A 144179-nucleotide genomic window follows, 5' to 3' on the forward strand; every position below is an offset into this window, starting at 1 on the left:
TGGTCTGAGACTCACTGGTCCAGATGACGACGACAAGGGACTGTTCAATGCACTATCTTGCAACAGCAAGCTTAGTTGTGTGACTCTTTGCGTCAAAAGATTAATATCAGTTTAAAACGACTTGTAATTTGACATGTGTGACGCATGGCCGTTCTCTTTCTGTACCAGCTTGTGAATGCTGGCACATGTATGGGTAGTTGGGTACACCCAGCAGCCTTCCCAAGAAATTGACGACGGTCAGCATGAATACTGAAAAATGATGGACGCTTTTAGAAGTGTCCTCACCTCACAGTTGCAACCAAAGATGGGTACTGCACCTCAACATAGGGGTGTCCGCGAGCTGATGATTTTAAGAGGGGCGACACTTCTGGCAGTGTGGAGTGGTGCACCGGAGAGAAGGGAGGCACTTCTAGCAATGGGAGCTTCTAAAGGCAGGGTAACTGATCCCTCTAGCAGTGGCCACCCCTGGATTTCAGTGATAGATCAGAGATGGCTAACCTTCCAGCAATGCTTCGACTCTTGCAGGCAGGTGCAGCCTGCAGTGCTGCTGATGTGCACTTAAGTCAATTTTTGGGATGCAGCTAGCCCACAGTTCTACTAAGCAGAGGAATCTTCAGCTTCCCGGAAATCCGGAGTACTAGTATTTATATGTATCCTCTGCCTGCTATTCCATTTCGAGTAGCACAGAAGACACCTCAGCATTCTGCAAATTAGATGTTTTATATCACGACGGAGCTCCGCTCTCCCCCGCTCTAACTACATATGAGCTCCGTCGTGATATAAAACATCTAATTTGCAGAATTTATTTTCACTATTTGTGGACCAGAGAAGTAGGTGTGCATGAGTAGCCCACCAAGGAGCAGGAGGAGGGGGGCACCCCAGGTCATGATGAGGGGGTGGGGGCTGCAGTGAGGTCACAGATGGAGCAATAACCACAGCGTCGAAGTGAGGACCCGCTCCGGTGAGAACTTCACAAAATCTGAGCTCAGTCCTCCCAGGGCTCAGAGGGAGAAGAAAACCCACTAATCAGAAGGCAGAACAGCAGCGCGTCATCACTCTCCAGGTAGAGCCTTGCTGCGAGGAGCTAGATGAAGCAAGTAAAAGTGAAAGTACAGAGCCAGAAGTTTCGTTTTCTTTCCTTTCTTTTGAGTTCCCCCTCTGATCTTTTTATAGTGCTTAGAAACCCCCTTGCCTATCCTTGCTGCAGACCACAATAAAGAGTCTGCACAAGGGTGTCACCCTCAACCCCTTTTGTTACTTCTTTTGTTATTTGCCGCCCCCCTTGTTCTGTTTCTGTGATGGGCGCTGCCTGTGTTTAGACTCTAAAGTGCTTAGAAGTCCTCGCTGTTATTGGCTGGGAAAGAATGGGTCATTACAGAGCTGTCAACTGTGGTACTGGCAAAACAGGGTTCGAGTACCAGCGTTGCCTCAGCACCCTGTGACTCTGGGCAGATCACTTCACCTCCCCGTGTCCACGATATGAAAGTGACCTTGTGTAATGGAGTTTCAAAGAGCAGTTATTTGATATGGCATCACCAGAGAGTGAGACGGGAGCGTGCATAATATAACTCCCAAACATACATAGTTGGCGCACTCCAGACGCTGCATTAATGATTTGCTGGTGTGCTTTTTGTCTTTAATAGCACTTCTTCTCTTTCTGGCCTCCCACTTTTATGAACGGACTTCTATAGGGCTTCTGCGCCAAAAAGATACTACACTTTACAGATTGCAATTTGCAAGAATTATATTACACTGGACAGAAAATTCATACAATGATTCACAGATAGAGTGCAGTGGCAAGACACTCTCTCTGGGGGCTTTGATTGAACCACGCTGTGTGCAACGAGGCGCCGCGCTGCCCTCTCATGTGGGGATTGTGCATAAAATCCTGCAGGAGAACAAGAAGGCTATGGCATGAGGGCAGCACCGGGACTCGGAGCCACAGAAATGGAATGCGTGGTGTTGCCGTGTTTCTTTTTCTTTCCTTTCCGTTTGTGCCTGGCCTGCCCCTGCACCTATGAGTCCGACCTGCGTGTTTAATGTGTACACACTAAAGCACCGCCAAGGCAAGGCCTCTCTGAAGCCACCCCACACCACCACAGAATGAAAGTCACCCTGCCTGCCGGCCGGGCCCCCAGGCGTCAGAGTAAAGTAATAAATTACCGGATTCGGCTCCCAGCACAGTGATAAAAACCCTAAACAGTGCCCCTATAATTAAGAGGTTGTTGTGGGTGGTGGCGGCCGCCGTTTACTTACCCGTGTTCCGAGGTGAGGATGACCGTCACCTCGATGTTGTTCAGTCCAGGCCTGGTTGTGTCTCAGTCCAACTAAGCCGGGGCTCCTCGTCGTGACCAAGAGGACTGCAGTTCATAGCGTGGCAATAGCTATGAGAGCACGCACGCACAAGCCATGATGAAGCAAGCCAAAAACTAGAAAATACCAGATTTTGTCTTTGGACTCCTCCCCCAGACCCCAGCAAACCAATCACTTGAAAGCAACAACAACTGTTGCTGGGTCTGGTGGAAGAGGCAAAGGCCACTGCCACACCCCCACAAACTAAGCTTGCCCGACAGCCCCGCCCCCAGCCATTGGAATGAATGGAGGGTCTCCAACTCCTCCCAGGGCCAAGGGGATAACGCCCAAAATCGAAATGCTATTCTGCAAATGAGACACAGGCTGCACCCACCAGTGTGTCGTCACTGCCCTAATTTCTGGCTCAGGTCGAAGAAATCTTCGCCCAGCCAAAAGCATAGCAGAGCAAAGGCCATACCCCCCACCCCCCTAAAGAAAGCCCCAAATTTTCACATGTTTGTTCACTGAGCACTAGCAGCCAGCACAATTTATTCCAAGCTGCTCAGTGTTTCATTTTTTTTGTCCCCCAGGGTGGGAGGGCGACGCCCATCTCGCCCCTATGCACCAGCCTCCTCTGCATCTATGCCAAATGGACTGTTTCTGCTTGGATCTGTGCATAGCATCATACCCTGGAACACCAGCTTCCACTGTCCCCTGATTCACTCTGCACCACCCACCTTGGACATCGATATGGACTGCCATAGAACGTGCTGTTCCCAATAACACTGCAATCAGCCTGCTGACTGAACTCTTCCTCTTCTTCAACATGTCTCTGGACATGTTACCCACAAAGGACTCCGTAAGGCCCTCCACTGGGCATCTATAGAATATGGGGGTTGTTTGACTAAGTACTGGGCCAGTTTTCTACCAATGTCAATGCACATGCTAATAAAACAAGTTACGTCACACAGATGTGTGTTGCCAAAGACCATTCAAGTATCAAAGGCTTAAAACACATTGGGCCAGTGATTCCATCAAAACTTACACCGAGGAACATATAACTAATGGTCATGTTGAATCTGTGTCCCACATAGGCAGTGTTATAACTGGGTATGTGTGAATTAGCTGTACCCTCATTGCTCAAGTACTACATTCTTGCAAGATTCCCACATTGCCCTACGTACATGATGGGAATAGGCATGTACGGAAATATGTCAAAGTCAGTCTAATGCCACAAGCAGTATCTTCATTTAGCATTGCTAACAAGTCTCACTTGGCAGATCTACTCACACTCAATGGGGTGGCCAAAGTTTTCTGTGATGGGGGTCATGGCATGCCACTGTTCAAGATAGAGAACACACCAGATTCACATAAATGATGAATCGTAATGGCACATATCTACCAACCGCTATTGGAACCACAATGTCTGTTTCAGTGAAGTAGTGTTGGCAATAGGGACTTATCCTAAGGTGCAAGTCCTCATACTGCCACTTCTCGAGGCTCAACAATGCCTTGGAAATAAGGAACCCTCTCATGCTGTGCTCCCTGTGAAAAGAGAGGGCAATGTGTCTAGTGCACTGCAATTCGCATATAGTCAGATGCTATACCGCCATTTCAAGGGTGGCATCACTATGAGGCAATGCCAAAAGTAACAGCTGGGAAAAATAGGTATAACACTGGCACATCAGGGAGCAATGCTTAATTTACCCTCCTGTTTGCTGTAGAACAGAGTTATATCTTGTGCCCTGCCCATTTGATCAGCAAAATGACAACATTCTGTATGGTCCGGAAGGTGAGCCTTCCTGCACAGGAAAATCCTATTTCAATAATGCTGACACACTTGCACAACATAGAAAGTGTGCCTGTGTCTGTGCATGGTAGATGGACTCCATTATTGACCCAAGATGCAGGGACCTTGTTTTGTACCTCCTAGATAAGGTTTTCATTGTTGTTATAGTTGGAGTAATATTACGGTCTATTAAACCAAATGCAAGAACAGATTTTGTACAGTGTGCATCCTGAACTGAATCATCTCATGGTGCTAGCAAGGAGTAGCAATGACGAAAAGAAAATTTTCAGGGTCACGCAGTTTGGTCAAGCTGGGAAACTAGACTATGTTGGTCAGGGTACCACAATTAGTTTTGACTTGGATCCCACATAAGCTTCTGACTAAACTGAATTGTTTACACTATCGGCGATGCAGAAGTACTGATTGTTCCTGTTAATGTCTTGTGAGGCAACAACAAAAGAGAATGTTTCTGGAAGTTAAGAAATTACTCCCTTAATCACACTTCAAATACAGGTTATCATTCCCAGCAGACCTGAAAGTCCTGCACAATAGGAAATCTCATTTCTTCACTGATGAATCGGCAGAGTGGACATGGGCTGAAGCACTGACAATCTGTAGAAGACATGAACATTAATCCCATTATAGGCCAAGATTGTGATCACAATAAAGGAGAAAACTGCAGCAGGTTGTCAGACCATCCTCTGCACAAGCCAAGAGACTTGCTGTAGCAGTAATCTTTGAGCTCGACTGGCACCAGTGATTCAGGAGACAGCTCAATGGCAATTGGTGGTACACAGACATGCCGGGAAACTTCCCTGTAGATGAGACAAGCTGTAGCAGAGTACTTATGCCAAACAATCAGACCATTGCCTGCTCCTCGTTACTCTAGCCTGTGGAATGTTGCCCATGAGCATTCTCTCATGGAAACTGACGGCTGCAGAGCTGCAAGACGCCGCCTTTTGGGGGACTGAGCACCAAAGTGGAATATTAGAGAAAATTAACAGAAATCAGGAAGCATGCTAACAGACTAGAAAGTGTCATCATTTGTCACAAACTGTTGATTAGACTAAAATTAGAACCAGAAATGCACACCTCCAACTTTCACTACTGTGTAAAATTGATGTAATTAGAACCATAGAGTTGAATGAGAAACATTTATTGTATAGAAGCAGGCACATTGTCTGGAGAGAAACACTAGAAATTGTAGAAAACAGTGCTGAAACATGCTAGATAGATGAGTGGCCAAGGCATGCGACGCGCAGTGAGCACCATCCTTTCCACGTTTGGATTCCCTCCAGCACGCCTGCAGAGATTGTGAAGTGGGTCCTGAAGCCAAGGGACAAGAAGTACATAACCTCCAGATGTAGGCAGGGGACTCTCACCTGCAATCATAAGATAAAGTCAAACCAAGTTTAGGTTAGTGAAATAGCAAGGTAATGGCACCCTCGAAAATATTTGGGTCCCTGAATTCATGTTTCCACCGTTTACAGAGTGCCCCCTCAAAGTGTTCTGACCTCCACATTTAGCTTCAGACATCTGATGCTCTTATTCTTGCCATTACTATAGTTAAAACATCCTCACATTCATAAGGCGCAACTGAGGACAGCTAACCCCACACACATCAGACCCACCAGACCCCACACACGTCCGAATCAGACCCACCAGACCCCACACACGTCCGAATCAGACCCACCAGACCCCACACACGTCCGAATCAGACCCACCAGACCCCACACACGTCCGAACCAGCAGACCCCACACACGTCCGAACCAGCAGACCCCACACGTCCGAACCAGCAGACCCCACACGTCCGAACCAGCAGACCCCACACGTCCGAACCAGCGGACCCCACACGTCCGAACCAGCGGACCCCACACGTCCGAACCAGCGGACCCCACACGTCCGAACCAGCGGACCCCACACGTCCGAACCAGCGGACCCCACACGTCCGAACCAGCGGACCCCACACGTCCGAACCAGCGGACCCCACACACGTCCGAACCAGCGGACCCCACACACGTCCGAACCAGCGGACCCCACACACGTCCGAACCAGCGGACCCCACACACGTCCGAACCAGCGGACCCCACACACGTCCGAACCAGCGGACCCCACACACGTCCGAACCAGCGGACCCCACACACGTCCGAACCAGCGGACCCCACACACGTCCGAACCAGCGGACCCCACACACGTCCGAACCAGCGGACCCCACACACGTCCGAACCAGCGGACCCCACACACGTCCGAACCAGCGGACCCCACACACGTCCGAACCAGCGGACCCCACACACGTCCGAACCAGCGGACCCCACACACGTCCGAACCAGCGGACCCCACACACGTCCGAACCAGCGGACCCCACACACGTCCGAACCAGCGGACCCCACACACGTCCGAACCAGCGGACCCCACACACGTCCGAACCAGCGGACCCCACACACGTCCGAACCAGCGGACCCCACACACGTCCGAACCAGCGGACCCCACACACGTCCGAACCAGCGGACCCCACACACACAGAATGGACCATAAATTCACAGCTGTTGGGTTCGGCTGTGGGTTCAGGTTCAAATTTTATTTATTCAATGCGCGGACTTTACCTGAAGGTGACAGAGCGCATCACAATAGGAACAGTTATGATACATGAGGAGAAAATTACAAGTGAGCATGTTACAAAAGCAAACGTTACATGAGGCAATAGTGACAATTACGCATGTATCAAGAGCAAACAAAATATAAGAGGTGGCAAACGATACATTACAAGAGGAAAAAGTGAAATGTGTGCATGTTACAAAAAAGTATAAAATACAAGTAGAGGTATAAAACTGCGATAAATGGCAGACACTGAAAACACAAGAACAAACGTTACTTTACATTAGGCAACGGTGGCAATTGTGCATGTATCAAAAGCAAACAAAATACAAGAGAAAGCGAATACGGCTTGCTGGGCTTGATCTCTGGAGCTGGGTCTGCTCCCTGCCGGCTACCCACCGCGGGCATCTAGCCCCACTTTTTGCTCTCCAGGAAACACGTCAATAGTGACAATTTAATGGTATGAGGACAAACTAAAAGTTCACTCACAAGAAAAGGACACTTGCAGTTCCAGTTGCAACTACTACTTTCTAGAAAATATTGGCATTAGCAAAGAAATATTGCTATTTTGCATAGAAAACCTTCCCAGGGTTGGAGATATAGGAACAGTGACAGACACCACGACCAGCAATCAGAATCTACATTAGGCTACGCTTGCTAATTAGAACTTTGCACATCTTAGACATGTTACAATACTAACATGGCGCAGTGGAGAATCAGAGAAGGTCTACTCGCTTACAGTAACGCTGACCTATGGGCTCGCCTTTTCACTGTAACCTCATTGTGAAAGACCCAGCCCTATGTACGCACACATGATCTTTCATCTCATACATAGCCTAACTGAATTACATAAGCCTGCCACGCCTAAGAGCATTGTAACAGTATCATGTGTTTTGTGTACTGTAACAGTACATCACAAATAGGGCCACTCTAGTCAGGGTAAGTCCGATACACACCAAGATAACCTGTGCTCACCCCTTTGGTAGCTTGGTGCGGAGCACGCAGGCTTATCTACAGAGGCAGTGTGAAAACACATTCATACAGTAACACAATGAATACACCACAGACTCCACACAGTTGTATAAAAATGTATTTTTATATTGTACATAGAACAAGACCAAACAACATGAATACATATTTTTAGAAATTATGCAATTGTCAAGTATCACAGTGAGGTGCCGCTCGTGGGTCTGCTACTGCCCTCTACTTCTACGGATCACTGCACTCGGAACCTGTTGGGTGACACAAGGACCGCTTCGCTGCTTTGGGGGGGCACTAAATCCTACCTGGACTGCGCCGAGCCGGGACTGCGAGGACCAGGCTGCTCGCTGGTCACCGCAGCTGGTTCCTCTTCCCGGCTCCTCCCCCTGAAAGTACTAAAGCCTCGCGGCCCCCGCTTCGCGGGAGCCGCTCGTGGGTCTGCTACTGCCCTCTACTTCTACGGATCACTGCACTCGGAACCTGTTGGGTGACACAAGGACCGCTTCGCTGCTTTGGGGGGCACTAAATCCTACCTGGACTGCGCTGAGCCGGGACTGCGAGGACCAGGCTGCTCGCTGGTCACCGCAGCTGGTTCCTCTTCCCGGCTCCTCCCCCTGAAAGTACTAAAGCCTCGCGGCCCCCGCTTCGCGGGAGCCGCTGGTGGGTCTGCTACTGCCCTCTACTTCTACGGATCACTGCACTCGGAACCTGTTGGGTGACACAAGGACTGCTTCGCTGCTTTGGGGGGCACTAAATCCTACCTGGACTGCGCCGAGCCGGGACTGCGAGGACCAGGCTGCTCGCTGGTCACCGCAGCTGGTTCCTCTTCCCGGCTCCTCCCCCTGAAAGTACTAAAGCCTCGCGGAGCCCGCTTCGCGGGAGCCGCTCGTGGGTCTGCTACTGCCCTCTACTTCTACGGATCACTGCACTCGGAACCTGTTGGGTGACACAAGGACTGCTTCGCTGCTTTGGGGGGCACTAAATCCTACCTGGACTGCGCTGAGCCGGGACTGCGAGGACCAGGCTGCTCGCTGGTCACCGCAGCTGGTTCCTCTTCCCGGCTCCTCCTCTTCCGGCCCCTACTCTTAAGAGTATAGTTTAGTCCCGCGCACAAGCGGGACGCGCGCGGGACGAGAGCCGGGGCGAAGACCGGGCAAAGAGCGGGCCGTTTGAGGCCGTTCGAGACTGGAGACGCTGGGCTGGGCTACCCCCCGTGCACGTTAATTTAATTGATAGAGGCAATCATTATGAAAACTGCGGGAGGAATGCCTAGGACCAAGAGTACCGTTGCTGGCACCACCATGGCAGGAACTTTGGACAATTTCATCGTAAGAGCTACTAATTTATTAGAACGTGAAATCGATCTTACAGAGCGTCGTCTCTCGTTGGATCCTCTTGCTGCCAAACGTTCTTCTTTAGGGAAAATTGCTCTAGCCGTTACACCTGTGGCCAATAATATAAATTCTATTTCAACTAATTGTACGATTAGTGAGGGGGAAAGTACTGACTCTTCTATGGTCTTAACTTCGGAAAGGAATAGGGACAAAGACACTAGAAGCACTATCAGGTCTGAATCTATTTTTGCTGATGTTGCGACTGTTCAACCAGAAGGTGTATCTACTCGAGCTCAAACACACGCAACTTCTGAGGTTATCTCACCTTCCCCTGCCCCAATCTCAGGGGCTAAGCAAAAACAGAAGGCTGCCCCGCGTGGGAAAAAGGGGAACCAGCCAAGATCGACTAAACCAAAAAGTGTTAAACTTCCACCTAATCATATTCTGGGGGTTGTCGACCTACCCTTGACTGAAGCTACTTCAGATCTACCCAGGCAAATAGATGATGGTTTTTATCTAAAAATAAGGGAAGTCTTTGAATATTCAACCTGTCCAATTTTGGATAGACTTACTAAGATAGAGGAGCGTCTTAAGAAATTAGAACAAACTGCTCTAACAAATCTTGAACTCAATCAATTGATGAAAACAGATTTATATAGAGAGCACTGCGAACATCCTCCTCTTGTTAACACTGTAAGCAATCCTAAAGAGAAAACCTCCTCCCCCTTGCCAGGAACATCTCGGGGCAAAGGCGAGGCTACTGCTTGTATTGAAAATATCACAAATACTAGCGGCACTAAAAACCCACACACAGGTGTCATGCCCCCGCAGAAATCTTCTGATGTCAATGCAAAAGCTAACTATGTTATGGCTCAGAATATAAATGTAAAGGTAAATAGAACTGATTACTCCCATGGTAATGTTTACAAATTACCCACCATAGATCTTCCACCAGAATCCGCACCATATGTAGTTGTATTGACGGGGGTACCTAGTGTTGAAGAAAAAATTACTGAGTCATACCATGAGCTAAAGAACAAAACAATGCATTGGCTCAATACCAACCGATCACTCCCTCCTTGTACCCATGCTAAGATTTTGTTTGTCCGGAGAGTCAGTTGGGTGGGCAGAAGTAATAAAGATACATCGGGGGACTGTATTGTTGTCAATTTTAACGACATACAGGCTGTAAAATACATCCTAAAGGCACGACCTTCTTTGCATCACACCAGCATTACTCCATTACCCCTTGCTTATTTTTACCCCTACCAAGCAAATAACAATATGTGGATCCAGGTAGGGAGAGGCAATTCAAATATTAACCCCGTAAGAGGTGGGCTGGTTCCAACTGAACAGGGCTGGTTTGGAGTCCTTCCCAAGAATAAATAGGTACAGTTGCCTAGATATGGTCGACTGACTACCGTTAAATCCTCATGTATTTGATTTTGTAGGGGAGGTTGCAAATGATGACGTATCAATAACATTGTCTGATCAATGGTCCGCACAATCGTTAGCCTCCCCTAGCGACAACTTTGAAATTACCACCATAAACACCGCGGGTGAAGAGATACTAAACAATTCCACACGGCCTAACAGAGGAACATCTGAAAGGGTCGTCCCCCGTGAAATTACTATTGTCCCTTCTCTGCCAGAGGGTGATATAGGTTCCGTTCTTACATTCTTGTCTTGGAACATTGCAGGCCTGTCTTCTAGGCTAGGAGATATAAATTTTACTTCTTTCCTAAAAAAGTATTCGATCATCTGCCTCCAGGAATGCTGGTCAGTAGATCCCATCCATATGAATGGTTATCGTACCTATCATACGCCAGCAATACACACTCTAAGAGGGAGAAACAAAGGGGGCTTATGCACTTATGTTTCAAACTGCTTAATCGAAACAAAGATCTTCTTCCTACCAGTTTCTGCTTTTTATCAAGTTTTGCACATAACGTTTGGGGGTAAACAACACATAAACTTGATAAATTTCTATAACAACATTCCAAAAGACTTATGGGCCTCAACTTTAAAAGAACTACACGAGACCCTAAAAAATATAGATGAAAACGAACCCTCAGATATCGGTGTGATTTGACTTGGCGATTTTAATTACACTTTATGTCCATTTAGTGACCAAAACATATGCGATTTGGGGGAGAGGGAAGGTCTTCCTTCAGCACATTTTTCTCATACTTTCTTGGGAAACCACTTAAATGACATACTTTTTTCCCTGGACTTAGGCTTCGCAAATGAACTTTGTTCCCCACCAGTTCCGTTTAATTCTACCTTTATAGGAAGGAGCTGTAAATCAGTCATTGACTTCCTGCTAATATCTAAACGATACTCTCACCACATTTGTGCGTTTGAATTATGCGAGGTAGTAATGAGTGACCACTTACCACTTAGTATGTCCTTTGCCATTCCGATGGGTAAAAGTAATACTGACTCTACGGTCCAGAACCTATATAATTATAGATTAGAACTTGCCAGGAAGAATGGTTATACTTTAAAATGGGACAAAGTGGAACCAGGGACCTTCCTTGGAAATTTAATTCGTTCCAAGGAAGTGGAATTTAATATCTGCCTCACTGAGAATGTAGAATTTCCCAAAGTGATCGATGCATTCCTTAGTATTACTGAGGAAATTGGAAAGTTACTTACAAAACCCTCGCATTCTGGGGCCAATAGAAGTAAGAGATGGTTTGATAGAGAGTGTAGCAAGACCCATGCCCTTTTAATGACCCAACTTAAGCGAGTTCCCAGGGTAATGGATGAAGTTAGATCTGCTAGATTTGCTTACCAACAGGCAGTCAAACAAGCATTTGCAATGCAATAGGTCTCGCATTTACGTGAGTTTAAACTGTTGGCATTGTTAATGACAATGCCTTTTATTTATGTTTTAAAAACGAAAACAAAAATAAAAGGCATTGTTATTTGCAATGTCAATAGCTGAAACTTGCGTAAGTGCAAGACCTATTGCATTGCAAATGCTTGTAGCTCAGTGGGCTATGGTGCCTGCTGCAGAAATCCGCACTTAACCTCAAGGCCACACCTCTTGAAGTTATTTAAATGAGTTCCATTGTTAACGTCAGAAAACTCAGACCTCTCTCTTGCACCTGAAACGTACCACACTGCCAGGGTTGCCACCTTCCCAAAGGAAACATACCAGTCAGGTGTTGTTGTGTTAAGAGTCTGTGAAAGGCCCGGGCATGATACTAAATGTGACTTTAAACAAAATCGTATATATTAATTAATAGCATCACTTTACTGTCTCTGTTTTCTTTAATTATTAGCCCGGGACCGTTAGCAGCTCCCTCGAACACATCAAAAAAAGTGCTTTCTACTCATGTTTGCTATTTCAAGTATGTACAGGCAATGGGGAAAATACCTGCTTTCGGTTATTTTGCTTATTTTTGTACCTTCCAAGGCGTTAAACTACCGTCGGTGCCAATAGAAAACCGGACGTGGGCAGCCCTACACGCTGCCCGCTGATCAGGTGAGGGCGGCTCCATAGCCCGTGTCAGAACCGCTCCGTATGTCTTAGGCTGTCCTCGAAGCTATCACCGCTGGAATAAGTAATATCAAACCCTGGCTTTAATATGTGGGAAAAGGGCAGCATTGAGGTTTGGGTGGACAATTTCTTACTGCGAGTGAAACGGCGGGCCCCCAAATATAAAATCACAATTAACGGCTAAGACTTCGAAGATGAAAACAAGTAAACCGCGTGTATGTTTTTTTAATTTTTACTTTTGAGTTTGTTCGCGTTTCACTTTTCTAGTTATTTTTTATTTTTACAGATTATTATAGAATTCTTTTAATGTTCCTCTGGTCTCTCGAACACGCGACATCGAGAGGTAAGGAGGGGGTGAGGGCAGGAAAGCGAGGGAGTGAGTGGAAGGGGACTGTTTAGGGTGGGAGAGCAATCAAGACAAGAGTGAGTAGGTTAATGAGAGCGGTGCGGGAGAGACAGGGAGAGGTGAAGAGACAATGTGGGTGACAACGGAAGGGAGAAAGATTAATAGACAGAGAGGCACAGAAAGGACCCAGGAGAGGAAGCTAGGATTACAGGAAAAAGAAAGATAATTATGGTGTGTGTGCGAGAGAGTTGAGAGCGAAAGATACAGGAAGAGAGAGAGCGGAACACACAGATGTTGAGAGATTGAGGGGTGACAACGAAAGATTGCGTGAGAGACAGAAAGAGGAAACGTGAAGAGGAGAGAGAGTCTAGAGAAAGAGAATGGGAGAAGGAATCAAGGGGGTAAGAATCCAATGAGATAGAGAACAAGCGCTAGTAATGTTGCCAATTGTGGGTGTGCCGGCAGAGGAGGATGGGTCTGCGCAGCAAAAGAAAGTGATCGCGATCGCGATCAAAGCGAAAGTGATCGCTTGGACGGGAGCGCTGCGTGTGGCAACTGCAAGCACGTGAGTGGTGCGCGCGCAGCAGTGATTGGCGGCTGCGCGCGTGCACGCTCACGTGCACTGTAGCTTTAGGCCACGGCAGCACTTTGAAAAGCCCAGTTATAAAATGTCTCTTCGAGCCTTTGGCACTCGTGGTGTGTGTGTGTGTGTGTGTGTGTGTGTGTGTGTGTGTGGGGGGGGGGGGGGCACGGTCTGCTAACAAGATCTAATCTGCAAGATTCCCCGAATACTCGGAGAATAATGCAGGATTGTTGTAGGGGCAGGAAACCGTGTTTACTTTGTGCAAGAAAACTCCGGTGTTTATTTTTGGGACTCAGGCTTAATTTCTCACCAGACTTTGATTCAGAGTAAGCGATAGAAAGGCAGAAAGGAGAAAGAGAGATTAAGAGAAACCCAACATGACAGAAAGTGGGAAGATAGTGATGAACGTGAACATGAAAGAGATAAAGAGTGCGTAGAGAGGTGTAAAACAAAGGCATAAGGTGAAATAAAAGAAGAAAACTAGGCAGCTTTAGTATTCGGCAACCCTGGCATTCAGTAGCCCCGAGATTGGGCTCCTTGGAAAAACATTTCGCCCCAGCACTTGCTTTATTATTGTGTTCATTTGTCTGGCAGCAAGAGGGGCGGGTGCGTGGGCAGAGCGCCGAGATGCCAACAGATCCACGGGCTTGGCTTCCGCTCCTCTGGTGCTTCCCACCCAGAAACACCCGAGGTGAAGTACCATTTTGAGTGGGACAGAGGGCATCAGAAATATGAAGTTAATACATAAATTTGAGATCGCCTAGGCAAAACCAGCAACAGGGTGCAATATGACCCGTGGGAAGGCAAGGTGGGGGCATAACCAGTATCTTCTGTCACTATGGTAACTAATTATGTTTTATAAACAAAATGTGACCGTTTTAAAATAGCACTTAGTAACAGATGCTTATCTACTGATGTTTAGTAGGTTTAGAGTACCAATCTTAGAGGTAGGAAAGGCTGCGTCGGTTCTGTCAGGAACCTGAGATTATCGTGCGTCGTGTTAGAAGCGAGCCCTTAACCGGCCCAGCCCAGGAAGCAGGTGACAATGTCCATGCCTTCCCGGGCAGGTCAAAGGGCAGCACAAAGGAGTGTGTGATTCCAAGCGAGAACTGGCAGCTCTGACTGAATTTTAGTGACATGGCTGCCCTGCTGTGGAAGGATCGCGATCCCCCAAAAAGAACACAAGACATTTCAGAACAGAGACACAATCCACCCATTTTGCGCTAGATGCACTTTGCTCGTTTTCCTTCAGCTTGTTTCCAATTCGTGACGCTTGTGTGCAATGGCAAGTATAGAAATAAAAAACAGTCAAATGCTTCCACGCTCGCTTTCAAGTCAAAATTCCCACACAGTTGATACTAGGTTTTATTTAAGGACTAGTGCTATAAACTGGAAAATCATCCCGTGCCTCAAGTCCACAGATTCGTGGGCACCAGTGCCCGCACCAAGTGTGCAACAGAGCGATGCAGCTGCAAAATGCTCCTTCCCAAATATAAACGCGGGAGGCGTTTTCCAGCTCAATCTGCAGCACTCTTAACCGTGCTAAGTCTGCCGAGGATCAAACCACGGCGTATACAGGCAGCGCGAAAGACCTAAAAGAAACAGCATCTGTTTTGAATTTGTCATTTGGAAAACGAAGTTCGTTCACACTAGCTTCTGTTTCCCCGGAGCAACACAGGAACAGGTTCAGACTGCTGCACAGAGGTTCTTATAGACAGAAAGGTTGCTGTGGAGTCGGCGGATTTAAGAAGGGGCACAGGCCTCGTCGCCATCCAGCAGAACACATGGTGAGGTTTTACCGACACAACTGAACCACAACTGCCGACAAAAAACAGAGAGGTGGCACGAGTGCAGGTTCGGACGTCCATCTCCGAAGTGATGGAGTCGGGTTAGATGGACGCCGGTCACAAGTAAGGGGCCGCAGTTCACAATTTGCTAATGTAGTGTTGAACAACCGATGAATGAGTGAATTAACACGTGCCAGTAACTTGTGAGCGGCGACGAACCGACAGCGTTTTAACCAGGGTTTGCGCTACACTGGTTGAAGGTTCGTTGTAACATTGTATCCATTCACTTCATTAAAGGCAAGGCGGGGCCACGACCACAGTGTCTGTTTTGTGGATGGTCTGCACAGCAGCACGAAGAAATGCAAGAACCAGACGTGCAAAAGCCAGCGTCACAACTTGTCACTAATTTCGACTAACACAGATTCCACGTGTGGCTGTACTGTCTGTGTACACAAGGTAGTTTCCTGTTTAGCGCCCTCTTGAAAGTCCCCCTGTCATGCGTTATACTGGGCGCTTTCCGTGTAAAATCCATTGTTAAACCTTTAACGCACGTGCGCACCTTTGTTGCCCCTTCCCGGGATGCCTCACACGAGCCTTCCAGACGGGCAGCGTCTGTAATGTTGAAAGTTTGCGTCCAAGAGCCGTGGGAGAGGTGGGCGTGGTGCGTGCGGTAAATTACTCATTAATCTGTTAGAAACATTATGCAGATGCACTTAAACAAGGGCCGTCCATCTGGGCATTCATTTTAACACAAACAAACTCTCACACAATAATCGCAATGAAAGACATGAGATATCTGACAACAAGTGAGCTCAGCTGTCACACTGTCACCCACCAGCAGCAAAAGAAAGTGATCGCGATCGCGATCAAAGAGAAAGTGATCGCTTGGACGGGAGCGCTGCGTGTGGCAACTGCAAGCACGTGAGTGGTGCGCGCGCAGCAGTGATTGGCGGCTGCGCGCGTGCACGCTCACGTGCACTGTAGCTTTAGGCCACGGCAGCACTTTGAAAAGCCCAGTTATAAAATGTCTCTTCGAGCCTTTGGCTCGCAAGACCTAAAAAATGAAGAAACAAATTAAACAGGATGCTTGGCATACCCTTCGGGAAGCTTGCCATTCCAAAAATAATACTGCTTTCTGGAAAGCTGTAAATGCTCCTTTCTTTACTGATAATGAATCAGCTTCCATTGAAATAGCCATCACAGAAGAGACTTGGGTGACCTATTTCCGGGAGCTCTATCAAGAAGACCCTCAGGTAGTCATAGAAGGGGGGCTAAATTTAAGATCTCAGGATGTATTGCCCTATCCAATTAATGTCGACTTTTCTTTGGAAGAAGTCTTGACAGCCATTGACAAGAGCCCAGCGGGAAAGGCCCCGGGCCCGGATGGAATACCCGTGGATATATTCAAGGCTAATAATAAGTTATGGGCTCCTCTTTTAACTAACGTTCTTAACAGCTTTACAAAAGTGGGCTTTCCACAGACTTGGCAGGAAGCCATCGTGGGGCCCATTTTCAAGAAAGGAGATCGCAATATACCAAAGTGTTATAGACCGATCTCCTTACTTGACTCATTCATGAAGATCGCGGGTAGAGTTATACTCAATAAATTGCAAACTTGGGCTGATGAAAGAGGTATTCTCTCCCAGTTCCAATATGGTTTTAGGGAAGGCCTGGGAACAACTGAGCAAGGTCTGAACCTAGCACTATTAGTAGCCAAATACGTCGAGGCCAAAAATGAGAACTTATTTCTTACATTCGTGGATTTAAGTTCGGCTTTTGACTGTATTAACCATAACAAACTATGGCTAATTATGCAGGACATGGGAGTGGACCCAATCCTTTTAATATTCATCAGAGAATTATATCGAGATGCAGGTGCCAGGGTGCGTTTTGGGGACAAGGGGGATTGCACTTCCAAATTCCCTATAGGAAAGGGAGTGAGACAAGGCTGTATTTTAGCCCCTTTTTTGTTTAATTTATATATTAATTCAGCTGCATCTCACCTTCTGGAAGATAAGCAGGACTATCCTAAAATTGGCAACTCCTATATCCCCATTCTTTTATACGCAGACGATGCTGTAATTATGGCTCGGACTCAAATCGGTCTCCAAAGATCGATTAGTAATTTTTCAGAATACATGGGTAATAGGGGCCTAAAGATTAACATAAGCAAAACCTTTACAATGTGCTGCACAAAAAAGAAGAACCTCCACTGCAACTCCTTTTTGTCCAACACAAAAATTATGACTGTCAACACCTTTTCTTATTTGGGTATTAACTTCGACAAAAAGGGCACTTGGATAGCAGCAGGGGAATCACGAAAACTAGCACTTTCACGAGCTATAGGGGCTGTCAAGCATTTTTCAAACAAGGTAGGAGGCCGCCCAGTATCAGTACTGCTAGATATTTATAGATCTAAATGTGTATCTACAGCACTGTGCGGTGCAGGAATCTGGGGGATAGTGAATACCTCGAGCATTGACTTGTCAGAATGCCTTCCTTCGCTTCCTACTGGCAGTGCCCAGGTCTACTTCTTCTTATGTCTGTCATCAAGAGCTGGGTGTACTATATATCTCAGACCTTATTAATTTGGAGCCCATTTTGTTGTGGCACAAAGTCTGGTCTGGAATCGAGACAGGCTTGAACAGGGATATAATCAGGGACTGTCTAGGTCTCGATGGGGCCTCGAAAATTTCCTGGTTTAATTATCTTAAAAGTTTTTTTATCGAGATGGGCCATCCGGAATTCTTTGACTTTCCAGAAAGTATGGCGGACTTGTCAAGAAAGAAGCTCAAGAAATCCTGCCTGCACTTTCTAACAGAGAAACGCTGGCATTTAGAGAAATGTAAGAGCTCCGTTATGGCTAACCAACTACTTATCCAAAATCAAGGTATACAGCCATACTTGAAATTAGTCCCTAGTTGTTATTCTCGAATGCTTCTGACCCGTTTTAGGATAAATGTCTTTTTTAGATTAGTTACCTACCCTGAGATGAATTGTTGGTGAAAGGATCTTATTCCTTGCCCCTGTGATCAGGTCTCTGCTCAATCATCTCTCCATTGTATCCTTTTCTGTAAATATTACTCAGAACCAAGGAAAGGTTTGCTTCGACCCGTTTTAAAAAAATTAGGGCTGAGGCAATGCAGAGTGGCGTTGGTCAAACTGCAAAGGTTAGATGATGAATTTCTCATCTCCTCTGTCATTGTTTCTTAAAACCATTTTAAGATTTAGGATCGCCTTGAATTAGATTATTTTTTAATGGTACGAACTCTGTCTTTTTAAATTTTATTGTCTTTTGTTAAGAATGTATTACTATATATGTATGCTTTTATGGTTTTGTTTTTAAAATCGAATAAAGCTGTTTCTGATCGGATCTGATCAGTGAATTCACATTTAAACAGATTACTTGTAGTAAAGCCAAAACGATAGCAATACTGAATATACCTTTTCAATTATGCAGGTTGTTAGGGCCAATTACATAACTCAAAGCGAGAACATAGGGCACGGAGCTAATGCACTCCTATTACCCTTTATACAGTAATTTCTTTACACTGCTTAAGTGGTGTGCCACTTTTGGGGTAAATGCAGGCAAAGCGCTTGCACGCTGCATACATTCAGGGATTAACCAAAGGACTAATCCAGCGCAGGAGTGGGGAAAACAGAGCACCAGACAGTCTTGGTGAGGTTCTTAACTGTCTAAAAATTATTACTGCCCAGTACAAGCATGGGAGGCCTCCCTCAGTACTTCTTGACCATGCAGTTATCACACTAATCGCCCACTGGAGTGCAGTGCGACTACATTCCTCCAGGGCACCTGGTTCACCACAACTGTGGAGGCTTTGACTGCGCTGCTCTGTCCTTGGTGGCCAAGGGTGCATGGCATTCAGCACCATAGGGCAGTAGTCGATGCTGCAGGGGCTTCTCTTCTTGTTGCAGCACTAATGCATGCCAGCCCGGAAGACGACCCCGGCACTTAGTCGCACAGGGCGGTATTCCACGCTGTGGGGGCTTCCCTCCTTGTTGTGGTGCTCAAGTGCAATGTGCTGCGCTGGAGCCGAACTCTGTTCAGTGTAGACGTTCAATTCCCATGTCACCACCACGCAAGGTTAGAGCGAGGCTCCTGGGCGAACATCACATGGAGCATCATGCTCCACTGCAGATTGGGTAGGATGAACATGTGTCAGAGAACAAGGAGTGCCGAGCTCCGCGGATAGACTGGGTCTGTGGTGCTGCCTTCAGGGGGTGAAGTGTTGATCAATGCAGGATTCAGCTGCCGAACTGATGGTTGGCAGAGACTGGTAGTGGCATAGATGTTGACTTCACAAAGAGCAGGCACAGTAGCCTGCTTGTTGCCAAATAAGTCTTTCAAGGCCCTCAGACTTCGGGAGCAAAGAGGCGGCAAGCCAACAAGCCCGTGAATAACATTCTTAGGGCCAATCAACCTGATTCGCAGAATCGGGCCATTTGCGACAGGTAAAATGCATTTTGGTATTTATGACTTCCAATTTGTGATTCGGTAACATGTTGGAATAGCATATACATACAGATTTGGTATTAGGAAGGGGCGCGTTGAGGGCATCCCTTCCCAATACCAAATTGCAGTGGTATGTAAGAATGATTTGCAACCGAAATGCAGTCACAAAACATTTGCATTTTACCACCTACTTCAAGTAGGTGGTAACCCTTTCGGAAACGGGAAAGGATCCCCAAGGGAATGGTAGTGAAATCGTTTTTTCAGAGCAGTCAGTGGTCCTAGAGACCACTGCCCGCTCTTAAAAAGTAAAAAAAAAAAAGGAATCAGTTTGCTTTTTTTTAAAAAATGGTTGCTTTATTTAAAAGCAATCTCGGACATGGTGGTTTGCTGACCCCAGCAGGCCATCAGAGGAGCAAGTGTCACAATGGTGACAAAAGATCTTGTGGATCCTGGGAAGATTATACTTGGTGAAATGTACCAAGTGACCAATGCTAGCAATGTCAGAACAGACCATTCTCTGGCAGTTAACTTCTCCTGGGGAGGGGTAACTGGCCTTAAGAAGGATGTGGTAAGTGCAGACCTACCAGTACAGTGCTTGCTTGGCAATGATCTAGAGACTTCAGCTTGGGCTGAAGTGGAGCTCAGGACACATGCAGAAATGTTAGGGATCCCTGCACATGTCTTTGCTGTGACCAGGTCACAGGCTAAAATGTCTAAAACTGGACAGGCCCTGGATTCTGGAATAATGGACCAGGTGCCTCACAAGAGGAAGAGCAGAAGGGTTAAGGCAGAGCCTTCCCACCTGTCTCCGGATACTGATTAGGCTCCTCAGGGAAATGATCTTGAGCCTGAAGGACATGTCCCAGAGGAGCTTGAACCTGATCAGGTTGAGTTCTTGGGGACAGGGGGCCCTTCCAGGTCTGATCTGAGCCAGGAGCAGAAAACCTGCCCCTCTCTTGAAACCCTCAGACAGCAAGCTGCTGATGAGGCTGCTGGGAATGCTAGTGGCACCCATAAAGTTTATTGGGATGATTGACTCCTATATTCAGAGAGTAGAGACCCCAAGCCTAGTGCATCCAGGAGGTTGGTAATACCTCTGAAGTTTAGGGGCTTCCTATTGACACTAGCCCATGATATTCCCCTAGCAGGACACCTAGGCCAGAACAAGACTAGGGACAGAATTGTTCATCACTTTCACTGGTCTCACATGTCAGAAGACACAAAGGAGTTTTGTCGCTCCTGTGTAATCTGCCAAGCCAGTGGCAAAGCAGGTGGCACTACAAAGGCCCCCCTGATACCACTACCTGTGGTGGGGATGCCCTTTGAAAGGGAAGGATTGACATTGTTGGCCCTATGGATCCCCAAACAGCAACTGGGCACAGATATATACTGGTGGTAGTGAATCATGCCACCGGGTATCCAGAAGCAATTCCCCTAAGGACCACTACAGCACCTGTAGTGGCAAGAGCTCTCCTGGGTGTATTCTCAAGAGTAGGCTTTCCTAAGGAGGTAGTATCTGACAAAGGTGCAAACTTCATGTCTAGTTACTTGACTGCTATGTGGAAGGAGTGTGGAGCAAACAACTAAACCATTGCATTGTGGGTGATATGGTGTGGTGAACTTGTAGAGAGATTCAACAAAACTCTAAAGAGCATGATTAAAGGACTCCCAGAGAAGCTTAGGCGAAAATGGGACGTTCTCTTGCCCTGCCTTTTATTTGCATACAGGGAGGTGCCTCAAAAGGGGGTTAGTTACAGCCCATTTGAACTTTTGTTTGGGCACCCTGTCAGGTGTCCATTGTGTATGGTGAAGGAAGGATAGGAGTCACTTCTCAAGCCCCCAAAGCAAGACATAGTGCACTATGTACTTGGTCTCCGCTCCAGGATGGCTGAGTACATAAAGGCAAACAAAAACCTTGAGGCTAGCCAGGAACTGCAAAAAGCCTGGCATGACCAAAATGCTGTACTGACTGTTTACCAGCCAGGACAGAAAGTGTGGGTGTTGGAGCCTGTGGCCCCAGCAGCTCTCCAGGACAAGTGGAGTGGACCGCACACAGGTGCTCAAACAGTGCAGACGCATCTTCTCACTGACTCCAAGTCAGACTACCTGGTGCACTTCTAAAGTGGACACTGGGGACAGTCTGCCCATTAAAAATAAGATTTATAGGAAACCTGACCATGTCAGGGACTGTATCAGGATAGAAGTCCAGAAAATGTTGGATTTGGGTGTTATTGAACCCTCAGATAGACCTTGGGCTAGTGCAGTGGTCCTGGTGCCAAAACCTCACACCAGTGGTGGAAAAAGAGAGATAAGGTTGTGTGGACTACAGGGATCTCAATGCAGTCACTAGGACTGATGCCCATCCAATACCAAGGGCAGATGAGCTTATGGTCTCAGCCAAGTACCTTAGCACATTTGACTTGACAGCTGGCTACTGGCAAATCAGGCTAGCTAATGATGCCAAGCCAAAGACAGCATTTTCAACCCCTAGTGGGCACTATCAATTTGTGATCATGCCCTTTGGTCTGAAAAATGCACCTGCCATTTTCCAAAGGTTGGTGAATACAGTTCTCACAGGTCTGGAAGCCTTTAGTGCAGCATATCTAGATGATATTGCCGTCTTTAGCTCCACCTGGGAGGATCACCTGGTCCACCTAAGGAAAGTTTTGGAGGCCCCGCAAAAAGCAGGCCTAACTATCAAGGCTACTAAGTGCCAGATAGGGCAGTCAGGTTGTGTACCTCGGCCAACTTGTAGGTGGAGGCCAGGTTCAACCATTGCAGAGCAAATTCCAGACCATAATCGACTGGGTTGCTCCAACTACCCAGACTCAGGTGAGAGCCTTCTTATGCCTGACTGGGTACTATAGGAGATTTGTCAAAGGGTATGGATCAATAGTGACACCCCTGAATGACTTAACTTCTAAAAAGATGCCCAAAAAGCTTCAGTGGACAGCTAGCTGTCAAATGGCATTTGATGACCTGAAGCAGGCCATGTGCACTGCTCCCATTCTGCAGCGTCCAGACTACTCCATGAAGTTCATTGTTCAAACAGTTGAATTGGGGGTAGGGGCTGTACTGTCACAGTTGATCAGCCAGTAGCTTTCATAAGCAAAGGCTGACCCCTAGAGAGAAACATTAGTCAGCCATTGAGAGGGAGGCCTTTGCTGTGGTTTGGGCTCTGAAGAAGTTGAGGCCATACTTGTTTGGTACTCACTTCCTTGTTCAGACAGACCATAAGCCCCTCTTATGGCTAAAACAAATGAAGGGTGAAAACCCCAAACTGCTTAGGTGGTCCATTTCTGTACATGGGATGTATTTTACAATGGAACATAGACCTGGGAGTAACCATGCCAATGTAGATGGTCTCTCTAGGTATTTCCACTTAGAACATGAAGACTCAACTGGTCATGGTTAGTTTAATGTCCCTGCGTTTGGGGGGGGGGGGGGGTAGATTGTGTAGGAGAGTAGGATCTGCTTCACATGGGTACCCCCACTCTTTTCTGGTGTTTCACTAGTTTGACCTTAGTCTGGCTGTGGCCCTGCTAATCAGGACCACAGCCTAGCTGCTTCCTCTCTAAAATGGTTTGCATGTACATTAGGTACATAACTAATTGGATTCTGGTGTGCCTTATAAGCCCCTAGTATATGGTAAACTATGTACCTAGGGCATAGGTACCTCAGAGGCCTACCAGGGGCTGCAGCATGCATTAATCCACCCCTGGGAAGCACTCCAAAATGGCACCACAGGTCTGCTACTACAGCCTGGGTAAGGGTGTGCTTGCACCCCTTATCGTGGTATAGGCTACCTATATCCACATATACACACAGACACATATAAACCTATAAGTGACTCCTATGGCAGGCCTTGACAGTCCTGAAGGCAGAGTGCTTGGTTTTGTGTGAGAGGGTGCCCAAGCATGAGCTCAGCCCCTCTGCAGCTTTCCTTTCGGAAATACTTCCTAATAGCTGTTCTGTGATACAGCCATACAATATACTCTTAAGTGCATTATAACCTCGCGGTAAATGCTAACTTTGGAATGGCTGCATTAAAACAGGTCATGTTTGGTGTCAAACGCTTTGGAATACTACCCCTCTCCCCCCCCCCCCCCCCCCGCCAATTCTGGCGGAGGGGGTAGTATTCCACCCTTCTAGAGGGAGACACATTCACACTGGTCAAACCCGGTAGGACTTTCCTGAGCCCTGGCATCACAAAATGCTGCTGACCGAAACTCAGGCAGGGGAGGCCTGGTCAATAGGTTTCCTGTCACAGGGAGGTGTAACCACCTCCCCAGACAGGCAGATGTGTATTGGGGCTGGGTGGGAACACTCTGGTGCTTTGAAGTCCTGCACTGGGGGCACACTTGGTGCCCCTGTGCATAGTCCAGTTCAAACCGGTTGCAGGGGCTCCCTGCTCTGGCGCGAAACTGGACAAAGGAAATGGGTGTAACCACCCCCCTTTCCAGACCCACCTGTAGGTGGGGCCTTAGAACTAGTCCATCCCCTAAACTTACTATAAGTATAGGAATCCAATCCCTAGGACTTATTACCCAGGACGAAACTCTGCAACATATCATGGACCTTCAACTTTCTATCCTGACTAGAAGACTGAAGAAATCTCCCTTGGGGGTCATGGAGTGACTCCCCTGTTTGGCAGGCACCAAAGAAGCAACTGACCGGTCTGCATTGCTGAAGCTCCCGCCGGACGCTGAAGACTTTGCATCACCAGAGGTAGATTTCCAGACTTCCGAGGCTACCCTGAGTCCACAGCAAAGCTGATGCCCGTGGCTATCATGGGTGACGTGGAACTGTAACCCCTGGACACCGTGAACATTTGCAGCAACACTATCTTCCTGGTCCTCCTTGAAGTTGTGCTTTGGGCTCAGAGTAGCCCCAGCCTTGAGCACCTCCTGCACTGAAGATTGTGGCCTCCACTCCACGAGTGACCCGTGGGCCACCTCAAAGTGCGACTGCTCGAGGTTCCTTTGCGATCACTAGCCCGTTGACTAGCAGGTCCCCACAAAGGCAACTCTTTTTCTGCTTGGGCTTTCCTGGTTGCTCCAGGCGTGCCCTGACTAACTCTCGCTGGGTGAGTCCCTCAGACCTTGCTGGTCTGCACCGCACTCCTTTCTCTAAATTCCAGTGACTTGCCGTTGCCAAGGCTTGTTGGGTCCAATCTGGTCGCAGACACCGCAGCACTCAACAGACTTTGTGGGGCAGCACGAATCAGTCTCGTGGATTTAGTCGACGCCTCCTGGACCTTGTGGCTGAAGAGTCAAAACACCCATCAACTAACCTGAAGCACCAGACATCTGTGGCCATTGGTCCATCCTACCCTTGGTCACTGGCAAATGACCCAGACTCTGTCCCCTCTGCTTTCAGGTTCCTTCCATCCCAGATCCAGGCTTGGATCTCCTAGGACACTTCTCTTCACGGCAGCAGCAGTTCTTTGCAGTCTTCCATTGAAATCGACAACGCGACCTGATACCAAAAGACACCTATGCACCCGGCTTCCCTGGGTGAGGTAACTAGAGTACTTTGGTGCTCCCGTGGGTGTTAGCCCTAGAACTTATTAAGTCCAAAAGGGTTTGGTCCTGACTCGATTAGAAGTGTCACTAATCTTTAAATTTCCAACCGCAACATTGCCCATAGAAGATAACAGGTTGTGTTTACAGACTGCATACAGTCCCTGTGGGTCCCCTGTGTCACTACCTTGGGTGGTTCCTTGGGGTCCCAGAGATTCTACAGGCTCTAGGCCTTGTGTCTAGTTCAGTTGTGGTTCTTATACCACTTTTTTAGTATATGGTTTGGCACGCCCCTAGGGCCCAAATGTGTATTTTAACTATTGCTGATGATTGCTTTCTTGTAACTTAAGTATTTCGAACTCCAGTCTCATAAAGAGACTAGAGGGGTGTGTTTTATCTTAAATACATATGTTTTAAATATATACCTGGTGTGGTTGTCTTCATTTGATCATTCAAGAGATTAGACTGGTAAAACAAGCTGCTTTACATTCTTTCAAGACTTAGCCTGAAGGCTGCTCTCCATAGTTACCACTAGGATAGCTTTCACTAAAGGTTGTCTTTAACCTATCACCATAAGGGGTTGTTTGGACTGATACAAGGTGCCCACTAGAACTAGTGGACAGCATATATCAGGCCACCTTCTCACAGGCGTGGTCTGATGGGAGCGCAAGGAAGAGTTCAGGAGCTCAGGTGCCAGGGGCGAAGCGTGGTCTGATGGAAGTGCACGGAAGAGTTCAGGAGCCAAGAGGTGTCACATGCGAGATGCTGGATCTATGCATTCACACTCCACAGTTTAATGTAAAATCATGGGGCACCCCTGTACAATGTGGTGAAGGTCCTGAGATTCCCATATCTAACAGATATTCATAATCCTTGGGCTGAAAGCGTCCCCTGAGAGGTGGTCTCGTAGGGACCGCCCTATAGGTTAGGCCACCGGCACCGCAAAATGAGGCCTGCATTGCCCCAGACACCACACTTTCACTTCCACGAATCCAGCTGCACCCCCTCCTTCACACTGGGAAATGGCGAACTCTTCTACTGAAAGCCTGCTGACACACCTTGCCTGGCACTTGAGCTCCTGAAGTATTCCGTGTTGGCACAGTGCTGGAGTTGTGTTGCGCCTGCGACACAACTCCAGCACTGCGCCAAAGTTACGACGGCAGATGCAACACATCTGCATTTCCTTGCGCCATGATGTGCCACGTTCTAAATGCGGCACATCCGTGGGGGCGCAAGGATTGTGATGCGTGTCGCAAGTTTTCTGGCACATCCCTGCTGATTTGCAGGGATGCACCAGGAATTGTAAATCTGCCCCAATGTCTATAGCACGAGTACTCATAGTGTGGCCCACGGGCCGCCAGCGGCCCGGCAAGCCTTTCTTGGTGGCCCGCAGATCTTGCAAACTTCGTACCAGTGTTTGTTCTTTTACAGTGTCTGCAAACACTCTGCTCTGTGGGGGCCGGCGATTCGAGTGATAGTCCGAGTGGAGCTCATCTGCCTTCCGTGCGTCGTGAAAGCTTTCTTATCTTTATGGGGCCATGTGTTTCAAACACATGGCCCCCTTAAGACAAGAAAGCTGCCCAACAGATGAAAGTGAAAGCGGACCGTGCTTGTTTAACTCTTGGTAGGTTAGTGTCTTCTCTTGCTTACGTCAGTCTTTCATTACCGTCCTGGAAGCTTTTTTTAGGTCTCGGGACCATCCGGTCGGCAGACCGGAAGTCCGGAGATTTAATGTCATTGAGAAGAGGGGCTTGCACCCGCCCCTCTTCTATCCTGTTCAACATTGGCTGGCCTCTTAAATGCTGGCCAGCCACTGGAGAAGAGGTCCAGTCACTCCGTTGAAGCCCCGTCTTTTTCGGATCGGGGGGCGTGTTTTTTGCGAGAAGTCTCAGGGAGGAGACAACAGCAAAACACGCCCCCAAATCCGAAAATGAGGCTCCCTTTCTCCGAGGCATTTCTGCTCTGCCTGCCTCGGAGAAAGGCGGTGGTGTCTTCCGGTGTCCTCTTCACTGTACGAGTGCTGCCTGCTGCCTTGCCTAAAAAAAAACACACACAAAAACGTTGTCATCGCGGTGGTGTCCTCTTCAGTGTACGAAAAAAACACAAAAACGTTGTCATCGCGGTCAGCTTCGGCAGCGCATGTTTATTTACTTAATTGCTCAAGCCCGGTCCGCTTCGGCCGTGCTGGTTTTCTCCAGCTGCAGGTCACAGCGAGGCTCCCAAGCAAGGGGTGGGGGAAGCAGCGGTGGCAACATGACGTTTCTGGCTCTACAAATTTAACAGGACCTAAACGGAAAAGAGCGCAAGCGGGACCGAGACACACAAGGAGGTGAACTGTGTGCAGTGAGAGGTGGGTGCTGCTTGCTGCTGCCACACGCAGATCATGGGACGCTGTTCTTTAATTTATTTGCTTAGCACGCATGCACAGTAGGCGTGGCCTTTTCCTACTTCTGTCGATGCCGTGACTCCTGCAACACTGAACAGAAAAGTGTAGGTTAGTAAAGCGCCGCCATCCTTCTCTTGGTGGAACTGGGAGGGTGCAGGGCTTCTTCGATGCTGCCAATAACTTAATTTACATGGCCTGAAAACATAATATGCCCTGATGTCTCTCTCTTATGTCTGGAATTTGCCAGCTCAACTAGTTATGAAAAGTGTTAGGCAGAGCGGTGTGTTCCTCAAAAAACAGAAAAGCCAAGCAATAATGCACATTTGCAATGGTTGCGCGCGTAATGTTTACAATATGCGTGGCTCGCACCTTTTGTTTCATTGACGAGTGCTCTTGAGTTTTTTTCGATTTTATCTTTTGTATTGCCTTGCCAAACAATAAAACCTGAGGGCAAGCAAAACAGGCGCATTTCCTCATTGATGCGTCGGAGACATCACGGATTTGCAAGCCCATATGTAGGAGCATTCATTGGATTTATGATGATCATTTTTGAGAAATGGTGTGGACATTTACCCTCTTTAAAAACACTGCACGGCTCCTTCAAACCATTCTTGGCAATGGCGTTACCAGTGATGTGCTAAGGCCTTCCAAGATTAGAGCAGCCAGCTTAGTGAATGTGAAAGGCAAACAAGGGGAGAGCTTTTCTTGTTCAGGATGCTAAATAGTGCCATGGGAACAGAAATGGCAAAGGCAGTTAACAGCAATCAGCAGACACCAGATGAACAGCGAATCAAGGACACTGATGTCAGCATGTTTACGTATATTGCTATTGGATTTCCTTTGCGTTAAATCGTGCCTTAACAGTAAAAACAAGCATTTACAATGCAACGGTCTCGGCATTGTTAAAGTTAGAGCTATTGGCATTGCTCATGACAATGCCGTTTCTTTAAATGTTTTAAAAACAAAAACATAAACAAAAATAATGTCATGAGCAATGCCAATAGCTCTAACTTTACCAATGCAGAGACCATTGCATTGTAAATGCTTGTTTTATATATATATTCGAGATGTGGCTAGAATTGTGACCGGGAGACGGCTCTTCCCTTTTCCGCATTCTCTGACCATAGAGCAATGATAATCGAGACTCCTTCCGCGTGCCATGGTTCTTTTTCCTCAGAATGAACGCTTAATGCTTGTTAAATGCAGATACGAAGCTCAATGTAAAATGACTGGGCTTTTATGATAAACCGTCTGTTACTCAACACTAGGGGCACTAACCCCACCATGCCTCAACAAACCCTCAGTTTGCAATGCCCGCTGGAGAGAATTACCGGGAGCGAGCTGCATTTCTCATACCTCGACGAATCCCAGAACAGTCTAATTGCATTTCAAAAGTCGACATCCTTATTTCCTGGGCAATGCAGTCGCTTTGTATAATAGGGTGACTTCCAAATGGCTGCACACCAACAAGTGTGCGTATAAAAAAGTTATTAGAAGTTTGATCTGACCTGGGTTTTAAGTGGCAATGTTGGCAAAACCGCGGATGGAGGGATTGAGAAGAGGGAGGATTGTTTCTTAAAATGGCTTCCTCGCCCCGCCTTCATTTGGCTAGTTTTGCTTTTCATTAGCCCCTACAATCGAACACTCTTTCTTGGTCTACAGAGCCACTTTTCTTTAATACACCTTTTATGCCATTGAGCTGGTTTTAACAAGGAGGTCTTATTACATCCTTTAAACTGCAATCGTTCGTTGTGAAGTGTGGCGAGAAAGACTGTTCTGGTTGCTTGTGGTAATCCACGTAGCTTTTAAGCACAAGCCCGTCACGATAGAAAAGTTTAAGTTCGCGATGTTCCGTATAGGACTTTACCCGTTTTGTTACGTGATATTTTACGTAGAAAGTATGGTGCTGTGAAGTTATGCACGCTCATGTGATTTATTTTTTTTCCTTCAGGTGATTGAGATTATATATATATATATATATACACATATATACACATACAAACACACACATACATGAGGGAAATGTATTTGATTCGTTTGTTATGTTAGTAATCAATGTTGCATATATTTCTGTTAATTTATGCCCTTAGTAGTTCAGTGCTATACTACAGTTTTTGGACTGGCCTAGAGATAGCTTTAGTTTAGTTCCAACCTCGCGTTTTTTTTTTTACTACTACCCAACCATCAAATATACCAAATATAGAGGGGGTTTAGGTCAGCCCTCTTCACCCGTGAGCAGGGCTTTAAGTGGGATGAAAAACTTGGGGGTGGGGGTCTGAAGGGGGCGTGGCCAATGCAGTTAAGGGTGTAGCTTAAAACACATCAGCTAAAAATGTGTGCTTAGCATGTGTGCCGCCCGACTGGTATTTTGCTGTTTGTCATTGCATCCAGATACGATACAACAAGTAACATCATACCTACAACAAGTCAGGACTATAGGCTTTGTCAATGGTTGTTAGTTGCATAAGATAAATGAGCAGCAAATATGGCTTGTATTAATATTGAAAAAGCTTCTACTTAAAAGCCCTGGTGACACCACGACAATATTGCTTCTCCTGAGTTTCAAAAAGAGAAGGGAAATCCAGAAAGCAAATGAATCTTTAAAGGATTTGCTTTCCCCTATAATGCTCAGAAAAAAAACAGACCGCCTGTGCCAGGGCACATAGTGCCAATATCGGCAACAGTTGTCACAAACACATAAGTACATGAATAAAACACACGACACTAATGTAGGTGGAGAAATATTGCTGCATGATTTATTAGCATAAACCAATATGCAAACAAGGTGGGTTATCTTACGGGCGATCCCAGGGCAGGCCAGCCCCTATGCCGCCTGCCCGTCTGATAAGCCTAGAATCACCATGGCAACGCCAGCTGGTGTATACCAAATATTGTGAGGGTCCACCCCTCCCATCCGTGGACCACCCGTCCACTTGCTTCACACGCCCCCCCGTGATGGGTGGGCGGAGCATACATGGCAGCCCCCGGTTGCTCAGACCCACAACCGCCTTCCGGCTAACGGGGCGCCGTCGTTCTTCCAGGGGACCCTCTAAAACATCCCTGGGTATCCTGGCTAAGCACCCCGCGGTGCTGCTGCATGATGTACCCCTTGGTATGTGCAGACCCTGGATCGCCCTGTAACTCCTCCACAGCCTTGGGAGTGGCCCCCGTCACTACCAGGGCCCCCCACCAATGTAGACCTATTTACTTACAACCTGCTGCAGCCAAAGCTTCCCCTAGGTCCAGTAGGAAAAGAACCATGCCTAAACGAGAGGTGCACCCCATCCCCCTCCCGGCACCCTGTGGACTTGGCGTGTATAAGACCATGCCTGATGAAGCCCAAACCTCTTTGCTCTGCGCAACTGCGCATGGCTCAAGGTAGACCTTTTTACCTACAGCATACTGATACCGGGCTTCTCCCAGGTCCAGCCAAGACAAATCTACGCCCAACCGGACCGGCGGGCGGCATGCCCCTCAGGACAGGTGCCCTCATCCTTTCTAACTCCCCCGTGGATTTTGACTGAAATGACCGTCAACCTATAACTAGGCGTTGGTCCAATGTAGCCGTTGCATGGCTGAAGAACAATCCCCTTGACAAGACACTCCTGCCTGGCGGTGCCAATGCGGGAGGGGTAAGAGTTGACAAGCCCGCCTTACCTCCTCCTTCACTCAGTTGGAGCATGTCCATCGCATTCCAACAGTCACCACCAAATGAGAAGCCTTGCCCTCCCAAACTTTTGCTAGTATACCAGGGAGAGACAGGACAGAGTGACCACAGGGAAGGACCAACGTGTAAAATTCTTCACTATCTTGGATACTGGGTAAGCCAATTGTTCTCCTGCTAATTGGTAGCCCAAAAGCGTTACCCCGGGGTTTCCCTCAATCATGTGGACCATATCGCCCCCGAGGAAGGCCACTTCCACAACCTGCATAGCTGCCAGCCAGTGCTGAAGGACAGGATACGTTACCCGGTACCGATACTCGCATCCATGGTACCCGTTTCGTCGAACTCAAGGACGGGCTACTAAGTGAGCAACCAGGCTCCGCCCACTCCTGCCTGGCGGTGCCCATGCGGGAGGAGGTAAGGGTTGACAAGCCTGCCTTCCTTCCTCTTTCACTCCGTTGGAGTACGCCCATCGTATTCCTTCAGTCACCACTAAATGTAAAGCCTTGCCCTCCCAAAATTCTGCTAGTATACCAGGGAGAGACAGGTCAGAGTGACCACAGAGGAGAACAACGTGTAAAATGCTTCTCTATTTGAATACTGGGAAAGCCAATTGTTCTCCTGCAGATTTGTAGCCCAAAGAGTTACCCCGGAGCTTCCCTTAATCATATGGACCATGGCCCTGTTGGAAGGCCACCTGCATAGCTGCCAGCCAGTGCTGGAGGGCGGGAGAAGTTACCCGGTACTGATGCTCGCATCAAAGGTACCTGTTTCGTCAAACTCAAGGGCGTGCTACTAAGTGAGCAACCAGGCTCCGCCCTAGTACCCCGAGGTCAAACCCAAGCCCCTCCAAGTTCTGCTGCTTTACCTGCCTGTTAACACGAATCCCAGGGCAGACCACCGGCCTATAACCCATGCTTGGCCATGCCTGAGCTAAAATACCTCTGAACAGCCTGACAACACGCTAACCACCAGCATTGCGTTCTGAATGTCTCTGACACTGCCAAGAAACATGCGCATAACTAAAGCAACTGGCACCATGCCATAAAAGTAACAATTCAGCCTTCTATGAAACAAACGTGCCCTTGTGGCGATCCGAGTAGTGCTCCCTCCAAGCCAGCAGCCCTACTCAGGCAACCCGCACCCTCTTGGCACTGGCACACCCCCGCCACAGCTGCCCTTGAGTGCCTGGTCGTGTGTAGCCACAACCTAGGTTTCATCACTGCGTCATACCGGGGTATGATGACCCATCTAACTCTACAGCTGAGTGCCCATTGCACCATCGCAAGTATGCCTTTGCCTGCTCAGAGTCTGGCTGTAAAGTTGGAAGGCATTGACCCCCCCAGCCCAGGGCGAAGATGGCAGCATTACAGTATCTGGTGCTATAGACGGTCCCCGTACCCTGATGGGACAGAATGCAAATCCCTTGCTCCTGTTGAGCACGAACCCAAAACCAATTGCTCACCATGGTTTAATACCTTCCTGCTGCTAATCATTTCCTAGCTGAATGTTGACAAATCCATGTTCTGTAATGGCACTACTTCGCAGCCTGCACCATTCTGCCAGTGCCGAAAAGACCTTTGTCATGCTGCCTGGCCTCATCAATCTTGCCCTGTTCTAGAAGCGCCCGCTTCAGCCGTGGAGCAAACAACTCGCCGGTACCCCCAAACTGGCCCTGATGCGAGACAAACCGGGCCAAGGCACAACAGTGAGTGTACTAATAATAGCAGGTCTAACAGCGTCAACAGGCATCCTCAGCTTACAATAGGCATGATGGAGTGAGGGTATCCAGTGGGAATCAAGATGACAACTTCCCATCTGACCGACCGTGGTGGGAACCCCTCCTGTATATTCTAGCACACATGGTCCCAGTTCACCTGTCACTGCCTGATGTACGTGACCTAGGTACATGGTCCCCTTGCATGGCGGCATGCCATTGAGACCAACATCCAGTCCCCGATAAGTACCACTAACTGCCTACGCTACAATCTTGCCTGGCGTTCCTTCATGCCCAGCTATCCCACGCGATGATTGCTCTCCTCCGTCACTTGACCCGACCACACCTAGAAATACAAACACAGCGAGAGGAGGCAGCCTGTGACCTGCCCCAAAAACCACCATCCCGCATCAAACCGACCCGATGGAAAGACAAGCGCCTAATGCTCTACACCCCTGGAAGACCCAGGAAATAACCCATCGTACAAAAATTGAGTAAATAACAACGGACATCCTTTCAGCATCTGAAGGCCTAGCCCTTCCGAAGTAACCTGGGAGCCCAACGCCAGGCCTCAGCACCTGTGGCGTGAGTGATCTTTGCCCACTACCGTGTGAGCCAGGGCCCCCGTTGCATTTTTTTTTTTTTTTTGATCACTGAAGCACACGAAAACAACCCTAGCTGTTCCTTGCCGCTAGGTCTTCCTACCCTCAGGAGGCCAAGAACGACCAGGTAACAATAACACTCACTCAACACTAGGCGTTCCAAGTCCACTCGGCCTAATTTGCCATTGCAACAAAGCATTGCAACCAGGCCCCCACCAGAACCGCTGAGGCAGGAAAACTCCCAATCAACCTCCCATCTCACATCAATAATGGCTAGACTAAGCCTCTATGGTGCATAGGATAATGCTACATCAATGTGGCTAACAGGCATATCGTCTTGAAAAATACCTCCGTTCAGGCATGGTAAGGCCGGGTCACCAACACTACTAGCCAAAGCCCTATCAGTGTGAATTTTTTTTTTTTTTTTATCAGAGGGCACCCGGGATACCTACGGGCCCCGAGCCCATCCCGAGGAAGGGTGTGCATTACCCACAGTGACAGCCGTGGTCATCATCGGTGAGGGTGAGCCCAGGCAAAGTCAGGCAGATCATTGCTTCCCCAGGTCTGTTTACAACATCTAATGAGTTACCAAATACTTTAAGGACATCTGCATGCATAACCACCAGAGTACGATGTTGGGTCGGTAGCGATGAACGACGTACACAAAAGGCTGGTAAAGCAGTGGCCACCAAGAAAATCACACAATAGGTCAACCTGCCTGGCCCACTGCAGGCAATAGCCGGGAAATCACATCTCCTTCCGGGTCAAGGGACGTTGACGGACACAACAAAACGGGCCCCTCACCCTATGCCATTGACCGACTCGGGCCCACGAGGTAATCTACTGTGGCGGAGGACACCTACCCCTTGGTGGATGCTGTATACACATTAGCCCTTCAGGAGCATGCCTCCAAGGTGGCCGACTCACCACGTGTACTTCGACAGTCCCAGCCCGGTAGAACTCAAGCAACGTCACCCAATCTCTAAGACAAGCGACAATGCCGTTGTCATGCTCAACCCCCAGTCCTAGTTGCCGGTGCTAGCAAGTGCTTACATAATTATCTGTTTGCTCCCCCTCTCTGCTACCCCTGGAGGATGTGGCTGTGAGGAACAATAATGCAGCTGGGTCGAGTAAAACCGCACCCAGAAGAGGCAAACGATGTGGCACAATACGGCCATCTAGTAATGGTATACTTCATTATTTTCACATATTATTAAAAACTTGGTATACTTTCTGGGCATAGGTTGCACTTCATAAGTACCAGCATAATCCTAAATACCGCAATAATCTATAGAAAGGTGACCAGGTGCTGGCCTGACTCGGACCCCCGGGCCGCCGCTCCTGGTCGAGGGAGGCCCCCGCCCGCGTGGTGAACAGCGTGCCGCGGCCGCCACCAGCATGCCTCCCTCAGGGCCACGCCCTGCACCACGAAGGAACACAACGTTGCGTGTGGGGTGGGGAATGGTGGGCAGCTCACCGGATGCGCGCACGGCCGCCCCGACCAGGTGGGGACAGGGCGGACTGGGCCCCACCCAGTGCCTCTACCTGCCTGCTGGACCCCCAGTGGAGCCGTCCTCGAGGCCCAGCAGTCCCGCTCAGGCCCGCCGCAGTGGGACAAACGTACGCGTGTGAATCAGCGTGCAGGGAATGTTACAAAGCAAACGAACTCATAATGTAGGAACCCCAAGACATCCCTACTAGTGGGCAGCATAGCCCAAGATTGCTTGGTGTGGAGAAACACAAGCTCAGAGTCGATTACTAGCTATACAAACCCTTTTTACAATGTCAATCAATGTTCTAACAATGTATGCCTTGCGGTGTGTTTGCAGTTCTGGGGTGAACGTCTGAGCTCACTGTCGAATACCAGGACTTCATCGTTACAAATTGCAAGCAACAGAGGGGTGCCTCTCCTGAAAACATAGTAGAGTAGAATAATCACAGGAGTTATACCCATAGATCCAACTGAGATTGGGTAAATACTTGTAAATGCGACAATATCCCAGCAGGATATACTGAAATTATTTAAAAAGGTATGTACAAGACATTACAAGGAAAAAGAGAGGAAACTCAAAGTTATTTTTTCAAGAGCGCCAATCGGCGTCATATATTTTTTGGATAGATCAACAGAGCACAACAAGGTATAAAATACTCTGGCAACCCTAGTGAGAAAGTGTACAAAGTGCTCGTGTAAGTGAAACAACGGCGCTAGTGACAACGTGAAAAAAACAACAACAGCCGGCGCATGAAGGCAATATGTACAATACAAGGTCCATATAACAATTTGCTGGATAGTAAGATTGGTAATTTTCTTTTTCAAATGAACCAAGTTTGTGTGCGCCAAGAGCGTTTAGGCTGGTGGGTAATGGTCAACGGCGTTTCGATCCTGCCAATTTAAGGATCATCATCAGGACCTGGGTTGCTTAATTTGGGAGTGCTCTGTAAAGAAATAATTAACGAATCAGAGCGGCGGTCAGGAGACAAGAAAAAAGGGGGGGGGAAAAGTGTGGGCAAGACAATGCCAAGAGGGATGAGGCGTGTAAAGAAAAGAGGGCGGGGGGGTGGGAAGGGGGGAGGGGGGTTGGGGGAGAACGGAGAGAAGGGGGAGAAAGGGAGGCGGGGCGGGAAAAAGGAAAGAGAAGCAGGGAGAGGATAAAAGTGGAACAGGTAAGGACTGGGAGCCTACCTTGTGCAAGGGGAGAGGGCTGAGTGTTCCGCAATAGGTGAATAATTAAGTGGAGGGCACGGGGAGGAGATCTCCCTCGTGAAGCTGTAAAAGGGAAGGGTAAGAGAAAAGTTAGAAAAAGGAAGTACAATTACAGGGGAAAACGGAGGCGGCAAGGTTCGATGGACTCACCGAAGCAAATAGGAACTTCGCAGGAAAAGCAACCGATGTAGGGGGAGGACCAGGCTGCAGCCTAAGAAAGGGGGTAGAGGGGGGCAGAACGTTACCGGCTGTATAGTGGGGATATGACTGCGAACGATCAAATGACTATTAAAAGCTTACCCAAGGTGGAATGGAGCCGCAGTCAAGGCTCTGGTCGCGTATATAAATAGCGATCCACAGCAAACCAGGAGTAAATCCGGAGCGGGAGAGAGGACTAGAGGAGCCAATTACATGTGCACCAACTAGGTCGATTAGTGACAGTGAGACGAGCAACGGAGCTGCCTAAATGAAGGCTGGGCGTTACGCGGAGCCGTCGTCTATTGGACGGCGCAACCGGAAGGCGGGGAATGAGTCAGCTTTCAGGTAACTAAGGAGGTGGGAATGCAACCCGGTTGCTATGGACGCTGAATGGACGGGAAAAGGAGAAAGAAAGGGAAGAGTTGGTGCGGGGAAGCTGGGGATCGAACCAGCATGGAGACGGAAAGGGAAAAAGGGCAGAGAGAGGGGCAAAAAAAGGGGGGGAAAGAAACCGAGACTGGTTTGCGGACAAGGGAAGGGACAGGAGGAGGTAAAGTCTGACCATGCAACCACCACAGTTATGCAAACAATAATGCAGAAACAAACATAATGGAGATAGAAATCAATTCATTAATAGAAAACAACAAGGTTTAAAATTATGAACTACCATTCAGAGACAGAGGGCAAGGGATATCTGGGTCTGTAGGACATCGGACAATGGAACAGGGAAGGCAGAATTACATGGAATGGTATGGAAGGGGTATAGGAGGGTTGTATATCATTTAGTGTAATGAATGGTACCATTCCACTCATCAATCGTGTTCAAGCCATGGTGCCCACACTTTTCCCCCCCCCTTTTTTCTTGTCTCCTGACCGCCGCTCTGATTCGTTAATTATTTCTTTACAGAGCACTCCCAAATTAAGCAACCCAGGTCCTGATGATGATCCTTAAATTGGCAGGATCGAAACGCCGTTGACCATTACCCACCAGCCTAAACGCTCTTGGCGCACACAAACTTGGTTCATTTGAAAAAGAAAATTACCAATCTTACTATCCAGCAAATTGTTATATGGACCTTGTATTGTACATATTGCCTTCATGCGCCGGCTGTTGTTTTTTTCACGTTGTCACTAGCGCCGTTGTTTCACTTACACGAGCACTTTGTACACTTTCTCACTAGGGTTGCCAGAGTATTTTATACCTTGTTGTGCTCTGTTGATCTATCCAAAAAATATATGACGCCGATTGGCGCTCTTGAAAAAATAACTTTGAGTTTCCTCTCTTTTTCCTTGTAATGTCTTGTACATACCTTTTTAAATAATTTCAGTATATCCTGCTGGGATATTGTCGCATTTACAAGTATTTACCCAATCTCAGTTGGGTCTATGGGTATAACTCCTGTGATTATTCTACATTGTGAGCAGCTGCATAGCTGCGAGAGTAGGTCTTCTGACCCTCATCTCCAACTATTTTTAGTTGATTCTTTCAGTATTTCTTTCCTGATTGAATATGTCTAGAGAGGCCCCGAATTACACTGAAGATTACATTCAACGTATCTTGAGCGGTCCTTCCCTCCTCTCTAATTCTGGTCCCTCCACCTCCACGACCACCCCCACACCTAATTCCTCCAAGATTTTGCTAGACAGACTTGAAAAACTAAAGAAGAAACAGATTCGTACTACCCTTCATGCCCGGATGCTCACGGAGTACCTCAAGGCAGGGATTATTCCATTGGGTCTTCAAATACGTAACGTCCCAGCTATTTTCACCCAGGACCCAAAATTTCGCACTGGTTTCAGTCATTTGGCTACTACGTGTTCTCGTCATTGGATGGTTCTGGGTTTAGATACAGCTATAGAGCATAGCCAAAAAGAACTAGAAGAAATTGCTGAAATTGAAAAACTAATTCTGGAAGACAACTCCATAACTGAAGCGAAAAATCTCTTGGAGAAAATCAATTCAACTATAACTACTTTCAATACCTTTGAACTTAACAAAAAAGTTACTAAAATACAAAAGGATATCAAATACTACAGTATAGACAAAACCTATCCATACCTGAAAGACGAATTCTATAATACCCCCTACAACCCGCCAAGGACACGCAACTGGGGTAGATTCAGAAACAACCAGCACATCACCTTCTCAGACTCTTCCAACACCTCAATAGAAGATTCGGAACATAACGAAGAGCCTAGCACCTCTAGGAACCAACACAAACTTCCATCCCTGTTGCCACCCGGTTTTTTAGAACAAGGCCGCGGACGCGGCCAGAACCGTCCACGCGCACGGAACAACTACCAAAACCAATACTCCGGCGAAAGGCAAACCAGAAACAAGTTTTACCGTTGGGGCCCTCAACAATAACTACCCCAAGCGACACCATGAACGTACCTGTCGACGCCATGGAACCCAATGACTCCCATTTCAGTACCAACCATGAGGTGATCCCAATATTCAATCTTTCGAAACATATTCTGTCGGAAGAAGAAACCAATCTGCTCAGTAGAGGCTTGAGCTTTGTACCTACGGAACGTAGTAACTTTATTGACCTACATGCACATTTACTACAATTCTTCAGACGAATCAGACTACGACACTTTTTCGCAGACAGACCGAATCCTTTCTACACTGATGCCCCACGCTTTCATCTTCCTTCTACCTTCCATCCCCCCTCACACACCATGCCTCCAGAAATACTGTCTTTTGAGCGATTGGTTCTCCATGAGATCGCAGATGTACAAAAAAAGTTTGAATATGTTCCTTACAATCTCCCGCTGGTTGAAAAACAGGCCTTACTTACCCTGAAAAATAGATCGGAACTCACCATCAAACCGGCCGACAAGGGAGGCGGAATTGTCATCATGGACAATGAGAAATACGACTTGGAAATCACAAGACAAATCTCTAATGTGGCCCATTATCGGAAGCTTACTGGTGATCCCCTGCCTGACTTAAAGAAAAAGATATACCACATTACGAAACAAGCTCAAACCAACAATATTATCTCCTCCAAGGAATTTTCTTTCCTGAACAATGCCCATCCACGTACACCAGTGATCTATGTCTTGCCTAAGATCCACAAGGACCTTCAAAATCCCCCGGGAAGACCCATTGTGTCTGGCTGTGGCTCCGCCCTTGAACCTTTGGGTAAATACATAGACTCTGTCATTAAAGAATTTGTTCCACTCACCGACACCTTTATAAGGGACAGCATGGATCTTATCAAGACCATAGAAGACAGACCTTTTGATGTAGAGACAGAATTGATGGCTGGTCTTGATATAGAGTCCCTATATACGAACATCCCACATGAAGAAGGACTTTTAGCCATCTTTGAACTACTAGAAACCAGACCTAAACCCACCCGCATTCCCACAGATTTTGTGATGGACTTATTACACATTGCCCTAGAAAATAATTATTTCCTGTACAAAGAGGACTTCTACTTGCAAATCAAAGGTGTTTCGATGGGAGCATGCTTTGCCCCGAATTTTGCCATTCTCTTTGTTCACAGACTTGAAACTTCACTTATACTCTCACCCATCAACCCGTTCAGACATCAAATTTCCTTATGGCGCAGATACATCGACGATGTCTTGCTACTCTGGAAAGGATGTACCGTCACCTTATCCTCCTTTGTCAATTGGTTGAACAATTCCCAAACCCACCTTAAATTCACATGTGAACAAACCACCAATGACTTGCCTTTTTTAGATCTCACCATACATGCAGAGGATGGTCTAATTGGAACATCACTATACCGGAAGCCCACCGAGAGAAACACACTGCTCCATTACTCTAGTTATCATCCACGTGGGCTCAAAGATGGGCTACCCTATGGACAATTCCTTCGGATTCGAAGAAACTGCAAGTGGCGCAGAGACTACTTCAGAGAATCGGAAATCCTATGCAATAAACTCACAAACAGAGGTTACCCACGAAAATTGGTCTCACGGGCACGCAAGAGGGCATGGTACTGCCACCGTGATCTCTTACTTACACCTCAACCTAAGAAAACCAATTCCAGGATTCCATTTGTCTCTCAGTTCAGCCCGAGTAGTAATCAGGTTAAGAAAATTATTACTCGTAATTGGACATTGCTGCGGACTAACAAATCCTTCCAAGAACCGCCACTCTTTTCATACAAACGGGGCAACAATTTATCGAACCATCTTGTCCATGCCATCACCTGGCCCAATAAATCGACCACAACCAATACTATCACCTCGAGCTGGGGTTTACCACCCTTACTGGGCCACTACAAATGTCAATCTTGCAGTGTTTGCGAATTAACAACCAACACGAAAGATTTCAAGTTCAACAACCAATCACATACCCTGAACACATTTACCAACTGCCGCTCACAGAATGTGATCTATGCCATCGAATGCCCTTGTCATCTAGTCTATATTGGACAAACTACTCAGATGATTAAGAAAAGGATCATCCAACACAAGAGCAGAATCAACAGTAAAACCATTACAGCACCGTTGGTCTCACACTATCTGGAACAAAATCATGATGCTCTGGACATGAAATGGCAAGTTATTGAGCAGCCCCGCCTGCCTCCCAGAGGTGGAAACCTTCAAGCTCTCCTTGACAAAAGTGAATGCAAATGGATAACTCGTAACTCTGTACACCATGGCTTGAACACGATTGATGAGTGGAATGTTACCATTCATTACACTACCTGATATACAACCCTCCTATACCCCTTCCATACCATTCCATGTAATTCTGCCTTCCCTGTTCCATTGTCCGATGTCCTACAGACCCAGATATCCCTTGCCCTCTGTCTCTGAATGGTAGTTCATAATTTTAAACCTTGTTGTTTTCTATTAATGAATTGATTTCTATCTCCATTAGGTTTGTTTCTGCATTATTGTTTGCATAACTGTGGTGGTTGCATGGTCAGACTTTACCTCCTCCTGTCCCTTCCCTTGTCCGCAAACCAGTCTCGGTTTCTTCCCCCCCTTTTTTTGCCCCTCTCTCTGCCCTTTTTCCCTTTCCGTCTCCATGCTGGTTCGATCCCCAGCTTCCCCGCACCAACTCTTCCCTTTCTTTCTCCTTTTCCCGTCCATTCAGCGTCCATAGCAACCGGGTTGCATTCCCACCTCCTTAGTTACCTGAACGCTGACTCATTCCCCGCCTTCCGGTTGCGCCGTCCAATAGACGACGGCTCCGCGTAACGCCCAGCCTTCATTTAGGCAGCTCCGTTGCTCGTCTCACTGTCACTAATCGACCTAGTTGGTGCACATGTAATTGGCTCCTCTAGTCCTCTCTCCCGCTCCGGATTTACTCCTGGTTTGCTGTGGATCGCTATTTATATACGCGACCAGAGCCTTGACTGCGGCTCCATTCCACCTTGGGTAAGCTTTTAATAGTCATTTGATCGTTCGCAGTCATATCCCCACTATACAGCCGGTAACGTTCTGCCCCCCTCTACCCCCTTTCTTAGGCTGCAGCCTGGTCCTCCCCCTACATCGGTTGCTTTTCCTGCGAAGTTCCTATTTGCTTCGGTGAGTCCATCGAACCTTGCCGCCTCAGTTTTCCCCTGTAATTGTACTTCCTTTTTCTAACTTTTCTCTTACCCTTCCCTTTTACAGCTTCACGAGGGAGATCTCCTCCCCGTGCCCTCCACTTAATTATTCACCTATTGCGGAACACTCAGCCCTCTCCCCTTGCACAAGGTAGGCTCCCAGTCCTTACCTGTTCCACTTTTATCCTCTCCCTGCTTCTCTTTCCTTTTTCCCGCCCCGCCTCCCTTTCTCCCCCTTCTCTCCGTTCTCCCCCAACCCCCCTCCCCCCTTCCCACCCCCCCACCCTCTTTTCTTTACACGCCTCATCCCTCTTGGCATTGTCTTGCCCACACTTTTCCCCCCCCCCCTTTTTTCTTGTCTCCTGACCGCCGCTCTGATTCGTTAATTATTTCTTTACAGAGCACTCCCAAATTAAGCAACCCAGGTCCTGATGATGATCCTTAAATTGGCAGGATCGAAACGCCGTTGACCATTACCCACCAGCCTAAACGCTCTCGGCGCACACAAACTTGGTTCATTTGAAAAAGAAAATTACCAATCTTACTATCCAGCAAATTGTTATATGGACCTTGTATTGTACATATTGCCTTCATGCGCCGGCTGTTGTTTTTTTCACGTTGTCACTAGCGCCGTTGTTTCACTTACACGAGCACTTTGTACACTTTCTCACTAGGGTTGCCAGAGTATTTTATACCTTGTTGTGCTCTGTTGATCTATCCAAAAAATATATGACGCCGATTGGCGCTCTTGAAAAAATAACTTTGAGTTTCCTCTCTTTTTCCTTGTAATGTCTTGTCTCCTGAAAACAGCCACCTGCTGATCCACTTACGTCACACGCACTCTGTAATCTACTTGGCACACGTTCTTTGCAGCAGGCACATTAACCCTCTGCCCCACCTCGCAAGGCAAAGGCGGTTGTAGGGAACACAAACCAGACAAGCACATGGTGCTGCAGCAAACAACTGCTTGTAAACATGCCTGTGCCAAGAAAAGCAGATGCGGCCCTTACGATAGAACACAAATTCCAATCACTGCAAAAGCCGAAAACCACAACACTAAATAATTCACAGCGTACAGACACTTTGTGTAACTGTGCAACACAAATCAATGTTTTAATAATGAATGCATTGCGGTGTGTATGCAGCTCTAGATGAACGCCCGTAGCACACTGTTGAATAATAGGAGCTCAAGCCATCAATTGTAAGTACAAAAGGCTGCCTCTCAAAAAGCGGAATCAATCATGTGCGCACAAATATGTTGGCCCTAGTGAGATCCCAGTCCGTGGCCCCGTCTTCCATAATGCTCCATCGAGTGAGGAGGGCGCCCCGCCATGCACCCTAGGCACAGGAATGTCACTATCTTGCTTCATATCACATGCTGAGTAGCCTGGCTGTCCTGCCAACGGTACCCACAAGATTGGATAAACAGTCCGATACTCCAAAAGGTCTATTTTGAGTAAAGAAAGCCTGGCGTGCGGTGGAGTGACCTCCTGCAATGCAAACCGAGTGGAAGATGTGGGCGTCGATAGACAGCGTCATCAGCAATGCAACTAGTAAAGCCTGGGGCTGCCAAGCGACCGCTGCATAGCAGCATGGGTGAGCAGCATATCAAGACCTGCCAGGCGTTCACGTCCGTCCCGTAATGCCCGGGGGTTGGGGATGGGAACGACCCTTAAGCAGTGCACACCAGCGCCATGCTGCTAAAAAGCGCAGAGGCTACCCCAGTAAGGAGCAGGGGCATCTGGTCAATGAAGGCGGGAGGGCACGAAACCCGAACACCCCTGACGGGACATCAACCGACACAACTATCGCGTCCCAACTATAGCCACCAAAATAGCGTGTACCCACCACAGCCCACCCACATAGCACCCCATTGGGAACAATACAAGAAAATCTACACCGAAGAAAACAACACCTTAGCAAACGACAATTCGGGCACGCTAAGATGTCAAACAACATTCCCGACAGATATCACATCACACACCCATTGAGAGAGGCCACGGGGCACGCAGGACATGCGTGAGTTTCACACTCACAGCGGAGTGAGTACAGGCTCAGGAGTGCATGCCATCACTCCCTAAAAGTGCGCCCCCTAGGCCACAGCCAGTAGAAAGGGAGGGAGCCGTGACGGCGGGCCTCGCGGCACTCGCAGCCCCCCCCCCCCCCCCCCAGCACACAACATCCGGCCCATGCTGGCCGGAACCCTGCTACCGGCTCCGCCGGATTAACCAGAAACGAAAGGGGAGCAACGGGGCGCCCCCTCCCCCGCAACACGCATCATCAAGTCCCCGCGGGCAGGGGCCCTGAAACCGGCACTCCACAGTGCCGACAAGCGTAGGGAGGAGCGTCCCGACCATGCTCCCGCCCCCACCCAAAGAGCCGTTAGGAACCCTCATGGCAGTCGCAGCACCCCCCTATCCACAACATGACCCATCTGACCCACTCACGCACTCAACATCTGGCCCCCACGGGCCGAGGCCCCCGAGCCAGCTCGACAACAAGGGGAGGGGCCGTAACCCAAGAGGAGGGGGAGGGCTGCGGAAACAAGACACTCCGGCCCGATGTGAGCTACCTCTCGCCCCCAGATCGCCGACCGCTGCCCTGGCCCGAGGAGAGGTGCCGCTGCCCTCTGCACCCCAGGAGCTGTCCACCCCCCCCCTCCAAGGCAGCCCGCAGCCACGGCAATGGCCGCTCTTGGCCGCCTTTCCTAGGAGTAAGGGGGGGGGCGGTCAAAACACAGTCACCGGCGAACAGCCTCCGACGTGGTACTGCAAGCTATGCATTGCAAGCAACAAAGGATGCCTCTCTTGACAAAATAAAAGAAGTAACCAGCTGACCTATTTACATCATACGCACTCTGTAATCTATTTGGCACTCGTTCTTTGCGGCAGGCATATTAATCCTCTGCACGAACTGCACCGATGTCAAAACCACAACTATACAGAGACACAGCATAGCATAATAAGCTTCAAACCCGGCGCCCCCAAGAAGCCAGCACATGGTGCGATGGCCCCGGTCGCATCGCCCTAAATCCGGCCCAGCCGGGGCCTCCCACACGCAATCCAAGAGCTCTATGCTCCACCAAGGCTCTCGCTCTCATCCCAACAACACTCACCGGGATAACAGAGATGACCAACAACCCGGAAAAACCCGCCGCAAGACCCCGAGGGCGAAAGCGGCGTCAAGGCAAACGAGAGGACAAGAGGGCGAGGAGGGGGCGGAGACAGTATATGTACCCGTCTCCTCCCCCGCCCTCGCCGGAAACAGCCGCTAGTGGGGTCTCCCTAGGTCAAGCCCAGGGACTCGACCTCCCACCCCTGTGCCTACTTGTGGCACTAAGGCGGCTGCCCTCGAAGGGGCGGGCCGCTGCGCAACCCCCCCCCCCCCCGGGCAGCCTTACAAAACAGAGCCCAATAGAGACATTTCGATGCCTCAAAAAACAAGCATTTGCAATGCAATAGGTCTCGCATTTACACAAGTTTAAGCAATTGGCATTGTAAATGACAATGCCTTTTATTTAGGTTAAAAAAACAAAAATAAAAGGCATTGTCATTTGCAATGTCAATAGCTCAAACTCGCGTAAATGCGAGACCCATTGCATTGCAAATGCTTGTTTTTAATACTTGCTGTGGGACTTAGTGTATTTTTTTTGTGTATTAAATAATATGCCATTAACAGCGTATAGCTAGGTAGATGGATGCTATAAAAATACACCTATTTCCTGAGGATGATTATTTTGTTAGTGGTATTATAGTAAGTGGCGCAAAAACATTATTGTTGTTTGCTACTGGAATATTGTACACTTGTTGAGCTGGAGGCATTAGCAATAAGTTTTACCAAATGCAAAGATAATGTTTATAAATTGCAAACTGTGAAGCATGTAATGTAAGTAAGATATTAATGCAGGTATGCAAGTTTGTTGTTATGCAACTGTGCATGAAAATTATGTAGTTGCAATTGCATGCAAAATGTACCGAAATATGTTTTGTATCGTCGTAAAGCTTTGGTCGATATCTGTTGCCAAATATTATTTGCATTTATTGTGCAGAATAGAGAATGTTTATATTAGTTTGAGTAAATGGGCGTAGGGGTAAAAAGGTCGGCACATGTCAAGTGAGACTGGCATGGTGAAACAAAGGAGTTGTTATGTGCAAGTAAGAATTACTTTTTATTGTTCGACATGTTAAAAAGTGTCGTTTTTGTTTCTTTGGGGGAAGGAGATTATTATTAGTGTATGCTTTTAAGTGTTTAGTTGTTTATAGGTAGGTAGCACAAAAAAAGGGGTAGGAAAGTTAAGGGTTCAGTAGTGCAAGAAGAGAAATGGTATGGGGTATTGAGGAGTTGGCATCGACAAAAAAAGGATGGAAAGTAATAAAGATTATGAAGACTGGAATTACATCTAGAATCAGTGATGTACACACAGAGGCAGAAACGCACACACATACACTGATGCACACAAAAAGACAGTGACGTACACATAGAGAGAGGCACTTACACAGAGTCAGAGACGCACAGACAGAGGCGCACACAAAAAGACAATGGTGCACACACAGAGACAGTGACGCACACACAGAGACAAACGAACACACCTAGAGACAGAAAGGCACACACTGCGACAGGGAAGCACAAACAGAGACAGAGGGCACACACAAAGACAGTTAAAAAAGACAAAGATAAAGAAGCTCACACAAACAGTGATACACAAACACAACTAGATGCAAACAGAGACAGTGATCCACATGCTAAGACAGTCATGTACACAGAGAGTCAGTAATGCACATACAGAGACAGTGATGCACACACTGAGACGGAAACGTAACACAAAGACAGTGAAGCACATATGGAGACAGTAATACACAGACAGACGCAGAGACAGAGACACACACACTAAAACAGAGATGGCCATACAAAGACGCTTACACAGAGAAACAGAGACAGTAATGCACAGACAGAGTAGCCAAGAAGCTTTACATTCTTTGTACTAAATTGTTAGGCACGCTATCAGTTGAGCTCTGGAATGGCCAAAGTGCAAGGCAAAAGTTTATTGAGGGACAAATACAAACAAAATTTGCGTCTAAGATTGTAGACATTATTACTACCACTTAGTAAAGTATATTTTTCATTAAAATGTAGACCATATAGTGTATGTTTTTTAAACTTGCACCCAGTGTATCTAAGCAATAATTGTATGTGTTTTATTAGACATTTTATAATATAAACCTTACTATTTATCTCCTGCTGGGTATATTGCAACGTGTAAGGCGGCTGGCAGCAGTGTATGTGTTTGCATGCCATATTATTGCATTAGCATGTGGGGGCCGCTAGCCCACAGCAAGGTTTGTAGGAATCATTTCTTGCTCGTGCTGAGACTTGTGTTTCTTTCCTTTTTAACGTTCAATTGAAATATGGCAGGAAGGCGGGAGAGAGCAGACAGGCATACCTGACAGCTGGTGTTGTTAGATTATGCATAACAAAAATGAGATTGTTTTGAAGAGCCAAGTCTATTAATATTTGTCTGGCTTAGCACCCAGGACGGCACCATTGCCTCCACGTGCTCCCCATATGTTCTTTTGCAATGAACAATTCACAATTGGTGGCACAGAAAAGTTAAAGCGTAGCTTCATGCAGCGGGTTTCTAGCTTTTGTGCAAATTTGTGGCTTAGTTCATCAGTAACTATTTGCTTTTAAGAGTGATGTGAAAGGGCTCTTTCATCCCAGAGCTGCAGACTGTTCCTGATTGCTGCAAATTTATGTGTGCTGGGAGCTAATATCCAGACGTACCTGGTGGCAAGGAGACCCATTATCACCCGACCGAGTGTTGGAGAGCCACACCCCCTTGCCACCGCCTGCCAGCCGCATGCACCAGGGCCTCCACTCCTCGCGCCCTGTCTGCCAGCTGCAGGCACCTTGTTTCACTGCCAGCTGAGCCAAGGATGGCTGGAGTCCACTCCCGTTTGCTATCAGCTTGGCATTCAATGTGCTTGCGTGTTTTTTTCTTTCATTCATTCCATCCATTTATAGGAAGGCAATTGTTGGGAAACATCACGTCTTAGCTCTCGTGCATCGATGAATGGGGCCTCCAGCAATGCGGTGCTACCTTTGCGCAGCGCTGCACTGCACTGCACTATGGAACGCGCCGGTATATTGTCTTGCATTAGGGGGTTAATAGAGCACGGTGCAAAGATTCTGTTGGCACAGCTCCCTACAAATCAAAATTAATGTTGTGGGACGGAGCGCGGTCCAGCTCATTGGACAAGGAATTGAAAGAAGGAATGGAGGCGTGCATCAGACTGAAGCACTTCGTGCCCGCTTTTGCGCGTCTAGGCACTGAAACTGCAACTTTGTGCTAAATGAGCTTGTTTCAATACCATGAAGAGTGACACAGTAGGAGTTGGCCCCATCGCACCCCAATGCCAACAGCTAACCCCAGAGAGTGGGACCTAGACCTAGCTGCCACAGTTTCCACTTTGCATAAGTAGCGGTACCTGATGAGATCAACGAATAAAGGAAATAAGCATCTTGTGTCTTGACAAAAAGTACCAGTCAGAGCGATGTCAGAAGACACAGACTCGCCCTTAAAATAAGAATGTCACTCTCGCCCTCAGCTGTGATTAATGTGTAAAAAGATGACTAGCACAGAACACTTGGTTGCTGAGGTGACAGTGGCGTTCTTCGGAAACCCGCTGCTTAGTTAAGATGTAGTCAATACCTCAACCCCTGCTAATAATGAGTGGCACTGTGGCGTCAGCAGTGATGTCACAGTTAAGAAGATGGTCTGAAATGTTAGATGACGGGGAATCTTTGCAACGCCCACAGGGTTGCAGACTGACACACCGGCGTTATAGAGATGTCCTCTGAGCAGCAATGAACAAACAACTGCAACAGTTCTCGGTCCTCTGTGAAACCCGAAACGCATCACTGTCCTGCCTTTAAGGCTTGAAGCGGAATAGCTGTGAACCAGTGCTTTAAATGGGCTAGCGGAGTCCGCAGAGAGGTAGAGTCTGGATGCCTGAGGGGAACCAGAGACAAAGTAAATAAACAAGCAAGAAAGGGGTGGCAAATGGTGTGCCCTTTGATGTCCTCAGTGGCCGCGCGGCTCACGGAGGACATCAAAGGGGCCAGGAAGTGATCAGGCAGTGCTTTTCAGGCTGCCAAATGGTGCGCGCGCCCAGCGCACATGCACTGTATTTGGAGGCCTGAAAAGCACTGTTTGTACTTCCAAAACTCGCTTACTATAAGTCTCGCCAGAGCAGCGCTAAAGCGCTGTCTCAGACGAGACCTAATAATTGCTGGCGCTCAGACCTGGCCCGCTTAAAGCCCTGCCCGTGAGTCTTAGTGTCATTCACATCTTGCTTTCCTTCAAAACAGTTGATCAGCCCACTTGAGGCATTTGTTCTATTGCACTCTGAGTGACTGCATTTTGCCCAATCATAAGTGCAGATTCAACGGAGAGTTGATTGTGGCCCAAACCCCGCTTTTGTTTATTTCTATTTCTTTGTTTTCTGAACGCATATGCCCCCTGAGATAGCAGTATTTTTTACCTTTTCTTTAATATTTTGATTTCTATTCTATATGCTTGGAAAAAATGTGTTGTTGCCAAGGCCAGACCTACTGACCTTGTCAATAGTTGTGGCATTGGGCAACGGATGTCAGAACCCCAAGGTTATGGTGGTATTCGAAAGCCTTTGAGCTAAACTTTTTTGGAAGGGGCTGAAATTAATTGCACATACTGACCTGAATTCCACTGGATCCTTTCTCACTAACTGAAACCACAAGAAAAGTGGATATTCGTTCCTTTCTCTAGGTTAGGGTAGAGGAGGACTCTACACCTGTTCTTTGCCTCCTGAAGACTGAGACATGCCTTTGGCTGGTTTCTGGTGCAGATGGTAGTAGACCAGCGGCGTAGTCATGGAAACAGTTTAATACGTATGCTTTTTTGCCTGCTGTTCGGCATTTCCTTTGGCGCTGGACATTTTTTACATTTCCCGCGATGTGTTCATACTGTTAAAACTCAATGACTATGCCAATTTAGTCAGTAGCTGTGGGCTGGTTTACAATATTACTTTTGCTTAAATGTAGTTTTTTTCGTTTTCTTAGAGTGAATTTTATCAATGCTTCTTGTCCCGTTTATTTTAAACAAACGAAACAGTAGTAAATGAAATGTGGGAGCATGATTTTTCAAGTTTTGGTTACTCATTTGTCAGGGTATGCAAATAGCGCTTGGAGGCACGCACGCTGATGTGGGTTTAAGGCTAACTTTTTGAAAATTTTTATTTTTAAGGAGCGGTTATAACTAATGCATAGACTCGACCTCTGCGTTTCTTTTGAGATTGTAGCCCGGATTTACAGACCCTTTTATATTTATACATCATTTATAAATTGCTATTTGCTGATGTTAACTGCTTGCAAATGTATTTCGCTTTATTTTAAACTAAGGGACGTTTCACTTGATACTTCCAGGAAAGGCAACACAAATGAAAAACAGTTTTCGCGTGTTACATAGGATTTTACTCTAGGGCTCTGGTACACAGGTCACGTTGGCCTTCATATATACAAAAATACCTTAAAACTGCAGAAACTCCTGCACGAAGCTTGGTCATTATACCACTCAAGTATTTAATATTGATATTGTTTGGCCGTCTGACTTTAACGCACCACCGGAAGAGAGAGATTAGTTCACTACTGTGCCGGGGCACAGGCAGAATCCCAGGTGACTGCTCGTATCGTATTCTAGTTCCTTGATTTTTTTATTTCATTTCATGTGAAAAGGGAGGCAGTGGGCGTCACAGATTAACCTCTTCCCCAGTAGCCCGCGGAAACAAGCATTGAAAATGCAATAGGTCTCACCTTTCATTAAGTTAAAGCCATTTGCTTTGCTATACAATACCATTAGGAAAGCAAATGGCTTTAACTTAATCAAAGGCAAGACCTATTGCATTTTCAATGTTTGTTATAGGGTGCTGTCTGAGTTCTCAGAATAACTGTTCTTATGGTGTCAGCATCCTATATACACTGACACTTGAGATTTTTTTTAAAGGACAGTCCCCCTTTATATTGCATATATAAGCCCATTGACATTTATCGTTTCACTTGTATAGGTAGAGACATGTTTACGTCTGTCCTGTATCGTTTTGGTCACTGTCAGCAGCGTGTCATGTTTGAGGGGAGCTCGAATGGCCAGTTGATTTCCAAAATCTGCCACTCTTTGTCATCAGTGTGATGCCTCCTTGACGTCATCGGTTGTTTACATTGCACGCTCAGGAGGAGACAACGTGCCTATAAGTTTGAGTCCTCGTCCCTTTGCCATCGCACGAACAGTCTGCGGTCTGTGGAGGGGCGTCACGCAGACCCCTGCTGTGCAGTGGGAGTCCCGATCATTCTGGGACCCCATTCAGAAAAGTCCGGTGAACACTGACTCTGGGACCCTCATCACATTCTGAGGGTTGTGGGGGGCATAATTTTCATAGAATCCCACTCGATGTGGCATTATTTTGTTAGGGGGGCCTCTCTGCTGACTGCCAGGGAGGGCTGCTCCCGGCTGCCTTTGCACACAGCAGGAGCTGCCTCTCTCCATCAGTTCTGAAGTTATCACGTACTCCAGCCCCAAAGTCCCCTCTCCCTTTGATCCAAGCCATTTGCTTTTTAAGTAGTCAGAAGGACCTTCCATTTCCCAGGTGTGGGGTGGTTTACGTTTCAATGGGATCACACAGATTCCTTTTAAAAGGAGAACAGTAGGTGTGCTCCCACCCCCCCCAGGAGTCGAAGCGCATCTTTCAAAATTTAAACATTATGTATTTAATGCGGTTATTTTTGTGCTTGGGTCGGGAGGCGGCTGTGATTCTGCGACAGTTCTTACATCCTAACGATCGCTTTTATTGGGGTGGGGGCACTGTTGTGCACCATTCAAAATCTGCACATGGTGTTGGGTTTCAGATCCCAACAAAGATTTCTGCGCGTAAACCTTTTTGTTTCCGACTTCGCTACACTTGTCTTCTCGTGCACGACCACATAGTGGGAAGAACTCTTGAAAACCGCACCATTGCGTTAAATAAATCGGAGTAACCATAACACAGCTCAAAAGCGCGATAATACAAAGTGGAAGTTCTAGACGAAGTGGAGCAGGGCACGCTGACACGTTATGTGTTGGGTGGGATTTCAACACGCGTCCGACTTTGAAGCTGGGTGAACCGGGTTCGAGTCTGGCAGGAGACTTAAGCATCCTGTGATTCTGGGCAAATCACTCTGTGCCTAAAAATGAATGTGTTAGACTGTAACGCAACTGGTGCTTATGTAAAATGCTCCAATATCTTCGGGTTGAGTTTGCGCTAATTAAAACTTCAACAAAAAATAAGACCAAAGACCACGTAATATTGGATATTTTTAAACTTTATAATCGTAAAATGTTTTAAAGAATTAAAATAATTCAAGATGGGTTGAGGCTGGGGGCTCTAGAAAAAAAACTGACACAATGGTGATTATAGTATACATCTTCCTTCCAAATATAACCCAGTTTTACAAACTTGTAGTTGATGTGTTTTTCTGTTTTCTATTAAACCCGTCGTGTCTGTGTGCTCCTCATTCAAACGCTGGGACTGACACGCATCTGTCCCTCATGTGAATCACCCTTTACAGGAAATCAGTTGTATCATCAATGGATGAGAGGCAAAAACCTGAGACTGTTTTACTCTACATTTGCATCGTGTCTTGCTGACTCACTTCAGCAGCTTTCTGTGAAGTTTGCTTTGCTCGGCCTTCCCAAAGCAAGGAGGAGGGGGTGGAGGCTTTGGTTCGTCGTCACGTTGGTTTCTTTTCAAGTCGGGCTATAAAAGCTTCTTGTTGAAGTGTATGGCAAAGCATTCCCCCACACAGAGGACAGCAATGCCACTGCCAGGGAGACAAGTATCCAGTTCTCACCGAGCCGCCCTGCTAAAAAGTTATTATTACACATTTGCGGCCAGCATGGCTTTTACAAACAAAACCATGAAAACATTTCAACTGATAGGCAGTGAATGTCAGGACTTCCTACCTACTAGGGTTTTATAGTTTAAGATTACGATTACTTCAGGCTTTAAGCAAAAACTTTTTATTTCTGGAAATTCAAGTGAAACACGTCCCCGGTTCTACATATGCACCTGATTTGGAGTTTCTGTAGTTTAGGTTAGACTGAGATGCAAAATATGCCGGGGCACCTTAAAAACAAGCATTGAAAATGCAATAGGTCTCGCCTTTCTTTAAGTTAGTCATTTCCTTTGCTGCATAATACCATTAGTAAAGCAAACGGCTTTAACTTAGTCAAAGGCGAGACCTATTGCATTTTCAATACTTGTTTTTGTTGCTCCAGCCCCGCCCCTTCCCCAATGACCCCGCCCCCACAGTGCGGTCCTCGGCCACAAAACACACTGTAAATGTGCCCCCCCCCCAGAGAAAGTTTGTGAGTACCCATGGTCTATAGAGTCCTCAACAAATTATTTCATGCATTCCCTACAATTGTAGATGGTTCACATAGCCTAAAGCAATCAAAGGCAACACAAAAGGAACATTTGCAACTAAATACATTAGACACAATTGTCACAGTTCAAAAAGATTGAGCTTCTCACAAACAGCCCTTGAAACATGGAACAAAAGTAGTCACTTTGTAAGCTTTTACCTTGATACAGCTAGGTGTAACCCTCAATGAATATGCATTTTATTTAGGACAGCTTGTGGTAGACATGAAAATACAAGTCTGTTGACGCGGCATAATGGGTTTACATTTTTTATTTGTGTAAAGTTAGAATTTTATAAATGCAGAAGCGTCCCTTAGAATTGAAGCGCAACTTCCAGCATGCAGGCCCCTATTTCCCTCTTGGGCAGCCCCCACGCCTCCTCATAGAAGTCTATGGCCAGCTTGAAGGTGCTGTGCTCCCGCAGGAGCTGGTCCAGGTCTGCCCGGTGCCGAGTGCCCTGGCCCAGCTTGTCTGCGGAGTAAAAGAGTAGGTGGAAGCAGTACCGGTTCTCGTAAGAGGTGCTGAAGCCCCCCGGGGCGCTGGCGTTCCCCGCTCTCAGAATAGAGGTTAGCTTCTGGCGGCCCGCCAGCAACACTCTCCGGCTCTTGGGGTTTGTTTTTATTTCTATATAGTAGCCTTCCTTGCTGCTCCAGTCCCCGATGGCCAGGTGCACGCGCTGCCATTCCGGGTCACTATCCACCTTTCTTTGGTGCTCCCCGGCCTCGCCCATGGTTTCTGGTGCAACAGGTATTTGGTGCGTCTCGGCCATTGGTCCTGAGGCAGGGGATAGTTCTTCCGTGTCTGCACCGGTCTCGATGTCGGCTCCGCTGAGCTCAGCCAGATAGCCGCGCTGGATGTGCAGGCGGAGCCAGCGCCGGCGCAGCAGGCGCATGATCTCTTCATAGAGACAGAGGCTCAGGCCGCCCTCGTCCATGAGGCAGGCCGCTAACCTCTGCTCGCGCAGCTGCACCTTCCGCACCAGGCGCACCACAGGCAGGTAGTCGTCGGCGGCGGCGGCGCCAAGCAGCCTCCCGGCCAGGGCCTCCAGCACCTCGGGCGGCAGCGGGTGGTGGCAGCAGCAGGAGTCAGCCAGCAGGCGGGCCACCTCCCCGAGGTCCTGCGGGTCCTCCAAGCTGCTGATTCTCTCCTGCAGGTGCCCAACCAACCACTGCACCTCTTCGCAGTCCGGCACGTCATAGTCGTCCCCCTGCAGGCGCCTCAGCAGCCGCTGGCTAGCCTCCTCTAATAGGTTCCTCATGTGCACCCGGCCGGTGTCAGTCATCGGCAGGGGGGTCGCTGCAGCCATCTGAGGGTCAAGATGGGAGAAGGAACATATTTGAAGTAATTGCACAAATGAAAAGTTGCATCAGTATCTGGTAGACCTAGGTCCACTTTCTCCCCAAGAAGTGGGAAAGAAAGCAGACCACTGGGTCAGAACAAGGGTAACTAGGACATCCACTATGGGTGATCAAAAGAAAGGGGTCCCAAAGCCTCCCCAGAAGAAAGAGTAAACCCCTTAAGGAAAAAAGTAAGGAGTCTCAGGTAGCACCCCCACAAACCTTTCCAAGAGGGTGGGCCCAAAGACACCTCACAAACTAAACCAGGGTAAGAATTGGGATCCCAACAGAATATGGGGTTACAACTGTCAGAAGTCGACACCACACCAAGGACTCTAGCTGTCCTAAAAATAGGCACTGGCATAGCCAATAGGTCTCGCTTTTGGGACCTTCCAAGTGTTTAGCTAGAAATAGTGACTTTGCCTATGTGTTTATTCTGTGCTGATGCGATAGCATTTCCTGAACAAAACGTATGCATAACTTTGCTCTTACACATTTAATTCATCCGTAGTTTAATTAATTGGTTAAAACATACGTTAGACCTTCATGTTCCTTTAAAGAATGTTGAATGAACCTCGATGCAAAACACAAATGAGAATAAATAATTTGGGAAATATGGAAAAAAGGAAACTATTACCTCTTCCCACAGGAAGTAAACCGATAATACAGGGGAGATAGGAAACTAATAGAATCAGGTGTCATACACATTTGGGAACGCGAATCAAAGTGGACAGGACGCTCAGTAATTTCGTGATCTCAATACTCGAGCAACACCAGATTGTATTTATGGTAAAACCCAGCACTTATGTAGAACACCCCCAAGTAGAACACCCCCACCCCAAAAGGTGAAACCGCATAATAAGAAAAAGTAGGTATGTGCTAGTCGTCTTGGCTCGGTAACTACTTCAATGAGATTAATCCATTACACAGATATCATAAAATTCATAAAAACAAGCACCGGCAACATAGCAAGGAGATGCAATTCTCCAAAGCCGACGTCATCGTCTCCCAGGGAAAAGACTAACCCAAACAGAAAAATGCAAATTTTGAACTGCAACGTGAATCACAACAGCAACATGCACGAAAAATGCACTGAAACAAACGTCCACAAGACCTGCGTGTTCCGGTCTAAAACCGGGGTAGTGACCACGTCCCAAGAGGTGGCCATGATAGAGTCAGGCAAACCCCGGCCTTACACTGATGTTAGCATGGAAACAGAAAGGAGTGGCGTAAATCTATATAGGAATCGCTAAAAAGGCACCCCCCAAGTTGCAACACCATTTTGTTGCATAATATACAATATAAAATCATTCTTCCGAAAGAATTAGTGAGTCTGGTTGATGGAAATCTACATTGCGTTTTTTTCTGTATGCAGTAAAGAGTAATTACAGCAAAAGTTTTGTATATTGAAATAAGTGGAGAAGGCAGAAGTTCAACTGTTTAGTTTATTTTAGGTTATGTCTTAGGTAAGTTATGCTTGTACATTTTCATTTTAATTTATGCGTTTGTCGTTGAATGCTGGCAAAAGCTCTATTTTTCTGCCATGTACGCTCTAATTACCTAGTTTAAAATTAGTTTGTCACTAGGTCACCGTTTCATTTTCGGGTGAAAGGTAATAGAGGCTATTATAACGGAAGCAAACTGAGTGGGAAGCCGGTCTTTGCTGATCGAAGTGGTCTCTGCTACACTTGGCTTCGTATTTTTAAGTTTTATACTACTCCTAGAAGACCATTTGCGTATATGATAAATTCGTTCCTGGGAGTTCGGAGCGGTAGGCATTTTGACACAGCACCGCTACGAAGCAACAGCCATCAGACAGAACAAAAGCGGAGTCAAATCCTTTATAAGCCAGTAAAAAGTAACAATAACACCGTATCGCTACCTGCATACACGCGGACTAAGTCTCACTCAAACACCAGTAAAGAAAAAAAAAAACCTTCACGATCTTGCCAAAGTCTACTTAAAGCATTCGGATTAGGATAATTTAAAGTACAGCTTCTTCTTTCATGGTGGCGCTGAAACATTACCAAACAAGCACACGCGTGCACAGAAGATTACAACAAGAGAGGCAAGAAGGACGGATCATTTGTTTCTTTGATTTGACATTTCTGGGCTGGTGCTCAGATAATGATTAGGGCTTAGAATGCATTACATTTTCTCTCGCTCTCTCCTACAGTGATAGGCAATGACGAGTTTCCCAGAAAAGCAGTCAGCAGCAAAATCAATGTCTGAAAAGTTATATGCATCAATATTGACAATAAAATAACAGCAACGCAAAATACCTGTGGTAGGAGCCGGGAACAATGATACAAGCAATTACAGGTTCTATTAGTATGCACAAGGAAAGCAGCAGAATGGATTTCTTGTATCACAGAAGCAAGTGTGCGCTGGTCAAGCCAATAGGGCTGACTGCTATTGTGAAAAGCGTGTGAAACACTTTTGTATGCGTAGTTTAGAAATATGGTGCAAATGAAGTAGAGTGCTGCAGGCCCCCCTTTCCACTTCGGTGAACACAGCTCATCAAACCAATGCACCCACGGAAGAGACCTGTCTTCATAGCAGGTCATAGATCCGCATCTAAGCTTGGCTCATTCAGCCCTTTATCCTTAAACCGTCCCAACTGCTATAGAGCGAGCGCTACCGGATTTGGCAATGATGTGTTATATTAAACCAGTGCTCACGAGGACCAGTTAATTCACATTAGCATGATTGGGGTGGGTGAGTGGGGAGGGGGAGGGGGGGGGGGTGCATCTGAATGGTGAGATCCAAAAACATCACATAGGCCGGTCTTTTTTCACTCAGCAAAGCTTTCGGGCTGTTTGAAGCAGCGGAAGGAAAGGATAATTATGGATTGTTTTGGGCCCGGAATTACCGTCCTGGAAAGGGGGTGGGGGGGGGGGGGGGGGGGGGTGAGTGCACGGGTGGACAAAAGTAAAATGCTACCGCCGGCCACAGCTTGCAGTGCATGTGCGCAAGTGGTGCGCGCGCCTCTGCTCAAGCACGCGCCAGCGCACATGCACTGCAAGCTGTGGCTGGCGGTAGCATAAAGTCTCGCCAGACCAGCGCAAGCGCTGGGTCAAGCAAGACCTAAAAAACCTCCTTCTCCACACAGGCGGCAAACTATGGAGTTCTGTCTTGGCAAAGACTAGAAACATTCAAGACCACCTTAAATTCAGTAAGATGTAAAAGACGTAGCTGTTCCTCCAAAGATGACCCAGGAACATATTAAATCAAGAAGTAGATTCAGTTTCCCAGATATGAAAGTCAGGAATCTGGGGGTACATTTCACTTCATGCATCAAGTACTCCTACATGTTCAGCACAACTTTACAAGAACAATCCTCGGGTTAACAAGGACACCAAAACACTTCTCATTTGCAAACTATGCCCTTTCAACCTAAAAACATTCTAAGCTTATGCATCTCGCTCATCTTTGCTCCAAATCTGTTCATTTGCAGCTACATGTTACACTGTGGTCACAAAACCAAAACACACGCAAAAAGGCTACACTGCATATCCACATCTTTCTAACCAAGCACAACCTAAGAAATAGTGCACCATGGAAAGTGCCTCTGCTCCTGCGCAAGGTATGAATCTCATAATTGCAACTAGGATAAAACCTTTATTAATACATGTATGGCCATTTCCAGAGACTAGAATAAGCCCTCTGAACGGAGCGGACCGGCCCCCTCAAGTACAATTTACTGTTAGACAAGCCTTTACATTAATTGTTCCTGTAAGGCTTTTCAAGGGGTTGTGGCCTTTTTTGTTTGCCTAATGACATTGCTTACACAAGAATTAGGATTAAATTGGGCTTCTTACTAGTGATGCAAGACATTTGCAACACAGAGTACAACAAAATTCAGGGAATATGAACTTCATTTACAAGGCAATGAGGCGAAAATAGGAAAGGGACATAACAGAAGCTATTCACTGCTTCCGAGACATACTGTGCATTAAATTAGAACGTATGTCTTAATGGTGGTTTGTATTAATTTCTTAGTGCTGCAAGTCAACATTTAATATGCAGTACTAAATCTATATTTAACAAAAATAAATTAGAGAAACGATATACCTTTCCATCAGGTAACAGAAAAAGAAATACATTTTTTTTAAAAATATATAAAAAAGGGGATTGATCACTATATCCGATCCACATAATATGCACTGACTTGACTAATGGGAACACTTATTTTCGTTCAAAATAACTTTAGGAAGCGCTACATAAAATACAAGTCGTAACACTATCAGAACCCCTTTCAGAGGGCCACAAAAAATAACAAAAATTAACACTCCCTGGAAAACAAAATGCAGTATTTACCAGAACAGAGCGAGAAACACAGAAAGGAAACATAATGACCTGTCACCACCTCTTTCGAAGCACATATTTCGGCTAGAAGTTTGTACATTTAGTTCATTAGCTTATAGAACCACTATTAAAGGGTTAAACTAGTGCAGCACAAGTTGCATGAGTCCCTCAAGAAGCCATTGCATTTTCAGTAAACACCGGCCTGCCAGTCCATAAATCAGGCCCAGAAATAGCCAACACACTGACTCTCAGACTAGCCAGTCTGGCACCACCGTGTAACACTATGCACCGTAATGTCTGGAAGCAATTTAAAAAGTCCAAAGTGAAAAATCATAGACAAACGTAGAGCACAGACTGAATCTCCAATTCGTTCCTTATTTTTTGTTCTGCCTCTTTAACGTGCTTTACGCTAAAAATGAAGCGTGTAGCTTTCTGCTTTATTGGCTGTGTAGCTGCAGTAAAAAACAGGCGGCTTGGGGGATAATTTCTGCTGTGTTGTGCACTAATCGGTTGCACGGAACAAAATCCTTTCTGGTTCTTTCAACTTGCTTGGTCTGTTGCGCATGTATGCAGGATGCTGTCCCTCCGTAACAGTCCGATGATTCTGATAGTCCTTAATCTGTGTCTGTTAATACGGACACGGCTGACACGGAAAAACAAGCGCGCGCCTCGATCGCTGGAGGAGGAGGGGAGCCTGCGCTATTCCCTTTGCAGGAGCGTGCGATCATATGGCGCCGCGTGCTCCCACAAGGAAATCACCAGACGAGCATGCATTGCCACTGCAAGCAATGCAACGCGTGCATGTCTTTGTCCCTATAGCTGTGCCGATGGCATTAGGTCTCTCCTATGCGGCTCATGCGTGCTGCGTAGGCGAGACCCAACAAGATCCCTAGTGTAGCTCCAGGGGTGACTAGTGTAGCTTGGGAGGGAGGTCCTCAGATGAGGAAGTCCTCCTAGCTTTCAACTGGGGAGTGGGAACAAGAGGCAAGCTGGAGATCCCAGAGGGGAGTAGACACTTCCACCACCTAATGGTGATGGAAACCCAGCCACTGCCCTGAGCGATACCTGTGCCAGTCACACTGTGGTACATGAAGGGTTGGTATGCCCACACCAGTATGTCCCAGGGGAAACAAGAAGAGTAAGGACTGTCCCAGGGGGAGTCACTATTAGGCCTGTGACTATAGTGCCCCTAGACACAGCTGGATCCCTTAGATGGAGAAAAGTGGTAGTCAGTAAAGACCTCCCCTATTGTCTCTTGGGGAATGATCACTTAGAGGTGGATCTGAGCCAAAGAGGTGCTGGCCCAGTGCCAGGCCTCGCCCAAGCAACCTGTGGGTGCTCAACATGCAGTCAGTGCAGCTAAGCCCCAAAAGAGTAAGAAGAAACAGGGTAGGAAAAGTGGGCAACTGTTAGCCACAGTTCCAGAGGGCCAGGGAGATTCTATCCCAGTGAGGGAAAACCCCCAAAAATGGCACTGGTAAAGTCCCCCCTAACCAACAACAAGACCTGACTAGTCAGGCAACTGTCCAGCCTGAGTTGGTTGCGCCTCAGCTGGCAGAACAAGGGGTGGAGGAAAGGTGTTCCCTACAAAGAGTAGTGACCCCCCATCCTAAACAGACCAACAGCCAGGACCCAAAGAGACCTACAAGATAGCCCCTTCACTTGCCAGTCAGGAGCTAAAGATGTGGTTCTGGGCACCGACAGCTGTCAGCAGCCTCTGCTGGGTGTTCGCCTTAATGGCAGCCCTATCCTTGACATGGTGGCCTAACCCCCTGCCAAATAGCAAGTTAGGCCCCCTGACCTTATTGGTCATGGTGGGGTTGCTCAAGCTGTGGGTAACCTCTGTGGGTAAGCTGGTGGGCCTTGTGTAAGAAAGTGGGTTTCTGTTGCAGTAACCCCCCCGCCCCGATAACGGATGCACTTTTCCTTGTGCCCTGGGCTCCTGCAAATCAGGTGCCCAGGGCCTGTGTTCCTTCCCTTAAAACTACGTAACAGCTAAACCCATATTGGCATCTATGGTCACCTGTCAGCCCCCGGTAAACGGTACCCTAGGAGCCCAGGGCCTTGTGACCAGAGAAGGCCCCTAAGGGCAGCAGCACTTACTGTGCCACCCTTAGAGGCCCTGTACCCTGACACACACTGCCTTTGCAGGCTGAGTGCAGAACAAAACAAAGAGTCGACATGGCACACATCCCTGTGTGCCATGCCCACAACACACTGCCCTGGCATACCTCAGTCACCCCTCTAGCTGGGTGCCCTATGCCAGAGGTGTGGGCACATGCGCATGAGCCCTGTGCCCCTACAGTACCAGGTCCATTCCTGGGAACTGTAGGTGCAGTGCTGCCATTAAGAGTATATGGTGCTGGGAGGTCGTCAATCCGAACTCCACAGTACCATGATGGCTACACTGAAGACTGAGAAGTTTGGTATCGAACTTCTCAGCACAGTAAACCCACACTGATGCCAGTGTGGGATTTACTGTAAGCTGCACGACAGAGGGCATCTTTGAGATGCTCCCTGAACCTAACCTACAATCCACGTCTTGTCTGAGGGGCTGCCTAGGCTGCCACACAGCAGACAGGTTGCTGGATCCCTGGGAAGAGAGCCATCTGCTCTCCTGAGCCTGCAACAATGCACATCCTGGGCGAGGTGCGAAGTCTCCTCCCCCAGGATGGGCAGGGGAAGATTCAAAGGCATTCCGCCTTTGTGAGCTTCTCCAGGCCACTTGCTGTACCCAGCAACTGGCCTCTACTGGTTCTCAACCCCCTCTCTGGTGGGAAGACTGGGTGGAAACCCCAAGGAAGGAAAGGGGGTGTGCCAGCCTCTGCCAACCCCACCCCTTAGGTGGGGGAGGCGAGGTGAAGCACGTCCCTGGGCTCTCGCCATCTTGAAGATGGGGAGCCCTGCCCAATCAGGAATAGGCCACTGCCCTCCTCCCACAGGAGAGTGGTAGGATATGGCGTGTACCCACCCCAGGGCAGGGACCCAGTGGCCCCTGCCCTTTACGCCCCTAAATTTAGTATTTAGGGGCACCCTGAACCTTCCGTCCTCAGATCCAGATTCGAAAACAAGCAAGAAGATCAATAAACCAGAAGACCCGCCACGCAGCTGCTAACAAAAGGACATCAACTGACTTGGCCCCAGCGGCCTGTTTATCCTTGAACCTGCTCCTGTGGAACTCCGGCGCCTTCAGTGGTCAGCAACCTCAAAAACCCCAGGGGACCTGACCACCTTGAGACTCAACCAAGACTGGTACTCCCACAAGCAGTGGTTCTGCTCCAACACAATACCCCTGGTGCCAGCCAAGTACCGCAAATCCAGCACTCTGTACACGCCGAGCCCAGCCTGTGCCTGAGTGAACAAAGACCCTGAGGACGTCCCCCTGGCGTTTGTGACCTGGAATCCAGTGCCCAAGGACCCTCCCGACAACCCAGACGCCTGCAGCCTCAGAACCAGGGACCCCTCCAACTGCAAACAGCAGGAGGTAAGATTTTCTGACGTCAAAAGTCACCGCTGCACCCGGCACCCCACGGCCCCCTGTGCCCAACTCCTGGGTGCATACCTATCCTCCAAGATCCCAACTTACCCCTCGAAGTGTTGGTCGCTCCTGAAGATCCTCCGTCCCCGAGCCTGCAGCCTTTGTTCCCTTTCCAAGATCTCTATTGAATAACATTGAGCGCCCCACGGCTGAAAAGCACCCTGCACCCAGCCGCCAGAGTGCCCCTGGCTGTACAACTTCTACTCCAACCTACTTCCCCATTTGCCCTGAGCAAGTGACCAGGAGCCCAGCTCCCACAGCAGTGTGGCTTGCTTGCCAGCAGCCACCAACCGAAGGCCCCCTGCCTCTCATTGGATAACATTGGGCCCAACTACCTCTGCACCCAGCTGCCAATGTGCCGCTGAGGGTGTACCAACAGTACTTACCTGACCCTGGGAGACCCCAGAGTCTGTACCCAGACTTAACTCTGCCAGTCGAGTACTTGCCCAAAAGCCGATAACTCACTTTTCTTTCATAGGGTAAGATTGACTGGTTTTCTCTGAAATTTTTTCTAAGTGTGGAGTTTCTAAACTTTAAAATATTCACCTAAAATCAACAGAGTAACAAAAACGTAAATACTCACCTGCTATTAGGAGAGATACAAGTGCTGGATCTAGGTGCCCAGCACGGACCCTGAAAAGTACTCACAACCGTACTTACCTCCAACTCAATTTTCTTGAATTGTAGCTAATTGTTGAACAGTGACCTTTGTACTCATTCAATACAACTGAGATGAGGAACTTTTATGACAACGGCAGGGCATGTTCTTTTATTTCAGAGTGTGAAGCCCCATTTTGTGAATTTAACAACCATAGTGCAAGAACCTTGGTTCATTACTTGGTAGCTGACATGGCATACCTTTAATAAAAAAAAACAAAAAAACTTTGCTGAACGGAATATAGAGCATCTGTAAATGAGGCTTCTTTAGTGGCATTTCCATTTGGGACATAATCCTTCACCTCCGATTACCGAAATGCTGCACCTTCCAGTTTTTCCCTCTCAGTGGCTGCCGTGATGCCCGTCATCACCCACCAGTGCATGCACTATGACTGTGGTGCCAGGCTATGGAAATATCAGTGACACATTGTTATTCCCAACTACAAACTAGTTTACTTTTTGTCCAAAGCTTGCACACAAATGATTTTTTTAATAAAGACCTACATGTCGCTGTGTTATGATTAAACACTGTAATTAATGGGTCTTTGGTAAGTTATATTGTTATTACACTCGCTGGAGTCAGTTTTGTCTGATCTCTGGTCACAGGCTTGAATCTCATAAAACGCTTTGAGGATTATCGTACCTGCTCCAGAGCATTTCATATAATTGTTATGCTGAAAGACCTTAGAGCCGAAAGGAAAAAATTAACAAGCATTGGCATAGCCAATAGGTCTCGCCAAGTGTTTAGCCATGCAACAGTTGCATAACTAAATACTTATAAGGTCCCAAAAGCAAGATCTATTGGCTATGCCAAGCGGCCGTGCAAGTGAAAGCAATCGCGGTAAAGTGCAGCGCGCGCGCCCGCGCACACGCACTCTAGGCTGGCCTGGTAGCACTTTTTGGAGCCCTCTCAATAAGTCTCGCCAGACCAGCGCATGCGCTGGGTCAGGCAAGACCTAAAAACTGGGGTAGGAGGGTGTCTCAAGGTGGCATGGCCAGTGCAGTTAAGGGCGTGGCTTAAAACACATCCCCTAAAACTTTGTGCTTAGCATAGTGTGCCGTCCGACTTGTATTTTGTGGTTTGTCATTGCATCCAGATATGATAAAACAAGTAACATCATACCTACAACAAGTCAGCACTATAGGCTTTGTCAATGGTTGTTAGTTGCATAAGATAAATGAGCAGCAACTATGGCTTGTATTAATATTGAAAAAGCTTCTACTTAAAGCCCTGGTGACACCCCGACAACGTTGCTGTTCCTGAGTTTTAAAAAGAGAAGGGAAATCCATAGAGCAAATGACTCTTTAAAGGATTCTTTCCTCTATAACGCTCGGGGAAAAAAACGGACCGCCTGTGCCAGGGCACAAAATAGAGCTCGATAGAGACCCATTTCGATACCACCTTAAAATGAGGGCTCCTGGGGGTGGCGATCGCAGATTGTCCACCCCCGGGTAGCTTCAGGCGGTAGTATGGCCCAGGGGCTCGCAGGCTCTTCCGATTGGTCGGCGGTTTTAGCGCGAGCCTGAGGGTCTAGAACTTCGTGAGGAAAGGTAGGGGAGAACATTTTTTGTTTGTCGCTTGGCAATTTAATTTACTATATTTGTATAATTAGTGTGCTGTATGCTAATTATGGAGGCAGCTGCCTCCGTGAGGGAAGCGCTGCGCACCTTATGTGCAGCAGGGCGCGAAGACCTCCTTGTCCCCGGTGTGCTCTCCGAGGCGTGGGTGGGGCTGGAAAAACCGAAGAAGCCGGTGGCAGGAGGGGTATCGGCAGCTGTTACTGCTTGTTTATCGACTGAGGATTCCCCAGCGTCACCTGCCAGCATAAATCATTCGCTGACAGGAGTTTCACCGGCTCCAAAGCGGAAGGTCTCTTTCCCCTCCTGTTTCATCGGCTGCCAGGGGAAAAGGTGGGCGGGGCAGGCAACGCACACGCAGGGCCCCTTTTGGTAATTTAAATACAAAAACAAGGAAGAAAAAAAAAACAGAACTGCTGGCTCATATAAATAAAGAAAATACTCCACCTAGGGGGCAAAGTCAGCAAATGCAAAGCCCTGCTTTACAAGAGCCACAGGTTTTGGTGGCAAAAAATGATATTTGCATATTTGGGAAGAAACAGCTTAAAAATGTCAATTTTTTAAATAAAATGTCATCTGTCAGGGTTTTGTCTCCTATAATTTCCAGTGAAAAAGGTGACTCCATGTTTCAGACAAAAAACATCCAGTGCATATGACGAGGAATATGTATCTCCTCAAAAAAGCACGCATGAGATGAATAATTTTGCCAGTCCTTCAAATGTAAACAAGAACAATGATTTATTATTGGACAGTCGTGACAGGAATTTTGTTAGTCAGACTGCACATTCCAGGGAGCGCGGACAGGATGGACAATGGGTGTGGATACCGCAGAAGATAAATGACGACAGTAGGTTATTAAAACTTAAAGGTCACAGAGATATTATGGTTGCAAATTCAAGCGTTTTGCAACACAACGTGGGCGAAGTACCGCCAGACACAAGAAGAGGTGGCGAAGAACGTCCGGTCAGGTGTCTAACGTCCTGCAACATAAGAGGCGATGCGGAGGGGGATATTGAAGTGAAATTCCCCACGTCGTTGGACGCACAAAGAGTGGCTAAATACAAAAAAAGCTTTAAACTGGAAAACATATGATAGGGGTATAGGGGATGGGGAGCAGCCAAGTGGTAGTATGAGGGGTGGTAGTTTAGGGAATAGCGGGGTGGTAGACCTGCATTTCTCAGACGATGAAATTGAATCATTGGAAGAAGGTGAAATTGTGGATGAAAGGGCGATAGTGAGACTGGCAAGAATCCATGAGGGGAAGGGGGGGGGGGGTGGGGATGTACTAAAAAGGTCTCTAGATTTTATTTTCCGCAGGATAGAGAAAACGAAAACAATCAGGGCAGAATCAGTTCAAGATGTCAAGACAAAGGTTTGAAGAAGAGAGCAGACTGCATTCCCACAACCTCAGGTGAGGCTCCCGCACAGTTTGTCCAAAAAAGTTTAAGGGGGGGGGGGGGGGGAAGAGGGGAAAGAGTTTGGGTACAGATAATGAACGCAGAAGGTGAGTTGGTAGATGACAAAATAAAAAAAGTCTCAGTAAGTTCCGACAGCAACAGTAAAACAGCTGACTTTCAGACTACGTTATCAATAAACCATTTACCTTGTATGGGTTTGTCCATGCCACTGGGCGTACATTTAAGCAAAGCTACAAAAGAAAAAAATCTGGAAAGGGGAATTTGACGCATTTGAACTTTTACATAGAGAAATACAAGCAAAAGAAGGGTCAAAGGAAGAGGCATGGGAGTTAGCAAAGAGGCCAAGGGTGCCAACCAATATGGATACATGGACATCAGCATTGCTTATTTTCGCAAGCATATACTGCGAAAAATTCCTTGACAGGTCGGTGTCGCTTTTTAAATATCTGGACACAATTCGGAAAGCCGCTTCTGAATTTGGGGGTTATACCTGGTTACACTATGACGAGGAGTTTAGAGCCAGATTAGTTTTAATACCAGATAGGGCTTGGAGGGGGGGGCGGGGGCTTGGGATTCCTGGAACAGACCGCAGACAATGGTATCCGGCGCATGCTAGAACTTCAATAAAGAATTTTGTGCACGAAACCCTTGTAAATACAAGTACGAGTGCTCAAAGTGCGGGGGAAAACATGCAATTATGCAATGCTTTGGAGAGCAATCAAATTGGGGAGGGGGCGTTTTTCCAAACAGAGGGAGAGGTGTTGTGTTCAAGCCTGGTCACAAGGGCTTCTACTCCGGTCAAGTTGGACAAACTATGTAATTGGTTAAAATTTTACCCGGACACACAAGAAGCAACAATATTAGAATAGGGCTTCAGAGAAGGGTTTAAATTGGGTTACCAAGGGCCCAGGTGCCGTAGGTTTGACCAAGATTTAAAATCGCCAAACGAATTTCCACACATCAAGAGAAAATTGCTGACAGGGGTAAAGGAAGGGAGGATGGCAGGCCCCTTTGATTTTTGGCCTTTAGACAATCTCATGGTCTCACCGGTAGGCGTAGTGCCTAAGAAGGTAGAGGGGGAATATAGGATGATCCAACATTCTTCCTGGCCTAAGGGTCTTTCTGTTAACGACCAATTTTCTTCGGTAGATTCAGCGTTGATAATGATAAGAAACAATGGGACGAACTCTGAATTGGCTAAATGTGACATCAAGCCAGCCTTCAGGCTCTTACCGGTACACCCTTCTGATTTTTCATTACTGGCCATATTTTTTGAAGGAAAGTTTTTTTGTAGACAAATCCCTTCGTATGGGCTGTGCGATATCATGCAGGCTGTTTGAATCCTTCAGCTCATTTTTACAGTGGTGTTTCTCTTTTCGAATAGGGCACACTGGAGTTACACATTATCTGGACGATTTTTTTTTCATGGGACGGGCTGGCTCACAAAATTGCGAGATAGCTCTGAAGGATTTTAAGGAATTCGCTCAGGACATAGGCGTTCCTTTGGCAGAAGACAAAACAGAGGGCCCCAGCTGTTGTCTGACTTATCTGGGCATTGAAATAGACACTACGAGCATGCAAGCTAGACTCCCTGAAAAGAAAATATTGGAAATAACTAAATTGTTGGAATATGCAAGTAATGCAGATAAACTGACATTACGGGAAGTTCAAAGGTTGTTGGGCCATCTCAATTTCGCCTGCAAGGTCATAAAGGCAGGCAGAACCTTTTGTAGGCGCCTCGGCTTTTCCATGTCTGGTATCAAGCTACCACACCATAGGATCAGAATAACTGCTAGCATGCGGGCAGATTTTGAAGTATGGCTATGGTTCTTAAAAGAATTTAATGGCGTCACTAGACGAGGATTTCGGCTGGCATATGCAGTTCTCCGACGCCTCTGGCGCCAATGGTTTTGGAATTTTTTGGGAAGGGTGGTGGTGTGCAGAAAGATGGCCTGCCAGATGGGTTGCTGAGAAGAAAAGCATAGCTTTCCTCGAATTTTTTCCTTCGATAGTGGCTCTGACTGTTTGGGGACATAAGCTGGCAAATAGAACAGTGCTTTTTAATGTGGACAACAGGACTGCAGTAGATCTTGAACGGTCAGAAAGCCAAGGACAGACAACTGTTGAGGTTACTGCAAATATTCATGCTTGACTGTTTAAAGTTGAATATAATATTCAAAGTAAAACATATTGCAGGGGTTGAGAATAACATCGCAGCTGCCCCAGCTCGTTTTCAGTGGGAGAGACTCCGTGGTTTGGCGCCCGGAGCGGATCTACTGACTCCGGTACCCAGCGGGATATGGGATTTGGCAACATGAAGGCTCACCTACTCATTGAAGGCTCATTAGCACAAAGCACAAAAATGGCATACAGAAGAGCTTGGCTAGAATTTTTAAGTTCAGGCGCATTATATAGAGCTCATGATAGCAGAGGGTTGTGTCACCGCAGAGCAGACATTGTTAAGTTTATTATGCTCAATATAGACAAGAACATTTCCCCTACGACTATCGCTGGGAAGCTGGCTGGAATATCTTTTTACGGCAAGTTCTTTTGGGGATAGGAGTCATCAGTGGGGGAAATGGGCAGGAAGATTCTGCTGGGCTGGGCAAAAACAAAAAAGAGAGGGCCGTACAAAAGGGAGCCTATATCTTTAAAGTTATTTTACAAGTTAACAATCATTTTATATGATGTTTGTTTTTCCGATTTTGAAGCACAATTGTTCAAGTTATGCATGATTTGGCTCTTTTTTGGAGCGTTTAGGATATCTGAATTACTGGGTACTGCCATGTATGGGGATCTTAAGACAAAATGTATCCCTGGTTCATTCAGATATTGACATTTTTCTTGAACGCTCAAAAACAGACCAAACAGGGAAAGGTTCAAAAGTAATTCTAAAACATATCGGTGGTCCTTTATGCCCCAAACAGGCATGGTTAGATTTTCTATTTTCAGGAGGTGCATCTTCGAAGTTTGTTTACAGTCATTTAGACGGATCTCAGTTAAAAGCCACCCAGTTCCTAGCAGTCTTGCGGAAGTATTTAAAGAAGCTTGGGAAGAATCCCGCCATTTTTGGTACACATTCCTTTCGCATTGGGACGGCTTTGGAAGCTGCCAGATGGGGATTTCCCATTAGTGACGTTAAGAAGTTGGGACGCTGGTCCTCAGATTGTTGTCTGCGTTATATTAGAAATTTGGAATACGAAGTTTAAAATAGATGTTAATTGTTTTTTCTTTGCAGGTCTGATGGCAAGTTTATCAATGTCTCAGCGGCAAGTCTGGATAATTGGACATTCGTTTGTCAAATGGGCTGCAAAAACAGGCAGCAAAAAGGCATTTTTGGAGGAATTTATGTTTTAGTTCTGAAGATGTGTCTATTTCTTGTTGGGGAAAAAGTGGCATGAAGTGGGGCCAATTTCTACCTCTTATGAGCGAGTTGTCTTTTAAGAACAAGCCTGCAATTGTTTTGATCCATTTAGGGGAGAACAATCTAGTCCAGTTATCAGGGCTTGGGCTACTAATAGAGATAATATCAGATTTGGAACTTTTTTCAAAATCTTGGTCCAAATCACAGCTAGTCCCGACAGCTCTGATGCCATGCAGAATTTGGCAAGGGACGGAGAGATCTACAGCGATTGAAAGAGCGCGAAGGAAAGTGAATAGAGAACTGCAGCGTTTTTGTCAACAGAATTTATTGGCTAGTTCACAATGAAATTTCAAAAGAAGACTACCAGTTCTTTAGACATGATGGGGTTCATTTGTCCTTTATTGGGAATGAGATTTATCTTCTAAACATAAAAGATGATTTCTAAAGTCCTTGAAATACAAACATGGTGTTGAATTATTGCGGTTTAAGCGGCAGCATTCTTTGCAGATTTGAGTCTTGTGCGTTTTCCTTCTTCGATCCCAATTTACAGCTGGTATTAGTAAAACAAAATGTTTTTTCACTTTTGTTACCGTCTGCATCACCCTCTCTCTCGCCTAACGTACCCCCCCCCCCGCCCACCTTCCCTCCCGTACTCCTCTTGTATTTTAGATTATGGTGGTAGTTTTCCTTGGATATATAATGGATTTATGTTATAACCTGTTTGGCGACAGTATTTTGAGTTGCGTTAACAGTTCTTAACAATGGTTAACAATGAATAAAATTTGTTCACCTGTTTGGCGACAGTGGTGCTATGTTTTTACTTCAAATAATAATACCGGTCCAGGCAAATTGGGAAAGCTAAACAATCTGGGGGTGGGAACGGGACAGAAAAAACTCCTGAGTTAGGGTTTTTCCTGGTGGCAGAGTTGGAGGAGATCAAGACAGGCAGGAAGGGTTGGGGCATTAGGAATAGCTTTGGACAGGGGGAAGCAAGGGAGCAAGGTTGGAGGCAAGAGGTAAGCAGGATATGTAGATAGGGGTTTGGGTAGGAGGTTTAGGCCGAACAATGTGGGTAATAGTTGCTTTGGGGTATATTGTTTAAGGGCGGGGGGTGTTTGGGGGGGGGATATGTTTGAAATATGATCTGTATTTTAAGATTTGTGGAATTGCCTGCCTGTCCAATAAAGAGGCCTTTTACCCCAGATTTGGGCTTTGGACGTGCTTATTGCCTGAAAAAATTGCCGGTGCTCAGACCCCGGCCCACTTAAAAGTCCTGCCCGTGAGTCTTAGTGTCATTCACATCTTGCTTTCATTCAAAACAGCTTAACACATGGGCAAGTTGATCAGTCCACTCAAGGCATTTGCTCTATTGCACTTTGAGTGACTGCATTTTGCCCAATCATAAGTGCAGATTCAACGGAGAGTTCATTGTGGCCCAAACCCCGCTTTTGTTCATTTCTATTTTTGTTTTCTGAAAGAATATGCCCCCTGAGATAGTAGTGTTTTTTACCTTTTCATTAATATTTTGATTTCTATTCCATATGCATGGAAAAAATGTGTTGTTGCTAAGGCCAGACCTACTGACCTGGTCAATAGTTGTGGCATTGGGCAACAGATGTCAGAACCACAAGTTTATGGTGGTATTCGAAAGCCTTTGAGCAAAACTTTTTGGAAGAGGCTGAAATTAATTGCACATACTGACCTGAATTCCACTGGATCCTTTCTCACTAACTGAAACCGCAAGAAAAGTGGATATTCGTTCCTTTCTCTAGGTTAGGGTAGAGGAGGACACTACACCGGTTCTTTGCCTCCTGAATCCCGTGAGACATGCCTTTGGCTGGTTTCTGGTGCAGATGGTAGTAGACCAGCGGCGTAGTCATGGAAACAGTTTCTTTAATACATATGCTTTTTTGCCTGCTGTTCGGCGTTTCCTTTGGCGCTGGACATTTTTGACATTTCCTGCGATGCGTTCATACGGTTAAAACTCAATGACTATGCCAATTTAGTCAGTAGCTGTGGGCTGGTTTACAATATTACTTTTGTTTAAATGTAGTTATTTTTCGTTTTCTTAAGAGTGAATTTCATCTAGGCTTATTCTTGTCCGGTTTATTTTAAACAAACGAAACAGTAAATGAAACGTGGGAGCATGATTTTTCATGTTTTGGTTGCTCATTTACCAGTGTATGCGAATAGCGCTTAGAGGCACGCACGCTGATGTGGGTTTAAGGCTAACTTTATGAAAATGTTTATTTTTAAAGGAACTGTTATGCATAGACTAGACCTCTGCGTTTCTTTTGAGATTGTAGCCCGGATTTACAGACCATTTTTTATACATCATTTATAAATTGCTATTTACTGATGTTAACTGCTTGCAAATGTATTTCGCTTTATTTTAAATGAAGGGACGTCTCACTCGATACTTCCAGGAAAGGCAACACAAATGAAAAACAGTTTTCGCGTGTTACATAGGACTTTACTCTAGGGCTCTGGTACACAGGTCACGTTGGCCTTCATATACACCAAAATACCTTAAAACTGCAGAAACACCTGCACGAAGCTTGGTCATTATACCACTCAAGTATTTAACATTGATATTGTTTGGCCGTCTCACTTTAATGCACCACCGGGAGAGAGATTAGGTCAATCCTGTGCCGGGGCACAGGCAGAATCCCAGGTGATTGCTCGTATCGTATGCTCGTATCGTATTTTAGTTCCTGGATTATTTTTTTGGTTTTATTCGAGGTGAAAAGGGAGGGAGGCAGTGGGTGTCGCAGATTAACCTCTTCCCCAGTAGCTCGGGGAAACCAGCATTGAAAATGCAATAGGTCTCGCCTTTCATTAAGTTAAAGCCATTTGCTTTGCTATACAATACCATTAGGAAAGCAAATGGCTTTAACTTCAAAGGCGAGACCTATTGCATTTTCAATGCTGGTTATAGGGTGCTGTCCGAGTTCGCAGAATAACTGTTCTTACAGTGTCAGCATCCTATATACACTGACACTTGAGATTTTTGTTAATGGACCATTCCCCTTTATATTGCATATATAAGCCCATTGACGTTTATCGTTTCACTTGTATAGGTAGGGACACATGTTTACATCTTTGTCCTGTCACTGTCAGCAGCGTGTCATGTTTGAGGGGACCGCAAATGGCCAGTTGATTTCCAAAACCTGCCCCTCTTGGTTTGTCAGTGTGATGCCTTCTTGACGTCATCGGATGTTCACATTGCATGCTCAGAAGACAACATGCCGATAAGTTTGCGTACTCGTCCTCGTCTGTTTGTCATCGCACGCACAGTCTACGCTCTGTGGTGTGGCGTCATGCAGACCCCTGCGGTGCAGGGGGAGAGTCGATCATTCTGGGCCCCCCATTCAGAAAAGTTCAGTGAACATTGACTCGGGGACCCTCATCACATTGAGGGTTGTGGGGGGCATAATTTTCCGAGAAACACTCTCGCCGTGGTGTTTTGTTAGGGGGGGGCCTCTCTGCTGACTGCCAGGAAGGGCTGCTCCCAGTTGCCATTTGCACACAGCAGGAGCTGCCTCTCTCCATCAGTTCTGAAGTCATCACGTACTCTGGCCCCAAAGTCCCCTCCCCCAAGCCATTTGCCTTTTTAAGTAGTCAGAAGGACCTTCCATTTTTGCCCCGTTTTCCAGGTGTGGTGTGGTTTACATTCCAATGGGATCACACAGATTCCTTTTAAAAGGAGAACAGTAGGTGTGCTCCCACCCCCCAGGAGTCGAAGCGCATCTTTCAAAATGTAAACGTTATGTATTTAATGCGCATTTTTGTGCTTGGGTCGGGAGGCGGCTGTGATTCTGAGACAGTTCTTACATCCCAACGATCGCTTTCATTGGGGTGGGGGCGCTGTCGTGCACCATTCAAAATCTGCACATGGTGTTGGGTTTCAGATCCATACAAAGATTTCTGCGCGTAAACATTTTTGTTTAGCGACTTTGCTACACTTCATCTTATCGTGCACGGCCACATAGCAGGAAGCACTCTTAAAAACCGCACCATTGCTTTAAACAAATCAAAAAAATCGGAGTGACCATAACACAGCCCAAAAGCGCGATAATACAAAGTGTATGTTCTGGATGAAGTGGTGCAGGGCACGCTGACACTATGTGTTGGGTGGGATTTCCACACACAGCCGACTTTGAAGCTTGGTGAACCGGGTTCGAGTCTGGCGGGAGACTTGTGCATCCTGTGATTCTGGGCAAATCACTCTGTGCCTAAAAATGAATGTGTTAGTCTGTAACGAAACTGGTGCTTATGTAAAATGCCCTAATATCTTCGGGTTGAGTTTGTGCTAATTAAAACTGCAACAACAACAAAAAAGACCATGTAATATTGGCTATTTTTAAACATCATGATCGAAAAATAAATAAAATAATTCAAGATGGGTTGAGGCCGGGGGCTCTAGAAAAAATACTGACACAATGGGGATTATAGTATACATCTTCCTTCCAAATCTAGCCCAGTTTTACAAACTTAGTTTGAAGTGTGTTGTGTCTTAGTATGTAGCCAGGCAACAGGTCAACATTCCTTCCATAGCAAACAGGATGCTTTGTTCTGAGTTGCTGGCAGATGCAGAGAGAGGACCTCTCTGTCTAGGGGTTGTACATATGAACTTGCAATAAAGTTTTTATTACAAATACCTGTCTGCACTTCTTAAAAGTGGCGACGAAGGTGGGATGATGAAAGTAGATGAGATGATTAAAGCAGATGAAATGTAAGCTTTGAGTCATCAACCCCTAGACGAATGATAATCAGATTGAGACCAGCGAAAATGGACTGCCTGAATACAGCACAAGGTCAGTGAAATCCAATCAAAATCATTGAGACCAACATTATCTTTATAATTAACATTAGAAGCGTAGAACTGACTGGTGACTGCTGGTGTTACAAGTACTAAGAAGACAAGTGGAAGCATATTTAAAAAAAATTTACTGCCTTATCTGCGTAACTAGCACTGAATTACATATAATCGCTGAATTATTCAATAATCAAAGATTTAAAAAGTAGGATTGCTAGAATCTAACTCTTGGTATGTGTAACTCCCTACGCATGGACTGAGATCTTTTGCCTCGTGTGATTTTAAAAATAGAAAAAGTAAGGAGTGCGAAGTGAAAAGAGACTCAAACTTGATAAAGAAGGTTTGCCAGCGTGTGTTATTTTCTGGTTTCATGGTATAAATCTGAACGAAGACTTCCTCGCTGTGCGTGTAGAGAATTAAAAATTAACACCTAAGAGGAGCGTGCGTTTATATCTCGTGCACCTAGCGTGTACGCTAACCAGTAATTGAAAATAAACACACAGAAGTCAAGCGTGTGTTTCCATCGCGTGCATCTGAGCGTGGAGCGAAGCAGACATTCAGAAACAAACACAGAAGCCGAGCGTGTGTTTACCAACGTGAAGAGAAGCCAATAATGAAGAGCGTGTAATCATGGGCGAAAGGAATCCTAGCAACAGTTGAAAATAATCACGAGTAACACACGTATTTAGCCAAGTAGAAAACCTTATATCACTGTTTAAACACAGAAATAAACCTGCATTTAAACCTGAAAGAATTCAGCAACATGCTCAAAAGATATTAGAAGTTTTCAACAGTCAAGTGAAAGTAAACATTACATCGTTCAGATATACTCATACGATACCACAACAAAGACTGGAAAAAAAAATGTTTTGTTCCAGTGAATAAATCAACAAAACTCACAGCAGCTCTTACCTGGATTGCTAATCTGAGGTTCCAATCAACTGACTCAAGTTTGGCTGGTGTGGCTTCCTGTATACGTGGAAACAAAATAAAGACTAACCCTTACAAGCTGTATCTTCACAAAGAAAACAGAATACACTGATCTTTTATTTTAGATACAACAAATAACGAGAAATAAATGCTAAATTGTCATTGCATGCAAATTAAGGACTACGATCCTAACTAGACCACGGGGACTACGTTTATTTATTTTACCAATTAATCTAATTTTTTTTAGGTACTTGGTAACAACTTGACAACGGTGACCACTATTGTCCTAGTATATTGTTTTAATGAATATTCAATACTGTTGTTAGTATACATATATTTTAATTAAGTGTCATTTTACTAGTGTATAAATTGCGAAAGGTTCCAAATGGATGTCATCCATAACTGCTCCACCCAAATTTTTGCAAAACCCAGGAGAGCCTCCCTTACCATGGGAAGATTGGATAGAATCATTTGACACATATCTAGAGGCTATTGGTAGGGGGGATTTTGTAGCTTCTCGCAAAGTGGCCATACTTAAACAATCTAGGTATTGAGGGCAGAAAAGTATTAAAAACACTACCTATTAATATAGAAAAGAAACACATAATAACTAGTGATAAAACCAACGACAGTGAAGATGAAGTGGTAGAATTTCAGGACATAATAGATAGCACGGACGAATACATTGAAATAATAAAAGCATTAGAAGAAAAACACGGCAAAAAGTTAGTATTGTAGTAGAGCGACATACGTTTTTTTCCTCGGTCACAGTTGCCAGAGGAATCAATTCAATTCATAAGGCTTTATTCGGAGCATAAAAACAATGTCCATAAAAGCACATACATTTACATTACATGTAAAATCAATAAAACCATGGTAGAAAATACAGAACAGAATACATGATTAAAAACTGTTAGAAAAACATGCTAGACCTTGCCTTCATAGCATGGAGGAGGAAGGTAGCAGTAAAAAAAAAAAAAACAGACATCAGGATGAGACATATTAAAAAGCAACTTCATGGTATCATGTACGTTTCTGACTCCAAACTTAATAAAAATAGGCTTAAGAAAGGCTGTTCGGAAGTTACCATAAAGTTTGCATAACAATAAAAAGTGCATAGTACTTTGTACTGAGATGTTATCACATGGGCATGGACCAGTCGGGTGTTTTTTGCTGCAGGGGAAAGCCACCAAATGGTGCACGATCCCAAACCTTAGTCTTGTTAAGACAAATTGGTGGGAAACTCTGGTCACTTGGCTCAGATATGGTTGGTAGCCCAGAGTCTCACAATAACTTCCATAGAGCACACACGTGGAGAGGTTGCCACAGTCCCTCCTCCGCCTCTCTAATTTATGGCTCATAAAAATAGATTTCATCTCGGTTTTAGATAGACTAGAGGCGGCATAGCTATCCCCTCATGTCAATACCATAAATATCTGAAAAATTATGGATGACAAATTTAAACCAGGGAATCTTTAAAAAATTATCAGTAGAGACAATCTCTGATGATAGCTCTATTTAGGGAAGTCTCCCCCTTTAACCAGATAGCACAACATCAATGGTCTTAGGGAAATCAAATCTGAGAGGTGATTAATTCCAAGCTCTCTATGTACCAGATCATTAGAAGCAGACTTTGGCAAGCACAGGAGTCTCTTTAAAAAGAGATTTTCCTCCACTTGTAGGCTCCCCGTCGTGACATGTCCCCAAACCCCGGCACCATAAAGGGCAATTGAAAGGCATCTCAATTGATAGATATTTAACATATCTTTAATCCGTTTATCACCCAATTTGGTAGCAAAGTTGAAAACCCCATAAGCAGATTTCGCCATCTTGGCCCGAACATTAGTGAGCTCGCTAGTCCAGCTACTGTTCTTTGAAAATGTGATGCCAAGGTAGCTAAAGGTATCTACCGTTTGCACCTTATGCCCATCGATGAAGTAGGAATGGGGATTCCCTCGCCCCTTACCACATTCCATGATGTAGGTTTTAGAATTGTTGATCAATAACTTTCTATTCTTTATAAAAAGTGAAAACCTATCCAACAGGCGTTGTAAGCCAATGTGGGTCCTGGACAAGATCACGGCATCATCCGCGTAGAGCAGAACGGGGACAGTAAAATCATTAATTTTAGGAGCATCAGCCATAATCGACTTTAAGACAATATCAACCTCATTAATAAAAAGGGTAAAAAGTAGGAGGGCAAGGACACACCCTGGTCTTATGCCACGCCGGATCTTAAATTTTGGGGAACATTTGGTCCATAACGGACACTTGAGCTTAGTTTGGCATAAAGTCGGGCTAAAAAATAAACAATGCCCTCAGGTGCCCCCACTTCTAGCAACTTAGCCCACAGAATATTATGATCTACCAAGTCGAAAGCGCTGCTCAGATCCGCAAAGCAGAGGTAGAGAGAGCCTTTCTTTGCCTGCGTATATTTCCCTATTAAAAGTTCGCGATTAAGACATTGTTCGATGGTCCCACGTCCCTTTCTAAAACCATATTGACAATTGGCCAGGATACCTTTAGATTCGGCCCATTCTTCCAACCTGACCAAGAGCACCCTGCTCATAATTTTCACTGAGGAGTCGAGCAAAGAAATTGGGCGATAGTTATTTGCAACCCCCCTGTCTCCCTTCTTATAAATTGGGATGATAATAGATTCCTCCCAAGTAGGGGGAATACCCTTGCATACAGCTGCATTAAAAACGTTGGTTAACAGCGGTCCCCACAACTCCGATACTAATTTATATACGTCAATGGGCACCCCATCGGGCCCCTGAGCCTTCCCGCCTTTGCTGGAGTTGATACTTCCCTGCACTTCATCTATGGAAATATCCAACGGGACAATAGGCCAGCAGTCCTCTTGAGCGCCCATCAGACTATCAGAAACAAAAATCAGGGAGAAGTGGGTAACCCATTTTTCCATACTAACGTTGGCCGTCAAAACCGGCATCTTGTCTGCCTTTAAGAACGGGCAGTTAACAGTAGCCCAGAATAAGGAGGAATCCGAAGTTGCAGCTGCCTGGTCTAGTTTATCCCAAGCCTCTTGCCTCAATTCGGACTTTCTACGTTTAACTGCAGCCTGGTAAATGGATCTAAACTCCTCACCGCACTATTGTTTCTTGGTTTGGCTGCCAATGCCACTTTAAGCCCCTTAAACGCGATGGTACTAGCATGATCAAACCACCCCTTTTGTTGATGTGACTTGCCCTTACCGGATTTCGTGAGTTTACTATCAATAATAAGATTGATGTTAATAAAATTACAGACAGTATCCTCAGAAACCTCCTCGCTCTCTAGGATGGTTGTAATTTCTAATAAGCAGCTTTTAACAATGGAGTTAGACATCACTTCCGCCTTATCCCCTTTCCATCTAATTCTAGTGCCGTTGGGTCTGTGCGGCTCTATATTAACAATCGAGCAGATAGTGGGTACCCGTTTCTCCGACCAAAATAGGACCTCAATGGTAATGCAATTATGATCACTAAGTAAATTATCCACCACTACAGGGGCCTTACACCACGGGCTAAGACAAGAGGACATGCAAATAAAATCAATCACGGTATTTGCATTCCTTCCTGTGAACAATTTCTCCAGAAGCATTTTTAGAGTTAACCATAATTTCCAGATCATAGGTGGTCAGAATCTTGTTCAACGAATCCCCATAAAGATGATGAGGGAAGTGAAGATCAGTGTCCCCAAAACGGTTAGTTACTCCACAGACCCTTTGGTCAGAAAGGGAACACGCAGCAATATTAAAATCCCCCATCCAAATAAGGTCAAAAACAACATCATACCCCGTGATAATATCTGCCAGGGCAGTCTCAAGTGCAAACACTACCTGATGCCTAGTACAATCAAAGATGTTATTATAAAAATTAATTAAAAGGATATTTCTACCTCGCTCCTGATAAAGCCACAAAATCTGTGAGTGGGCCCCAACCAAAACATGTTTAACTTTTATAGGTAGTTCCACAGAAATCAGAACCAGGAGCCCTCCCTTTGCCCTACCCGAGGGGGAGGCCACAGCTGGTCAATGAAGTGAAACAAAACAGTTATAGTTGATTGGGTCCTTACACCAAGTTTCTTGGAAGCAGATTATATTAAAAGCATTAATAAACTCGGGCCAGCCCAAGCAGGCAACCTTAAGACGATAATCCTGCAACATTCCAACTACCAATTAAACAGGCCCGAGAATTGGAACTTTCGATTGGCGTATCGGTCAAGGGAATAAGTCTTGTGTCACCATGAGAAACATTCCTAGGGGAGGAAACCACATATTGATCATCTGAGACTGATCTCACACTAGTGCAACCTCTAAAATCAATGTCAAGATTAATTTTGAGGCAGTGTATCACCAATGCCCAAGATATCTAAGGGCCCTAATGTTGTACCCCCATCCCACAGGGAAGATTTCATCTGGGCGGACTTCAGTCAGTCATTTGTATCAAGACCACTCAGGGGTTGAAATCTATTAAAAGTGGCAATTTTAAATCCGGTATGCAAAAACGGACCACTGTCTCCATCCCTGGTATCAACAACATTAGAGTGGTTATTTAGGTGCCTATAGAAATAGCCTAAGGGACGAAGGGAAATCCCTTGATCGGGAAGTGGCTTTTAGCAAGATGGTGTTGACTAGTTGTGGATTTCTGAAGTTAAAGACAATACAATCACCACTAAAGTCCTTGCGTGAATTGCCTATCCAGTTGATTCTTCTGGTACTTAAAATCTCATTTGCAAAGGCTATTGGAAAACCACACTCCCTATGGAGCCAGGCCAAAGTCTTATTTTTCAGAGAATCATGAGATTCTCTACAATTAATGTTATACCCAGACCCTCTGACTGGTGGGACATTGGTTCAGACTGCCACAAAAGGTGCACAGTCTGGTGGTAAGTCAAATTGTGGGCTAACCAAACATTTAGTATTCCCTGTGCTAGGTCCTACCTGAATCACTGGGGCAATATCGGGTAAAGAGTTACCGCCAGATAACTGCGATGGATTAGAAGTGATAGATACTATCTCGCAGGGTCCTTTCAGAGGTGGCTTAGAAGTATAGGACATAGCCGTAGGAACAACCTTACTGGATATCTTAGGGGTAACTTTACTGCCTCCAGGACCCTTTTCTTCCACTAGGGCACTTGTGCTAGTATTACCTTGTAAACCCAAAAGACCTCCCAGTCTAGCAACTTCAGCAGTAATCGAGTCAAGTTTGATCAATAAAGGTTTAACAATCAGATCAAACTTGGCGTCAATGGATTTGATTAAGAAGTCTAATTGCTCACTGTCTATTTTAACCGAGGGACTATCCGGTGCTGGTTTAGGATCACAGGCAATATTGATAGAATGTGGATCAGCTCTTTTAATTGGGCGCCCCCCCTGTGTTAATTGGGCATTCCTACTGTTATTTCTACATGAACGCAAAACCCTCTGAGATCTCGGGCCGTCGAGCTTTGTGTCGGTGTATCAGGAGGGGCAGCCTGGCTAGATTCTAAGCCTGTGGACACTGCTAAGATAATCGGACATGCTGAATCTACAGGCGCCAGCAATATTGGATTATCCGTAAGGGTATGGTTAACACCAACATCCTGATGAGAGGTAGACAAAGGAATAGACGGACTTGATATAACAGAGTTTGGATCAGGAAACCACCCCCCCCCCCCCCGACCCAAGGACTTTCGCCGATTTTGATTTATTTTGTCCACCATCTTAACCAGGTAGTTGTCCACGGTAGCTGTTACTGGGGCATTTTTAACTTTAGACATTGTGGATCGCACCAGTTAGCCTTAGTGAACTTAAAAGACTAGAGCAACAGACCAGGATGGCTGAAGTCCTAATAAATGACAAGAACATACAATCCCCCTCCACCTCTTCCGATGTAGCCTATGCTAACGAGTCACAGTGATAGCGTGTCGGTAGAAAACCGGAGATACAGTTCGATGACCTGAGTAGATGAACTCTTTCACTGCAACACGCAGAGTCCCGAGCCCTGCCCAGCCCCCTCCTGTCCCGGACTGTCACAGACTGTCCGCCCTTTGTCCGGTGCGTCCCGCTCGCGTCCCGCGCAGCGGCAAACACGGGGTAAAAAGGGGGCGTGGACCAATAGGCGGGTAGGCGGGCCGCAGCGCAGCTGATGCCACGCACGGACTCCTGGGCTCTGGAGTCCCGTGCAACGGCCTTTCCCCACAGGGCAGCAACACCAATTCACACCCTCAGGCTCAACACCTCCAAGTCGGGCAGCAGCTCCGATACCCCGTGAACGAAGCGGGACCCGCGCCAGCGGGTTCCGCGAGCACTTTTAACAAGGTAGTGGACGGGTGGGCGGGCCGCAGCGGATGCCACGCACGGACTCCTGGGCTCTGGAGTCCCGTGCAACGGCCTTTCCCCACACAGCAGCAACACCAATTCGCACCCTCAGGCGCAGCAGCTCCGATAGTCCAAATGCCCCCGTGAACATTAGCCGTCACTTGTAAATTTAGAGACCTCCATGAGGAGATCAATTCATCAATAGAACAAACATCAAAATACAGGAAAGAATACTAGACATGAAAGATCCTTCTCTGTCAAAAACCATTAAAGTGGCAAGGCGCATCGAAAACACTTCCAAATATGTCAAGGAGTTGAGTGCAGAGAAAACAAACTGTATCGAACAAAGTGTGTGTGGTAGACAAAAAACTCACTCAATAAAAAGGAAAACAAGAGTAAAAGTAAGACATACAGCTGAATCTGATGTTTTCCAATCAAGGGAAAAAGGTTATAAAATGTAAAAAGATTGCCCATTTAGTGTGTAAAGCAGGGTCCTTACCCAATGCAAAATGGAAGCCACCTGTAAATGCCACAAGAGAAAATATTGAGGAAGATTACTCGGACAACGATGGAGAAGTTGAAGTAATGGCGATTTGTGACAATTCCATAAATAAAATATCAGTAGGGTATAATCCTCCCAAATGTGATGTAGGGATTAATGGCACAAAAATAACAGTATGGGCTGATTCATGTCCGCCTTATACCATTATAGATAAAAACGTTTGGGAAAGAATAGGGAGTCACAAGTTGAGCACACCCGATGTAGAACCAGTGGGGTAAAACTTCCCATTTTAGTTTTTTAGGTCGAGGACCGTCCGGTCTGCCGAAGGCAGAACCAGAAGTCGGAGATTTAATGTTTGAGTGGCTCTTTAGCCCGCCTCTCTTTTTGCCTTTCCTCCATTGGCTGGCTTCCTAAACAGAGGCCAGCCATTGGAGGAGAGAGCCGTCCCTCCAAATAGGCTCCGTCTTTTTCAGATTCGGGGGCGTGTTCCGTGCGGTTCTTTCCACTTTTTAGCCACGCCCTTTCTCGAACAGCAGGAACACGCCCCCGAATCCGAAAAAATTTCGAAGCTTCCATCCGCCATTATTTTGCTGTCGTGTGCCCGTGAGGATCCATCCGTCCAGCGCCGTGTTGTTGTGCTGGTGTCTGAGTGTATCTGACTGTACAAGCTTGACTTTGTTAGTCTCCGTCTTTCTGCCAGTGCTTCGGTGTGAGAACGTTTGCCTGCCTATATGAATATATACCTATATGAATTTTTATTTTGAGGTCCAGCTTTCGAAAAAACTAGGCATGTGATCTCAATGGTTGCCAAGGGAACAGAGTATGGTTGAGAGTGCGCTCCGCTGCTCCCCCCTTATTCCTTACAGATGGGAAGAGGGAGGTAGGGGTGAGTGTGCACAGAATCCTGGGAACTTTCATTCTTGCCTGTTCATTATTTTCTTGCAGTGTTGCCAGATGTTGTCGCTTCGCAGACTGTGCACGTTTTAGGAGCTGGGTGGAGTGGGAGGGAGGGAGCCCCGCAGGACTGAGCCTCCGTCCCCACTGCCACTGCAGCTGCTGTTATGACTCGGTCCAGGGTCTTGGCTCGCAGACGCCTCTTCCCCTCACAAAAGGAAGGAAGCTAATGAGTTGTGCGCCGAGCATTGAGCACCGAAGAATGGAGAGGCCTGGGGGCACGTTTCCGTACAGCTAAAGTTACAGAAAGCTGTTCTGCGGAGCAGAGAGTCCAGGCCCGGGACACTCACATACTCTGGTCTGTACTTGCAAGCCATGGGGTGTCTCTACTCCGTGCCTCCAGAGGAGCCGGCGGCGGGCAGGTCAGTCGAAAGTTAACACTCGAGTAAAGCGCTGGGACTCGTAGGCGCACTTTGGGAGTTCTCGGCTGCTCCGCACTAGAGTTCTCAGCAGCGTGGGAGGGGGTGAAACTTCTCGTCTCATTTACTTGCCAGCCACGCACCGTCTTAGCTTAGCCTTGGCTCTTCTCTGCTGTTCCTAACTCTAGGCCCAGAGGGAGGGTGACTGGGCTGCATTCTTTGGGTTTTTAATGTTCCTTCTCCAAGTCTTAAATGTTGCAGTGTGTTCTTTCTATCCGACTTCTTGGTGCAAGGGGCGGCTTGCTTTTTCCTCTGTATGTGTGTCCGATCGGACTGCCAGAGTGCTGTTTGGGTTATTACCGGTTAAATCACTGTTTTCAAATGTGAGGCAGAGGCAGCAACCCCTTGTTGAGCTGCACTTTTCTCGGATCCTGTTCTCCCAGTAGCAGCATCTCTGGAGGAGTCCTGTGGAAACTGATGCTTCTTTTTAAGCGTGCCTGCCACATGTCCGCAAATTAAGATTTCTCTGTGCAATGGAAGCTGGGTGCTATTTTTGGCATTTAGTGCCTTAAGGCAATTACCTTAATTCTTCCCAGGTAACCCCTAGGATCAATTAGACATCACGACTGGCCCGACCCAATGGCACACTTGACAGTCACAGTCTACTTACAGGGCACACTGCCGCCAGCATGTGCTTATCCCAGCTTCAGTCTGGCCTACCACACGGTACACCACTCCATAAGCCTGACAACTACGATGGGCATATGTGATGGTTACATTGCCCAATCTAGCAGTAAGGCGACTCCTGTGGCACACTTGCTTAAAGAGTCTGTCGGGCAGACCCTATACCAGGTTCAATCACAGCAGTGCCTTCCACAATCTGCTTCTCCTGCAGGGTTGATCTATCCTTCCCTTGCTCACAGGCAGGATATCATGTCACCCAGGCAGGACAGTCCAGTAATTCATCCTTCAGATTGGACTCCAAGTGATATTTCCTCCCCTCTGGAGGGTTGGCTGTCAGTGCAACGCTTCACTTCTTAGTAGACCCTGAGTACTTTGCAGAGTACCCCATCTCTGTAGAGGCAACCACAGCAATGAACAACAATGAGTTGTGCTCCCATCTTTTTTCCGATTTCGCAGATGGGGATGTGTATTCTAGGTCTGATTCCTTGGAAGCAGTTTGGGTCTGTTCCCCTTTCATGTGTCTCCTTCAAGGCCTGACCTTTGTCTGCAATGATGCGCTGCCCAGCAGGACTGTCTCCACTCTGGGGCGCCTTCACTCTGCACCGCTCTGCTCTACAACATTCTACGACACTCCAGGCCACTCTGACTCCTCCAGGTCACCCCTCTGACTCCTCCAGGTCACTACTTTATTCCAGTATTTGACACTCCACTCCTCATCTTTCCACGTCTTTCCACTCCATTCTACTACTCTGCACTCTATGGCTTTCTACTCCACTCGGACTCTAACTCCACTCTGTGATACTTTACCACGCTCTACGCCCCTCCACTCTATGCCATTTTATGCCACTTCACTCTTTTGCAATGTCATAAGGCTTATACTTTTCCAAGTAAAACTGATCGTTTGTCGGTCAACATAAACTTCACGAGACTTAGTCTTCGCACACCCTCAGGATATGCTAGCTCACAGTGCACCATCTGAACCTTAAACCTGATCAGGTAACAAACGGATTGTTCATGCTCAGATGACAATCCTGACTCCCTAAGGAATCGTGGTAACAGATCTAGAACCTTTTCGTTTGGCTACTTATGCATACCCAAAGAAATGCAGTCTGCAGTTTCAATATTCATTGAAGCATTGTGATTCTTGACTTCTGTTTCTGAGAGTGGCTCTTTAGCCCGCCTCTTTTTTTGGCTCTCCTCCATTGGCTGGCTTCCTAAACTGAGGCCAGCCATTGGAGGAGAGAGCTGTCCCTCCATATAGGCTCGGTCTTTTTCAGATTCGGGGGCGTGTTCCGTGCTGATCTTTCCACTTTTTAGCCACGCCCTTTTTCGAACAGCAGGAACACTCACCCGAATCCCAAAAAATTTTGAAGCTTCCATCCACGATTTTTTTGCTGTCGTCTGCCCGTGAGGATCCATCCGTCCGGCGCCGTGTTGTTGTGCTGGTGTCTGTCTCAGAGTGTATCTGACTGTACAAGCTTGACTTTGTTAGTCTCCGTGTACGTGCCTCTGTGCACGTCAGTCTTTCCGCCAGTGCTTCGGTGTGAGAACGTTTGCCTGCCCCTGTGTTTTTTTTGTCACTGGAGTCCTTATTTGGCTTATCTTTATCACAGAGGGGCACGAACCATATGTTAAGCAGCAAGCCCCCACCACAAAAGGAGCCCCCCTCTCCTGAACGTCGAGCCCACGCCCCCCATCTGCTCGAGACAAAAAGCACCGCGGGACGAGATTCAGCAACAGCGGGCCCTGTCGGGGCGGTGCCGCCTCAGCCGTTCGCACCGGATACTATAGGAACGTGACAAGCAGGGGATGAAATGATTGAGCCTACCTCGCCGTTGACCGGGCTAACAAGGCCACCGGCGCAGCATTCTTTCGGGGGGTTTTGTCTCTACGAAACCAGAGTAGCCACAGTTGTGTTGGCTAAATATTTCGGGCCAGGAATCACTAACGTGGAGCGCGAGCGTCACCTGCTGGCCACAAGTCGAGCATGGCACTGAGCTGGAAGCTGAGCGGGAATGTTGCATTTCGCCTTTTTCAGGGTCACCGCAACAAAGATAGCTTTCTCCACCGCCAGCCGCGGGCATAGTTCGAACAAGGCATTCAGCACCCGGGCGAGATTGAGGGGGCGAGACGTGCGAAGAGGGCGTTGTTAGCCAATCGCCCAGGGAGGAGTACACACACTCTAATGCAGGCTTTTCCAACGAGTAAGCTATGTGAGCCACTGGTAGTTCTCCAGCTACCTGTAAGTAGCTCGCCTGTGTGCAGCCCAGCCTACTACATTTGAAGCTTTTTAGGTCGAGGGACCATCCGGTCTGCATTTCCCTCACTCCCCCCCCCCTCTCCCCCCCCCTCTGGGATTCCCAACAATCTTCATAGCCAATTGACCTCAGCGTTTGTTTTACATAGGAGATCCATTTTTACCTCCTCCCAGTATCCACTAATATAAGTTCACTTAAGCCTGCAGCGTATTTGGCAAGTTCTGGTGTCCGTCGCAGTCTTGCCCAAAAGAGTAGAGGGCGGAGACGTGCAATGTCCTGGATGGAGTGTCTGCCTAAATCATAAAACAAGGGTTTCAGTGGAGATGAAGTGGGGACAGAAATGAGGTTCCTCATGAATTTGTTCTCGGACATGACCAGGTCATGGATATTTTCATAGCCCCAGATTTCTGCCCCATACATGGAGCTAGATAATGCCTGTGCTTCATATACCACAAGGGCCGGTGCCACCGGTCGACTAGTAGAGAGATGTTGCTCTCTAATAATGGCACCAGATACCCTCTTGTGGCATAGGAGCATCTTGGTCAGGTGCGAGCTCCACTTCATCCCTTTTGCAATGCGTATGCCTAGATAGTCAAAGGAATCCACAATGTCTAGCGGTGTGCCATCCACACTAAAGGCATATCTAAAACGTCTCGGAGGATTAATAACCATTAATTTGGTTCTCTGTATTTATGATGAGGCCATAGGACTTGCAAAAGGAATCAAACCTATTTAAAAAAATTTGAAGGCCAACCGGCGATTTGGAAATCAGGAGAGTGTCGTCGGCGAACAGGAGAGTGGGAACTTTTTCACCCGCCAGGACTGGAGCATCAGCTGGGACCTCTCTAAGGAGATCCACCACCCCGTTGAGGTACAAGGAGAACAGGGTGGGGGCTAAGACACAGCCCTGGCGCACCCCCCTGTTCACCGCGACACTCCCTGAAAGCTGGCCCTGTGCACCCCCATCTAACATTGGCATGATTGTTCTCGTGGAGAAGCTTTAAAAAGGCAAGAATCTCTTGGGGGACACCTAATTGGAATAGAACCTGCCACAACCTTTGACGGGGAATTAAATCGAAAGCAGACTTTAGGTCAATAAAAGCTAAATATAAAGTGCCTTTGCCTAAAACTCCCGCTTTCCAATATATCATAAAAAATCTAAAAACTTGATCCATAGTGCCTACCTTTTGTCTAAAACCTGCTTGATAATGCGATAAAACATTCCTATTCTCAATCCAGCACCTTAATCTCATAAGGAGAACCCTGCCAACCACTTTCTGTATCACGTCAATTAGACTAATAGGTCTGTAGTTGGCAGGGTCCTACCTATTGCCCTTTTTATAAATGGGAATCACCACTGCAGCTTTCCAGGACTCGGGTACTATGGAACCCTTGGCTATAGCGTTCATGACAGAGATAAAAGAAGCCCAGGGGATTGGATCGTGTAAAAGAAGATCACCTGGTAGGCCATCTGGGCCTGCCGCCTTACCAGGCGCAATACTTTTAATAGCCAGAATCACTTCTTGGGTCCCAAAGTTGGTCTCAGCTGGGAAATTAACTGTAGGGGACAAATCATCCACCACAGGAACTACGGGGACGGTCTCTCCCGCATATATAGCAGAGAAATGGTTAAACCATTGCAGCTCCGTTATATGATTTGGGATACTAACCGTTTTGGCCCGTTTGCCTCTATTTAAGAGGTCCCAGAAAACCGTTGAATTTCGATTTAGTGCTGCCTCTTTAGAGTTCCTGCCAGTGCCTTTCCTCCCAGTTCTGTTTGGCGACTATCAAAGATCTTAAATAGTCTCGTCTCGCCTTTCTAATTAAGTTTGTCTTGTTTTCTTAGGGCTTTTGACAAGGTCTCTCTGTCCCTTCTACAATCTTTAGAATACCATGGATTAGCGCTATGCGTGGGGTCCACCTTGCGGCGAGAATTCTCCCCCAAAATGAAGAATTCCCCTATCTTATTGATAGTATCGTGGTAGAGGGAGGGTATGAGTTGGGGATCATCCGTTTTATTACTAGCTTCGCAGAGCTCGGTATGTTTCCTGGCTAATAGTTCTTTAATTGATGCGAGCTTCCCCTCGTGTTGCGAAATCTCATGCCATTTAAGGAGTCTATTACATCCTGCCAATGATACTTCCTTAGTTGCCATCAAAGGGAGTAGATTGTTCACATGGTGCGAGGTCACCCAGATATCCTTAATTTGTAAACACAGTGGGTTATGGTCGCTATCTATAGTATTTTTGACAACCATATCCAGAATGTTCCCCCAGAAATAAATACCGACAAGGATGTAGTCTATGCGAGAAGGAGTAGTTAGCCTATTGAAAGTAAAGGCACCGCCCTTGTCAGATATAGATCTACCGTTCACTGCTCGTAAATTAAACTCTGAGTGAGGACATTCAATTGAATAGCCCTTTGAGACCATTTCTTGATTGGAGTAAGCTCTAAGGGCGGGATTCCCCAATTGAGGTCAGACTCACTGGTCCCCAATAGATCTTCCAAGGCTAGGGGTTCAAAAGTGCAATTGAAATCCCCACAAATAATAATACTAGAATTGGGATCGATAAGAGTTCGTTCGTGATCTAGGGCAGAAACTGTCTGAGACGTCTGTCCTCCCACAGTGCCTCTTGCATAAATATTAAATAATTCTAGAGTAGGACCGCCATGTGAACCTTTTATAGTCAAGTGTAGTAGATCGGGGGAAACATTATTATGGGTCTGTACCAACCAGTTGTACTTAATATTTACCCACACAAGAAGTCCCCCCGATGGGCGGCCTTTCCCTGAACTTGAGGCCGATATAAAATATGTGGTATACCCTGATTTGTGTAAAGGGATTGTACTCCATGTTTCCTGGAATGCACAGACGTCAAACGTACTGATGAAGTCGTGCCAATCCGGGATCAGGAGTTTTTTGGCAAGCCCCGCGATGTTCCATGAGACAAAATTAAGAGATGGCATGGAATTTTCAAGTGTTGTGATTGACTGGATGTGGGGGGGCATCTCACAAAGCGGAGAGGGCAATAAAGGAGGTGGTGAATTCTGGGGTGGTGCAGTAGTATGATTATCAGCAATAGAATCCGGCTCCACAAGACAAGACTTAGGGGAAAAGTCTTGAACCAGTCAATCTACCCTGTTCAGGTTAGAATCATTGCTTAAAATCCTATTTCTATCCTGTGACTCGTGGCCTCTTGGAACCCAGAGTGGAGTACGCCTTATCTGAATACAAGAATGGTCTGGAGCTGAAGTACGGTATTCCAAAAGAACCAAATTTTCGGCCAGAATCGTATTAGAGTGTGTAAGCTCAATACAATCGAATTGGCTATTATGGCGTGAGATTCTTCTAGCCTTAGTAATATCATCACGGATAATTGACCTACAACCCCTAACATGCCTGGCCCAATGTGTGGCTTTGTTTTTTAGTGAATCCTCATCTTCGTAGGATTGGGTGATGGTAAGTCTAGGGACCTTAACCATATAGGCTATGTTTGAATTAGCCAACAGGTCACCTGAGATAGGATTTGATACGGTATTGCCTCTAAAACAAAACTGAGCCTCCTGAAAGCTGGGTCTTAAAGGCCCAGGAACCTCAGATGTAGATTGAGTTGGAGGGATTTCTTTTCGAATTCTTTGGCATTTCACAATGTCCGTATATAAAGGTTTACTGCTACTAGCAGAGGGCAGGGGTGGCTTTCTAATAAGGTCAGTCGTATTGCAGGCTAAATGATTCCCCCTATGTGCAGTTGGCAGAGAGCCAGACTGAGCAGATGTTGAGGGTACAAGTGGTATTGGAATCCCAGAGCTACTTGGAGTGGTCAACTGCATAGGAATTGGAGGGACCCTCCTACTCAGTTCCATGACTATATTTTTCAAGAGTTCTATCTCTTTTAGTAGATGGTCGATTTTCTGTTCCAGGGATACACCCCGAGGACTGGGAGTCTGAACTGCTTTGGAGATTAATGGACCAAGATCTCGGCATGCAGGAATTTCCTCCTCTAAGTCTTCCAAAACAGCAAACCTATTAGAACAAGAAAGCTCAGGTGAAGTAATAAGGGGTTGGACTTCAATACTAAGTATGGGATCCGGAGTACCCTGCTTGTCTTTCTGGCAGGGCTCGAAGTCATTGGGTATGGGGGAAGAAGTATTGTAGATGGAGCTTGTCTAGTTTTGTTAAACATGCTTGGAATCTTACGGTTGCAGATGCTGGAAGAAGGATCTACTACTAGTTCCCCTGCAGCCGTAGATACCGGGCTAGTTTCCTCTAGAAGCACCTGACAGTCATCGACAATAGCTTCGATCCTGTCCAGCACACAGTTGCCTGCCGCATGTGTAACTTTTTTGGCCTTCTTCCCTTTTTTGTTAGAGCAGCCCCCGCCTCCCTCCATAGATTTCCTTTTGGCCATGTACAAATAGCAAAAGAAATTTAACGATAAATAGCGGTACCACAATACTTATAAAATTAACCAGTGAAACAATGTAGAAGCAAGAAAATAACTACAGTCCTTGGTATTGGTTAACGCTATAAGGTATACAACAGTCACAATGTTTATGGAAGGGTAGGTAGGGCACAACGGCACGGTACCTTGAAGGACTCAGTGGCACGCACGAGGGGTGGCCCAGCCCTGCCGCCTCCTGCCCCGGACGGCCACAGACGGCCCGCCCTCTGCCCGGGCTCAGCCCGGCGTCGCCCGCGGGCATCCCACGACGCGGAGGGAGCCTCTGATGTAGCGCCTCCAGGCGCGTTTTCCGCCGGAAATGGGCAGGCCGAAACAGAATGCTGGGGGCTGTAGTCTCACGCTACTGCGGCCTCTGGTGACTGAGGGCGGCGGGGGAGACAAACAGCCTGCGGAGGTATGGCGCCAACAAACTCTTCGCGATTGCCCAGGAGCCCAGGTAGGTGCTGCGTGGTACTGGCTGTCTCAAATTGCAAGCGAGGACCCCCCGCTCCACCGAGGGAGCCTCTGATGATGTAGCGCCTCCAGGCGCGTTTTCCGCCGGAAATGGGCAGGCCGAAACAGAATGCTGGGGGCTGTAGTCTCACGCTACTGCGGCCTCTGGTGACTGAGGGCGGCGTTGGAGACAAACAACCTGCGGAGGTATGGCGCCAACAAGCTCTTCGCGATTGCCCAGGAGCCCAGGTAGGTGCTGCGTGGTACTGGCTGTCTCAATTGCAAGCGAGGACCCCCCTGGGTAAGGACATAGTGTAGGTGTACAAAAAAGAGGTTTATCAAAATGGTCTGTTCCAAAATGCATAAAGAAGGTTAATGGCAACAATGTTTTGCTGAAATAGTGTGGAATACACGATGTGTGACCTTGTGCAACAAACTGGAAGTAAACACCTGGTTGGATGGGGATGGCAACAATCAATTAAGCAAAGATTGTGACACAGTAAACAATGACCAACGTGTCAGGAAAACTCCCAATTGGCATAATGATTGATCGCCCAGATGTTGCATTTTATTTTATGTATAGAATTAATTTCACATGTTAATTTACCTTTATGATTTTGTTATTCCTTAAATTGTAATATACATTTTCCTTTTTGTTCTCTAACCTCTTCAGTGCCCATGACGAGATAGTCTCGTCATGGAACACGGTTGCGCTGTGCCCATGACGAGACTATCTCGTCATGAACCCCACCCACTAGTGCAACGCCCGACACAGGAGGGGGAAAGGGCGTGGCACTGAAGGGGTTAAGGAGGAAAGATGTGTTGTGTCTTAGTATGTAGCCAGGCAACATGTCAACATTCCTTCCATAGCAACCAGGATGCTTTGTTCTGAGTTGCTGGAAGAGGAGAACTGGCAGTTGCAGAGAGGACCTCTCTGTCTAGGGGTTGTACATATGAACTTGCAACAAAGTTCTTCTTACAGATACCTGTCTGCGCTTCTTAAAAATGTGTTTTCATGTTTTCTATTAAACCCCGTCATGTCTGTGCCCCTCACAAACTAAACCAGGGTACCAAGGTAAGAGAATTGGGATCCCAGCAGAATATGGCGTTACAACTGTCAGAAGTCTGGACACTACACCAAGGACTCTAGCTGTCCTAAAAACAAGATCCCTAGTACAGCTCCAGGGGTGACTAGTGTAGCCCCAGGGGTTGCCAGTGTAGCTTGGGAGGGAGGGACCTCAGATGAGGAAGTCCTCCTAGCTTTCAACTGGGGAATTGGCCCAAGAGGCAAGCTGGAGATCCCAGAGGGGAGTAGACACTTCCACCACCAACTGGTGAATGGAATCCCAGCCACTGCCCTGAGAGATACCTGTGCCAGTGCACTTCCAAAACTCGCTTACTATAAGTCTCGCCAGTGCAGCGCTAAAGCGCTGTCTCAGGCGAGACCTAAAAAAGCACTCACATTTCCCATGCTCAAAACGCAACCACAGAAACAGGACTGACCCTGTGGCGCATGGGCTCTCAGCTGATCAGGATTCTACAACGAAACATTATAGGAATGCAGTGAGGACAAACAACTAACCTAAAAATAAACCAACCCCCCAAAAACAAATGGTGTAACAAAACAAAGAAAAATAAGATATCTTCCTGTTCTTGCGAACTAACGCACAATTCCAAAAAATAATTACAAAACCAGGAACTCTAAAGAGAACCAAAAAGTATGGTGACAACACATTGGACCCGGATCGGCACAGAGATGGACTTACAATCTCTAGAACGCCTATTAACAGTGTATAAAAAGTCAACAATCACCATTAAACATATTGTTCATTGATGAACAAAGCACAAATATGTTTCATACAATAACACATATATAACAACTAAACACAAGATATAATCAAAATAAAATCCGTGGAGAACAGTATCGCTAAGCAATACAGAAATATTATACATATTTACATATAGTACGTTCAAGTAAACAACCAGACGTGTCTTGCATAGGAGCATCACCAAAGGTATACTGGTCAAATTAGTGCCCATATTTCATCACGGTCATTCAAACCAAACCTCGCAGTCTGATACTTTTCTATCATACGCGCTTCAAGTTTAAGGTCATTTGTACAGCCACCTTATTATGCGGTTTCACCACCAGGAGTACCGGCCACCTGATATCATTTGCATTGGGATTACATTCGCTGAAATGCCGAACCAAAAAGGCTCCCTGTGTTTTACAACGAATTCCGTCCGGATGTTGCATTATCCTCACCCTCACCGTTTGTGTCGTTTGTCCTATATATACACACACCTTATCACAAGGACATGTGAGATACTACACGACATATCTCGTATTGCAGTTTGAAAAGTTCGTTTGAATGGGTTTATCATTCAACATTACATATTTTGAGTTCGTCGTGTAAGGGCAAACCCCGCAGCCGTTACATTTAAAATGTCAACTACCGGTGGGAGACCCAACAGGTTTCTTAGGTTACCCTTAGGCAGGGTAGTCAGTGTCACTTTTACTAAATATTGCCAAATATTCTTTCCTTTGCGAAATGCAAACAACGGCTTAGGGATATCAAATTGCTGAATTAACGTCCAATTCCTTATGAGGATCCGTTTTATTGGTTTGCTTTTGGGTTATAAGTCAGCACGCACGTCATCCGGTCCGATACCTGCTTCTCCTTAAGAGATAATAAAGTTGTGTGGGGTGAGCCACGCTCTTTTTAATGCATTTCTAACCAGTTTCCTGGGAAAACCTCTATTACATAGCTTGGTTTGTAGCTTTTCAGCATTCTCAAAGTAATCTATTTTATTCGTACAGTTATGCCGGATCATTAAAAATTGGCCATTCGGCAAATTCTCTTTAAGGGTCCTAGGGTGAGCGCTGGTAAAATGCAATAAAGTATAACGGTCTGTAGGCTTAGTGTAGAGACATACTTCTAACAACCCCCTCGTTGTTACACACATCTAAAAAGTTGATTTTGACACTACTGTGATTATTAGAAAATTTAAGGTCCACTGAGCGAGCGTTCAGCCAGTTGTGGACCACCACGAGTTGTTCTTGGGTCCCTGACCATATCATAAAAATGTCATTGATGAATCCATCAGGCAATATGAGTTTTAAAAGGTGTGGCATCATGAAAAATAAACTTCCTCTTGAAGGAGTCCATAACAAGATTCGCAATCTCTGGTCTGATGGGAGCGCACCCAAGGGTTTGGGTGCCAGGTATAGCTGCGACAAGCAGAGGCGTGGCCTATGGGAGCGCACAGAAGAGTTCAGGAGCCCAGGTGCCAAGAGGTATCACATGTGAGATGCTGGATCTAGGGATCCACACCCCACAGTTTAATGTAAAATCATGGAGCACCCCTGTACAATGTGGTGAGGGTCCCGAGATACCCATATCTAACAGATATTCATAGTCCTAGGGCTGAAAGCGTCCCCTGAGGGGTGAGCTCGAAGGGTGCGCCCTATAGGTTAGGCCACTCGCGCCGCAAAATGAGGCTGGCATTGCCCCAGACACCGCACTTTCACGAATCCAGCTGCACCCCCCTCCTTCACACTGGGAAACGGCGAACTCTTCTACTGAAAGCCTGGTGACACACCTTGCCTGCCACATGAGCTCCTGAACTCTTCCGTGTTGGCACAGTGCTGGAGTTGTGTTGCACCCGCGATACAACTCCAGCACTGCGCCAATGTTACGACGGCAGATGTGACATCTGCATTTCCTTGCACCATGATGTGCCGCTTTCTAAATGCGGCGCATCCGTGGTGGTGCAAGGATTGTGATGCATGTCGCAAGTTTTCTGGTGCATCCCTGCTGATTTGCAGGGATGTGCCAGGAATTGTAAATCTGCCCTAATGTCTATAGCTCGAGTACTCATAGTGCGGCCCGGCAAGCCTTTCTTGGCGGCCCGCGGACCTTGCAGACATCGTACCGGTGTTTGTTTTTTGTTTTTTACACTGTCAGCAAACAGACTCTGCTCTGTGGGGGCTGGGCGATTCAAGTGATAGTTGGAGTGGAGCTAGTCTGCCTTCCGTGCGTCGTGAAAGCTTTCTTATCTTTATGGGGCCATGTGTTTCAAACACATGGCCCCAGAAAGCTTTAACGGACGAAAGTGAAAGCAGACCATGCTAGTTTAACTCTTGGTAGGTTGGTGTCTTCTCTTGCTCATGTCAGTCTTTTATTACCGTCTCGGAAGCCTTTCTTTTATTTTTATTCGAGATGTTAAGGAGACGGCTGTTCCCTTTTCTGCATTCTCAGACTATAGAGAAATGATAATCGTGACTCCTTCCGCGTGTCATGGTTCTTTTTCCTTTATTTAATGCGTTTTTATATAGCGCGGACTTTACCCGAAGGTGTCAGAGCGCTTCACAATAGGAACAGTAATGATACATGAAGAGAAAGTTACAAGTGAGTTACATAAGCAAACGTTACATTACATGAGACAATAGTGACTATTGTGCATCTATCAAGAGCAAACAATACAAGAGGTAGCAAACGATACGTTACAAAAGGAAAACAAGTAGAGGTATAATACTGCAATAAATGGCAGACTCTCAAACCACAAGAACACTGGGAAGGCACTTCTATAGTCATGGAGAACCAAATTTCCTATAATGGAAGCACTTCCTTCAGATAATAGAAAGGGCGTGAAATTAAATTTGGAACGGTCTTTGAAGGAGAAGAACTTTGAGGTCAGTTTTGAAAGCCTGGGAGGAGGTGTGAGGTGGTGGTCCGGAGCCGAGGCGGAAGGGAGTTCCAGATTCTCACCGCGTTGCCTGAAAAGGATTGGGCCATCGATCTTTCCTTCTTGAAAGTGGGAGGTTCAAGCAATACATTTTCTGCATTACGTGATATTCTAGAGCCTCCAGAGAGTTTGTTTATTCGCCAGGTAGCGAGGAGAGGAGGAGTCCAAGGTTTTGTGGGTGATACAGGCAGTCTTGTAGATAGCTCTTGCCTCGATGGGAAGCCAACGGAGGGTGGATAAAATGGGTGCGATGTGGTCGCTTCTTTTGGCCCCATATATGAAACGAGCTGCTGAACGGAGAACAGATTTAAGGGGGGGGACAGGTGGGATTTGGGGAGGCCAGTAAGAAGAGAATTGCAGTGGTCCAGTCTGGAGAGAACAAGCGATAGGACCAGGGTTTTAAGGTCTTCTTTCGGAAAGAAGCGACGCAATGGAATTGATGTAGGAGAGTAGATTGAGTTTTCTGTCGAGTATGACACCAAGGGATTTTGTGCTGTCAACAGTGATGGGTTTATTGTTAAGTAGATTCATCCATGATTGAACCGGGGGAGGAGAAAGTGAGGAGGAGAGGAATTCAGTTTGAGGGATTCAGAATCAGTTGAGTTGAGTTAACATCCAGTTTTGAATGGAGTCGAGCTTAGGATGGAGAGCTAGTGAGTGGAGGCCACCTTAAGGTAGATTTGAGTGTCGTCCGCATAGAGATGATAGTGGATCCCAGATTTACTAAGGAGATTTCCCAATGGTTCTAAATAGAGATTGAACAATGTGGGTGCAAGTATAGAGCCTTGAGGAACATCCTGACCTACCGCCAAAGGAGATGAAAGACTTCGGCTATTTTGATAATTTGGGATCTATCAGAGAGGAAGGAGGAAAACCATTTAAGCACAGTTCCCTCCATGTCCATTCTCTGTTGAAGAGTGTTGTGATTGACAGTGTCAAAGGCTGCAGAAAGGTCAAGGAGAATTAGAAGACAAGACTCTCCCAAATCGAGTATCCACAGCATGTCATCAATCACTTGCAGCAGGGCTGTTTCAGTGCTGCATGAAGCCAGACTGAAAATTGTCAAGTAGATCATGGTCCTTGAGATGACGGGTCACTACACATCTTTGTGATTTTTGCAAGAAAAGGTAGGTTAGTGATGGGGCGGAAGTTGTTGGTCGTTCGCATCAGCGGTGGGTTTAAGCAGAGGGGTGACCTGCCCAGTTTTGAAAGAAACAGGAAGGGAGCCTTAACAGAGGGAGAAGTTAACCAGAGTGGTCCAATAGGAAAGAGAATGGGTATAGAAGTCAATGGCAATGGCACTAGGGATGAGGTCAACGAGGGCTTTGTTTCGAGGATGCATTTGAGGAGGGCATCTTCAGAGATGGGGTCAAAGTTCTGCCAAATGGCTAAGGATTTTCGCTCCTCTGGAGTGGTAGGATGAATGACCTGATCTACAAGTGATTTCACTTTTTCGTCAAAGAATATAGCGAATTCCGCTGCTTTCTTAGTAGAATCCTCCAACTTGGAGGTTGGGGGAGAGCAGTTTGGATTCTTGATGAGGCCGAATAGTTTTTTGGGTCTGTTTTTGGCTGAGTCGAGGAGGGTTCTGAAGTGCGATGCTTTTCCAAGAAAGATGTGCTTGTGGTTATTGGATCTTGCTGAACGAAGCATGGCCAAATTATCGGTGGAGGGCGCTTGTCTCCATTGTTTCTCCAGGAATCATACGTACTTCCTTTCTTCATAGAGGGATTTGTTGAACCAAGGAACTGAGGGAGTGGGCCTTTTCTTTTTGCATTGGAGAGGAGCGAAGTTATTGATTTCGACTGCAAGGACTGTATGGCATTGGGAGGCGAGTTTGTTAACATTAGGTTCGGGTCTAGCCTTGGAAGTGATAGCAAAGCTGATTCACAGAGTACCGAGGTCAATATTTTTAGTGACACTGAACCAGGTTGGCCGAGAGTTATAGTGTGTGATAGGTGAAGAGAGAATGGGATGAGGAGGTGGTCCGACTAGTCTACATGAATAGGGGTAGCGATAGTTAGCATGCCTGCTTTAGAAATAACAAGGACCAGGATTGAGCCCTTAGAGTGTGTTTCTGTGCAGTGGTGGATAAGATAGTTTGCAGAGAGGACGGCGGCCAGCAAATTCACAGAAGAGTCTTGAGGCGAGCCCCAGTGGAGATTGAAGTCACCCACGAAGATCTGATTGTCCCTTTGCGAGTATTGGTCGCTGATTAAGTCAGTCTGAGTGGTGAGCGGTCGTGCAATTAAAGCTCAAGAGATAGCTCCTTCTGCACTTTTGAATGCCTATTAGGAAAAGCCTTAAGTTGAAGGGAGTTTCTAAAGATGACTGCATAACCTCCTCCAACTTTGTCAATTCTGTCATTTCTAAATATAGAGCAGCCTGTGGGTAATAGGAGATCAAACAGAGTGAGAGGTATCGTTGAACAAGGTCTCTGAGGAAGAGCATGTCAATATTGTGAAGGATGATGGTATTGGAGATTTCAAGTTTGTGTTTTACTGCAGATCTGCAGTTGTAGAGCAGACAACGTAGCTCTGTTGAGACTGTTTTGGTGACAGGGGCACTTGGGCTATGAGGGGTGATAGGGATATTGTACTTATACAAGGGTGCCTGGAAGGGTTTAGGTGGATGAGTGGTTCTGACAGAGGAGATGGTCGGAATAGTGTAGATAGTAGGGTTACTTGGAGATGAAATTGGAAAAAAAGTGGCGTTCGAGGGCTTGTGTGAATTTGCGATGTTTGCAGACAACAGGTTATACTTGGCTATTATGGGGTGTGGGGGCGAGGTGCATCTCGTGGGAAAGTGAGTGTTTGTCAAAGGAATTAAGGTGTATGGAAAAAAGTGGAAATCTTGGAGCTTAAAAGTGAAATGGTACCTTTGAGTTGGGAGATGGAGGCGATAAGAGAGCCCAGCTCATCTTCCAGAGAGATTACGGCAGAGCACGGCATGTTAGGTGGCTCGATGGAAACAGGAGGGGGTGCAGTTGGCGGTGGAAGACAGGGAGAGGTGGGGGAATGGGAGGGGAGTTGGGGTACAGAGGTGGGGAAAGGTGGTGGTTGAGAGGGGGCGTTTGTGCATCAGAGGTTAAAGGAGAGTTGTCTTTGTTGGCGTTGCAAGAAGGATAGGAATGAATGACATAATTTGGGGGAGATAGGTGAGGAGCGAGGCGGTGGGGTGGAAGGAGAGGGGAGGAATGTGTGGAGTAATAGGAATGAAGGAGGTAAGGGAAGAAAAGAGGGGAGGGGGTTGGAGAGGACCTGTCAGCTAGGTGAGGTAGCTGTGAGGGAATGGGCATCTTGCAGAGTGAGAGGGGTTGTGAGATAGGGAAGTTGAAGAATGGAAGTGGTTCTGCTAGGCCCGAGGGAGGGAAAGGGTTACCCGGGGGTAAGGGGTAGCACAGCATTGCTGGAGGAGTGGGGGAAAGGAGAGAGATGCAATGGGTTTGTGGAGAAAAACAGGGTACATAACGAGGGGAGGAGGAGGGGGTAGAGAAGAGGAGGGAGTAAGGGGAACGTAAGCAAAGCTAACTAGGGGAGAAGGTTGGAGGAGAGGTGGGTTAAAAAGGGGGGTGGCAGGTAGGGATAGGGGGGGGGGGGGGGGGGAGGAGATGAGATCGCAGTACCGGGACGGTGCAGATTGGACATTTTTAGCTGTTTCCCATGAGGGATGGAGGAGGAGGTGACGTTAAGGGAAATTATATAAGGTGGTGGACCAAGAGGGGATGTCGCGAGTGAAAAAAATGAAATCGTTTGATCCTCCCATAACGACCATTGTAAAATTGATCAACAAAAAGGGAATCAGGGAAACATTCAATGGTGTTAGGCTTGAATCGTTTTGCTGAAGCTTTAGTCAGGTTAGGAGGATAAATGATTTTGTAGCTTTGGCATCTTAGCTATTTCAAGTCGTGAAATTAAAATCTTACAATGCTTATCGTTGCTTCAACAAGCAGTTGTCGCTCCAAAAAGGGATATTGTCAGAGCCTACGAGTCTCCACAACTGCACAAATTAACAAAGTCTGGTAAACCTTACAGACCTCCCTTACTGGGTTTCTGGCAAACAACAAACGCCTACTTACTTAGATTTTGTAATGGTACCCCGAGGGCCTCGAGTACGCCAATCTCTTTCTGTTGATCTATTCATTCATTTCCATTTCCCCTATGAGGGGCCTATTGACCATTGCTCGCTGAAGCCATGTAGGGTTTATGTAGTTGGTATGCTGTAACACAGGGTTACTCATAGTACGGCCCGCGGGCCGCCAGCGGCCCGGCAAGCCTTCCTTGGCGGCCCGCGGACCTTCCAGACATCGTACCGGTGTACGAGCGAGGAAGAATGGAGTTCAGGCAGGCAAGAGCCCTATTAAGCACTCGAAGACGGAGGGCTGCTCTGGTTGGCTGAAGCTCCCGTCCCACGTTCGAAAATAGCCCGCAGTGTGCAACGATTGGCTACTCAACCGGAGGCTGCAAGCTGTCTCTCCAATGAGCTGTGGAGAAAAGGGAACCCTCCGGTTGGATGATGTACGTTGGAGCCGAAGCCCGCGCTTTGGTCAGCCGTTGTCTCCGTGTCTACCAATTCATTTGTACTCACACGAACCACTCGCCCCCGGTCAACTGGGCGAGGAGCCCAGGATGTCATAAGTGTACCGCCCTTGGTCACCCTGGAATACGCCGCCGTTAACTGCGCTCGATTTCACGTTCACATCGAAAGCTTTATGCAAACACCATTTCGAGTCTGCCCGGATACAGTGAAAGCACCAAGGCACACGTTATCTCACATTTCTTATAAACTGAGGTCTAACTCCCAGACCCCCTTCTTTCTTTGGGAGAGAGAGGGAGAGGGATACAGCATACATGCCAACATTTCAGAAGAACAAAGTGGGAGATTTAAAAAACAAAAATCGGGAGAATGGGACCTTCAATCGGGTTTCTGTCATGTATGGACTTTGGAAGCGTGCTGCTGCAGGATCGGACATTTGAAAGCAAATTCACGTGTTTTTTTTTTAATCACCTTTCATAAGCATTGAGCGCAATGGCAAGCAGAGAAAGACGGGGACGCAAGAGTTGTGCACTGGCCGGGCAGGTTGCGGTCAGTGCATACACCCCCCCCCCTCCCTCCCCCGTCAGCCCGGGCTGAAACAGCTTCCGGGCACACACATAGCCCGAAGCCCCCCCCCCCCCCCACCCAGTACTTCACAGGTGTTTAAAAGACTATTCGGTTGTTAATGGGGCTTTGTTGGTTTTTCACCCCTTCTAGAGCCCCTGCATCGCCATTCTGACTATTGCTGGAAGGATTAGCAGTTACACATTACCAAGCCCTGTCAGCTGAAACCCCGAGGAATCGTGTTTTTGCTTGCAGGAATCGGGAGGCGGGAGACTAGCCTTCAAATCGGTAGTCTCACGCCTGACTCGGGAGTGTTGGCATGTATGATACAGAGGGGGGGGGGGGGGGGGGGGGAAAGAGGAGGGAGACAGAGGGGGGGGGGGGGAAGGGAGACGGAGTGGGGGGGGGGGAGAAGGGAGACGGAGTGGGGGGGGGGGAGAAGGGAGACGGAGTGGGGGGGGGGGAGAAGGGAGACGGAGTGGGGGGGGGGGGGAAGGGAGACGGAGTGGGGGGGGGGGGGAAGGGAGACGGAGTGGGGGGGGGGGGGGAAGGGAGACGGAGTGGGGGGGGGGGGAAGGGAGACTGAGGGGGGGAGGGAGGGAGACGGAGGGGGGAGGGAGGGAGGGAGACGGAGGGGGGGGAGGGAGACGGAGGGGGGAGGGAGGGAGACGGAGGGGGGAGGGAGGGAGACGGAGGGGGGAGGGAGGGAGACGGAGGGGGGAGGGAGGGAGACGGAGGGGGGAGGGAGGGAGACGGAGGGGGGAGGGAGGGAGACGGAGGGGGGAGGGAGGGAGACGGAGGGGGGAGGGAGGGAGACGGAGGGGGGAGGGAGGGAGACGGAGGGGGGAGGGAGGGAGACGGAGGGGGGAGGGAGGGAGACGGAGGGGGGAGGGAGGGAGACGGAGGGGGGAGGGAGACGGAGGGGGGAGGGAGACGGAGGGGGGAGGGAGACGGAGGGGGGAGGGAGAACGGAGGGGGGAGGGAGACACGGAGGGGGGAGGGAGACACGGAGGGGGGAGGGAGACACGGAGGGGGGAGGGAGACACGGAGGGGGGAGGGAGACACGGAGGGGGGAGGGAGACACGGAGGGGGGAGGGAGACACGGAGGGGGGAGGGAGACACGGAGGGGGGAGGGAGACACGGAGGGGGGAGGGAGACACGGAGGGGGGAGGGAGACACGGAGGGGGGAGGGAGACACGGAGGGGGGAGGGAGACACGGAGGGGGGAGGGAGACACGGAGGGGGGAGGGAGACACGGAGGGGGGAGGGAGACACGGAGGGGGGAGGGAGACACGGAGGGGGGAGGGAGACACGGAGGGGGGAGGGAGACACGGAGGGGGGAGGGAGACACGGAGGGGGGAGGGAGACGGAGGGGGGAGGGAGACGGAGGGGGGAGGGAGACGGAGGGGGGAGACGGAGGGGGGGGGGAGACGGAGGGAGGGGGGAGACGGAGGGGGGGGGGAGACGGAGGGGGGGGGAGACGGAGGGGGGAGGGAGACGGAGGGGGGAGGGAGACGGAGGGGGGAGGGAGACGGAGGGGGGAGGGAGACGGAGGGGGGAGGGAGACGGAGGGGGGAGGGAGACGGAGGGGGGAGGGAGACGGAGGGGGGAGGGAGACGGAGGGGGGAGGGAGACGGAGGGGGGAGGGAGACGGAGGGGGGAGGGAGACGGAGGGGGGAGGGAGACGGAGGGGGGAGGGAGACGGAGGGGGGAGGGAGACGGAGGGGGGAGGGAGACGGAGGGGGGAGGGAGACGGAGGGGGGAGGGAGACGGAGGGGGGAGGGAGACGGAGGGGGGAGGGAGACGGAGGGGGGAGGGAGACGGAGGGGGGAGGGAGACGGAGGGGGGAGGGAGACGGAGGGGGGAGGGAGACGGAGGGGGGAGGGAGACGGAGGGGGGAGGGAGACGGAGGGGGGAGGGAGACGGAGGGGGGAGGGAGACGGAGGGGGGAGGGAGACGGAGGGGGGAGGGAGAGAGAGAGATGTGTATGCCGGGTCCGGTGGCTCAGTGGACGAAGGCGTCCACTGCAGGGACCTGTGTTCCACCTCATGGTCACAGTTTTTTTTTGTTACTCTAGCCCCGCCCCCTCCCCCAATGACCCCACCCCCAAGGTGCGGCCCTCGGCCACAAACCACACTGTAAATTAGGCCCCCAAGAGAAAGTTTGTGAGTACCCCTGCTATAACAGATATAGCTGTACTTTCTCCGTTAAGGTGACTAATCTTGTTATTGCATGTGCATCTGAAATGCCCCCACTTGCCCTCGCTGGGTGAGTTCCTCGGACCTTGCTGGTCCTCACCGAAGCCATTGTTCTTTCTGCGTGGGTTGCCTTGCCAAGCCTTGGTGTGTCCAATCCGGACCCCGACACTGCAGCACTCAACATCCTTCATGGGACAGCTCGAATCCAGCTCCTGGTTGTCCTCAACGCCTCCTGGCCCTCGTAGCTTAAGAGTCAAGCTTCCCGTCAACTCACCTGAAGCACCCGACATCGGTGGGCATTCGACTATCATGCCCCCGGTCACTGGCAAGTGATCCAGACTCTGTCCCCTCTGCTTTCAGGTTCTTCTCATCTTCGATCCAGGCTTGGATTTCTTTGGACACTTCGCATCTTCCCGGCAGCAGCACTTCTTTGCCAGCTTCCATTGAAAAAGACGACGCGACCCGGCTCCCCTGGGTTAGGTAACTTGAGTACTCCATGGGTGTTGGCCCTAGACACCTCTAAGTCCAAAAGGGTTTGCTCCTAGTCATCTCCTAAGTGTCCTTAAACTTTAAAATTCCAACCGTGACTTTCCCCATAGAAGCTAACAGCACTCGTGGCTGTCTTCCCACACTGCACGCGTCCCCATGGGTCCCCTGTGTACCTGTCTTGGGTGGTTCTGAAGGGGCCCAGCAATTCTACAGGCTCTAGACCTTGTATCTAATCAAGTTGTGGTTCTTATACCACTATTTTAATATATGGATTGATACACCCCTAGGGCTAACTGTATATTGTGCTATTTACTGCTATTTGCCTTATAACTTGTGTACATCGACTTCTAGCCTCATAAAGAGACTAGAGGGGTGTGTTTTAGAATAAACATTTTATATATACCTGGTGTGGTTCTCCTTTCATTTGGTCATTCAAGAGATTATAGACTGGTAAAACAAGCTGCTTTACATTCCTTCAAGACTTAGCCTGAAGGCTGCTCTCCATAGCTACCACTAGGATAGCTTTCAATAAAGATGGTCTTTAACCTATCATCCATAAGGGGTTGTTTGGACTGGTACAGGGTGCCCACCATAACTAGTGGACAGCGTATACCAGGCCAACTTCTCACAGATGCTCAGGATAAAGAGCGGTCAGTGGCGGGTGCTGCTGAATGTGTCATGGTGTTGGCAAATTACGCCAGGCCAAAATCAGCATTACCTCATGGAGGGCACCCTGGATCCTGGACCATGTTTAATAACAGCCCCAGGATATGGCAGGAGCACCCTCATGTTCTGCACTGTACTGAGCACATGTATTACCCCACATGAGGTCATTCTCAATATACCGAGAAGGTGTTTGGTAAATCACCCGTTTTAAAGTGCACCAATCTCTGATGGGCGTGGGTTTACCTCAAACAAAACGCTCACAAGCAAGTGGTAAATGCTTTCTACCATCGATTAACAATGTGTGCCAGGACAGGTTGCCCAACAAATACACAATTACACTAATAGTTACATTAGTTTGGTCTGGTTCTTACACCGAGGGTGTAAGAGGAAACAGCACCTCACAGGCCTAATTCTGAGGTGGGTGGAGAGAACAAAGGCAAATGGTTATATTTTTTGTTCTTACTCCTGTTATGAGCTGATCATACAAGCCGTTTGCTCTCGTGTTTGCTCAAGCAATTGTCAAAGGGCCCTACCTGGAGGATATTTGATGTACAAATCTGTATGCTAGGGGTAATAACATTCAAAACTTGCCACAGGAAACGTTTACTCATGTTATTCCTTATTTCAGGGCACATGTAATTGGGTGCAAATACATACCTCATTACCAGCACCCAAATAATAATTCTGTATCAGGTGCAAATGAGAGTTTGTGCCTTAATTGTTATCACCAGCAAAGCTGCCATCGGAGACTAAACTACCAACAAACACATTCACAGATTTTAGCACCAAGAGTGTCTAAAGTCAGGCATGCAACGCCCCTTTGCGCTCAAAGGGCTTCAGCAGGCACCCCCGTCCCCCACCCCTCTCGTGTGTGTCAGCCCGGCTGAGACAGCTTCCCAGGCACATACACAGCCGCACCAAAGTACTTCACACAGGTCTTTAAAAGACCATTTTAATGAGGCTTTGTTGTGCTTTCACCCCTTCTTAGAGCCCCTGCATCGCCACTCTGCATATGGCTGGATGAATTAGTCCCCCCCCCCCACACCCTTCCCAAATTTGACTCTAGTTGCGCCTCTGTTTAAAGTCGAGGTAGGAGAGAGATGAGTTGGCGTGAGGTTTAAAAGAGGGGTGAAAGAGGGATTGAAGAAGCCGCGTGGTGATGGTCATGGGCGTCTGCAGGGATGGCAAGGAGGGGCGCTGGGGAGGGAGGGGGGGGCAAGCGTCCCTCCTTGCTCCCCTCCCCCCCCCCCTGCGGACGCCTATGCTTACAGGCTGTCCAGTTCGGAAATAGCTGGGTTGACCCTCGCCCCAGGTTTCCCTCCCATGGTACCCTTGTGCCCACTTTCTCTAAATTCCATCGATTTGTGCCAGGACCCTCCTGTCCACCTTGTTGTTGCCCTTGGTCTTACCTCCTCTGGCTTTTTGCTTAAGTCTTCCACCGTGTGTACGATGTCTGTCTTTGTTGCTTCTAACGCGATATCTTAAATTTAAAACAGCCTGTTAGCCATTGCATTGTGCTAGTCTAGCACCGCATAACACCTAGAGCAGGCAGAATCGTTAATTATATTGTCAAGCGGCTGGAATTACCACTACGCGGTGGCGTAACTCGGCGAGTCAGTCCCGGGCAAGAAAGAACGAACATGCCGACTTTCCGCAGGTGCCCCGCCCCCCGAACACAAACACGCGACATTCATCTGTTATTAGTCATCACTCGAGACACACTGGAGTAGCGCCGTGGCCTTTCGGTGTGCTCTTTGCGACCTTAACACAAAACAGCGGTGAAATGACTGCCTTGAAACCCACACCGTTAATGGTCCTCAACCCTGGAAAACAACGTGCAATATATTCATTTTAAAGAATTATTTCTTCGAAGGAACAGTGGAGCAGCGCCATCTGTTGGCCTAAATACCCACGGAGGAATGATACACATCAGACCGAATTAACATTCGAATAGCCCAACCGTTTGTCCCGACTTTGTTAAGTATTATACCCTTCCACCGTCAAATACACGGCATTGCCCTTATGATCAGGAATATGTAGCCCGCAAACCTGAAAACAACGTGCAATATTCGTTGTTCAGTCCTAATTTATCGAGATGCAGTACGCTCTGACGGACTCGTGCATGAAACCAAAACAATGTTAACATATTTAAAGTCTAAACATCTTTGGAAACATGAAATTCAGACCACGCGCTGCAGATAAGCTCGCACAATTGCCCTGCCTGACTCGTGGTGAAACCAAACAAAGTTACAATGGTTTAAATGGCCGTCAGCGTCCATTAAATAAAATTCTTTTCCATCGTAACAAACTGCATTGCCCTGATGATGCATAATATGTAGACTACAAACCCTCAACACCCGCAATATTTTTTTGTGCAGTCATAATTTATCGACAACAGTGCCACCTGTAACGTTCGAGCAGCTCACCGGTTTGTCGTGACCCAGCCAGCTGCATGACTGGCCTCCATCCATGTCCTCCAGTTTAACAACTACATTCGCAGATGGCCGAAACAGTGGCGCAGTGCCACCTAGTGGCCCAACTCGCTCTAGTGCCCCCATCTTCGAGCTCGGCACAACATTGCATGGATCTAACCTGACACCGTGTTACTCTCCGCACCACCCTGTAACCAATTCCGGTGAGGGGCCCTGAACTCGCAATGCACAGATACATTGTAAAGCGACTCAAATATTAGTTAGCATTTGTTAGGGAGAGCATTATTACACCCTCCGTACATACTTCCCTATTGTATCAACATTGTCCACCCCGGGGTCTGCGCTGGACTAGCCTGTGGTCCGCAATCCGGTGCCAGGCAAGGCAGCCCCCGCCCCGTGCGGCAGCGGGAACACCCAACGCGCGTAGGAGCTGCGAGTAAGACAACGAGCAAGTTGCTCAGACAATAAAATAAACTTTCCCCTTTAAACCAATAAACTACCACGAAGCCATATAACTAATCCAGGGCAGAAAACATTACCATGGTGATATTGACTATGTACATAAATGTCTCGGTAACATAACTGACCCGTATGGGGGTTTGTAAAGCGCCCCGAGAGGTTTAGGTGATGCGTGATTCTGGAGCGCAAACTAAAAAGGCAGCGTCTTCGATATGCAGCAGGCCACCCCTATGCGGCCGGGTAACAATTTGAAAATTACACCGGGGCGGTTCAGGAGGTGGGGTGTCACGACTCACCTGAAACGGCTTGGCGCTGTTCCGACCAAAAACGACCTGAGACGACGTAACTGATTTTCGTATGCAGAGCAACAAAAAAAATCCTTCTGCTGCCAATGCCGGAAAATAGTGTTTGCTCAGGTGAGTCGCTCATCTAAGTACCCTCGTGCTGGCGGAAGGTTTTTTTTTTTTCATAGCGCGAACTCGACCCGAAGGTATTGGAGCGCTGTACATGAGCACCGTATTTTAATTACATATTCAGGCACGGGGAGATTAAATGATTTGCCCAGAATCACAGGATGTGGACGGGACCTCGAGACTCGAACCCTGGTTTCCTGCACCAAAGTCGGCCCTTGTGGGAGGCGAGATCTTGGTATCCTCTTCCGGCTGGGTGGGCATAGAAGAAATACTGGCCTATTTCATTTATTTATTTATTTTATTTTAATCGTTTTTATATAGCGCGGACTTTACCTGAAGGTGTCAGAGCGCTTCACAATAGGAACAGTAATGATAAATGAGGAGAAAATTACAAGTGAGCATGTTACAAAAGCAAACGTTAAGTTACATGAGGCAAATGTGACAATTGTGCAAGTATCAAGAGCAAACAAAATACAAGAGGTAGCAAACGATACATTACAAAAGGAAAAAGTGACATGTGTGCAGGTTACAAAAGCATACAAAGTACAAGTAGAGGTAAAATACTGCAATAAATGGCAGACACTCAAAACCCTAAAACAAGCGTTATGTTACATGAGGCAATGATTGCAATTGTGCATGTATCAAAAGCAAACAATATACAAGAGGTAGCAAACGATACCTTACAAAAGGAACGGTGACATGTGTGCATGTTACAAAAGAGTACAAAGTACAAGTAGAGGTATAATACTGCACTAAATGGCAGACACTCAAAACTCAAGAACACACTGGGAATGCACTTCTATGGGCATGGAGAACAGAATTTCCAAAAATGGAAGGACTTCCTTCAGATAATAGAGGGCGTGCATTAAATTTGGAAGTGTCTTTGAAGGAGGAGAGCTTTGAGGTCAGTTTTGAAGGCCTGGGAAGAGGTGGTGGTCCGGAGCTGAGGCGGAAGTGAGTTCCAGATTCTCACCGCATTGCCTGAAAAGGATTGGGCCATCGATCTTTCCTTCTTGAAAGTGGGAGGTTCAAGCAATACATTTTCTGCATTACGTGATGGTCTGGAGCCTCCAGAGAGTTTCAGTTTATTCGCCAGGTAGCGAGGGGAGGAGGAGTGCAAGGCTTTGTGGGTGATACAGGCAGTCTTGTAGATAGATCTTGCCTCGATAGGAAGCCAACGGAGAGTGTCAGTCAGTCAGTCAACAATAGCTTTATTCGGTTAATAATTAAAACCATCAAAGCATACACAAAATTTCATTTGCAAATAGTTACATGTAAAAATAATTAACAAAGGAATTTCAAACAGTACACAGTGCACAAATATACATAAAAATAAGTTTAAACAAATAATTGGCGAATGTGAACATTAAAAAGTAAGGCGGGCCAAAATTTATAAAACTATTTCATGATATCAAAAGAAAGGGATAAAAAGGCCCGGTCTCGGACTATCAAACATGCTAAAAAATAGAACTAAAATATATTAGACTACATTCGATTTCTACTTCTAATTGCCCCTGAAAGATAGCTGGCAACTCCAAAACAGACAAGAGGAGAGCCCAGCATTTGCAGAAATACCAAGGCGGGCCTTACTTGGTCAAAGTGATAGTTCTTAAAAATGGGGCAAATAAATTTCTTACGTAACAGAGTGTAAAATTTACAGTAAAAAATCATATGCAGCGTATTTTGTTCGGAGGCGTTATCACAGGGACAGGGGCCCAAAGTGCCCTCTTTAAAAAAGCCCTTCGGGTGTGCTAGGAGCCAAGGTAACATGTCATGTTTGAACCTAATCAATAAAAATAGATGAAAAGGGTTATTTATATAAGTCAAGTATGGCTGAATCTCATTGCCCATACTTAACATGACAAATCTCCTAACAGACGGTTTACACACTTCCTCGCCTTCTCTCTGCAACTTTGCCCTGCACATGAACTGCGACTTTAAGTCTTTTATTTCCAATTTAGACAGCTCACATGGTCTCTCAAATAATTCTAAGCAGCCAAGAGGAAGCCAACGGAGAGTGGATAAAATGGGTGTGATGTGGTCGTTTCATTTGGCCCCATATATGAAACGAGCTGCTGAATGGAGAACAGACTTAAGGGGGGACAGATGGGATTTGGGGAGGCCAGTAAGAAGAGAATTGCAGTAGTCCAATCTGGAGAGACCAGGGTTTTAAGGTCTTGCTCCGGGAAGAAGCGACAAATCCCCCAAAGAAGGCGCAGTTGGTATCGAGCAGAATTTGCAATGGAATCGATGTGGGAGAGTAGATTGAGTTTTTTGTCGCGTATGACACCAAAGGATTTTGCGCTGTCGACAATGATGGGTTTATTGTTTATAGCAGATTCATCTGATCCATCCATGATTGAACAGGGGGAGGAGAAAGTGTGGAGGAGGAATTCAGTTTTGGAGGGATTCAGAATCAGTTGATGAGTTAACATCCAGTTTTGAATGGAGTCGAGAGTAGAGCTTAGGATGGAGAGATCGTGAGTGGAGGCCACCTTAAGGTAGATTTCAGTGTCGTCCGTATAGAGATGATAGTGGATCCCAGATTTACTAAGGAGATTTCCCAATGGTTCTAAATAGAGATTGAACAATGTGGGTGCAAGTATAGAGCCTTGAGGAACACCTTGACCAACCGCCAAAGGAGATGAAAGACTGTTTGCTATTTTGATCATTTCGGATCTATCAGAGAGGAAGGAGGCACACCATTTAAGCACAGTGCCCTCCTTGCCCATTCTCTGTTGAAGAGTGTTAAGGAGAGTTTTGTGATTGACAGTGTCAAAGGCTGCAGAAAGGTCAAGGAGAATTAGAAGACAAGACTCTCCCAAATCGAGTATCCACAGCACGTCATCAATCACTTGCAGCAGGGCTGTTTCGGTGCTGCAGTTTTGCATGAAGCCAGACTGGAAATTGTCAAGAAGATCATTGTCCTTGATATGACGAGAGAGTTGTTTCACCAAACACATTTTTCTGTGATTTTCACAAGAAAAGGTAGGTTAGTAATGGGGCGGTAGTTGTTGAGGTCGTTCGCATCAGCGGTGGGTTTTTTAAGCAGAGGGGTGACCTGCCCAGTTTTGAAGGAAACAGAAAGGGAGCCTTGACAGAGGGACAGGTTGACCAGAGTGGTCCAATAGGAAAGGGAATGGGTATAGAAGTCAATGGCACTGGCACTAGGGATGGAGTCAAGAGAATGGTTGGAGGGCTTTGTTTCGAGGATGCATTTGAGGAGGGCATCTTCAGTGATAGGGTCAAAGTTCTGCCAAATGGTAAAGGATTTGCGCTCCTCTGTAGGGGTAGGATGAATGACCTGATCTACAAGTGATTTCACTTTTTCGTCAAAGAATATAGCGAATTCCGCTGCTTTCTTAGTAGAATCTTCCAACTTGGAGGTTGGGGGAGAGCAGTTTGGGTTCTTGATGAGGCCGAATAGTTTTTTGGGTCTTTTTTTGGCTGAGTCGAGGAGGAATCTGAAGTGCGACGCTTTTCCAAGGAAGATGTGCTTGTGGTACTTGGATCTTGCTGAACAAAGCGTGGGAAAATTATCGGTGGAGGGCGCTCGTCTCCATTGTTTCTCAAGGACTCTTAGGTACTTCCTTTCTTCATAGAGGGATTTGTTGAACCAAGGTGCTGAGGGAGTAGGCCTTTTCTTTTTGATTTCGTCTGCAAGGACTGTGAGGCATTGGGAGGTGAGTTCTTTAATATCTAGGTTCCGGGCGACCTGCTGAAGAAATATCCATCACTGTGGAGTAGATTAATTGCCTCACTTTTGAATGAGGCTGTGTTGGGAGGTTCTCTCCCTGACTCATGGAGGGGTGCTGAGGTCGTCCCTATTTTTAAAAAAGGCTGTTGGGACGACCCAGCTAACTATCGCCCTATTAGCCTGCTTGACTCAACACAAAAGGTCGCGGGCAAAGTGGTACTAGGCAGGATCTTGCAGTGGGTCGAAGAAAACCAGGTTTTGTCAGATTTCCAGGCAGGTTTCAGATCAGGGATGGGTACCATCGAGCAGACGTTTCGCCTCTTAATGATATATTGGAAAGTGGTTGTGCTGGGTGGGGGCAGCTTGTATTTAGTCTTTATAGACTTGCGAACTGCCTTCGACCTGGTCCCACGAGTCCAATTGTGGAATGTCCTCGGTAGGTTGGGCATACCTCCCTATTTGTTGGCCTTGCTCATAAAGTTTCATGAAATCAACTTTGCCCAGATTAGATGGGGTACCCAGGGGGAAAAAACATCTCGTATTCCCGTAGATAGGGGTGTCCGCCAGGGGTGTGTGCTTGCCCCCACTCTGTGTTCTCTTTATGTTAACGGAGTGGTGGAGCATCTGCTTCAACAGCCGTCAGATGCACCATCCTTGGCTGGTAGGAAAGTTCCTACGCTCCTTTTTGCGGATGATACCCTCCTAATCTCAAAGTCACCAGTAGGTATCCAAAAGTTGCTTTCTAGCTTTAAGGCCTTTTGTGACACCAAGGGCCTGTCCATAAACATAAGCAAGACCAAATTCCTTGTTCTTAACCCTCCCAGGAAAACTGTTGTTCCTCCCACCTTGGACTCTGTTCCTCTTGATAGAGTCAATGAATTTGACTACCTAGGCATTCGACTGTGTGTCAATATGAGTTGGAAGGCGCACCACCAAAAGGTGTTTCTGACCCATAAGAGGATCACAGGGGCCCTGCTCAAGGAACAACGTGCCTCATTTTTAAAACCCATTGGGGCACTACTAGATATTTATAGGGCAAGGGTGGTGAGTGCAGCATTGTATGGTGCGGAATTGTGGGGTATACAGAGAGTTGACATCTTGACCCACCTCGAAAATAATTTCCACAAAGATCTTATGAAGTTACCCCATAGTACCCCTACAATTCCCCTCTTGCTAGATTCAGGCACACGCCCAATCTGCGAGCAAGCAAGGTTACGTCCCCTTTTATTATGGGCCAGGATATGGAATGTCCCTGAATTGAGTAGTTATGCAGATGCCCTAAGCGAAATCTTATCCTTATCTGGCTGGTATAAGGTAATCTGGCTCAGGGAGGTTAAGCGACTTCTTTATGAGTTGGGTTTAGGAGATGCTTGGGTCAATAGAACAGCACCTTCAAAACAAATGCTAAAGAAGGCTTACTGGCTTTGGGTGGATAATGAGAGGTTGTGTAACCCTAATCATTGCAAATCTGTTGCCCAGTTTCTGCTAGTTAAGGAGATCCCTTTCAGAGAACCTTACCTGGACTCAATCCATAACCCGGGTGACAGGGCATTATACTTTAAATTCAGGGTGGGTGTTCTTCCCTTAGGATTCCTAACGTCTACTTGGAAACCTCCATTCCAAACTATTCCTTATTGCCCCTTTTGCGACTCAAGGGTTGAGTCCATACCTCATTTGTTGTTTGAGTGCCATGCCTATGTTGTGCCTAGGTCGAGATGGTTGAAGCCTTTATGTAGGAGTCTGGGCACAAGATCATACTTGGAAGCTTTACGCATATTGCTCGCAGATGCCCGTCCCTTCTTTGCCTGCTGTATGGCTAGATTTCTGGGTTGGGCTTGGAGGATAAGAACTGCAAGGAAACAGTTGTTACAGTAATGTGTTTCTGCTTGTTATGGCTTTTAAAAACTTGGTTATTATTTTATTTTGTTGATTCTGTAGGTTTTTACACTGCGTTCGCCAAACTGTTCCTTTTTCTTTTTTTTATTGATGTTTGTATTACTTTTATGATATGTTTTTATGTCGAAATAAAGTTCAATTCAATTCAATATCTAGGTTCGGGTCTAGCCTTGAAAGTGATACCAAAGCAGAATCACAGAGGGTACCGAGGTTAATATTTTTAGTGTCACGGAACCAGGAAGTAGCCCTCTTAGGTTGGCCGAGAGGTATAGTGAGTGATAGGTGAAGAGAGAATGGGATGAGGAGGTGGTCAGACCAGTCTACATGAGTAGAGGTAGCGATAGTCAGCAAGCCTGCTTTAGAAATAACAAGGTCCAGGATTGAGCCCTTAGAGTGTGTTGTTTCTGTGCAGTGTTGGATAAGATCGTTTGCAGAGAGGAAGCTGGCCAGCAAATTCGCAGAGGTGACTTGAGGCGAGCCCCAGTGGACATTGAAGTCACCCACAAAGATCTGATTGTCACTTTGCGAGTATTGGTCGCTGATGAAGTCAGTGAGTTCCTCCATAAACGTAGGGCTGCTACCAGGCGGGTGGTAAATAGCATGGAATCTGAGAGGTGAGCGGTGGTGCAATTGAAGCTCAAGAGATAGGCATTCAAAAGTGCGGAAGGAGCTGTTAGGAAAAGCCTTAAGTTGAAGGGAGTTTCTAAAGATAACACATCCAATTGGCCGCACTCTGCTCGTCTTACCAGCAAGTTGCCCCAAGGAACTATGGTCCATGTAGTGGCGACGGCGAGTATGCCTGTGCCACAGTGTTAGATGAAAGTAAGTGTCGCATTAGCCATCCCTGGACACGTGTTTCGAGGTAGTTGCCTCTCGTCAGCAGGGAGTAGGTGAGTGTAAGGGGGTGCCGCGTAGACTGCCAAAAACGTATTAACAGGTAACGTACCACTCATGGCGCGCAGGTGCTGGTCCAGGGCTCGTCAGCCCAATGGCTCAAGGGAGCCTCAATACAACACATCCAATTGGCCGCACTCTGCTCGTCTTACCAGCAAGTTGCCCCAAGGAACTATGGTCCATGTAGTGGCGACGGCGAGTACACCTGTGCCACAGTGTTAGAAGAAAGTAAGTGTCGCATTAGCCATCCCTGGACACGTGTTTCGAGGTAGTTGCCTCTCGTCAGCAGGGAGTAGGTGAGTGTAAGGGGGTGCCACGTAGACTGCCAAAAACGTATTAACAGGTAACGTACCACTCATGGCGCGCAGGTGCTGGTCCAGGGCTCGTCAGCCCAATGGCTCAAGGGGGCCTCAATACAACACATCCAATTGGCCGCACTCTGCTCGTCTTACCAGCAAGTTGCCCCAAGGAACTAAGGTCCATGTAGTGGCGACGGCGAGTACGCCTGTGCCACAGTGTTTGAAGAAAGTTAGTGTCGCATTAGCCATCCCTGGACACGTGTTTCGAGGTAGTTGCCTCTCGTCAGCAGGGAGTAGGTGAGTGTAAAGGGGTGCCGCGTAGACTGCCAAAAACGTATTAACAGGTAACGTACCACTCATGGCGCGCAGGTGCTGGTCCAGGGCTCGTCAGCCCAATGGCTCAAGGGAGCCTCAATACAACACATCCAATTGGCCGCACTCTGCTCGTCTTACCAGCAAGTTGCACCAAGGAACTATGGTCCATGTAGTGGCGACGGCGAGTATGCCTGTGCCACAGTGTTAGAAGAAAGTAAGTGTCGCATTAGCCATCCCTGGACACGTGTTTCGAGGTAGTTGCCTCTCGTCAGCAGGGAGTAGGTGAGGGTAAGGGGGTGCCGCGAAGACTGCCAAAAACGTATTAACAGGTAACGTACCACTCATGGCGCGCAGGTGCTGGTCTAGGGCTCGTCAGCCCAGTGGCTCAAGGGAGCCTCAATACAACACATCCAATTGGCCGCACTCTGCTCGTCTTACCAGCAAGTTGCCCCAAGGAACTATGGTCCATGTAGTGGCAACGGTGAGTACGCCTGTGCCACAGTGTTAGAAGAAAGTAAGTGTCGCATTAGCCATCCCTGGACACGTGTTTCGAGGTAGTTGCCTCTCGTCAGCAGGGAGTAGGTGAGTGTAAGGGGGTGCCACGTAGACTGCCAAAAACGTATTAACAGGTAACGTACCACTCATGGCGCGCAGGTGCTGGTCCAGGGCTCGTCAGCCCAATGGCTCAAGGGAGCCTCAATACAACACATCCAATTGGCCGCACTCTGCTCGTCTTACCAGCAAGTTGCCCCAAGGAACTATGGTCCATGTAGTGGCGACGGCGAGTACGCCTGTGCCACAGTGTTAGAAGAAAGTAAGTGTCGCATTAGCCATCCCTGGACACGTGTTTCGAGGTAGTTGCCTCTCGTCAGCAGGGAGTAGGTGAGTGTAAGGGGGTGCCGCGTAGACTGCCAAAAACGTATTAACAGGTAACGTACCACTCATGGCGCGCAGGTGCTGGTCCAGGGCTCGTCAGCCCAATGGCTCAAGGGAGCCTCAATACAACACATCCAATTGGCCGCACTCTGCTCGTCTTACCAGCAAGTTGCCCCAAGGAACTATGGTCCATGTAGTGGCGACGGCGAGTACGCCTGTGCCACAGTGTTTGAAGAAAGTTAGTGTTGCATTAGCCATCCCTGGACACGTGTTTCGAGGTAGTTGCCTCTCGTCAGCAGGGAGTAGGTGAGTGTAAAGGGGTGCCGCGTAGACTGCCAAAAACGTATTAACAGGTAACGTACCACTCATGGCGCGCAGGTGCTGGTCCAGGGCTCGTCAGCCCAATGGCTCAAGGGAGCCTCAATACAACACATCCAATTGGCCGCACTCTGCTCGTCTTACCAGCAAGTTGCACCAAGGAACTATGGTCCATGTAGTGGCGACGGCGAGTATGCCTGTGCCACAGTGTTAGAAGAAAGTAAGTGTCGCATTAGCCATCCCTGGACACGTGTTTCGAGGTAGTTGCCTCTCGTCAGCAGGGAGTAGGTGAGGGTAAGGGGGTGCCGCGTAGACTGCCAAAAACGTATTAACAGGTAACGTACCACTCATGGCGCGCAGGTGCTGGTCTAGGGCTCGTCAGCCCAGTGGCTCAAGGGAGCCTCAATACAACACATCCAATTGGCCGCACTCTGCTCGTCTTACCAGCAAGTTGCCCCAAGGAACTATGGTCCATGTAGTGGCGACGCGACACTCATTTTCACTTTAAACTTTGGCATAGGTGTACTCGCCAATGCTACTTCATGGACCACAATGCTTTGGGGTAACACGCTGGTAGGATGACTGCAACACCTCCCCCAACTTTGTCAATTCTGTCATTTCTAAATATAGAATAGCCTGTGGGTAATAGGAGATCAAACATAGAGTGAGAGGTATCATTGAACCAGGTCTCTGTGAGGAAGAGCATGTCAATATTGTGCAGGATGATGGTATCGGAGATTTCAAGTTTGTGTTTTATTGCAGATCTGCAGTTGTGGAGCATACAGCGCAGCTCTGTCGACGGGGGCACTTGGGCTATGAGGGGTGATGGGGATATTGTACTTATACGAGGGTGCTCGGGAGGGTTTAGGTGGATGAGTGGTTCTGACAGAGGATATGGTCGGAATAGTGTAGATAGTAGGGTTACTTGGAGCCGGGCAGTGAGGGAATGCTAAGGTGCTGTCCCTCTAGTGTCCCCTGCGGGTGACGTGGCCATCTGCCTTCTGTGAAGGTTGCTTTGCTCGGCCTGCCCCCAGCAAGGAGGAGGGGGTGGAGGCTTTTATTTGTTGTCACGTCGGTTTCCTTTCAAGTAGGGCTGTAAAAGTTTCTTGTTGAAGTGTATGGCAAAGCATTCCCCGACACAGAGGACAGCAATTCCACTGCCAGGGAGACAAGTATCCAGCTCTCACCGAGCCGCCCTGCTAAAAAGTTATTCCCTGACATGTAGAGCAAGCGTGTATTTTATTATTACACATTTGCGGCCAGTATGGTTTTTACAAACAAAACCATGAAAACATTTCAACTGCTAGGCAGTGAATGCCAGGACTTGTTGTTTCCTACCTACTAGGGTTTTATAGTTTTTACGATTAAATGGTTAAAATTACTTCCAGGCTTTTTTAAGCAAAGACCTTTTATTTCTAGAAATTCAAGTGAAACACGTCCCCAGTTCTACATATGCGCCTGATGAGGAGTTTTTGTAGTTTAGGTTGGACTGGGATGCAAAATAGGCCTGGGCACCTTAAAAACAAGCATTAAAAATGCAATAGGTCTCGCCTTTCATTAAGTTAAAGTCCTTTGCTTTGCTGCATAATACCATTAGCAAAGCAAATGGGTTTAACTTAAAGGCGAGACCTATTGCATTTTCAATACTTGTTTTTCTTGCTCTAGCCCGCCCCCTCCCCCAATGACCTCGCCCCCATGGTGCGGCCCTCGGCCACAAACCACACTGTAAATTTGGCCCCCCAGAGAAAGTTTGTGAGTACCCATGGTCTATAGGGTCCTGAACAAATTATTTCATGCATTCCCTACAATTGTAGATGGTTCACATAGCCTAAAGCAATTAAAAGCAACACAAGAGGAACATTTGCAACTAAATACATTAGACACAATTGTCATAGTTCAAAAAGATGGAGCTTCTCACAAACAGCCCTAGAAACATGGAACAAAAGTGGTCACTTTGTAAGCGTTTTACCTTGATAGAGCTAGGTGTAACCCTCAATGAATATGCTTTTAATTAGGACAGCTTGTGGTAGACATGAAAATACGAGTCTGCTGACGCGGCATAATGTGTTTACATTAGTTTTTATTTGTGTAAAGCTTGCATTTCATATATGCAGAAGTGCCCCTTAGAAGAGAAGCCTAACTTCCAGCATGCAGGCCCCTATTTCCCTCTTGGGCAGCCCCCACGCCTCCTTGTAGACGTCTATGGCCTGCTTGAAGGTGCTGTGCTTCCACAGGAGCTTGTCCAGGTCTGCCTGGCGCCTAGTGCCCTGGCCCAGCTTGTCGGCGGAGTAGAAGAGTAGGTGGAAGCAGACTTGGTTCTCGTCAGAGGTGCTGAAGCCCCCCGGGGCGCTGGCGGTCCCCGCTCTCAGAATAGAGCTCAGCTTCTTGCGGCCCGCCAGCAGTGCTCTCCGGCTCTTGGGGTTTCTTTTTATTTCTATGTAGTAGCCGACCTCGCTGCTCCTGTCCCTGATGGCCAGGTGCACGCGCTGCCATTCCGGGTCACTATCCACCTTTCTCATGTGCATCCGGGCCCTCGTAACCACGCAACCAAACACAAAAGAAATGAGAACCAAGCTGTTCCATTGCTGAATAATGACGCCATTAGGGAACATGGTCACAAAACAGTGTTTATTTTTTTCCTCTGGGTTATTCATATATTCCATTATAAAGCGATGGCTCATCTTACAGGCAACATTTTCACAAACGTTCCTTCCACACTAAGCCATGTAAGGTTTACAGAGAGGGATCTTGTGTACTTACAAATTGTGCATCGAAAGCTTCTCGAGCAGTGACATTTCTGTTGATGTTGTGAACAACATTTTTGACAGACACACCAGAAGCAACACAGGTACATGATATACGGTTTTAAGTTGTGGGGTTTCCAGTTCTGACAATTTCTGCATTTGTTTTGGATTGTAATTGCACATATATAGCGCTTTGTACCCCTGATGAGGCGTCGGGGCTCTTTAGGCCAGGCAGCACGCTGCTCTGGAACCCAGAGTTACTGGTGAATGCAATGGCGAATGGTTTTTGGTTGTTACTGGGATTAGTTGTGTGGTGTCAAGGAAACCATTCCAAGCATTAGCTCCAGTTTCTGGACTTGTAGTGAGGGCATCATACAAAGGGTTTATGGGATTAACAGTCTAGAGCAGATTAGGAATTGTGAGGCTGCAGGTGTGTGACTTCACAGGAGAGGCTGTGACCTATGAAAGGAGTGATGGGCATTTTGGAGAAATACAATACTATAAATTAAGGCAAATCTGCACGGGGAGGCTGCACTCTACAATGCACATGGTGACATTCATTCCTTCGAAGTGTTTTAAATCTGACGCTCAGTCAAAATGAAGCTTTGTGAAGTAGGTTGATTTGCGTGGGATCACTCAATTTACGGGGGAGCCGAGATTCGAACCCAGGGTTCCAGGATGTGCAATGTTGAATTCAGCCACTCAATAAAATCTCCCCTTTCTCCTCCCTATTAACTCCAAATTACAATGGCTTTTGTTCACTTATTTCATGGCCTGGATTAAAACACCATTTTCCATGAATGCAGGTCTCACATGCTAATCCAGCCTCACGTCATACACGTGCGTTCTTGGGAAAAAGTCAAAGTAAAGTGCACAAGGAAGGCCAGAGGGAGAGACGAGGCTAATATCAGTATCATTGTGTGACCCTGACTTGAGAAACAGTGGAGTGTGGGTCAACGCCTGAATTAAGAGTGGAAATTCCCTGAATCAACCAAAGAAAGGTGCTCTGAGTCCCACCTCTCCAGCCCTTCAGATGCTGCTCTCTGTTTCAGGTCTTCAGTGAGACTCTCACTCCTGCTAGACACACAAACAGGCACTTCATGTCACCCTTAACATGTGTCTTGCGCTCTGAAACCCTCTGGGATGACCACACTTAGGGTGACCAACTGGCATGGGTGCAAATTCAGGACTGTAAGGGTAAAAATTCGGGACTGTACGTGTTAAAATTCAGGACCAAGGGTCAAAATATAGGACATAAATTCAGGACAAAGGGTCAAAATTCAGGACAAAAATTCAGGACAGAAGGTCAAAATTCAGGACAAAACTTCGGAACAAAAGGTAAGTTTTAAAGACACATCAGAGGACGCTGCGCGATAGTATAAAAGTAAGTAAATAGACAACCACTTAAGTACAAGTCAAAATATGTTTATATTAGTTTGAGACAATCATGCACTTTCAGTATGCGTGCAGCTTTGAGCAACTGTGCAGGTCTTGGTGTGATATTTCATATGATAATATATTTATATGGTTGCTGCACTGGGTTGTCCAGTATATTTTGTTTACAACTTATGGTCCTGAGTAGGCATGTTTGGTGAGAAAAGTGGTCAGGAAGATCTGCTCGGATAGTCTTTGTTACTAGCATCTCATATCAGAGCGCCATTGTGAGATGTAACGCGGCTCGCATAGGTGAACTAAAGGGAGGATTGCTGTGATGAACCCACTATAGGGAACGTATTATGGGTGTTTCAGCAAGTGGAACTTAAATATGGAATCTGACTTTGCTTATTGGGGCTTCGTAGAGAGTTGCACTGGCTTACGGAAGTCACAGAGGTGCCTTTTCCTGCAGCTTTCTTAAAGAAGGCACTGTCAATACACTATTACATAGTTTATTTTTGACGCCTTGCCTGTTGCTAAAAGCACAGCTGATGACACTATGAGGCTGTCTATGAAACCTTACACCTAAAACAAAACATGCAAACATTTACAATTGTTAGTGTAACATTCAAGCAGCAGTTGAGTGTCACTCAAAATGTCATATGCATGATGTGTAGATCCCACACATAAGCACACAACAAATACAGAATAGTAACACATAAGCAAGGGGTAGCCAGAAAATGTAAATACATCCCACTTTGAACTAAAGCTCTTATGGCACTAAGAAAGCAAAGTAAGTCATCACAACCCTCCCAAGAAGAGCTCTCTTGTCCAGGGATCTAGCCATTCATCCTCCATCAAACCCCTGATATCCACCATTTCAAATTTACATTTTCATCTATTAATTCTTTCATCCATCATTCAGTCTTTCACCATTAATTCTGTCCTTCAATCTGTATGCCCATCCATAACCAAACATTTTCAACCATTTGCAAACTAACCATCATCTATCCTTCCATCCATCCCTTTATCCTTCATCCATCCTTTCACTTATCCATCATCCATCTACCCTTTCACCCAATCCATCCTTCCACTCATCCATCCATTTACCCTTTCACCCATCCAGCCATCCTTTCACTTTACTTAATCATCCATCCACCCAGTCACTCATCCGTCCACCCATTCAATGTTTCACTCATCCTTTCATCCTTTCTTCCAGTTCTCCATCCTCCCTTTAACCCATGGATGCATTATTTCACTCATCCATTTTACATTCTTCTTTTCACTCATCCAGGCACCCATCCATTCTGCCAATCATTCATCCATGCTTTCACTCATCCATCCATCCTCCCTTTCTCTCTCCATTCCCCTTTCACTTTGCCACCCATCATCCTTCCATCCACCCTTCACCCATCCACCCACTTATCCATCTACTCATGATTCCATCCATTGACCCTATCACTCATCCATCTTTTCACTCATCCATCCATCCTTTCTCTTACCATCCACCCTTTCACTCATCTAGCCATCCTTTTCTCCATCTACCCTCCCTTTCACCCACTTGTCCATCCACTCTTCCATTCATCCATTCACTCATCCATCCAACCATTTACCCTTTCACCCATCCACCCATCCTTTCTCTTACTCATCCATCCTCCCAGTCACTCATCCGTCCACCCATTCAACCATCCATCCACCCTTCTGTGATCCATCCTTTCTTCCAGCTCTCCACCCTCCCTTTCACTCATGTATGCATTCTTTAACTCCTCCATCCTTATTCTTCTTTTCACTCACCCATGCACCCATTCTCCCATCCATTCTGCCAATCATTCATCCATGCTTTCACTCATCCATTCATCCTCCCTCCCTTTCTCTCTCCATTCCCCTTTCACTTAGCCACCCATACTTCTATCCACCCTTCACCCATCCACCCTCTCATCAATTTACTCATCCACTCATGAATACAGCCATTGACTATATGACTCATCTATCCTTTCACTCATCCATCCATCCTTTCTCTCATCCATCCTTTCACTCATCCATCCTTTTCTGTCTGCCCTCCCTTTCACTCACACTTCAATCCTTACATCCACCCTCTCATCCATCCACCCATTCACTCGCCCATCATTCACCGTTTCACTCACCCATCCATCCTTTTACCCATGGATCTATCCTTTTACCCATGCATCTACCCTTTCACTCATACATCTATTTAACTTCATTCATCCTACCACTCACACATCCATCCTTTCTCTGATTAGCCATTCATTCACCCGTTCCCTCATCCATTCACCCTTTCACTAATCCATCCAGCCATTTACCAATTCCTTCACTTATTCACCTACCCACCTTTTGATATTAATTATGAGCTGAGCCTTTGTCTGCAGAGTTGCAGACAGAAGAGGTCCATAAAGAACTTCACCCTCACTGTAGTTCCTAAAGCAAGGAGTGTGTCGCGTAGTTTCTATATTACCTACACGGGATCTGCATGTTTGGATAACCTAAACTGTGGGTTTGGTGGCGAACTGATTCTGAGCACCCCCACCGGATACGTTAGCCTGTCTATATTAGCTAGGTCACAGTGCCACTAGAGTCTCCTCGTATCGGGGGGAGAATAGTTATTGGCAACCTCAGAACATGACAATCCTGATCCCTCAGAATCGTAGAAACAATATGCTATCTTTCACTCAGTCACTCGTGCTCACTTAGTTTGTCTCAGAGATACACAGAATAAACAGTCTGGGAATTTGAATAAGTATTTATTGAACAGTTGTTATTCTAGTGTAGCATAAATGAGCTGCAACAACCATTAGACAGTAGCAGAGATATATGATTAGCAGTACTATGAAAGTAAAGGAATGGTCGAGTTCTACCATCTTCAGAAATCATGAATAAATACATGTTCATGAAACACATGATAAAAGTGCGTACTCCTAAGATGTCTCCCTAACTAGATGTACCTAAATGTACCTAGCATCTGTGTAAGCGTTATGCCAAGAATCCCTCTAGGATCTAATCCACCCCATTACCTGATAGTTAGAGAATGTGGGACCCCGTTCTGGTCTCGAGTTGGACACCCCGCGAGGGATGTTAGACCACTGCTAGCTGGAGCGTCTACATGCAGGAACCTCAGCATCTGGTCAGTGTGTCAGCTGGGAAGTCACAGTCTCCTCTCTCTTCCTAAGCAAGATGTGTTGTGTATATATACCCATAGGTCTCCCCTAGGGGTCCTACCTTGCTGTGTTACTGTGTCGGTCTAAAGGATGATGTTGGGCCTGAACTTTATACAGAGATATTATACATGAGATGGTAATCCTACTGTTGTGCTGCTGTGCTTCCAAGAAGCCTCATGCATAATGTATGAGAATCGAACCAGGGAAAACCCCGTTCTGAATGCAGTGTCAGTTCCTAAGAACCATCATGTATGTAATGTAGGGAAGGATGTAGGTGAAAGGTTGTGATATTACCTGCGCCTATATAGGGTACCTATATGGAATATAACACCCACTCCTCTTACGAATGGACGACATAAGTAACCTATTACTGTACTACTAACATTACTAGATAGTGATATGCACAAAGTTAATAAAACATCTCTTTAGCTAAAATGTTGAAAAAATTCCAGAAAACTCTAAAAACGTAAATTTAAAAAAAGGAAATGTTTCTAGTTCTAAAAAGTGTCCGTGATTTATAGTTCGGACTACTACAAGCATTAACAAAAAAGCCATATATGCACAAAAAATGAAAGGAAAGTCAATTTCGTTTCAAAGTTCCAAATTTGAGCTTGTTTAGAAAAAGGGCCAATTATTACCAGCACACCAGGAGCCAAATGAGTTCAAACGTTTATGTCCTGGCTGGTAGACGCAACATTTTCGTTGCTTACTTCTGCAGTAGATGGCCCCTGTAGCACCTCGCAGAGCACGTCAATTGAGGACAGATGTTCCACGCTGTGCGCAGCTGGAGCTGGGGCAGCCTGTGCGCCGTCCAAAGCCTGGGTGTCAGAGGAGGAGCCGGGGTTCAGACCAACAGGTGCAGTTACTACCTGTGGTGGCTCAAGGAATGCCACCATCAACATTGGAATACGCTGAGGACACTGCAGAACGTGGGCTGTTATCGGGTCCAGTAAAGTATTCACGTCTGGTGGCGCACAAGATGGTAGTGCAAACAAAGGTCTAACACGCATTCTTCTCCGCAAAACAGGCATCGAAGGACCGGTAAGATTCAGTCTATCCAGACCAGTTGAAATGACAAGAACCAAGATTCACTTAGTTCTCTTAGGTGAGGGGTGTCTAGAAGTTCTACCATGCGGTCACGGTATTTATGCTCCAGGCGTGTTCTTTCCATTGCCTTGGTGACTGGGACGTCCATTGCGTAGCAAATAGAAAACAATCAGGATAGCTGCTATTAGAAACAGGATCAGTGGAAATCCTCCAAAGATTCTTCCGAATACGGAGTGTATGAAGTTTGGTATAACTCCAAGTACCTTCTGAAAGGTGCTCAGAAGTCCAGAACTTAAGGTCTTAAATACGCGGACAATGCCTGTCGTATTAGACATGTTAAAGATACGATTTACCATTTCTACGAAATGGAAAGGGCAGTTTGTATGAATGAGAACCTGTATCTCTGCCGAAGACCTTGCGATCTGGAGATCAAAAGTCTCTTGAGCGGAGGTTAAGGGCACACTTCTGTAGAAGCATGGCTTTCATCCTGCTGAGAGTATCAAACCGTATTAAAGAAACATTCAGTTAAGGCTATAACGGCGCCTCCCTGACTGTATGTGTCGGTGGAAACAATATTTGCATACAACAAGTAACCCTCAAGCTCATAGGTACCAGATATGTGATGCCCGGGAGCATTCCACAGCAGCCTTGACTGTTCAGCATCAAGTATCTCCCATTCGAAAGTAGCCTTATTGCTGGGGTAATCACTGCAGCTGGGGCACCCCTCAGATGACAGGACATGTTAGCCACAGAACCATTACAAGCTCCATGCAACATTATATCCTGGCATATGAGTGATCCACTTAAAGCATTCTCGCAGTCTGTACCGCTCAGAAACACTTTTCGATCCCCACTCTGGCATCGAAATCTGTATGGTAATACCCATGATTCCTTGATGTATTTCTTACCAGTTCATCATATCTGCCTACTTGCTTTTGTTCAAGGCAATACTGAAACTGAAAGGTAGTGACCGGTTGAGTTATGTGGCTATGGATTAGCCATTCCGTGGACGGTGATTCTTCCACTGTAAATGGTAACCTATCGAGTTCTTCAATACACATCATTGTATATTTTGCTCCCCTTTGTGCCATTTCAATCTGTTTACCTATTAGATTTTATTCAGAAAACAGAGACGTGCTGTTGATAAAACGCCAAGGCACATATCCTGCACGCAAAGATTGCAGCGTCCAGCTTAACAACATAATAGAACGTAACTGTGATTGCCCGTGTTGTAATATGGCCAAATCTTGTTCTAGTATGTATATCGTAGAAGATAGAATGTTGCCTAAGGAATATATCCTGGAGGTCAATGTGGCTAACCCATTGTCTACCACTGCTAGAGATTTTTCTAGATTTATACTGTCTTGTAACCTCTCTGCTGCCTCTTGTTGGGATATTTTCCAAATTTCATTGTAGACAGCATAATAGAAACGTTTCTGACGTGGCTTCCTGGGACCCATTAAAAAATCCCTAAGATCCACATCCTGTAACAGTAAGGATAAGTGTTGTTTCACCTGTGTGAGTGTTGAGGTTTTTAGCCAATCAAGGCACAACTTTCCAACACTGTAGGATGTCACTACCCCTGGATGTTGTCTTTGTACATAATGTGGATCTGGCCTATGGATACTAAATCCTTCGGTTTTACCCTTGAATCTTGCTTGACAACTATTAGTGTCTGTGAGCCAAATCAACCATGTTTTTCAATTGGGGTCTGATCTGTTGTTTTTTATGAGGTCATCTACTGTAATTTCTTCCTGTGATGTTATGTTGCCCTCGGTGTGTGATGGAGTTGGCACCCGAGATGTGTTCAAGTCTTTTCTCTTAGCTAGTCCAAGGCAAGAAATATGTTGCACTGCCTCGTTCAAAAACATGATTTGTTGACGGATGAGGCATGCTCTCAGCAAAGCTTCTGTTCCCTGAACTTGCCATTCTCTAGTACCCCAGACTGATTTTAAGTCTATGTTGTCTTTCCATAAGTTGAAACCTTGTTCAAACAACTGGGCAATAAAGGAAGCAAAGTAAATCTGTTTGGTGTTTGTCAACATATTTTTCTGTGCTGATGTTGGTGCAACCCTATAATAATATGAGGCTGGGTCAGACATATAAACCCCGAAAAATATGGAAACTTCTGTGTAAATGTTTTTGAATTGCCTTTGGGGGTGTTGGACAATGTTCCCACTGGTGGAATGTGAACACATTTCTTGGATTCGCAGATTTATGCAAAAAGTGATGACCATAGTGTTGATAATACATGCTCTCGAAACCTGACATGTCTTCCAATGGTTCACTACTAGAAAACGCAGCAGATTTTTCCAAATCCGATAACAAGTTATTAACAGTTTCAAAATCCCAATCATCGGAAAATGTACTGGAGGTAATGATACCACTCAATGATATTTTAAATAAATGAAGATTCTCAAAATTTCAGTCTGACTAAATATATCGAAATCAACCTTGTCCCAAACTATACCATCAGGTATAGGAACTGCTGTAATGTTCACTGATGACAAGCCTCTTTGTTTTCGATGAGATGATAGGTGTGGTTTTAAAAGTAAGTTAACCTTTTGGGCTGCAGAGCTTTGTCGAATGTATTTTCCATTAACAAGCAAGCTAAAAACTAATACTAAGCCTACCCAGAAAAGAAAGTATCCCAGTGATTACCCAAAGTTCTACCCAAGTCTTTTTAAGAAAATGCATAAAGTCTTTTACTTGCTGTTTTCGGGATTTTTTGGCTGGCGTCGTTTCCGGTTTGCTTGGATCCAAAGAAAACGAATCAAAGTTTATGAAGTAGCCAGAAGCAGTTCCATCAATTGTCAGTATTGCATCATGATTTGTGGAAATCATGGTTTGCTCTCATCGAGGCATGTTGACCGAGACATCTGTATTTGGTGTAATAGCAAGTTGTCTCTTATTTTGAGTTTGATTTAGAAGTTGAGCTTCAGGTTCAAAGGGAACGAGTTCCATAGCATTTTTGCTTAGTCCTTCATTCGTTGTTGGAGGCTCTTCCAACGTGATGAGTGTTTCCGTTTTAACTTCTTGGATTGTAGCGAGAGGAGGGAGTCTGCTACTTTGGAGTCTACGTGGCCTACTGTTTAATAGCGGCCACATAGTGTGGTTTGATTAGATCAATTGAGACATATTTTCTTCTTTTTTCCGACAAGAGTCTGTAGAAGTACAGCTCCTTCAATTGCTAGGACCGGTACAGGTTTTCTGTATGATGTCCCAAATTCTTTCTTGTCCGCTATTTTCTCTCTGACCAGATCCCCGACTTTTGGGATCCAGACAGTTCATGCCGTGACTGATTTGACTTCCCCAGTGGTGGTCTGCATCAGATGGACATTACTTTGTTGTGTCCTGGATTCATTTAGATCCTGTAAAACAGCTAAACGATCATGGATGTCAAAAGGCTTTTCATCCGCCACTGTGCCTTCACATTCAAGATCAGGTACCCACATTCTTGTCCCAAATAGGACCTCATATGGAATGACACCTCCTAGAGAACTTCTTGGCTTGTTGTTCAAAGCTCGCTGGACCCCATAAAGATGTTTTACCCAACTCTCACCCGCGCCTAATACTCTAGCTGTTAAAGATTGCTTTAAGTCCAGTTTTTTTTTCTCCACAACCGAATTTCCCTCTGGATGGTATGGAGATGAGTACCGCAATGCTACATCCAATCCTCGCATGGCCTCCTTGTAAGCCCGAGAGCTACATGCAAGGCCCTGGTCTGAATGTAATGTGCCAATTGCGTATGTCCCTATGAAGACTCGCACATTTTTTATAACAGTTCGAACGTCAGCCGAGCGCTGGGGCCACACTCATAGGACTACTGAGCAGAAATCCACTGCTACCATGATATATCTGTAAGCCCCATCTCTTTGTAAGGGGCCACAGTGGTCCAAGTTAACACGCTAGTGGTTTGTCAGATATTAATAATGGTGACTGTGCTGGAGGTGTTACGGTGGAACCTTTCATCTGCTGGCAGATGTTGCATTTTAAGACAGTCTTTAGTCTGCTTTGTTAATCCAGGCCACCAATAGCGTAGTTTCAATAACGAAACAGTCGCCGTAACTCCTGCATGTGCAGAACCTATCCCTTCGTGTGCTGCTAGAATTGAACCTAACCTACAATCCATATTTGGAATTACTCTATCCCCCACTCCAGGAATCTGAGCAAATGGAATGTTAATGGCATCTAACTTGTAGGAGTACTTGAGTGGAAACCTCTTTGGTAGTGCTTTGCTGTTTTTGCGTGAAGCAATGACAGCTACCATAATCTCACAGTCCATTCTCGTTTTAGAACGAGTGATTGTAGCTACGGAAGCCGTGCGTTCAGTCTCCTTTGCGGCTTCATCAGCCATTGAATTCCCTTCAACGTGAACGCCATCACAATGATGACTCAGTGTATGCATCATGTGAGCTCTCGGTAGTTTGATTTTCAACTCCACTACCTGTTCCCATAGCATTTAATGCTTAATTGTGTCCCCTTTTGCGTCTTTGAACCCGTTCTGAACCCAGTACTGCAAATATTAATTATATGAATGTACACAGTAAGAGGAATCGCACACAATTAGTTTGGGGAATTCTCGATCCGTATTTACCAGTGCCAGTATCAGCGCTCTTAACTCTGCCAGCTGTGCCGTGCAGTCTTCTAGAGACTGTGTTTATGTGCAACTTGGGTGGAACTTTTCATACCCCATGCGACCTTTAATGATTGCACATGCTGCACTATATTGTTGCTTACTTCCTATGGCCGGTTGAGCATTATTTTGTTTGGTAGAGGATATTCTTGTTCGTATTTCAGGAATGCTTGTGTCTTTAAATTTGGGTCATACCTGTATTCTACATCTGTTGCAGTGAGAGAATTAGTCCATTGTATCCATTTCGGATGTAAAGCTTTAGCATTAGGAATGCTTGCCTTTGTCGCAGCCTCTAAGAATAGAAGTGGAGTGGCACAATATCCCGTCCCAGGTCCAGGAGGAGGGAAGTGGCGACCTATTACCTCCTTACATTTCCCCTGTGTTTTGTTTGCAGTCACCCATGTCAGAGGACGATATCAGTCCCTTTAATTCTTCGCATTTCCTGTAATCCAGCCCGTGTCACATGACCGCATCACATGCTCCAATGAACCTAGAGAGAAAGGAGGAAGTACACTTCTTAACGGGGTTTGGTAGAGCAGAAAGTGAAAGCCGGGTCTTTGAGAAGGAGGAGAGACCGCACCAAGGGTATCCGGAAGAAGGGAGCAGCGAATCCATCTTGCTGATCGACGAGTCCACGGAGGAGAGTCGGGAGAGGACGTCGATGGAAGCAACCAGAGTCCGGAGCCAGGAACTGAGGAGGAGGGAGCCGGACCCTATCCGGCATCACCAGCAAACCAGCCGCGCCCCTGGAGGAGCGTGGCTACCCGAGGTACATAGCCATATCCGGGGGTGGTTCGGGAAGGGGAAGCCTAGCGGGAAAGACCCCCTAGTCAAGGTGGGGGGCTAAAAAAAACCCACGTAAAGCGCTCCCGCCTCAGTAACAAATGCGCGTATATCATAGCGCTCGACACCCGGTGGTGGTATGGTGTGGGGGTGTTCTTCCCTCACTCCCTTCCCTTTTGCCAAACTCGCAAGAACCAAACAAGTCCCCTAAAACCAGTATTCTTTTCTTTTGTTCATTTCATGCTCTACGTCGGTGTTATTTCTGGAAGAGAACTAAGACCAGTCCACACCCGGAAGACACGGGAAGACCTTGTGCTGCCTTTCCAAAGTGACAGTGAATTAAACTCTTGTTTTTTTTTAACATAACGCCTCTCCGTTTCTTATTGCCCATTCACACGCAGATACTACTATTATTCGTTTCCCCTTAGCCAGTGCTCTTCCTCTCACTACAGCAGTCTGTGCTGTTGTCAGAATCTTTTCTGTAGATGCGAAGCGCATCTCAGCATTTGTGTACAAATGTGATTTGTATGCAATTGGTACTGTTTCACCTTCATTATATGTCTGATAGGTGTACCCAGATTGACCCACAACTATACGGATCACCAGGTTGCCTACGTTTACGCGTGTCTGTTAGTGTTTGGAAGCTATCATGTTAGATTGTAAGGAACAAAGTGTATCTGTATGTTCCTGTGTTTATTGTTTTACTGAAAATCAGGTTTTATTAAGTTGTAGAAAGGTTTCACTCTTCCTGCGTAATCCAAAATGTATGTTCTGCCAAAATTTAGGAATCCCAGAATTGACTGCAAATTTTTCTATGAATTTGGAGGTTGGAGTAGTGCGCATTTTTCAAAAAAATTGGCTGCCAGGCTTTTTCCTTCACTTGAACGCTCATATCCTAAAAACAGGACACTGAGGTAGGCAATTTTTGATTTTTTTAAAGTTGCATTTGTAGCCCTCAGATTCAAATCCCAAAATTATGGTATTCACTCTGTTCAAGTGATCTTCTCGGTCATGGTCCATCAGATAAATATCATCTACATAGGACAATGCCTCTTTGTCCAAATTTTGAAGTAACTCAGTTACCCTAGCCGAAAACAACCCCGGGCTGTTCTTATACCCCTGGGGGAGTCGACAGAATTGACTCCGAGTCCCTAGCGCTGAGAAGGCTGTCAGATACCTGCTTTCAGATACTATATTTTGGCAGAAAAACCCACCTGATATATCTAGAGTTGTTTTATATTTTTTCTGCACAGTGCTATTCATTAATGCAGCACTGTGCATTTTGGACTGCAAATGTCTTAGTGCAAGTGTTTAAATGTCTATAATCTAAAACTAGACGATATGTATTGTTGGGTTTCATGACAGGAAACAAAGGAATGTTCATTGGTGAGGTGCAAGATTCAATCACTCTTTGATATTCAAGTTGATTTAAGATCTCCCTGACCTGTTTTTTTTAGCTTCTCGCTTTATTGGATACTGCCTCTGTGCAGTTGGAGTATTTGTTATAGGAATTATGTGGTGGGTTGAATCCTCATCTCATCCACCATGGTTTTTGTATAATGCCGGAGCCTGGGCTACCGCCCACTCCTGCGAATATATGTGTTGTAAGTGCCTGGGAATATGGTCTGAGAAGGCAGGAAGAATTACCGTTTCTCCTTTAGGGCAATCCATGACAAATGTTGGCGGCCAATCTTGTGCAGCTAATAAAATATCATAGCCAAACCTCAGGTTCTCCCAAAAGCGACCTCTCACAGTCCTACATTTGTCCCCTTCCATTTGGAGCATTATTTCATACACTTTATGTGGGACACTTACCCTAGTATCAGGTGTTTCTACCGTGATATAATGATTCAAGTCAGCTGTCACCAGAAATTCCTTCAGGTTCTGGCGAGCAATTGTTATTTCTGCCACACTGTCTAGTATCGTCGGAGCCCATCCCCCGTTCAGTAGTCGAGTCCTCAGAATTCTGGGCATGTCTGATCTTTAGACCTGCAACTTTCTTCTTTCTGAACTGTGGCTTTTGCTTTGGTTTTTCTTCTTTTTTAAAAGTGTACTATTGAACGTGTTGCTTGTCTCGGGACTTTGTACACTCTTCTTGTCTGTCTGACCGTCCTTCCCTTTCAGAGGTTTTCGCTGAACCCTGAAAGGAACAAGAGGAATGTGCATCAGGATCCTGATACCTGACAGGTTTCCTAATAGTATCCCTATTCCTAAGGTTGTACCTCTTTTCGGAGGGCTCTTGTTGGAGGAGATCTACCTCTGGATTGAGATCTATTTCCATTAAAGTTTTGTTATTTTTTTATTGTCCCACTTCTTCTTTGTTGAAGCAGGTGTCTGCTTAGTAGTGTCCTTTTCAGGACTGCCCATCAATTGTGGTTTTAGAGCTTTCCCACCCAAACTGTCTCTGCCTAATTCTGCATACGCAGTTTCAATTATTTTAGGTAGTTTGTGTTCCTCTTCTAAAGGACTGAACTCCCTTAGGCGTTGACGGATGGCCACTGAAGCTGCTTTCCCCTTAATGTTAGCTAGTATTATGGCTGATACCTGGACATAGTTACCTAGTAACATCATCCATATGTTAAGGACAGGCTCTGCTCCATACTCATTTTGTATCTGTCTCAATGCGTCTGGCACTACTGCTAAGAATGGGATACCATGAGTTCTGGTATATACGGCGGCAAAGACTGTACCCAGAGAGGTACAATCCTCTACTTGTGGTGTTATCCCCGTGGGCAAGCAGATTGTTAGCATTCTGTGTTTTTCATACGGGGTAGTATTCGGGAATACTGCCTCTAGCTGCGTTATTTTCTGAGCTACCACGAATGGCATTTGTTCACGTTTTGTGGGCATTTTACCCATTACTGCGTGTAATGTTTGTGGTGTAATTTAGGTTTCTGTACCCTGAATTTGATTTCCATTTGTTGCAACTATTGCTGGTTGGACTGTAAATATCCTCATGACAAATTGCGTCAAGTTCCTATAGATTTTAATTAAATCTTTATGTTGTATGAGTAATTCTCCTGGTGGTATTGTGTCAATGTCGAGATGTGGTGTGTAGGCTGCTAATATCGGCTATGTTGCCCCTTCTCCTGCGAGCGTGCCGAGTCTTACTCTTCTTATTATGTGGGGTAGGGCGCATTTAAACCGGTATAAATGTTCCTGGTACGTGAGCGGAACCTTTATGTCCTCAATATTCCGCTGGCGCATCTCCTTCCGTGTAGGAGTGAAATGTTTTTGCTCTTGCATTTGCTGCTGGGAATGTAACCCATGAGTAAAAAACCTCTGTTCTGTTTGATTCGTGTACCTCAATCACGAAAACTACTATACCACCCCTAGCTGAAAAACCATTCGCAAGTAGTTTCATGGTGACTGTATTTCTAAAGTTTGGTGCAATTTGTATTGTGTCTGCATCTTCCTCACCACCTGTGAGGGGCTGTGCTTGTAGCAGTGGGTCTAATTCTTGGTTAGTAATTGTTTTTAGTACACTAAATAACTTTTCTAGGGAACCAAGATCCGGTGTTATGCACAATTTTAGGAACAATGTGTCCTTCAAGCTTGATAAACCAACTGCCAATAAATAGAAATTTTGTTTTTTAGCCTACTCAGCTGTGGCGGAGTGTGTGCCCACCCACTCCAGAAGTCTCTGGTGTTTTGTGAGTAGGGGTCTCTGAGAATAGCACGACTGAAAAACACAGATTCTACTGTTAAATTAGTACCCAACCAACGTTGACGCGCCATGTCGTGTAGTTCCTATATTACAAATACAGGATCTGCGCGTTTGGATAACAGAAACTGTGGGATTGGTGGCGGACTGATTCCGTGCACCCCCATCGGATACGTTAGCCTGTCTGTATTAGCTAGCTCACAGTGCCACTAGAGTCTCCTCGTATCTGTGAGAGAATAGTTCTTGGCAACCTCATAACATGACAACCCTGATCCCTCAGAATCGTAGAAAGAATATACTATCTTTCGCTCAGTCACTCGTGCTTGCTTAGTTTGTCTCAGAGATAAACAGAATAAACAGTCTGGGAATTTGAATAAGTATTTATTGAACAGTTGTTCTAGTGTAGCATAGATGAGCTGCAACAACCATTAGACTGTAGCAGAGATATAGATTGGCAGTACTACGAAAGTAAAGGGATGGTCGAGTTCTACCATCTTCAGAAATCATGACTATATGCATGTTCATGAAACACATGATAAAAGTGCGTACTCCTAAGATGTCTCCCTAACTAGATGTACCTAAATGTACCTAGCAGCTGTGTAAGCGTTATGCCAAGGATCCCTCTAGTCCGCCCCACCCCATTACCTGAGTGTTGGAGAATGTGGGACCCCATCCTGCTCTCGAGTTGGACATCCCGCGAGGGATGTTAGACCTTTGCTAGCTGGAGCATCTGCATGCAGGAACCTCAGCGTCTCTGGTCAGTGTGTCAGCCGGGAAGTCACAGTCTCCTCTCTTCCTAAGCAAGATGTGTTGTATATATACCCATAGGTCTCCCCAGGGGTCCTACCTTGCTGTGTTACTGTGTCGGCCTAAAGGATGACGTTGGGCCTGAACTTTATACAGAGATATTATACATGAGATGGTAATCCTACTGTTGCCCTGCTGTGCTTCCAAGAAGCCTCATGCATAATGTATGAGAATCGAACCAGGAAAAACCCGCGTTCTGAATGCAGTGTCATATCTAGGTGAAAGGTCAGTGCCTAAGAACCGTTATGTATGTAATGTAGGGAAGGATGTAGGTGAAAGGTTGCGATGTTACCTGTGCCTACATTGGGTACCTATATGGAAAATAACAAGTGGGTTGGGGTGGGAGAGGGTTCACTATGCCCCTGCAGATAGGCAATCTGAAAACTTGGAAGTCATGAGTCATGCATGATGCACAGTGACAGGATGTGGGGTGACTGTGACATGATGTTGTTTCCAGGGCTTTAAGTGGGATGAAAAAACTGGGGTTTCTCCATGGGGCGTGTCTAATGTAATTAAGGGCGTGGCTTAAAACACCCTTTCACTTATCAATTCTTCAATCCATCCATCATTTCTCTCATCCATCCACCCATTCACTCATCCATCATTCACCCTTTCACTCATCCATCCATCTTTTTACCCATGCATCTACTCTTTTACCCATCCATCTACCCTTTCGCTCATACATCCATCTATTTAACCTCATCCATCCTTCCACTCACGCATCCATCCATCCTTTCTCTCATAATCCATCTATTCACCCTTTCCCTCATCCATTCGTCCTTTCACTAATCCATCCAGCCATTTACCCATTCCTTCTCTTATTCACTCACCCATCTTTTCACATTAATTATGAGCTGAGCGTTTGTCTGCAGAGTTGCAGACAAAAGAGGCCCATAAATTCTTTCCACTCACTGTAGTTCCTAAAGCAAGGGGTGGGGTGGGAGAGGGTTCACTATGCCCCTGTACATCGGCAATCTGAAAACTTGTAAGTCATGAGTCATGCATGATGCACAGTGCCAGGGTGTGGGGTGACTGTGACATGGTGTTTTCAGGGCTTTAAGTGAGATGAAAAAATTGGAGGTTTCTCCAAGGGGCGTGTCTGATGTAATTGAGTGCGTGGCTTAAAATACCTAAGCTAAAATATTGTGCTGAGCATAATGTGCCGCCCGACTGGTATTTTGCTGTTTCTATCATTGCATCCAGTAACATTAGACCTACAACAAGCCATGACTATTGGCTTTGTCAATGGATGTTAGTTGCATAAAATAAATTAAAAAGCAGCAACTATGGCTTTGTTGTATATAATATTAAAAAGGCTTAAGCTCTGAAATGATGAGACTGTGTAAAAATTATAACCTCTTCTTTTTAACTTCTTTTGCCAGCTTCTTTTCATGAACTGGCATATAGCAGCATGGGCGTTTTTGTTCATGTGTTTTGTACATTTCTTCCATCTGACCATAACAGAATGTCCTGCCCTAGACCGTGGCAGGAGGAGGCCACCACATGCTGTAACAGCTCAAACTGGCCAATTATCTTTCTGTATGTGACAATCCGGCAGCATACAGAATGACAATAAGCGGGGGCTGCGAGAATGAGTATAAAAAAGCATCGTTTAATTGAAGCCCCCGGGTGGGCTAAGTCCCAGGGGCAATGCTTATATTGTAATGGGGGGCCCAAAGGGGCCCCCAGCCCTAGGGACCACCACCCCCGGGGCTTGTCTGTTAAATGGGTGGGGGGCCTACAAGGCCCCCCAAGCCCTGGGGCCCATCACCCCTGGGGCTTTTCTAAAATATTTGTTGGGGGGGGCACATGGCCCCCCCGCAGCCCCCGGGGACCGCCACCCCCCGGGGCTTTTTTTTTTTTAAACTGCCTGCATGGGGGGGCTCTAGCCCGCCCCCAAGCCCCGGGAACCACCACCTCCCCGGGGCTTTGACAATGTTGGGAGGGGGGCCGCGCGACCCCTCTCCTGGAGCCAGTGATGGCCCTGGGGACCGCCACACCCCAGGGCCGGCTCCTGCAGTGTCCTGGGGTACCCACCCCCGGGACACTGCAGTTTGCTATGACAGGGCGGGAGCCTCGCGGCTCCCGCCCTGTCATAGCAAACTCTGGTTTGGATTTTGGAAGAGAGAGCAGGAAACCTGCTCTCTCTTCCAAAATTCAAACCACATTGCTTTTCCACACAGGGAGCTGCATGTCAGCAGGTCCCTGTGTGGAAAAGCAATGCCGGCTCCCGCAGGAGGTGGGGAGCCGGCTGGGACCGTGGGGGCATTGGGGCTCCCCCCACGGTCCCCAACGAAGTGGCCAGGCCCCGGGGGATGGGGTCCCCGGCCCCCGCTCCCTTAAGAAAATAAAAAAATAAAAAGCAAAGGCCGGCCCCGGGGGATGGGGTCCCCGTGGTCATAAATGGCCAGAGGAGGGGGGTCACACAGCCCCCCTCCAAATATTTAAAAAAAAAAAAACCACTGGCCATGCGCTGAGGGATGGGGACCCCGGGGCCGAATATGGCCTCGGGAGTACGGCCATCCGGCCCCCTTCCAATTAAAAATGAATAAATAGGGGTGAGGCCCTGGGGGATGGGGTCCCCAGGGCCAATAAAATAGTAAAGGAAGGGGGGCCACACAGCTCCCCTTCTAAAAAAAAAAAGAAAATTAAAAAAAAAGACCAGCATCGCGCCCAGGAGGCCCCGCCCCCACCCTGCAGCACTCTGTAAACACGCCCCCTGGCGCGTTGTAAGTTGAGGAATTAATTCCCCTTGAATACTGAGGGTCCCTGGGGGCCAACTAGCCCACCAGGTACTTCCAGTATGCGCCAGGGTGCTGTGTTGCAGAGAGGTGTTCAGAGTCCATGCCTCTTTTTACACCTCTCTGCAACGCAGCTCTGTGGCGCTAACTAACACCCCTGCCAGAGCTTCGGTCAAACCAGCTCTGAAGCGTCTCCACTGGCTACCGGTGAGAGAACGTGTGATGTTCAAGGCCCTCTGCCTGGCACATAGACTGATTCAAAACAATGGCCCCCCAAGCCTGGAAAAATTTATCAAACCCTACAAAGCTCCTAGATCCCTCCGTTCCGATCAGGAACATCTTATCGTCACTCCCAGAGTGAAGAAGGTACGAACAAGAGGAAGACGCTTCTCGGTTCACACCGCACGTCTCTGGAACGCCCTACCTCACCTCCTGAGAACTGAACCTAATTACCTACGGTTCAGGAAGCAATTGAAAACCCACCTTTTCCCTTAACCGACCCCCCTCCCTGCCTCCGCTGACTCCCCAGTTGTACTGATCTTAGCGCTGGGATACTTACGGGTGACTACGCGCTCTATAAAAATAAATAATAATAATAATAATAACTGGAGGTACCTCGTGGGATAGTTGGAACCCAGGGACCCTCGGGATTCAAGGGGACTTAATCTCCCAACTTAAAACGTGCCACGTAATATGTGAGGTCATCAGCAGTGCATTGCGGGGGCGCGAGTTATAGTTAGCCGAACTAACTATAACCGGTGAATTTCACTGGTTTTGTGTGAGTGAAATGTCCTGCTTGTCCTGCTAACTAGAACTTTCTCTAAAACCTATGGTTTTTTCAGTGAATTTCTAAGATTTTTTAAATGCTAATTTCTAACTATAACGTGCCTGAAACCTTTGGTTTTTTCAGTGAAAATAAATAAATAAATATATAGATATATATATATGATGTAGAGCTATGTAGTCAATAAACATCAACTGACTACACTGGAGCGAGTGCGGCGTTTTTCTTCAATTGCTTTTTGACATTTTAACGAGGACGGGTCCTTTCCTCGACGCCGGCACCAGCACAAGTTGTTCCCCTCTTAAGGATATTATTGCTCGTTTTATATATATATATATATATATATATATATATATATATATATATATATATATATATATATATATATATTTTCACTAAAAAAAACAAAGGTTTCAGGGACGTTATAGTTAGAAATGATCATTTAAAAAAACCTTAGAAATTTACTGAAAAAACCACAGGTTTCAGGGACGTTATTTTTAGTTGGACATTTCACTCCTACAAAACCAGAGAAATTCGGCTGTTCTAGTTAGTACAGCTAACTATAACTCGCACCCCCACAATGCACTGCTGATGACGTCACATATTACATCATTCATGACATGGTCAGTGACATCACTGATTATATCACTGATGACATCTCAAATGACATAACTGATGACATCATCCACGTGATAATCTGATGCACCTCCTCATTCCCTAATATAACCTTTGATACACCCACTATAAAATACAGACTACCATTTTCAAAACCATAGAGACACCAATACCAGTTAGTACATACCCACTCACTAATTCCTAGGTCTACACACAATTCCACTCTTTCACCCATACAGTCACTCATACATGCAGTCAGCCATCAATATGGCATTATCATAAGCAGTCACATATCTATACAGACACTCACACACCGCCACTCATCCATAGAGTTATTCACACTTAGTCAGTCATGCAAAGAATCAATCACACTCCCATTTACTCACCTATACAGTTATACACACACCACCTCACTTATTGAAACATATACTAACACATACTTGTACTCTTATACAATAACTAATACAAGCACATACTCATCCATACAGCCACTCTCACAATCACTCACTCTCACATATAGTCATTTATATACTCCAACACTCACATATACTGCCTTTCACATATGCAGTTACTCACACATGTACCACTGAGGCATCCATTCACTCACCAACACACCCATACACACACTCACCCACCAATACAGCCCTTCACAGATGCACTCTTGAACCCATACACCCAGTGAATCACTCACTCACATATCTATGCACAGAGTCACCCCCACCCACCCACAGAGACACTCAGGCACTCATACAGATACTCAGAACAACCAATCAATAGCCCATATAGATCCTCATTTAGCTACTACCCAACCCATGCAACCGCTTACACACCAACTGACAAACTAAACTGTGTGAATGTCTGTATCAGTCATGTCATCAGTGATGCAATCAGTGATGTCACTGACCATGTCATGAATGATGTAATATGTGACGTCATCAGTAGTGCATTGCGGGGGTGCCAGTTATATCTGAACTAACTATAACGGACGAATTTCACTGGTTTTGTACGAGTGAAATGTCCAACTAACTATAACGTCACTGAAACCTGTGGTTTTTTCAGAGAATATATATGTATATATATATCACAGAAAAAACCATAGGTTTCAGGCACGTTATAGTTAGGAATTAGCATTTAAAAAACCTCAGAAATTCACTGAAAAAACCATAGGTTTCAGGGGTGTTATAGTTAGCTGGACTTTTCACTTGTACAAAACCATTGAAATTCCCCCGTTATAGTTAGTTCAGCTAACTATAACTCGCGCGCCCGCAATGCACTGCTGATGACGTCACATATTACATCACTCATGACATGGTCAGTGACATCACTCATGACATCTCAAATGACATCACTGATGACATCACTGATGACATCATCCAGTGAATGTGTGTTTTTCTGAAAATTAAATATGTTTTATATATGTATATCTCAAGGTCGATGGAAGAATAAATGGGTATATAAGTGTCTAAATGCATGATTTGTTTTTGCAAAATTTATTGTGTAACTGACTGATTAAGTGTATCATAGTGAATACATGGCTTAGTGAGTAATGTTTAAATATGTAAATATCTGTATCAGTCTCTCACTTTGTGTATAAGTGGCTGCATGGGTTGGTGAGTAGCTACATGGGTGTCTATATAGGTTATTAGTTGGTTTTTTGAGTATCAGTCTGAGTGTCTGCATGGTTCGGTGGGGGGTATTACGTAGTGCATAGTTGCATGAATGAGTGACTCACTGTTTGTATGTGTTGAAGACAGCATGTGTGCAGGACTGTATGGGTGGATGAGTGTGTGTATGGGTGTGTTAGTGAGTGAATGACTGTCTCAATAGTGTCTTTATGAGTAACTACATATGTTTTAAACTAGTATATGTGACTATTGGTGTATATAAGTGAGTATATGTGAGAGTGAGAGATTGAAAGAGTTCCTGTATGAATAAGGATGTGTTTCTATAAGTGATTGTTTAAAAGACTAAGTATGTGTAAGTTTACGTAGAAGTAAGTGTGGTGGTGTGTGTATAACTGTATATGCAAGTAAATGTATGTTTGATTCTTTATTAGCATGAGTGACTATGTGTGTGAGTAACTCTATGGATGAGTGGCATTGTGTAACAGGATGTATAGGTGTATGAGTACATATGATGAGTGAGTACATGTATGAGTGACTGTATAGGACTGTTGGTAAATGAGTGGATGTGTATGTGGATCTTAGAATTACTGAAGAGGTTGTTGTAACTGGTATTGGTATGTCCATTGTTTTGAAAATTGTAGTCTCTATTTTTGAATGTGTGTATCAAAGGTTATATTAGGGTGAGAGGAGGTCTGCCACTCTATCACAAGGATCATGTCATCCGTGATGTCATCAGTGATGTCATTTGAGATGTCATCAGTGATGTCATGAGTGATGTCACTGACCATGTCATGAGTGATGTAATATGTGACGTCATCAGCAGTGCATTGCGGGCGCGCGAGTTATAGTTAGCTGAACTAACTATAACTGGGGAATTTCAATGGTTTTGTACAAGTGAAAAGTCCAGCTAACTATAACACCCCTGAAACCTATGGTTTTTTCAGTGAATTTCAAAGGTTTTTTAAATGCTTATTCCTAACTATAACGTGCCTGAAACCTATGGTTTTTTCTGTGAATTTCAAAGGTTTTTTAAATGCTAATTTTTAACTATGCCTACAGAGATAGGACATGTGAAGAAAGAAGAAAAAATGCACAGAAAGAAAAAAAAGAAGTGCAGAAAGAAGCAACAGAAGTCCTCAAAGACGAAGAAAAGTGCAGGAAGAAGGATAACGTGCAGAAAGAACAAAAGAAGAGCAGAAAGAAGCCTTGTTGCAAAATCATCCTGTACCCTCAACTTTTTCAGACGGATACTGGTGGTAACTGAGTCTGACTAACCAGTCATAGAGTCAGTGCTATGTTAAAAGACACTTAGAATACAGTGAAAACACCTACATACACTAGGGAACATTATGCGTTGGGGTCCCCCTGTGATTAGCATGACCTCCTCTGTAAGCCCCTAGTATATAATAGGGCAGGGGGATTAAAACTACCTCTTAAAACAGGCCACAGGGCGTTTTTGCACACGTTAACTCAGGCCCCGTCCCCTCCCTTCACCACTGTGTAAACACGCCCTGTGTCCGTTTTTAGTTGGGAGATTAAGTTCATTTGAATCCTGAGGGTCCCTAGGGTCCAACTAGCCCACTAGGTACCTCCAGTAAGTGCCACAGAGCTGCGTTGCAGAGAGGTGTAAAAAGTGGCACGGCCTGGACCACCTCTCTGCAATGGAGCTCAGTGGCACTTACTGGAAGCACTTGGTGGGCTAGTTAGCCCCCAGGGGCCCTCAGTATTGAAGGGAAATTATATCCCCAATTTAAAACGTGCCATAGTGCGTGTTTGCACACGTCACCTCAGGCCCCGTCCCCTCCCTTCACCACTGTGTAAACGCGCCCTGTGGCTGTTCTAAGTTGAGAGATTAAGTCCCCTTGAATCCTAAGGGTCCCTAGGGTCAAACTAGACCACTAGGTACCTCCAGTAAGCGCCACAGAGCTGCGTTGCAGAGAGGTGTAAAAAGGGGCTTGGCCTCAGAACACCTGTCTGCAGCGCAGCTCCCTGGCGCATACTGGAGATGCCTGTTGGGCTAGTTGGCCCTCAGGGACCCTCAGTATTGAAGAGGAATTAATTCCCCAACTTACAACTCGGTAGGGGGCGCGTTTGCAGAGTGCTGCAAGGAGAGGGCGTCGCCTCCGGCACGATGCCACTCTTTTATTTATTTTAATTTTGTAAGAAGGGGGGCTGTGTGGTTCCCCTTCTTATTCTAATTTATTGGCCCTGATGACCCCATCCCCCAGGGCCTGTCTCCTAATTATATTTTTTTGACCCCAATCCCCAGGGCCGGCCACTGTTTTTTATTATTTAAAAAAAATATATATTTATAGACACACCTAGGACATGCTGGACAAACCGTACGTACCTATCACCATGACGATTTGCGTGATATTCATTAAAAGGCGACTATGCATACAATGAATCCACGTGGAATGTATTTACACCACTAGTGAAGCTCTGACATGTCTGATGCCCTACCGTGCCTAATCCCGGTAGACACCCTTGTCGTTTATTTATACAAACATGGGTAGCTATTGACGGGCACATTTAATACACATGCACACCAAGCCATTCAAAGGGGATTCGACCAAAACTATGCAAGAAACCCCCCTCACGATTAATAAAACACACATCCACTGCCGGATGTGTAATACTTTTTATTTTACTCTCTGGAAAGGGGACGAACATCACTTGAGAGTCACAGCGCGCTCCTGGCAGAGCCCAATGCTGTGTTACACCCATCATTGCCTGCTGAGTGCCACACACCTCTGTGTTGTATTCCACTAGCTAGTGCATATGCTATGACACTCTCTAGCCCATGTGCACTGTAACACCACCCCGTGAATATGTCATGCCACACTTGTCTTCGCACGGGTTATATTGCCCCATCTAACGTGCCTTCCTCGATGCCTATGTTATAACGCACAGTGCTATGCCATACATATTACAATCTGGGATCCATATCTTTGTCACAGTGCATATGCAACGTTACACTCCCCAGCACATATTTTATATTACAACTTTAGAGACTAGTTAGGTTACACAACACTGCCCTGTGCATATTACACTCCAAGGCGCATATCGCATAGCACGCGCTAGTGCCTGTGCTATCTCGCGCTCTCCAATTAATCTGTCATTGCGCACAATGTATTGCATATTATATTTCACGCCCGGTTCATCTTATATCACACTTTTTGGTGCATAGTTTATACCATACACTATATCTAGTTTTCATTTGCAATCGTGCTCTCAGGACTATGTTCTATATAACACTGTGTACACCTACCCTTTTCACGGGCATTACATTTTGCTATAGGGGGTGGAGGGTCAGGGGGTGTTTCTGCCAAGTGAGCCCGGAGTCACAGTCACAAACGTCCTCTTCTTCCTGAATAAATGTGAGATTATGCTGCATACTTGTTCATATTTTAAGTAGCTCGCACAGACACACGTTTTAAAAACAATAAAGCTCTTAATACCCGCCTTCTCTGAACAGTTAGCTTGCTGCCCCATCCCCCTCCTCCCTATCCTCTGTTGTGTGAATCCATGGACTAGCCTCCTCCCTCCTGCCATGCATGGTCTGATGTGCTGCCACTGCCCTCAATTTAGTATGATGTACCAGTCCACTCCTCCTGCCCTCCATTGCCCAATTCTATGTCCCATCATTGACCTCCTGCTTAAACTCTGTGCTTAGCTTGCTGCCCCTATTCTCCTTCCCCCTGCCCTCCGATGTCTTTGTGCATGCCCCTGCTCCATCCTTTTTGCCCACCATGTTCCATGGACCAGCCACTCCTATCTACTCTGAGTGTTCTGTTGAGCTGCCACTCCCCTCCCACCTGCCTAGCATTGTCAGATGACTAACCTTTCCCTGCCACCTCCACCCTGCCTGTCCACATGCCATGCCCCTATCCTCTTCCTCCTGTCCACATGGTCCATTGTACTGCCACACCCTTCTGCCCTCCCTGGTCTGTTGTGCTGCAACTGCTC

At 46.7% G+C, this 144179-nt stretch overlaps 1 protein-coding gene across 12 annotated transcripts; it reads right to left on the minus strand.

Annotated features, from left to right (window-relative positions):
* Nucleotides 1–5221: 5221 nt before the first annotated feature.
* Nucleotides 5222–108157, minus strand: LOC146789154 (uncharacterized). Of its 12 annotated transcripts, none has more exons than XR_014969751.1 (4): nt 107806–108157; nt 75444–75500; nt 9931–9983; nt 5222–5463 (listed from the first exon to the last, which is right to left on the minus strand). XR_014969751.1 is itself a non-coding variant. In XM_085630016.1 (3 exons), exon 3 carries the CDS (start codon nt 54816–54818, stop codon nt 53826–53828), a length of 993 nt encoding a protein of 330 aa, XP_085486142.1. In that variant the 5' UTR covers nt 75444–75500; nt 107806–108157; the 3' UTR covers nt 53781–53825. The 12 variants fall into 12 exon arrangements, 4 of the variants coding, with proteins under 4 accessions (XP_085486142.1, XP_085486144.1, XP_085486141.1 ...); XR_014969757.1 differs by lacking the exon at nt 107806–108157 and adding an exon at nt 107638–107743; XR_014969755.1 differs by lacking the exon at nt 107806–108157 and adding an exon at nt 106028–106222.
* Between the last annotated feature and the right edge of the window lie 36022 nt (nt 108158–144179).

The sequence above is a fragment of the Triturus cristatus genome, chromosome 10 (genome assembly GCF_964204655.1).
Source record: "Triturus cristatus chromosome 10, aTriCri1.1, whole genome shotgun sequence".
Lineage (NCBI taxonomy): Eukaryota > Metazoa > Chordata > Amphibia > Caudata > Salamandridae > Triturus > Triturus cristatus.

Bases quoted from the DNA above. Each gene is read 5' to 3' on its own strand.
- LOC146789154 (XM_085630015.1), bottom strand. From the start codon at position 107,176: ATGGGGGCACTAGAGCGAGTTGGGCCACTAGGTGGCACTGCGCCACTG. The intron at 75,501-107,044 runs GTGAGCTGCTCG...CCACGTATACAG, and splicing joins GGCTGGGTCACGACAAACCG to GAAGCCACACCAGCCAAACT. The intron at 54,819-75,443 runs GTAAGAGCTGCT...CTTGACCCTCAG, and splicing joins ACCTCAGATTAGCAATCCAG to ATGGCTGCAGCGACCCCCCT.